Source organism: Drosophila willistoni, assembly GCF_018902025.1.
Source record: "Drosophila willistoni isolate 14030-0811.24 chromosome XR unlocalized genomic scaffold, UCI_dwil_1.1 Seg143, whole genome shotgun sequence".
Classification (NCBI taxonomy): domain Eukaryota; kingdom Metazoa; phylum Arthropoda; class Insecta; order Diptera; family Drosophilidae; genus Drosophila; species Drosophila willistoni.
Window position 1 is genome coordinate 5,147,569 of NW_025814056.1, and position 136,136 is coordinate 5,283,704.

General features: G+C 37.8%; 3 protein-coding genes and 1 long non-coding RNA gene across 6 annotated transcripts; 2 read left to right on the forward strand and 2 right to left on the reverse strand.

The window, feature by feature from the left end:
• Positions 1 to 8,523: 8,523 nt before the first annotated feature.
• On the reverse strand, positions 8,524 to 13,181 carry LOC124460634. Of its 3 annotated transcripts, XR_006954586.1 has the most exons (4): positions 13,110 to 13,181; positions 12,975 to 13,048; positions 8,841 to 10,330; positions 8,524 to 8,782 (listed from the first exon to the last, which is right to left on the reverse strand). It is a non-coding gene; the product is annotated as an uncharacterized LOC124460634 (long non-coding RNA). The 3 variants fall into 3 exon arrangements; XR_006954585.1 differs by having other exon boundaries at positions 8,524 to 10,330; XR_006954587.1 differs by lacking the exons at positions 8,524 to 8,782; positions 8,841 to 10,330 and adding an exon at positions 11,203 to 11,400.
• A 24,748-nt stretch (positions 13,182 to 37,929) lies between these two features.
• Positions 37,930 to 38,381, forward strand: LOC6645375 (beta-1,3-glucan-binding protein 2). The gene has a single exon (XM_002068037.3). It carries the CDS (start codon positions 37,968 to 37,970, stop codon positions 38,268 to 38,270), a length of 303 nt encoding a protein of 100 aa, XP_002068073.1. The 5' UTR covers positions 37,930 to 37,967; the 3' UTR covers positions 38,271 to 38,381.
• A 12,418-nt stretch (positions 38,382 to 50,799) lies between these two features.
• LOC6645376 (knirps-related protein) lies at positions 50,800 to 75,681 on the reverse strand. Its single transcript, XM_023177428.2, has 4 exons — positions 75,621 to 75,681; positions 73,470 to 73,530; positions 56,172 to 56,249; positions 50,800 to 52,864 (listed from the first exon to the last, which is right to left on the reverse strand). The coding sequence occupies exons 2-4, from the start codon at positions 73,494 to 73,496 to the stop codon at positions 50,894 to 50,896; spliced, it is 2,076 nt and encodes a 691-aa protein (XP_023033196.1). The 5' UTR covers positions 73,497 to 73,530; positions 75,621 to 75,681; the 3' UTR covers positions 50,800 to 50,893.
• An 18,312-nt stretch (positions 75,682 to 93,993) lies between these two features.
• On the forward strand, positions 93,994 to 97,285 carry LOC6645377. The gene is made up of 4 exons (XM_047011907.1): positions 93,994 to 94,074; positions 94,139 to 95,018; positions 95,089 to 95,731; positions 95,801 to 97,285. The coding sequence occupies exons 1-4, from the start codon at positions 93,999 to 94,001 to the stop codon at positions 97,283 to 97,285; spliced, it is 3,084 nt and encodes a 1,027-aa protein (XP_046867863.1). The 5' UTR covers positions 93,994 to 93,998.
• Positions 97,286 to 136,136: the final 38,851 nt, after the last annotated feature.

Here is a 136,136-nt window from a genome sequence, read left to right on the forward strand (position 1 = left end):
TAATTATTTATTGTTTGGCTTTGCGCTTGCTCTTTTCACTCACTATTTTTTTTTTGTTTTCTTCTCATTCGTTCTTGTTGTAGTAGTTGTAGTTGCTGTTGGCGCGGTTGGGCGCCTGCTCGAAAGACTTAGGCAACGAACTTGGACTTGAACAATTTGTACAAAATCAGCAAGAAAAGTTGGCAAAACACCAACAAACAGACAAACAAACGAACAAAAAAAAAAAAAAAATAAAGAAAAAAGGAAGCCAAGTGCGACTGCTGCTGCGGAGATTTCAATCAATAAATCAATCAATAAATTGTGAAAGTCCATCTGTAGTACATTGGTTCTCTCTCTCTCTCTGTCTATCTGTCTCTCGTTCTCTCAATTGCTAAGCTTCGGGCCGTCCATCATTCATACGCATATTTCAATTAACATTCATGCGAGACAATTTCCCGTTCCAGTCCGGTTAGGTTTATTGATGGGAACCTACCTACCAGCCTAACTGCCTACCTATCAACCTCTTTGAAGACAATTTCTGCCCCTCTCTTTCTTATGTCTATCTCTGTCATGCCACTCTTTTGTATAACAATTACATTTTGTTGTTGTTTTCAAATCAAATGTGTAACGGTAGCCAACTATTTTCAACTATTCGCAATTAGCCAAACAAAGTTTAGGAACAAATGGTTCACTTAAAATGCGTAACTCCCCTATCCAAAAGGTATATGCACTTTGCAGTCGATTCATATCCAATGACAAATAACTTAATTGCAAGTGTATTCGATATTTCGATTTCTTTTAAACTGCACAACTGCTTTTCACTTTGGCAAGGGCATGGCTTCCGCCCTCCGTCCCACCCATTGTCTCGCCATGCCGTTGCCTTGTTGGCGTTGTTGTATTTTTGACATTTTTGTTAAGTCATCAACGCACACGACGGGACATCGCAAGCCTCCGCTTGATGCTGCTCAATTGGAAGAATTTGGAGTCTCTCAAAGAGTCTCTCTGGGATTTCGTGTTGTTAACTGTGACTGATTAATTTGGCTATTATGGCATTTGGCTTTTATGCGCACAGTTACTGCCTTATACCCCGACCACATCGCTCTTCTCTCTATTCCCCACCATCAATGACCACTTTACCACGCTTCGTCTGCCTAGTTTGAATTTGATTTTGGTTTTGGTCTTGGCTTTGGTTTTAGTTTTTTTTTTTTGGGCGTCGATTCGATCGATTCGTTTCGATCTTCTTCATCTGGCCCTACCCCTTCCAATTGCTGCCCTCGCCTTGTGGCATGTCAAATATTATTTTCGTTTCGGTGCCTTCAAAACTCATAATAGACCCAGTTAATTGCTAATAGCCAACGGTGCAGATTTCTATGTCAGGCCCCGAAACGTCAAAATGGAAATGCTTATTATAAAGACTGAGAGACGAGACGAGACAAGACGAGATTTCCAAACCAAATTCAAATTTAAAATTTTTGTTTTTGTTTTTGTTTTTTTTTTTGGGTTGTTTCTGTTGTAATTTGTTCGTTCGTTCCTCCTTCCTTCCATGCAAATTGTGAGTTATGTTATTTCGCTTCGGTTACAGTTTGATGATAAAAAGAAGAAAACAAAAAAAAAAAAATAACAAATTCATTGACCTAAAATCATTTTGATTTTTCCCATTAGATGATCGCTTAATTATTGAGTGAGGAGAAATTTCATTTTTATTTTGTTTCATTTTTGGCAGAAAAAAAAAATTATAATTTTTTCTACCGTCTTACTTATTTTTTTACTCGGTTTTGGGCGCGGCATTTCTCTGCTCTCTTCGACTTTGAACTGTATAATTAAATCATTGCTAAAATGCCAAAATAAAAAACAGTTTAATAAAACGAAACAGATGAAGAAGAAGAAGAAGAAGCAGAAAGAAACGGATATCTCTTCATTTGTCATGTTTTCCTTGGATTTGTCTGGCTTCTTTGGCAACGTCTTCTACGTCTTTTGCTCCCAATCCCCCCGCCTGTCACCTTCTTTGCCACTGTCTTTCTGCCTTCCAGGCCATTGGCAATTATCATAAAATTTTATTAAAGTGCTCCACTTTATGCGTCTTGGCTGCTGCTGCTGCTGCGGCTGTCGGCTGGCATCTCTCTTCTTCATTTTGTCTGGCAACGCTTTAAGCTTTAAAATTATTGCAGGCAAACAATAAAAACGCATAAACCTCAAAATAATGCGACTTATAAATATTATAATATTTTTTCCTTGCTTGTTTTGTGTATACTTACCCACTCGTTTGCTTGGTTTCACAGAAAGGCATATCGAAAAGTTGATTCAGTTTGTCTGAGTTACTCATCGCTTATAACATAACATTGTTTGTTTTGTTGAATTTAAAATTTTAAGTAAAATAAATTGGAATTTTCTTACCATATCATCTCATAATTTTCTATATGCCTTACTAGACTGTCGAGAACGATATTAGATTGCCATCTTGAAAACTGTATCGTTACAATATACATATGTAAAACAAACTAATTATTGGAAGGATAATTCCCATTCCCATTATATGTATATTATTATATTATATTTTCGCGATTCCGTTTTTTCCATCAAGTACTTATGATTCGCAATTGGTTTAAGCGTTGAAAAACAAGCATGTCAAATTGAATTCGTATCCAAAGTCCGCTGATAATAAATGTAAATGGGCCGAAGCAAAATTTATTAAAATATTAAAGTAAACCGTGTTAATTAAGAATTATAAGCAATTATCCAAATTATTTCATATATGTAAGTAATTCGATACAGATTATAAGTATTCAAAAGGTAATTTAAGAGTATTCCAATTTCGTTATCTTATTTTATGGTACTTTGTTTCGTTTTCTTTTCATATTCAGGCAGCACGTAAATCACGACGGGGCACAAATATTTAGTGTTAATATCGTAAATTGTCACAAGTTGGCCCCAATTTGCCTTTCGTGTTATAAATTTGCATTCCGAGATACAAAGGAGTTGATGGAGAAGGAGAGCTGGGAATGAATAGGAGGGGCCATGATCTTGCTTGTGGGCGTCTCTCATACGCTGCAAATTGAGTTCTAATGAAGAAAACAGAAAGATTGTAAGTTTGTGTGTGTGTGTGTGTGTGTGTGTTGGGAGGGGGTGTGTAAAGGGGTAAATCGTTGGAATAATAATAATAATAAGAAGACGATGCAAAAAAAGCTGAAGCAGCAATGTTGGAGACCTTACTTCCTCGCTACACACTCTCAATATTTTTAAGGTTTTTGCGCATTTTCAATTAGACCTCTGAACTCTTCCCGGTTTTGGACTTGGTCTCTCCACGCACAGCTGGCACCAAAAAAAAACTTTACTATCTATCCCCTGCCCCTCCCTCACTCACTGTCTCTCTCTCTCTCTCTCTCTCTCTCTCCCGCAACCTGCTCACTCATATTCATCCTTCTGCTCCGCCTTTTCTTCGATCCTCCTCCAGTTTATAGTATGCTTGGCGCTGTCTGACAAGTTTTTTTTCGGTTTTTTTTTTGTTTCGAGGAGGTGTTTGATAGGGGAGGTGAGTAGGAGACGTTTGTGGAGGGGGTGAGGGGTTAAATGGGGAAGGGGGAGCTTAAACTGCTTGTGTTTTCAAATATTTTAATGAAGTCCATTGAAGTTTGTGCGAACGAAATTGCAGTTATAAGCCGAGCCTAGACTTTTCTTTCAATTTTGTTTTTATGGTACTGTCAGTTTTGTTGTTGTTGTTGTTGTTGTGGTTTTTGTTGCTTTTGCTATTGGAGGCTGTAACCGAAACGCGTTTATTACAATCTAATGAAGTCGAGAGCCTGGCACTTAACGGTACGATAACAAAAAACTCAGACGCAGAAAACCGATTTTCGTGTTGTTTGATTTTCATTTTTGACTTGAAATTACGCAACAACTTGCACATCACATGAGAATCCAACACACACACACAAAAAAAAAAAGTATAAATTGCACATGTTATTAGAATCAAAATTTTGAGTTTTAATTTTATTTGCTTTAAGACTTTTCAATTACAATGTTTAATGACAATTACTCAAAGATGATTACATTGATCATTGTTTGATCAAATGGCTTGGCCAAAATTCATCTAAAGCAGGAGCCAAATTCTTCAAACCATTTAGGTAACTGAAGTCAAATTTGATTTAATTAAGCATTCAATTTTCTTCGAGCTTAATGTTATGTCTATTAAGAATAATTTTCATTTGTTGTCCAGAAAAAAAATTTAGACGGCTGTTTAAACTTAAGCCCTTGGGCCGGTGTTACTAACGAGTCACCAGCTACTAGTTTTCACTTTCTTCTTGATATAAGAATGAAAAGGAATTACAGATGGCTGGGCTATCGAAGTTTATGTTCTCATGTATTATCTAAATACACTGGCGGCAGTTTATAGAAGCCATTTTCGCAAAACATTAGCCAAAGTCTAACCCTAAAATCTGTCTTTCAATTAGGAGAAGAAGTTTGTGTTGATTGAGATGGACAGAAATGGCTAAATGAATTTGTATTGTTTTATATATGCATATAATTGAGAGGAAGAGAGAAATAATAGAATAGAAGATTTCTATTTTAAAAACTTAGAAAACCTCTCGCAAAGCTAAGAGAGAAGAAAAATCAAAGCTTACAAGAAAAAAAGTCAAACAAAAAGATTAACATCAATTGAAACGGATGCAATGCTTAGAGGAGGTGAAATCAAGATTTTGTATAATGTTTAAACTTTTGTTATCAAAATTAAAAGACTAATAATTACAAGTTATATAAGTATGTAAATTTTTAGTAATTACGTAAGTTTCAAGAAAAAGAGAAGTCGCTACCTACATTAATACATACATATACTAAAATGTTGCTCAAGATGTTATTTTTAATATTCTTGAAATAAAGCCTATTAGTATTTAATTAGTTTTATTAATTTAAAGCATTTAAAGAGAAATTGAAATTGATTCAAAAATGAACAAATATAATTGAATTGCTTCATTTTGATCAGTATTTTTTAACTGGGAAAGTTTCGTGAGTATTTTTTTTTTGTCATATCTAACAAATATGTTTTTGATATTTTCACTTAACCCACATATTTGGCTACTGTATGATATGTACACTGACTAACTGACTGACTGAGTGACTACCTGTCCCTCACTTTTCCCCCCGTAAAAACCGAAAAGAAAAGAACAAAATTGTTGTGCAACCATAAGACATAATAAATAACCGCTGTCATTCATAATGTCAACAGTGCCTGCCAACATTTTGCTGTTATCTTGTGTGCAATTCTAACAACAACATTTTGTGTGTGTGCGCATTGGCCTGGCCTAAGCCCGTCCTGGCCTGGTCTGGGATGGGATGGGATGGGATGGGATGAGATGGCATGGCCTGGCCTAGCTCGGCCTGGGAACGCTGCAAAGAAGTCAAAGTCGAAGTTGAAGCTAAAAGTGGCACATGTGTGTGTGCTCCAAGAAGGAGTAGCCAAAGGAGGTGTGGGGGAGATGGTCTTGCAACAGGAGGGAGTCTCCTCCATTCTTTTGGCTGCGCTTTGACATCTTACAGATCAATTCATGATAATCGTTGGGACCACCACCACGTTGCTTGGACCACAAACACAACGTTTTAGTCGTTTGCTTTTCGTCGTTTGGCTTTTTGGACCACAGAGAGACAGACTTTCGCATGGTGGAAACGTTTTTCTTCTTAGTTCTTTTCTTTTCCATCTTTTTTTTTCGCTTCTTTTTACCGGAATTTAACTGTTTTCGCTGGAATTGAATTTCCAAAGACCATGCAAGTAGAAGTAGTAGTAGTAGTATGTAGTAGTAGAAGTCTGTCTAACATGTAATCGATATTTTTCGAGCCACAACGACGACAATGGAAAAACCAGCAGCAGCAGCGACAGCGGCAATACACAAAAAAAAAAAAAAAACGAAAAAAAAGGGTCAACTTGTGTTTTGGCCAGCAGCAAACATGCCACCGAGTTTTGCTATCTATTTTCAGAAATTATAAACTTTATTATTGCGCTACTGGTCTTTCGGTTGAAAAACCGATTATCTTGGCCATATCGATTTTGGGCATAAAAAGAAAAATTAATTACAACAGCAAGTGCAGAGTGCCCAGACCGACCCAGACCCATACCCATACCCATACCCAAAACCCATATCCAAACCAAGACCCAGTCCCAAGGCATTCGTTCGTCCAGTCATTCGTCCATTCGTTCATTCGTTTGCCCGTTCGTTTCTTGGTTCATTCGTTCGTTCTGCTTAAAAGTCGTTACACGGCTTTTGACTTGGACCTGCAAATGTAAATCATTTCGCCATGCCATGCTTAAGCAACGGGGCAGGGCAACCTCCTCATCTTGAACGTTTTTGAAACTAACTCAACGGCTCATCGAGCCATTGCGAACTCTAACCCCCTCACATAAATCCAATAGCATCCAGCAGCAGCAGCAGCAGCAGCAGTTCAGCAGTCAGAGATCGAAAGGGAAGAGAAGTGAATCTTCCCGAGACAGACAAGTGGCATTCCATTCTCGAGGAGGCAGTCCGAAAAGTAAATAACAAAAGCTTAGAACGGTGTCCAGTGTGTGTGTGTGTGTGTGAGAAAGAACGAAAGCTGCCATCGAGTGTGAATTGATTTTTTTTTAGTTTGTTCTTGTACTTAGTTATATACCCTAACCACCTTATCTCTTTTACAAAAAGTGCCTAGAGTTGGCCATACATATATCAAAAGACAGCTCTGTCAACCGATTATTAAGACACTGTTGATATCCGAGTAAGTTTAGGCCTCGTTCAACATGCGAGATGTGAGTAAGTCTTAGTCCTTCTTAATAGAGAATAATCTATGGATAAAGGGTATTTCGAAATCGTAGGTATATCTTGCGGTTTCCTTTCCTAGTACTTATAGGGCAGGGATAGTGAGTCGTTTTGTCGGTCGGACGATCGGTAAGTGAGTAAGCAACAGAAAGCCAGTTCCAGGGCGACCTTAGTCAAACACCCAAGTGCACCTGAGGGCCTCAACTGGAAGCCAAAGTCCTCTCGAATAATGCTGCTGCTGCCGTTGATGCTTCTCCTTCTTCATTTCCATCTCTCTATCCTCCCTGCCCTCTCCTGTCTGTCTCCTTGGGGCCGTTGTCTTTCTCTCGTCTCATCTGCATATGTTTCGGCAATTTTGTGCAAAAAATGATTTGCTGATCGCTCTTTTAGACACTCCATCAATTCGTGATTTTTATGAGCACAATGTCGTTCGGCGCGCATGCGCAACGAAAACATCATTTAACGCGCATTTAGCATCTCCAGACACAGAACTGAACAGAACCGAACGAAACGGAACGGAGAGAACTCTTCCCATAGAGTCAACTGATGCGTCTTTGCGGTTACTATTTTTTTTTTTCTTTTTGCTTCTTTTGCTGTTTTTTTTGTGTTATTTTTTTCAATTTTTTTTTTTTTTCTGTTAGTCTTTTGTTTTTTCTCATCCTGTCGGCTTTGGCTACTGAAGTAGCTGGCTATGCTGGCTCAGTTGCCTGCCCCAGGCCGACGACTGTCAGTCATTTATCCCAGACGAAGCGTCGTCTGTGCCTTAGTCTCGCGAGCTTCTCTCTTTATGTAAATTAGTTCAAGTGCATAAGATTTTTTTGTTTTTTTGTTTTTTTTTTTTGCTGTTTTAGTTGTTGTTTTGTTCTTTTAGCCCTCTCTTTGCCTTTGATACTGATTTGTATGTTGGGTTAGGTTGGGAATTGATTTAGAAAGAAGCGTCCAACCGGCATTTCTTAACTAAAGGCACCGATCATTGTTCCGGTTAAAAAAAAATACTTGCTCCAAAAATATAAAATCGAAAACAATATTGAAATCAATTTAAACGCTTGCCATGAACATCAGAGTGCTCCTGAAAACGCTAAGAAAATCCTAAGTGTAGTTCAGATAAGCTAATTCAAACCTTTCGGAAGAGTGTCACAATCAACCCATATGGTTCCCATTGGAAGGATTGATCGTCTGATAAATTATTTTTAATCCAATCGACATTTACTAAAAGCATTTGTAGCATTTTCTTAGACCAACTGGAATACTTTGAGATTAGTCACATAACAAATAAAAAGTTTTGAAATGAAAATCGTTATTTCTTGAAACCTAATTTATTTTTCAGTGCAAATTTTCGAAAGTAACTAAGTCGCCCTTTAAATTAAGTTTTAAAGAATTCAGATTAAAATAAAAAAATTAACAAACTTCTTTGTTATACAAATATCGAATAATTGACAATTGAAGTTAGCATAAATACACACCACTTTTAGGGTATAAAATATTCATAGATGGCAGAAAATAACGGTCAATACATTTTTCCATTTTTCTTTTAGTTTGACAATTAAATTTCTTTTTCTGTTGCTGGCTAATGTCTTATTATCATTTTATTAAGCCTCTTGTTTTCATATGTATACTCTTTTCATCCTTGTCTCCACCCATTTTTTTTTTAAATGAGGCCAAAAGTGATATTTTATAATCGGCATTGTGTGTGGGAGGGTTTGTTTTTGTTTTATTTTTTTATTTTTTGCATAAAAATCTATTACAGAGATTTCTGTTTTATTTTTTTTCAATGTTCGTTTTGGGTTCGTTTACTCTCAGTTAATGCGTTTGTCTATAAAATTTGTTGTACGAACGTGTGCTTAAGCCTTCCAACATACTATATAATTTAATGTATTTAGGTCCACCCTCCCACTTGCACTCCCACTCCTACTCCCAAAGCATCGGCAACCCACGACCGATAACCCCTCGCAGAGTGGTGGATTTATGAGTGCATTAGCGGTAAGTCGATTGAATTTGCAAATTCCTTGTGATGTTGGCTTTTATGACTAGACAAATTTTTGTGCATATAAAAGAAATGGCAATTAGAGGCAAACGTTTAATTACCCGTTTCTGATTCGAATTGAGGAGCCAATCCAATAGACGTACAAGTCTGGACCTAGAGATGGTAGCCAGAGATGTGATAGCTAGGGATATCGCACAGATGATTTGAAATTAATCGGTTACCTATTATACAGTCAATTATATCGATAAAGATCTGTGAATATATTAATATATGTGTTTGTATGTATGTATGTTTTTTTCTTCAACTCCATCAAGGCCAATACTTTCGGTTAGAATGTATTCTTGTTCATTGAAATATCGATAGAAGTCATCAATTTGTATTTCGTTACAGTTCCATTACTGCGGCAAATTGAAGTCAATTTTCGTTTTGGTCTTGGCACTTGTTCTCATAATTTCCATCTCTACTCCAAAACAGAGTACTCTTTGATTGCCGCAACTTCATTGCTTGCAGTGCCTTCACCCCTTGCCGTATGCAATGTATTTCTAGCTCCTACTCATTGGTGTTTTGCTGGTGTTGGCGTTGGCCTCGACTCTGCAAATGATTTAAAGTGTTGCTTTGCATTACATTTATTGCCAATTGAAATTTGAAGTGCGTGAGAAAGTTGAATTGGGGTCCGAGTCTCAGTCCAACTTCAACTCCAACTCCAAGTCCGATTCCGGGTCTTAGTCTGAATCTGAATCTGAGTCCGAGTCAGGTTCAGGTTCTCTTGCCATGATGCTCTTGGTGTTTGGCCTTTGTGCTGCGGGTTAATATGAGCTGAAAATTGGCTTGCTTAGTTTTGTGGTCGTCGTTGTAGTCTTCGTTGCTCGTTTGTGTGCTGTGATTTGATAACATTTTTCAGTCAGCCAACGGGAATGGAAAGTTTGTTACCAGTCAACCGGCTATGGGTCGCCAAAAGATGCTGCTGAAGATGTTTCTAAAGCTGATGACCATGATGATGATGATGATGATGCTGGTGTTGGTGGTTGGTGCTGGAATGGGATGGGTGCGGCATTTGGGAATCTTCATCGTCGTCGTCCATCATCATGTATGCATGTAACCATGTACATATGCGCTAGGCCATACTTTGGATATATTGTTTCATTTGAAAAAAAAGGGTCGATGTTATTTACTCATTCTCGATTACCTTGACTCCACCCACTTGCCAGTTCACTTGGCAAATGAAGGCAATTAAATTTTTTAAGCCTGCCTTCATCGCTCTATGGCCATCGTTTTCTTTAGTTCAATTAATTTCAATTCAATTGATTTGTTTATATACATTTTGCAGCATAATCAGCTACATATATTAAAGCAAGTCGAGCGGGTTTTTTTCCCCCCAATAGGGGCGGGGCTCTCTCTCTTGATTTCGACTTGAAGACATTCTTGACTATAATTTCATCATTAAGCTTCAAGGCAAGTCCGAGATTTGTGTGTGTGTGTGTAGTTGTGTGCAAAATGTATTGAGAGCTTGCCAATTGGATGGTTAATGGTTGATACTAAATCTTAGATGGCGGCCGGCGATACACCTGCAGGTGACAAGTGTGCAGGTGCACTGAAAAAATAGAAATAGATAAATTTAGCTTTACTTCACAATGCGACAATATTATTCCATTATAAACTAGAAATGGGAATAAGAAATAAACAAAGTTGTAATATTCATAAATTCTGAATTGCTTTAGTTAAACATATAAGAATTGAAATTACGTATACGCAATGTCAGTTCATAGACAGAATCGTTCACTTTGAACAACATATATAGGAATGGCCAAGTGAATTTCTTATTTCTTATATGGACTAAGAGTTTTATATTTGTGTCTATATTAAGGAAGTATGAATACTTTACCCACTTTTTTTGAGACCTGGCAAAGGTAGGTCGTTGGAAACAAAAATGTGTGCCGGAAAATGACAAAGACCAAAAGAAACCCTTTGTCTATAATAATAAGTTTTCGGGGTCATAATGCAACTTCGAAGATCACTTTTTAATGTGAAAATTAGAGTACAATAACTTTCACAATATAGAGAATTTTTTTTAAGAGTTTTTAACAAATTTTATGGTTTATTTTCTTTTGAAAATTTTTTAATTACCCGTTTCTGATTCAAATCAATCCAATAGACGCACAAGACTGGACCTAGAGATGGTAGCCAGAGATGTGATAGCTAGAGATATCGCACAGATGATTTGCAATTAATCGGCCCACCTATTATACAGTCAATTATATCGATAAATATCTGTGAATATATTAATAAATGTATGTATGATTGTATGATTTTTTCTTCACTGTTCTTCCGCACTGTTTGTTAGTCATTTTCTAACCGATTTCTAAAAGTCATAATTTTATTGCAGATTGACAGACATTATTACAGCTTAAAAAAGTTTTAAATTTTTTAAATATTTCAAAAGTTAATAATAAAAATCAGGGCTTAATGAGATGGTTGCCCACTTGCAGGTTCCTACATAGCTGACTAGACCTGTTAGGCTACTTCCGCGTGATGCATGCTTTAACATAGAATGGAATTCCTTTCAAGCTAGCTTCCTGGCTATTGACAGGCACTTTGGAGATATATTTTGAAGACTGAGGACTCTCTGCATCTTAGGACTATAAGCATCGGTGAGGAAGGATTCTATGGAAAATTAATAAGCTAGGGATTATATCATAATATTCAAATTGAATTCTATGTTCTTTGCAGATTTTGGGTAGGGGGATATTATCTTATTGCCGATTTTCGCTCAGTGTATCTGGCGAATCTCTCTCCCCCTCTCATTCGACATTTTCGCCATGCGGTTGTTGTTGTTGTTGTTGCTTCTAATATGCATGCCGCCCAACTTGTTATATACATGTTCAATATAATGGCAACCTGAAACCAAAATGTCTCGATCGTCGCGTCGTCTCTCAATAGCCTCTCGATCCTCTTCTCTCCACCGTCGCCCTTGCCATCGTTACCACTCATCTGTATTTGTGTGTGTGTGTGTGTGTATATATACATATTTGTGTTTGTTGATTGACCAATAAACTAGCAGCTTCGTATCAGTTTACGTTGTTAGTTATAGTTTGTTATTGGTTGCCAGTGTTGTTTTTGTTTTTTCCGTGCAGAGTCTGTTTTTTTTTCAGAATTCGCAAAACAAACTGAACTGAAAACTCCTCGCCCCAAAAAGTGAAACCAGCTCTTCGGGTGGCAGAGGCTGTGCTCTTTACTCAACCGGGGTCCACCTCATCATAATTTCTATTTTTTTTGCTATCTTCTTCTTCTTCTTCGTCGTTTTGTTGTAGTTTTGCTGCGGTCGGGTTTCGTCCAATCAGCGCTTTGCACATTAGCTACAACTTGATTGCAATTTTGTTGTTGTCGTTGCTGTTGCTGTTGCTGCTGCTGCTGCGGCTACCATTGTCAGCCATTAGCGCAACAGTGTGAAATTCGATATTAGTGCAATTCATTTTCAACAACTAATTTTTGTTTTTGTTTTTTTTTTGTTTTTGGCTTTGCCATTCTCATCTGTTGTCTTTACTCTCCTCCTCCTCCCCCATACTCTCTCTTTCCCTCTCCCTAATAGTTTCTGTTGTGTTTTGCGCTTTATTAGTTTTGTGTTGAGTTGTATTTTGTATGAGTTTTTAGTTTTTTTTTTGCTTTTTTACGATAGAAATTGTATTTCTATTGCAATTAGCACATTTTTCGTATGATTGAAGGCTGACCAGACGACTACAGACATATGGAAAATTAAATTTTACTCTTTTTCGGTTTTGGGGCGTTCCCCTTAGACCAAGCGACCGAGAGACAGATAGATAGACCGACCGAGCGACCTGTTCCCAACTGATTTCTGTTTCTCTATTTTATGACTTGCGCGTTTTTAATTACAACTACCGGGCAACGCCGTAACATGGCTGGCAAGGGGCTGAGAGGGTGGGTGGCAACTGAGGGGGCCGTTGAGAGAGCTAAGGAGACGAGTTTTACGGATTGCCTGAAAATTGTATGTCTGCTAATTCAGAAAGCAAAGGAAGAAACACATACAGAAATAAAAAGAAAACAAAAAAATAAGAAAAACGCAGAAACGTCAGAGTCGCAGAAGAGGTAAAGGCGTATCCAAAGTTGGTATAAACCGCACTTTGATTTTCCGAAAGAGGGGTTCCGTATTGGCCATGGCAAAGAGGTCGGTGGGCGATGGGCGATGAAAGGCAGAATGCCATAATTTAAGGCGAACTTACGGTTGACGTGATGTTGGACATTGCGTTCTACCCCAAATGCTTTTCCAAACTTTTCAGCCTGTTTAGTTATCGAACTGCAATTACAAAATTATAAAAATACAAATATGCCATCAATCAATCTCATTAAGGACATACAGTCAGATGACTTTATAATAAGTGACAACAATCGAATTGCGGAGAACATTTTCGAAAACTAAAAACAAAATTGTAAAAAAAACAATATTTTAAAGTTTATACATAAGAGCTAAACAAAATTTAATATGATTTATCTATATGTTTTTGTGATTTAATATTCAAATCCATCAATCTGATAGTTTTAACTAAGTTGTCTACCTGTTATACTTATTTATTCTGAAAAATAGGACACTCACCTTTTACAGAACTTTAAATTAAGAAACAATATTGACAAACTAAAACGTAAAGTTTGAGTAAAGTACAGTTTCTCCCAGGCATTGAGGATCTGTTTTAACTTGAACTGTTTTGCTAGTTCATTGGTTTAAGACAGCTTCGCCATTTCATTCTTAATGTCCTTTTTAACAGAATTCGCGATGTTACGATCTTAGAGAAAATGGTTTAAACTTGAAAGCGAAATCGATTAATCGATTAACGATTCTATTAAACATGACTTTTCGATACAATTAAATCGATTATTTCAAATCACATATATCATCAAGCCTCTAGCATTATTTTTCTGTCAGACAATATATTTAGTCCTTAACTTATGTAAGTTGATGTTCCCAAATGATGTTCTATCATATGGAAGCAACTTATGACTAAATTATTATTATCTACTCCTGTTTAAAGCGAATCATTTATATATCTTATTTTAAATATTTCATATTTTCAATTTTTCATTGACCATAATTTCCCCTCAAACATTGGTTTTAGTTTCTAAAATGATAAAAAAAAACAAAAAGTTTTTATTCCTAGAAAACAATTGAAGAATAAAGAAGAAAAGTATTTGCATCTAGGCCAAGAAATTGAGCCTCATAAATCGAATTAGTTTCTATTAAATGGATTATTATTAATTGTGCTTGGCCATTTCGTTAGGCCATGTTAAATGAAGAATCGATTTCACACTACAGAGATGTTATGTAGTATCATATTTTTGTTATTATACAATTTGTTAAGGGGCATAAAAATTCTTGAAAATTCTCCCCTATTATTAACTCTCAATAGTTAATAGTTATCCAAATGAACTCAGCTCTGATTCGAATACGAGCCACTTTCCCCCCACACCCCATGTAGCCGTTTATTAGTCTCATTAAAATGCGTTCAGCCCCAAAGCTCACACATCGTAAACAACTGAAGAAGGCATGGATTGGACTTAACTGAACTGAACTGAACCGAAGTGAGGTCGACTCTCATAATCCTCCAACATAAATTTCCACAAATCAAATCGAGCTCATTTTCCAACGCAGCTAATTAGCAACGCCCACGAAGAATAAATTTCGCTTGGGAAAACCCAGGAGATTATAGTTAAAAACTTGAGAAAAAAGGTGTTGCCTGGCTCATAAACAAAACTCTTTCAGGGGAAAACCCATCAAAACGAAAAGAAGAGGCCAAGTTTCATTATATTATTTATTTTTTGGGGTCTCTTCTCTCTTTCTGTCGCTCGGTTTGGTGAATCGATTTGTCACGTTTTAAAAGAGGGGGCTTCAATTTAGGACTCAATGTCAGTGTGTAATTTGCATATATTAAACTACTGTCCAACTATAAACCAGAAAAATGAAATACAGAAAGATGAAGGGAAACAAACCACATCGAAACGAAAAAAAATCATAATCTAAATTTAATTATGGTGACCAATACAAACGAGCAATCGAAACGAAATCGGTTTCTCATATTTCTACTCATTTTTTAACTCCTTCCGCCACATCTTCCCATGCCCCTGTTCTCTTCGACGTTTTGTGAAATAAATTAATAAGCAACACAAAAACCAAAAAAAAAAAAGAAAAAAAAAACGCTTTTCATATTTTTCTGTATTTGGCCGAGAAACGGTTCGCTTTGAACTTATCAAAATGCATTATGTACATATATTTTCATAATTTATAAACGATTCTACAAGCTCAAGCTTGGGGGCCAAAGGGGTGCTCTCTCTCGCTCTGTCTCTTTCTCTCTCTCTATCTCTTCTTCCACACGACGTCTATACTATACCAGACTATATTATACTATAGTTTACTATAAACACATACTATGTATTGCTCTTGCTTTTTGGCCCGATCGCTCTTGGCCTTTTGAATGATTACCCTGAAAAGTAACCCCAACTCCATCAAAGCACCAAGCTTCAAGCATCGAGCCCCAAGTCCCAGGTCCCAAGCCAACGCAAAACGAAAGCCCCCTGAAAGCAAATCGAATGCTGTTGATATAGTTTTTATGGGCGTTTGATAAATTTCTTTACGTTTTCGAAACAACAATTAGTTGCAATCAAAAGGCATATTGTTTATAACAAAAAAAAAAAAAGAAACGAAACGAAAAATGCTAAAGCCAAAGGGAATTGGGAATTTTGGTTTCTGCCCTCTCTCCGTCTTCAGCTTATTTTGCTTTGCTCTTTTCATAAATTTATCTAGTCGTTAATCTAAATTTGTTTATCGATTTTGAATGCAACCTGTTGTAGTAGATCAATTTGTATTGTTTTTGGAAAAAAGTTATGAGTATGAGCCAGGTATATGACTGGGTGTTGATTAATAACGGACGATTATATCAATATGCGATATAGACATATATATATATATATGTTTATTTATCAACAGGTGGTAGCAAAAACAATAGAATTCAACTTTATACAGGGTGCCGCGTTCAATAAGTTAATATTCAAGTAGAGGTTTCTTAAAACTTGTCGGATTCCTTCCTTCTTTTTGCTCCCAAATTGCACAATTTTAACAATTTTGCATTTGATTTCAGATTATTTCATGAAAAGAAAAATAATAATATTAAATTTGTCGTTTCATCAGGTTATCAGTTTTGTTTTGTTCCTTCTGCTAAATCGATTTATAGCTAGGCGAAACTATTTGGATTTTCTTTTGATTTACACCTGAATCAGGAATTGAAAGTTTCTGATTGTAAAGAATACTAATAAAGTTCATTTGCAATAAGTAATTTTATGTTAAATAGATAATTGAAATTTGTTTTTTGATTTTGGATTGTATAACAATAATTTGTATTAAAGTAGATAGATAGATCTGTGTGTAAAAAGCCTTTAACTACTTAATCACTAAATCTTAATAATATTTTAAGAATCTTCATTACTTGCAGATGGGCATAAACTCAATGATTGGTTTACATTTAACCTTAGCGAAGGAACAAAACGTGCACATCATTTGCCTGAACCTTCATCCCATACATATATATGTTTATAGATAGATTTAGGTATCGCTATGGTATCCATGGCTGCTGTCGAGCTGCTTTCAATTGCTGGCAATAACTCAATAACACAAGAGAAAAAAATATGTTTCCAACTTCGACACACATTGGGGGAAAATTATGCATGCGATCTGAACCCCGAACCGGCGACCTGAACCCAAAGAAGCCTCCACGCGAAACTGAGATGGACCGATCCAACGATGGCGGGGTCGTAGTCAGTGCAGTCAGAGAGCAGATCAATCATAGACAGAGTGAGAGAGAGAGAGGGGGAAGGGGCCCCGCTTTTGGTTAATTTAATATGGCCGAAAGATCAACTGCAGCCGCAAAATGTTCCCGCGAACTTTTGTGTTTTGTAAGCCTTGTGAGGCCTTCAGGGTGTATGGAGGGCGGCGGTTGGCGGATGGCGGTTGGCTGTTGCCTGTTGGTAGAATCTTTGCGCTGCCGCGCTATGCTCTCTTGGCCAATTGATTTGCAAAGCCATTGCCATCGTTCCAATGAGCCAGCCGTGCGAATAGGTTTTCGATATTGCTACAAATTTTTAACCGTTCGGGTCATAGGCATCATCCATCCATCCATCCAGCCATCGAATAACCCATTGCAACCTAGACAACTCTTTGGGTGAAGTCTCCTACACATCCCCATCTCCTCCTAACTTCACTCTGATCTTGTAATCAGGCGCAGCGAATTTGTATATGAACATGCATGACGTGTGGCCTGTGACGAGTCATGTCTCTCTCTCTCCCTCTCACTCTGTTTGAGTGCATCATGAACTCGAACTCCATACCGATTCCAACTCCCCATCATCATCATCATCATCATCAACACATCGATCGGCACGTCGATGAAATGTTAAAGTTCCAACAAACAAAATCACGATTGACATGACGTATCAATCTCGCATGTGAGTGAGGAAAATGATAATTTCATCATTTTCAATTTCCATGGGCAATCAGCAGGTCAACAAAATTAGCGTGGCCAAAAAACAAAAAAAAAAACAAAAAACTAAAAACGAAACGGAAAAATTATGATTGCCCACCTACAGATCTACACAACTAACTACAAATAATCGAGAATAGTTTATCAAGGAATGTCTCGCAAGCCACATGAGGGGAGAGGAGGGTAGAGACGGGAGGCCTATTGATACGTATTTCATAATTCTTCTTAAGCAATTTGTAATAAATTGCAATTAATTAAATTTAATTAACATCTCTCTAAACACAAGCAGAGCATGAGACATTATTGCCCATTCTTCGCGAGTCTCGTTTTCGTTTTTATTATCAACAGCCTGTCAAAAACTCGTGCAATATGCCATCAACTTGCTGGGTTTATTTCCCAAGCAACGAATTCGTGCAGAGGCTACCAAGATCTTTGAAGACCGTTGAGAAAGGCGAGTGATAGGAGGATGGACGAGGTGGACGAGGAGGACGAGGAGTCGACGGCTTTGACTTACACTATTTGCCATTTGGTGTTAGTGTTGCTGCCGCTGCCACTGCCACTGCCGCTGCAGTTGGGTGATGATAGCAGGAAAAGTAGTTGCGACTATCAACTGATTATTTTAATGTCAGTTGTTTCTTATGATTTTTGCAAAATCTATTCAAGAGGACAACTAACAAATTACAAGGAGTTTTATCGCCACAGAAAAGGCGAGAGTATCATTAATGGCATATGGTTTTTATCTCCATGTTTATACGTGACTTTGCAGATCATGAAAAACAAATTGAGTTTTAAAAAGATATGTTTTTCAATATTATCCAACATGTTTCATGAAAAATTCCTTATTTGAAATAGAAGTAGAATCAGTTTAAACATTTCCTTGTCATTATGTTTTGTCTAGTAGACCAAAGTTTATATAAAAGTTGAAATAATTAAATCCGTTAGTTTTATTTAATAAAAATGTAATTAATACGTTTTGATTTTCTCTTTTTAATTTTGAATTTATCAATCGAAGTTTAGAGTTAATATTAATAATAGAGAAGGAAACTTGGTTTTAATTTTAATTTTATTTCTTTAAAAATTCAAAACTAACAAAAACCGTAAAGTGTTAAACTTAATAATGAATTATATAGATTGTAAAAGATTGTGATTAAAAAAATTAAACACATTATTTATGAAAATTGTTAAAAATTTATTAGAAATTTGTAGCTTAGTAAAGAAACTTTAATTGGTTTCAGTTTTGTTATATATAATAATATTTGTAGTTTTATTTAATTTAAATTACTTAAAAAAAGTAAAACTTTTCTTGATACTCACTTTTTAGAATAATATATTTCACAACTATATATTTACATAGGTATTAAAAAAAAGGTCTCTCAATAAGAAAATACATCCAATAGAACTTAAATTTATTGTTATTCATATGCAACTAAACTAGTCTTAGTAGCAGATACTAACCAATTATAATATGTTAATAGAGTGAACAAAAATCAAATGGCATTCAATTCAAATTTGGTTGAGCCATTTTCAGCTTGACTTGATATATCGAATTGAATCGTATAAACCAGCAATATCGATATAACTAGTTGAGATGCCATACAGTGTGAGAGAGTTGTCTCTAAGGAACTGTAAACTGGCGTTTTGCTGCTCAAATATGTGAAATTAACAAGACACAATTACAAGAGACAAAACTAGCAACTAGAAAAGCTTCAGCTGGAAATGCAGCTCCTTCTTGGCCACCACCACCACCAGCGACACCACCACCAATCAGCATGCCCATCTTAGCATCTCTCTGTTGGCCTCCTACTCCTCCCGTTTTTGTTGTATGTTATCGTTTAGTCTATGGTTTTATTTTTATTGCGCCGCCGCCTCGACCAGCCTTTAGCTGCAGCTCCCCATAGGAGAAGAGGCCAGCTCTATGTATGTATATATGTATGTTGGCAAAAAAAATTTGCGAGATTGTTATCAAGGTGCTCGAAACGGAGCCGCCTAGTCAAACATTCGTTGAGGTGAAAACTCGAACTGTGAGTGCATGCAAAATGGAATTTATTGTATAATTAGGATTTGTCTTATTGGTAATAAGCCAAGTTAAACACACTTGGCCAGCAGTGTGGCTATGGCTATGCCTATTGCTATTGCTTTGGCTTTTGCTACGTTCATTTAGTTTCGTTTGCTTAGCGCTTTCTACAAAATATGTTTTGTGGTCAAAGAGAAAGACGCCCATCTTCATATTTTGTTTCGTTTCTTTCTCCACCTCCATCAGTTTCATCTACTCCTCCAATTGCTCCTCTTTCTACCCCTCCCCTTAGACAACAGTATGTGTGTGTGTGTGTGTGTATGTGTGTGTACAAGCTCATTACGAAGTTTGTTGTTGTTGTCGCCGGGGTGTCGAAATGTACAGCCAATTACATGCGACAACAACTACACCACATGCAAGTGCTAAGCCTGGGATAAGGAGGCGAAGACAAAGAAGATGAAAATGGAGGATGAGGATCAGTTCAGAGTCAATTCGATTCTAGAACCCGCAGCATTGGTAAATAAAGGAATTCAAGGCTAAAAATGTCTGAGAATGAGGCAAAGTCAGCAAAGGCAAGCATCGAATTTCCAGAGTTCTTCACTCTGCGGGTTGCGACCTCTAAATAGATAGAGTGCCTCTTAATCCCCCCCTCCCCACTAACCATCTTGGCCACTCATACCTCATCTATGTCTGTATGTCCACAAGGTCCAGGACAACAACAAACACACTCAACAATTATTTTGCGTGTAATTATATGAGCATGTTGCAAACATGTTATGTGCTTTTTTTCTTTTGTATGTCTTTTTTAAGGATTTTTTTTGTTCACTTGTACATAAGAAACATAATCAGCTAACATGCATATAATATAATTAATCGATAAGTTATCAAAAATCCTTCCCTTCTCTGTAATCGATATATTTGTGCATATATAGGGCATTAGCATTTGCCTTTTTCGGGGCTAATGCTTTATAGATGCCCTTGACCAATTAAAATAAAAGTCATTAAACGTGTTTTTAGTGGTCCTCTAGGTTTTAAGCCCTAGTTCTACATGTGTAGTTTTGATTTACTTTGAATTACAAAATAACCAATCGTTTTGAGGCAATTTTATGCCATGACCAAATAAGCTAAAATTAATTAAATATGGTGTTAGATATTAACTGAGTGATGGGTTACCAAATTAAAAGGTGGTACTTAGCATTGCAAACTAAGAGGTCTCATGCAAGAAAAATTGCTTCAGTCCCAGTTTACCCCACTCAAAAAATCCTTAATTATAAAATGTATAGCATGAATTTCTGTTTTTAACAAAACTTGAAATAAATTTATATACAACTTTGTAATCTATTTTTGAGATAAACCTCAGATGGCATTAAATGAAACACAAATTAGGGAAAAGCCAAAAAAGAAAAAAGTTATAAGTTTGAAAAGAATAAACGTCTTTTCTGCAGATCAGTTTTCAACTGACAAAATAGACATCAGAAGGGTTTGTCAATTACATAAAGAATGAATTTGTTGTAGTGGAAAAAGGACAGACACGGTGTAAAAATATTATTCCAAATATGTAGAAAAATAGATTTGACTCTGAGTTAGCACTGGCATAATGGAAATTTACTTACTAATTACTTTATATCAGATAAAATGAAAATAAAGACAATTTACTTGAGCTAAATATTGAGAATTTTGATAAAAAAGTAACATTAATGTTGATTTTTTATGTATGTACATATATTACATTTATTGCCGTATGAGAAATGATTTTGAAGTTCAAAAACGAATTGCTTATTGCCTCATTTAATGATTTAAAATTAGAAGTTTGCGCAAATCGTTCTCTAAATTTATATAACTGTTTAGTCATAACCTATTCCAGGCATTATATGCAGTAACTCATACTCATCCCATCCAGTCTCTACACTTACGCTATTATCAATCAGCGCGTGTTGTGTTACCCACTCTCTTGCCGCACCTTATCGCACCTAACCTTACCTCACCTGGTCTCAACAAAAAACCGTACCCAAAACCAATCACCACAAGCTGTCAAAGCTCACACCGTTTCCTTCATGCTCAATTTTCAATTACAAATTACAAACAACAAAAGTAAAGTCGATCCGCTCGCAATTGTTTAATTTACAAATCATGTGAACCAATTAAACAGAGAGCCACGAACAACAGGCTTAAATAGATTTTACTTGTTAACAATTATTAGACGAAGTAAAGAATTAACTGAAAAAAAAGCAATAACAGCAACAACAACAACAACAACCCCAACAAGACAAGACGATGGACGATGGACGATGAACGCAATGGAACCAACAATCAAAATGAAATCAAATGATAAATGACAACACCAAAACACAACTAGCTAGAGCGAGCCTATAAGAAGGGAAGATTGAGGCACTCTATACATAGATACTCTATTCCACTCACTGCCCTCCTCTATCTTCCCTTTCGCACTCGTATGTCGATCCATTAAGATCCGACCACTTGACGGATGAGTTTGAACTCGCATGTCTGACCCAGACCCAGACACAAAAATGAAACTCACACCATCTCGACGATCCCCCGAGAGACCAAAACCAAGACCTACTACTATATATGCGTGTACATATATACATACATTGGTATAGCTATTCCTACATAGGTCCAGTTCTGCTCTGGTCTGGTCTGCTCTGCCCTAAGCTGGGCAATGGCCAAGTTACACATTATTTGATAAATGGCACACAACCTTTTCGAGGTTGATTATTGTGTTTTGTCTATCGCACTTGGCTTGTGGGATTTCTATTTTGTTTATTAGATACAAAATATTAACAAATATACTCTAACTTTTCAATGACAGTCATTCGAACTGAAGGCAATTTCAAATGCAGCCAAAGTCCATTAACAAAGATCCTAAGAAATGCTACAATGCCTTGACAATCAATAAGGAACATTGCACATTTAATAGCAATATACATATATCTCAAACACTACATTTAAGCCATCTAAAAAAGTAACAACAATTTCATTTTGTTTTTAAGTCCAAATCATATTAACATTCCAGACTGACTGATTATAGTAATAAAAAGTTCAATAAAAAACAATAACAAAAATGTGAAACTTAATCTGTGTAAGGTTTTAAAATATCATTGACGATAACAAATTGATATCAAGTGTTTAAATAATTTAGTGTATTCACAATTCGTTTGATTTGTTTTCTTATTCATATATTTTATATATATTATGCTGATTGCCCTCCAGCCAGATCGACCATAAATTTAGCTACAATTTCAAATAGTTGTTGTTGTATTTTGCTGTTGGTTGGTTCATTTTTGTTTTGTTATAACCATAACGGGGCCTTCATCTCATCGTTTGAAATTGGCGAATTGAATTAATCGTTTCCATTTTGTTTATTTGTTGGTAATTAAACACCTCTGCTTTGATTTCTTGCTGGTCTGTCCGAGATGTCTCGAGTTGAGCTGAGAAAATGAATCATTTACAAACATTTTTCGGTTCGGTTTCGGTTCGCTTCGGTTGTTACTGTTGTTGTTGTTGTTGTTGTTAGAGATCTCTTAATGTTGAATCGTTGTAAGCCATAAATTTTGATTTGGTTACGTGTGAGATGGAGATGGATGTGGGGGCCTGGGAATATTTCTGACTATTGGATTTTTTGTTTTGCTTTAACGCATAGTAAATGGCGCCTGTTGAGAAATTAAAACGCATAGATAGATGGATCGATGGATGGATGGATGGATGGATGGATGGATAGATGAATAGATGGGGTGCTGGCAGGTCAAACAGAATTGTGGCGAAATCCAAAAAAAAGGGGGCTAATGAAGACACTGGAAAATTGACCAACTAATAATTTAAGAGAAAGTATATAAAATTGTTCAAGTCGATTAAGAAGTGTATATCATATTCATTCTGAAAACAGAAACATTTTCTTGTTACCTTGTTTAGGTCATCTGCAAAATGGATGAAAAAGATGAGAAAAAAAATTTCTGTTGCTATTTTCAAATTTCAATTTATAGCAAAATGTTTAAGCAGCAGGTGTTCAACCCGATCATCATCATCATCATCATCAGCAGCAGCATCACATAAAAGAAGACAAAGATGAGAGAGCTTCCCCTCCAAAAACCAAAAACAAAAACAAAAACTGACAAAAAAACAAAAAGTAAAAAAATAAAGCAATTTAATGTACGCCATTGGTGGTGGTTTGGCCTCATTGGGCTTTCAGTTCATTTTCCATTTTGATTTTCGGGAAAGTTTGAAAAATTCTCCAATGTCAAAATGGAAAAAATTTGCATTAACAGCAAGAGCAAGAGCAAAAGCAGCAACAGGCCGAGGCCGAGTCCAAGTCCGAGTCCAAGTAGTCCCCGAGAGTACATGAGGCTTTAGCCTGCCCTCAGGCATTCAATTACAATCGATTCTGGTGTGAAAAAGTTCAATTTCTTTGCTTGCCAAACGAAGACGACGTCGTCGTCGTCTACGATGGCGATGACTGCGACCCGTTTTTTTTTCTTCTCTTTTTTTTGCGGCTAGTAATGAGGAAATGGCATAAACGCAGTTGATAGCGGCGCAAAGAGGCATAATGGCGGGGAGGGGGGGAGGGAAGAAGACCCTGGATTTGTAGCCATATGGAAAATGCAACTCATGCACTTCCTAGATTGGACAACTGGTTGAAAAAAACGAAATGAAACGAAAAAAAAACGTTGCTGCTGTTACCGGGCCTGATGTTGCCTCTACCTCTGAGTGTGTGCGCATATCTACATATGTGATTGCCATATTGTGTAGATAATTGTGGGCCCTGCCCTCTCTGCGCCGCCCGCCCGTCACCTGGGCACTCTCCTACTCTCTAGCTCCTCAATATACACCTGAAGTGCTTAATGCTTTGTGACTATTCATGGGGCACTCCAACAAATGCCAGCCTCGAATGGCGAATTGGGATCCCAACAGAAGCATCTTGGTCACATATATATGCAAATCACACACATTTACACACGCACACACACACACACACACACACACACAGGTGAAGTTCGACAGATGAAGATGAAGATGGTGGGCAGTAGGCGGAGACGAAAGAGGGGTATGGATGGGGTGGACGGATGGGCAAAAGTGCAGCACTCCAAAATGGGTAAACACACAGAGAGAATCAGCAAAGAAATGCACTTGGAGAAATACTACTAATTGAAATAAATAATCAAATTGATTTCACTCTGAAAAATTCTCTCAGTGCATATCAATAGGTGGAGGATGGAGGAGGTTTACCCACTCAAGCATTGACAGCTAAGTGGTCAACGTTGCTGCTGCTGCTGCAACCAGCTCAACCTCCTCATTCTCGCTATGCCCCCCAACCTCATCTCATCCTTAACCGATCATCATCATCATCATCGTCATAGTCATCGTCATCGTCATCGTCATCATAATCATCATCAACTGGCACACACAGTCAACAAACAATAATTACCCACTTGCCTGCACTTGATATTAAAATCAGACAAAGGCAAGCTCACTGCTTCCCCTTACTTCGTCCACCTTGCATCCGACAGTCATCTCCCTCTTCCCCTCTCCACACCTCCCTGCCGCTCTCATTCAACCCGTCTCACTTGTTTGCTCCCCATCATTCGACAGGTCAAAGCAAAACACCAAAACGTGCAAAAAACGTGCAAAATTATCAAAAATCGTTCATCAAATTACCAAAAAAAAAAAAAAAAATAAAAAGGAAAGAGTAAGAGGTAGATGAATGGCAAGAGAGTGTGGCGGAAAGGAGGGGGGAAAACTCAACGGGCCCCACTTAACGACTCTATTACGAAATGGAAATACACAGAGGAGCTTCCAAACAACGAAAAAATATCGGAGACATTGAGACATCGGTGAGCCGTCGGGGCGGCGGTTGCAAAAGCGTCAACACAAAAATTATTTTAAATTAGAACTCGAAACTACTCACGTTTTGCAATTTTCGCTTTTTGGTTGGAATGCCAATTGAAGTGTTAGGAAAATAAACAAAAGCCAGCCAGTCAGTCCGGGATGGAAGCTGGAAGAGTGAGAGAGAGAGAGAGAGAGAGAGGAGAAGCAGAAAAAAAAACTACCAAAACAAAACTGAAGCATCATCATTGGGAACGGAACGAAACGGATTGAGGGCGGAGGGAGAAAGAAGAGGCGAGATCAGCAGCGGGGTGCCTAACCAAAATGGAAACACCAACAGCCCAACGGTAGCAGTAAAAATAACAACAACAATAACACGATTCAACGATGAGGCAAGGAGGATGGGTGGCGGGCAATCGAACTGTGGGAGGTGTACGGCGACTGCAGGAGAGGAGCAGTAAACGCAGATGATAGTTAAGACTAGAGGTGGGAGAAGAAAAAGAAGGGACATCAGAAGTGCAGCAAGTCGATTCACTATTTCTTTATTTCGATCTTTTCGTTTTTTTTGCTTTCCTTTTCTTTTTTTTTTTTGTAAGGTTAGGCATGAACAACGTCGGGGTCACCACATAGTAATATTGTTATATATTTTGATTTATTGTTGCTGCATTGCTCAATGAGTAATATTTGATGTCTTAAACGGCAAGTGTCGTCGAAATACGATTTTCTAAACTCACGAATTGCACACTTTATTTTTGCCTTCACTAGATACGGCCACCGAATGTTGAGGACTCTTTTTGTTTGGCGACGGGTTAAAGACAACCCCACATTGCTGTTGTTTTTTGGCTCTGACAATCAACGCAAATAGCTCAAACGCCTCAAGTGTTTGCTGAAGATGTCACCCACACTTCAGTCCTTCAGTTGCCAAGTTCGTTGCTTGAGTCTTTTGTTTAGACAACGTCAAGCAGAAGATTTTTTTTTCTCGTCGTCTTCTTCTGCTTTGACTTTTGTTTTGTATTTGTTTCCCTCAGTTTGACTTTTGCAATTTGGCACAGCAGCAGCAGCAGAAGCAGCAGCAAATATTGGCAATATTTTTCAATGTGCTGCAAAATATCGCTTACAGTTAAATGGAAATTGATGCACTTAGCTGACTCACTCACTTCTGTTTGGTCATAGGAAGGTACTTCTCTGGTACTAGAATGCAGATTCCTTTTTAGCTTTTTTTTTTTATTTTTATTTTTGTCTCTTTTTTCTTTTTTTTGCCAGGCAACGTGACTTTGAATAAATTAAGTGCACATACATGAGATATGCACAAGAATAAGAAGAGGCAAAAGAGACGATGAAAAATGAAGAAATGGAGCGAATGGTTATTAAGAGACACTTGTGGGTGCAAACAACATAAAGAGGAATGGCCAGAATGGTTGGCTGACAGTAAGGATTTTCCCATTGTTCAATCTGTTTTTGCGTTCCAGGTGAAACTGCATGACCAAGATTAAATAAAGTTAGTAATTAAACGAGTCATACATATAAATGTTGGTTAAAGCCTTATCATCTTAATAATAAATATTACTTTCTTAATCACATCAATAATATTTCATCTAAGAAGAAAGTAAGTACACATTGGTAAATATCAAAGAATAATTTCAAAAACTGTTATATGAGCAAACTCGAAATCATTTTGTGAACTAGCAAGTTCTCTTATTAGGAGACCTCATTAAACTCGTCAGTACCATAACCATATCATACACTTAGCCTGGTTGCCAATTACAACTAGATGAAACGATAAAAGGAAATCATTGCTTCCAACTGTAAAGTTCATTCATAAAGTTTTGATTGCTCATTTAGAAGGGTTCAGATTTAATTAATTGAAAGTAGTGAAAAAGTTTTACATATCTTAAACTGTATTGATTTCAATCATTTTTCAGTTGATCATATTAACTTAATAGCTACATAGTCTTGGCCAATATCGTGCGTTCAATGTGAAGCTTTGCAATATTAACGTCGTTGTTCTTGGTGTTTGTATGTGTTGTTGTTGTTGGTTTTTTTCGTTTTCTGGGTGTTAAAGATACGCCACCCAACGCCTCTCCCCCCTGGGTGCATTCAGTGGACTGAATCACTATCTCGGTTGTCTCTGTCGGTCCTCCTCGTCGTCGTCGTCGTCGTCGTCGTCGTTTCATTCCATGTTCGATGTCCATGTCCATTGTTTGGCATGCAATCGCCTTAACTTGGCTCGAATCTATTATTTAGCTTAACATCGCATCGTTTGAGTTGGGACACCATTCTCTTCTCTCTCTCGCTCTCGCTCTTGCTCTCATCCTTATCTATGCAATGCCTGTGGCGTAAATCTCTACACGCAGTTGCCCCCAGTAGACGACCTATAGCCAAAGCACCTCAACCCCCGCCCGGTCCCACCGACCGTACTCACCATCACCCCGGTTGCCTGCTGATCGTTGTTGTCTTGCATAAAGTTTTCGCTCATTACAAGAGAGGAAAACTACTCGATCCAAAAGATTATAATTGATTAAGATGAATCAGCGTTGCGGTCAAATGTTTGATGGGAATATAAATTATTTGTGGTTTTGTGTAACGATGCGCAAGAGAGATGGAAATGCAGTTGAAGCGATGGCGATTCCAATGGCGATGGCAATGGAGTTTCTCTAACCGAAATCAAATGCAACATTTAAAGATGTTTGCTGTCTGCCTGCAAGACATAATTGCACTGAAAAAAATACATGGCTCATCTCATTTGAACACCATTCAAAGCATTTCTCTTAATTTTTGTCAAGTGTAGAAACGAAGCCAATGGCAACATTTGGCCGCAAGTGCCGCTTGCCGTATGCCGCTTGCCGCTCGCCGATGCTGATGATGCTGTTGTGAGTGGTGTCGGTGGTGCGGCTGCTGCCTCAACTTGGGCCAAATGCCACTCAGCCCAGCTAAGGCGGTAAATCTAAGCCGTGGTAAATAAATCAATCGGCAATGCGCGAAAAAAAGCAACAACAACAACAGCTAAAATAAGAAAAAGAAGAAGAGGCTAGCAACATTTTGCAGAGTTTTCTATTTAGCTGCGTTTTTGATTTTTCGTGGCACTACCACTGGGTGTAGTAGTGGCTATTGATGAGCGGCCATCAATATTTGTCTAGTTGGAGTTGGAATGCGCCCGGGCCGAGACCCGGACTCCATCTCCATCTCTCCAACTCGGACTTGGACTCGGATGCGAACTCGGCCTAGTGTGAAGTATCTTTCTCTCTCTGTCTTCAGTCAGGTCTCCATCTTACAAAAGTTGACTTGACTCTGACTTGATGTTGATTGCGTGTGGCAAACTTCCTGTTTGGCCACCCAAAGTATATCTTCTTCTTCTATCAGTCTCTTTTAAGCTAACTCTTTTTTTTTTGTTGTTGTTTTCATCTTTTCGGTTTTGCATACGCAAACGGTTTTTGAGCTCAAGGTTTGGCTGACTAACTGACTGACTGGCTGACTGGCTAATTAAACGCCTCACACACACACCTTCATCTTCTGTTTTTGTTTTAAGAGTTTCCCTAACTAATAACCAGTAGCTCAAAACTTCAGTCTCTGCATGAGCCACAGCCCACAAATCATTTAGATTGGATCTTTAATATATACCTATATATATACCTATCTATCTATATACACACATATATATTTCTATTTTATTTATTTATCATTTGCATTCAAGCTTAATTGACAATTGCAGTTTATGGCTCGAGTTTAAGTTGGCGTCGAATATGAAATGCTCTTTCTATGCTCGTTGGCCATGTGTGGCCAATTCGGTTGAAGTCTACTTCCGTTTGCACACTGACTCAGTGTGGCAACAAACCCCGTTCTTGCCAAATTGTGCCCCATGTGGCAACACAAACCACAAGCAGACGCATGTGGGATGTTAAAAGGTGAGGTCTCTTGATCTTTTTTGAATGCTCGCGTTGTTCCCGTTTCGTTTTGTGTCTCTGATTTTTATTTTTGTTTTTTTTGTAGGCTCGGCGATGACAAACTGTGACTGACAAACGTATAGACAGGCATTTAATTGAAATAAAGAAGTTTAATTTAGGCAAAAGGAAAGGTGTTGGAGTGCTCACATATGTATACCTATGACTTGTGCGTGGGAACAGAAAACTTAAGCAACAAACAGAATATCTCTATAGGTGGCGCCACCAAATGTGTCTCCTTCTGGCTCTACCTTTCTGTTGTTGTTGTTGGGTTTTTTTTTTGACTAAGGAAATCGCATTATTACGACACAATTACACAAGTTTCTTTAACAGCAGCGGCAGCGGCAGCACCTCTACCTCTCTCTCTGGTAATTGCAATTGAAGCGCAATCAATTACATTTGGCCGATCGTTGGATCGAAAGGTACGTCGCACAGTGCCTGACCACATGCTGTGCCAGAGCTCGATGGCTCTCTACCACCAGAGATTTACTCGCTCAGTCTCACTTAAATGGAGCTAAGCGCACAAGTTGATTGCGTGCAATTTATTAAGACGCGCTAACAAGACGTGTGAATGACCAAAGCCGAGCAGGAGCTGGAAGAGCTAGAGGAGCAACAGTTTTTGCTAGATAAAGAGCAAGAGGAAGAGGTTGGCGGGAGGAGTAGGAGGATCAGGAGCAGGCAGGTTGGCATGTAATTGCTATTGCTCTACGACTTGGTCGATCGATAGTTGGTTACTTGATGGTGGTTACCTGTCATCCAAAGCCATCAATTGAACTGTGAGGCTACAATGAGGAGGAGATGCCCCCAATCGCTTATTGTAAATACTATTTGAGTCATCTTAAATCAAACACACACACACACGACCCATTTAAATATGTTTTTCTTAAAGGATTTGCCAGCGTTGAAGAGAAAGTGTCTTACAATTAATACAAGGATCAAACCTAATGTGCAATTAAAACCATAACCTATGTAATCAGTCTGCCATCACATTTTCCTTCTCTCAAGACAATTATGGTAGTGATCAATGATCCTTGAAGCAGTCATTGTAAAATTTCGAACGATAACCATCAAACCAGATCTTTCTCCCACTCCGTTTGCCAGTCTTGATGAATGTAAAACAACATTATCTCGAACAACATTAAATCTGATTGATCGTTTAAAAAGCGTTTTTATTAAGTCATATCCAGCCTAAGATTGTTTCTTCCTTCCATTCATTCAGTAAGTCAGTCAGTCAGTCACCCAGTCAGCCAGTCAGCCAGTCAGTTGTTGCTTGTATTCTATCTGTTGCTGTTGATCATATGTAATTTATTTGTCATATCACGTGTTAAACATTTAACAACTCATGGGCTAGGCCCGAGTCTGAGTCTCCGTCTCAGTTGTGTTGCGCTGAACCGAGTCGGGTTGCCCCCTTTTCATTCCTCCCCTCCCCCTACACAAATAACCGGAGGCTAGTGCAAGTGCAGAAATCGAATCAAAACAGGCAAAGCCCACAAAAAACAAAAAAAAAATAAATAAATGAAATGGATAAAACCGGGGAGAGAAGAAATAAAACATTTGCTCAAAGATCAATCTTGCTGGCTGGATAGCAAAACTCAGGCAATAAGTCAAAACAATGGTCTGTCGCCAATGTCGTCGTTGTAGTCTCTCTCTTGTTGACTCCAAGTCCAAGTTTAAGTCGTTGACTATGTAGTCGTCGACGTCGTTCCAGCCGTCACTCAAGCTCTAAAGATTAGCCTTGACTCCTCCAACCAGTGGCACGGGGACGGAGGCAATACTAAACGAGCTAAAATGAGTGTGCAGGCTGCTGCAGAGGGGGTAAAATAAGACAGTAATGGGCTTCTTTAGTTGAGATAGTGAGACAAGTCGCAGGCTCTATGGCGTGGGTGGTTGATGACGACGACGACACTGATTGTGAATTCCCGAAAGAGTTGTGGATACTGTAGATAGAAGCCCAAAGATAAGAAAGTTAATGGAAAAAGAGTTGCGAAAGTGTGCAAAATTGGATAGAGGAAAAAACCTCTTGACACAGTACCAAAAATTTATGTCTAAAGATGATTCTAGTAATTGACTTTCAATTGATATCTTTCGTCATCTTGATCTTATTTGAATTCTTTTATCTTCAAGGAGGAACAGGTGCCAAATCTAAGAACTAAATCTTAAATCTAGTTCGGATAACGAAAAATTCGTATTTAGAAAGAAGACAGAATTCTTCGGTTGAATCCGTAAATTGACAGCTCCGGCTCAGACGCTCTTTGACCATGAGTCAGGTATATGTATATGTATATGTATATGTACATATGGTAATTTGATCTGTTACCGGTTTACTACTATATTTGTGGTTTCTTTCTTCCTCATTTTTGTGATTAGTGGCAGTAATAACCGCGGGACACATTCAATGACCAAATAGCATGAACTCCTCTCTGATGTCTGAACCCACATATACCCACTCATGCACTTTGCGGTAAAACGAAAAAAAAAGGAAGAAAAATAACGAAAATTGTGTTATCAAAGCCTGGGAAATGCCCTGCATCAAGCCATACGGGTCTCCCATACTTTCTATATCCTTCTCTTTCTCCAGCGTTCTCTTTATTTCTCTCACTCTTGCGTTCACACTTGTGCAAATCGTATTTTTCGTACAAGTAGCATAAAGGGGAAAATACATAAAGAAAAATCCAAGCAAAACAAAAAAGACTAAAAGAAAAACTCGTTAGAGTAGTCTGCGTGTGAGAGTCAAACCCCGTTGATGGTGTGTGGTGTGGTGTGGTGTGTGTGTGTGTGTGGTGGATGCCGTTGTCCACCGTAAACCGAAAGGAAGACCGACCTGTGTGCATTATTTCACCAAATCATTTCATGCCACATTAATCCACTTTACCATCATCAGAGTCTGGGAACCTTCTTCATCATCATCATCATGACGATGCTGCTGCTGCAGCTGGATCTTGAGTGTTGGAGTTAGTGCTGGTGCTGGTGCTGGTGCAGCAACTGCAACTGATGACGACGTGTGCCTAGAGGGTGTCAATTGTTGCATATGGAAAAATTTGCAATTTGGGGTTGCCATGTGGTGGCATCGGCATCGGCATCGGAGTTGAAATCGGAGTTGGAGCTCAATTTAGTATTAGCGTGACTTTTGGGTTAGTTTTTCTATTCGTCATGCAAAGCAACGCTTATATTGTATTGTATGTAACCAGCATCATCCCCCTCTCCCCCCTCCTACACACACACAATCCCTCCCTCACCTTCAGCACTTCTTCTTTCTACTTCGTTCTCTCAATTTATCCCCTTGAGGCGCTATGTTTTATTGCATCAAGTGATCTTCTATATAATCACCACAAGCAATGCACAAAACAAAAAACTAAAAATAAGAGCACAAATATTTATGACTACTTTTATGTAGTTTGTAATGTTTGATCATCAAGAGAAGAAATCTTTATATGTATGTTTGTTCAAATATCGTATAGTTCTCATTAAAGCGTAAGCAATTGTAGTCCAATAAAGTGATCATCAAGCAAGCAAAGTTTTGATGGACTCCGGCAGACGGAAGACTATTCATTGCCAACTTATCTCTTTCAAAAATCAACTGAATGTTCTCTATTTTCGTTTCTAAAATCAGTTTTTATGATATATTCTGAAATGTTCTTTAGCAGATATTAAAATTAGTTAGTTCTTGCGCCATCCTCTGTATACACCAAGCATCAGGACAATAACAAACAACTGTCATCAAATTAAAGAATTCACAGCTTCATTTAGTAAATTTTTTTAGAAATTTCATCTAGATCGTACTAGTTTATTATTAAGCTCCTATAGGAACAATCAGTCTGAAAAGAATCATTGGTTAGTAAATTCTTTTTGTTTCCAAAGAATTTATTAATAATGTGCACTTAATAAGCTGTAATTCTGTAAAACTTTACAGAATTTTGAAGACTTCATTATATACCTATACGATTAAATTTCATGCTACGACGTATTTACTTAGATATCAGTAACACAAAAACTGGCAAATCTTGACTAAGATTGTGTTTCTAATCAATAAAATTCAATTAACTGGATTTGTGTGTAATATATGTATCCTTATATTCAATTAAGTGTACACAACAAAACCAGTGCACTATTTAAAAAAGACTTTGACAAATTAAAAAGACCCTCAATCTCTAATTGCTTCCTAAAATTAGCTATCTTTTTGTTTGTGTGTGTGTGTTGTAAACTTCTGTTGGTTGATTTAATTTTTTTTTGCTTGTTTTTTTTTTGCAGGGCTAATGAACCAATTACTATTTGAGGCCATAAAAACGAATCATTTTAACTACTTTGAATTGCTGTTGAAAACTGAGTTTACACTAGAATTCCCACCAAGTCACCAAATAAAAAATAAAACGAACTGCTAACTATATGCAAGTTGAAGAAGAACGGAACAAAAATCATGGCTATATCTGACCTCAAAGCCATAGAAACTAAAACGAAACCGAAAAGAGACAAAGGGAGACGGAGACCTGAGACCACAACTAGACCGACATTAAAGAGCCAAAAGTGGCCTTAAGGCACCCAACTACAACTACAACAACATTAACAACAATAACAACAACAACAGTAACAGCAACAGCAACAAACGATGCGATCGACGCGTTGTCGATCGATTCCAAGGAGTTTTCGCGTTGCACGAACCAAACAAGCAACCAGAAGACGAAAAAAAAATGCACTTTGGTGCACCAAAAGACAACAACAAAAGCTCAGACAAAAAAAGAGAGAAAAAAAAAACGATATTCGCGACTGTCATAAAACAATATTATTGGCATTATTACATTTAAGTGTTGACAGCATAATAAAATAATTGTCGACAGACAATTTACAACAAGGAAAAACCGCGCATGGAGAGATATCGGTTTCGGTTGATTTTTATTTTAGTTTTATTTGCTTGGTTTCAGTTGTGGTTTTCAGTTTCCCATGTAAAACACTTTTAAAAATCACACTCACAACTCAAAACGACTTGCTCCAACTCTCTGGCCGACTCTGCTGAATGGCAATGGAATGGAAAACAAAAACAAAAATAAGATGGAAAAGATGAGAGATCAAAAGAATTGTGCGGCGCTTAACGCAGTCGTCCGCTCATTCATATAATTCACCCTCATTTCATAATAAATTGCTCTCAATTGATCACGACAATCGACAGCGATGAAAAGTCATGCCAAAGTTGACTCTCAAATACATACGAAATGCAACAGCAAGAGCAAAAGAAAAAAAAAAAACTTAAATTGGCAAGAAGGTGCGACGACAGGCAACACAACCAGCAAACAGCAACCAGGCAGTCTACCACCAACCCACCAACTAACCAACCAGTGAACGAACCATTCGATACGATACCATCTCTCGATAGTTGCCGGCGTTAAGTTGTAGGTGCAGACAGACAGACAGACAGACAGACCGAGAAAGAGACAGTGATACAGGGGGCGGAGAGTGGGTGAGACTGGACATCTATACCCCAAATACCCCCATGCCCATACCGATTCCCATCCAACACCCTCTGTCTACGCCTTTCTAGATCTCCTTTCGATGCCAGGCAAATAAGTCATATGGCAAAAGGTTTCACTGAGTTGGAGTAGGAAATTGCTCCAATATTTTTGTCTGATTGGAAATATCGCAAAAGCCACGGCAGGCAACGAAACGAAGCCAGGCCAGGGAAGGGCAGGGGAACAAACTCTCAGCTCAGGGCCCGCAGGAATTGTGTGGATTGATGATGAATTATGTAGAGCACGAAAAGCGAAAAGTGCTCAATACATAGGTAAACATTTGGTGTGGGAGTTCACGAACTGAAACGGAATTTTAATAATGAAAACACACAAAAATCGAAAATCCTTTGAAATTGATAAATTGCATTAGGCAGTACATATTCTTCTTTTTTCCATTATACATATATATTTTCTTTGATGAGTCATAAAAAGGAATTCATATAAATTTTGTTTAAAAACAAAAAATGTAAGGTAGACAAAAAAAAAAATTAATTAATTTTTTATTGCCTTCGCCTTGGCGAAATGATTCAAAACTTCAATTTCCCATCGGTTAGTTGCGGTACACAAAAAAGGAAATCCAATTGCCTAAAACAAAAGACACGAGAGAGTTGTAAAAATTGCACTTTTCAGCAGGTTTTCCTGCTTACTACCACTACTAGCCTTACCTTAGTAGTATCTGTATATTCATGTCTTTTCTTCTAGCTTTTACGAGCAGCAATAATTATAACAGTTAGACCTGCGGCTGACTGACTGAAAAAACATTAAGTATACGATCCGGTAACAGGTTCAAGTCAAGCCAACTGACGCCGACAATAGATCTAGGAAGGGTACGGTACGCTTGGACGGAGAGGTGGTTGAAGATGGTGTCCAAAAATTGACAACAACGAGAAAAGAGAAGGAAAACACTTTTCACTCAGTCATAATAGTTTTCTTTTTCTTCGTTACCATTATTAAGGGTATTTTCATTTCGTCTATATATTTCTATCACCTCCTCCAGCAGCTACTTCTTCGCCACTTTGACCTCCTCCTGGTTTCTTTTGCATTGGTTTGGTTTGGTTTGCGTCTCTTTCGAACTGATATTTCATTTCTTTTGTGAGGGCGTATGATATATGATGGTTAGTTGGCTCTTCGTTTTGGTTAGTTGGTTGGTTGGTTGGTTGGTCGGTTAGATAGGCTGGTAGTCTTGCAGGTTCATCGGAGCTCTGGATGGACGTAGTGAACACTGCAAATAGTTCGTCCAAGTTCAACAAGAACAAAGACAAAAGGTCACTGGCTAACGGAATTTCTAATCGCAATAATTGCAAGGCTGTTTGCGGCTGTTGGCTGTGACTGCAACCGCTGAATGGTGCCCATTGCCAACTGCCTACTGCCTACTGCCAACTGCCTTTTGCCTACTGCCTACTGGTGGGAAGTGAGAAGGAAGTGGAGTGAGAGCTGAGGACGGCACAATGAGCAATAAGAATGTGGCACCCAGTTACTTTTGTAAGCCATTGTGTCAATGCCTCTGAGACCCAAGTTGAGATGGCAGATGAAGCTGAGACTATATCAACTCATGGCCATCACGGTTTTGTAGCGACCGCAATGGGTTTGAGACGAACGACTCTAGGTTTGCGATACATGTATAGAAAAGTAACTTAGTTATTGAAAGAGGAAATAAGCATTTTCCAAGTTTCCAGAGCAAAAAATTATATCATAAGACTCAACATTCTAAGGTTATTTTCTTTGTATTGCTCAGACTGTATTTCGGTTAATGTGTAAACCTTTAAGTGGTCAAAAAACTTTATCTTGGGAATAAATAACTGTAAAATTCTTCTTTGCATCGTTTACCCATTCGACGAGACGTCGCGATGCGTCGAACTTGTTGATCGCCGATGACTTAAGCCTGAATAAGGACGAAAAAATATTGTTTTCTAGGATGACCCTGGCGATCATCATCGTCATTTTCTCAGCTTATCTAAGGACATTCCAGGACATGCTAATGTCAATCGATGCTCATGAAGCTCTTTTATCTACCCAAAGGACATTCAAATCGTTTTTAAAAGGACTGAATTATTACCATTTTTATGTTTTTTGGACTTTTTATATTTTTAAACTCCCAAATTGAACCAACTGTCAAAAACCCTGGAGAAAACCACAATATCCTTCATATCTCGGCTCTCTGCAGGACTACCAAGATATTACTTGCACCAAAGCTAGTTCTTGATGACTGAAGTTTTGTAATAACCCTTTCGTCCTGATTCTTCAAAGGACTTGCGAGATATTTGCTATCTTTCCTTAAGTTGAAAACTCCTTTTATCTCAGCCCCTGAAGAGATTTTCCAGGATCAATACAAACTGGCAAAAGGGCGTCCTGTTTGTTCTTTAAATGACTGAGTTATGGGGACATTTATGTTTTTTTGCCGATTTTTTGTCATTTTTTGACTTACCGCCTTACAAAAAGTTTTTGAGTTTTTTGAATTTACCGGTAAACGAAATTGGAACTTTTAACGACGAATGAAATTTGAACTTTTTGCCAAATAATTGTAATTCTTAATTTTTTTTTGGTTTTCTTAGTGAAACGTATTTCGTTAATTTTTTTACATTTAATTTTATTCATTTCTTTTACAATGTTTTAAAGCTAATGTCTTCACATTCACATAAATTCATGAACGGATCAGAATAAGATTTTCGGGGAGGCGTTTGATCAAAAATTCATATAAACCATCCAATAAATGTAAAAAGTAATTCAAAATTCTGTTATTTTGGAACATATCGAGATCTCCAAAACTCCCCTCTGGATCCGTTCAAAGGTAAATTGGAAGTTAAAGAAACAAACGAAACTGAAACAATGCGGAAATACAAAAATATCTTAATTAACCTGCTCACCCTATTTTGAAATTTTTAATATGGATTTTGGATATGGATTTAATACGGATTGTTTGCAAATTTTGTTGTGTTATGTAATCATTTCGTATTGTTTTATTGTATTTTTTTTATCTTTGACACATGTAAAACGTGTTAAGTAGGTGGCCGATGTACAAATAAAAAGAAATGTTTCCTTAATGAATTCATAAGTTATCATTAAGCAAATATGTTTAAATATTTGCGCCTAGTCTCAATGGATTAAAAATTGATGACTATTTCAGAAGGGGACTCATGGCCACTCATGTAACGTGGGGCTTGACGTAATGGCTTTAGTGAAAGTACAATCTATAGTGAAGCCAGCGAACTTATTTATCGCTTTGATAATAATGTTTCGCTTGCATAAGAATAGATAAGAATGACTTGAATGACCAATCAAATCAAATCGATAAATCGAACACATAGCAAATTGGTATAAATAGCCGTAAAATTATTTAGTTCGGAATTGTCTACAGTTCACCAGTGATATACGTCTACCTTTGATCTTTACTTTGTTGCTGGTGGTGATGAGCGGGGCCTATAAGGTGCCCAATGCCAGGGTCCAGAAGCTGTGTCCCAACGGATTTAAGGTATCGATACCACATGAGTCGGGTATCTCATTATTCGCTTTCCACGGCAAATTGAATGAGAAAATGAATGGTTTGGAGGCTGGAACTTGGTCCCAGGATATAACCAGATCCGAGGGAGGACGCTGGACTTTCACGAACACAAATACTCGTTTAAAAGGCGGCGATACCCTATACTTTTGGACCTATGTTCTTAAGGATGGCATTGGCTATCGGCAGGATAATGGCATCCATGTATTTTAAGAATTTCATTTGTATTTGATTCTGCACCAAAAGGAAAAATTGTCCATCAATTATTACATAGTTAACAAAATTTGTTGTATAGTGTTTAATAAACAAATTTTGTTTAAAGTATTTTAACGGAAATTTGATCAAATTGTGAATAGAAACGAATATGGCCAAAGATAATAATATTTTATACTAGATGCAGTAGATATGAATAAAAATTACTCCCTCACATATCAGTTTAGAATTTAATATATAACACGATATTTTTGTCTTATTTGTTCTTAAAGATTAACAAAACAAGTCGGAGCTTAAAATTTTTGGTAAAAATGCCAGTGGAATCGGTTATTTCTAAATTGTTTTCAAGTCAAGATGAATTTGCAAATAACTTTGCTCTTATGCTTTTTGTTGGTGGGCCTAGGCACTGGCTATCAGGCGCGCCGAGCCTGGGTTGGAAGGCTATATCCCAAAGGATTTGAGGTATCAATTTCATATGAACAAGGAATCACATTATTCGCTTGCCATGAAAGAGAAAATGAATGGATTGGAAGCTGGACGTTGATCACAGGATATAACCCAACGGGATGGAGGACGCTGGCTATTAAGCGAAACCATGCTTTAAGAAGAGGTTACGTAATTTAGTTCTAAAGTATGGCTTAGGATATAGGCAGGATAATGTCGTATTTTACGTATGGTAGGCAACTAATTTGAATTTGTTGTTAATAATAAAATTGTGAGCAAATTAATTTTTTTCGCATAAGAATTTTTTCGAATTGGAGTAAACATACGATATGGGTTGAGTACTCTCATGGAATGGAAAATCATGGGTTCTTTTAGTTTGCTGACGACCTTGTCTACTCGGGTTGACAATTTGTGGCTTAGGTCCGAAGGTCAAAGTACACTTTTCTCTGTACAAAATTAACTTAGTGATGTTAATAAATCAATGTAGCCATATTGCAACATCGATTTTCTCTAAATTATAACAAATTTCGTGGAGCATCTTAGAATAAATTCATCACATTTTATTTTGCGCTTTAGAGGCTCCAATAAAAAAATAAGTGGCTAAATAAAAATAGTAAAACTTTGTCAAATATCTTGTAACTTTTTAACATGATGATTTGTGGTCCCAGGTGTTATTTCCCCGACCAAAAATCCGACTCGGATAGAAAATCAGAGTTTGGTTGAGAAATTTTACTTGGTCCAAAAGACTTTTTGACTTCGAAACCGGAGTGATTTTTTGAAAAAAAAAATTGCTGATGGTGGCTGTATTTCAAATCTTTAACGGACATTTGATTTTTTGAATTTCACTGCCAGGCGGGTTTTTTGAATTTGGCGGGAAACGAAATTTGAGCTTTTAATGGCAAAATTTGCACTACGCAAAATATGAAATACCAGGGCAACGGAATTACTTATTAAGCGGCAAAAATTTAAATGCTGAGAAGTCCTACTACGTAATTCTGTTGGCCTGTTGGATTTTTATAAAGCCCTTTAGCTCTGATCCTTCAAAGGACTCGCGAGATATTTCCTTTTTTTTTCTTAAGCTAAAAACTCCTTGTATCTCAGCTCAGGTTCTGTTAATGTCAATATGAACGGATCATCAAGGACTACAAACTGGGAAAAGGAATCATAAGGACATTTAATTTTTTTGCCAATTTTTGGACATTTTTTTGACTTACCAACCTTCTTAGAAAAATTCAAGTAATATTTTTGAAGGATATTGAAAATCCTTGGATGTAGATCGATAATCCTAGTACCACGATCAATAAAAGGGTGTCCTGACGAAGTCGCTCAATGGCGCGCGGAGATACGGCATACAGAAAATAATCCTATTTTTATTTTTTAGCTGTAAAACCTAAAAATCGTCCCTCAAGACGAAGAGTGTCCTTAGTATCCTGGGATGTCCTTGATGATCTTTAGAAGTACACATCGGATCGTTTAAGATTGCATTTGATGAAAATTATTGAAAAGGCTCTCTTTCTTGGTCTCTTAAAGGATTTTTAAGGACCTAGTAACTTCAGGCGAAGCGGACGATCTAGGAATTCTAGCAGGTCGAAGGACATTTGAATCAATTCTAAAATGGCCCAGTTATAAGTATTTTTCTCATTTCCCGACTTGTAATTTTTAGCTCCTTTAACTGCCAGCATAAGTTTGGGGTGAATAATATAACATTTTTAATAAAGTATTGCATACTTATTGGGGGTAAAAGAGAAGCATCAAAAATGTCGTGTGTCCTTTGGACCGTCAGAATGGAAATCCTTTCATCAAGTTCATCTGTAAAAAAGACACCTCAACAGTCTAAAGAGGTCCTGTGCTATGCAGGATTATATCAATTCCGGAGTCCGTTACACATTTTAAAAATTTTAAGACCAGCCGGATCACTAAGTAATTCTGTTGGCCTTGTATTTCATATTTTCGCCAGTGTAATTTTCGTCGTTAAAAGTTCAAATTTTGACGTCCGTTAAATTAAAAAAATCCAATCAAAAAAAATGTTAAACTAGCCGCCTACTAAGTAATTTTGTTGGACTAGTATTTCATATTTTCTCCATTGCCAATTTCGTCTTTAAAAGTAAGAACAAAATCCAGAAATCCTTGAGATCTCAGCTCCCCGCAAGATAATCGATGTTTGGAGTTCGGGACACTTTTATTGTCCTGCTCCTACAGGGGGCTTGCGAGATTCTTACATTTTTTTTAATACAAAAAAAAAGTGGGTTTTCAGGTTCCCTCAGGATATGCAGGATTTCAGCCTTTTTACCCTAAACCAACTGTTAACCTCACCTTATTCACCTTAGTGCAAGCATGGGGCAGACACGAAGCAAATACAACAGCTACTCCGCCAGTCATTATTGCCAATTTAGCATAGAACGTAATGAAAAATATTAATTTTCTTATTAAGCTAGACAAAATGTTGAATGTAATTGTAGAAAGAGCTCTCTTTCTCATCAAAGTGATAAGCAAAAAAACGCATTTTTTAATTAGGGGCCATCAACGTGCCAATATTTCATGGGCCCAATTGCCGAAGTAAACAATGTACATATTATTCTTTGGCCTTAAAGGCATTTCAATATCAAACTGGACACCAAAAACAATCTTTGGCGATTCCACATATTTTCCTCAGATTGTATTTTATTTCATTTTCTAAAAGTTATATCTCTATTCAATCGCAATACAGCATATATTTAAATGGCATTAAACAATAAGTGAGAGTTGGGAATGGTTTGAGTTATCATTAATGATTTAACACGATCATTATAATTACACTTGAGTGGAAATGTGGACATTAGTTTGATATCAATAAACCAAATGCCTGCCAGTATGTTAAACAAGAAAAATAAAACCCCGAAAAAAGAAAAAAACTGAAATGCTGATGCCGCTTAGACTTGCCTCATTTGGTGGCATGGAAATGCGCGCGCGTTTCAAACTAAATTGCTTTAAATTAGCTTTTCGGCAACAGCGCATCAGCGGCAACAAGTGGCCAAGTGCCGAGCAGGTCTTCATTTGCACTGGACAAGAGCAACAACAACAGCAACGGCAACAACATCAACATCAACAGCAACAACAACAATTCATCAATCCATCCATGCAGTGGATGCCACAGAGAGCCAGTTCAAGTGCTCACTAGCTCGGGTCATCATCATCGTCGTGGTCGTCGTCGTCGTAGCTAGTGGATGATGCTGCACGTGTATGTATGTGGATATGGATGTGGTTGCGGTGGTTGTGGACGGCGGTGATGTGGGTAAGCGGTACGCCTTTGTACTCATGCCGCACTCGCTTTTAAGCCAAAGTTTATGGCACTGGGCGAAATGCACGGAATGCACACAACACCATGGTCGGACCATAAAACTCCCTGGCAAATCTGCGTATTTCACATGTCCCAGCAGTTCTCCAAGAGGAACAAGAACACCACCAGCAACAAAAACAACCACAACTAGAAGAGATAGCCAAAAAGAAAAAGAAGAGAAAAAAAGCAGCAGCAGAGTAGAGAACAAGTGCATGTTGACGACGTCGACGTACGTTTTGCTTGACAGATTTATGGAATTTGTACCTTGCAAAAGTATTCCTCTTCTTTCGTTTTTCGTTGGCTTCATTTTTGTTGAAAATTTTTTGTTTTGAAATTTCGCAAACAAAAAAAAAACCAAAAAGGTTAAAAGGAATTGAGAATGGGATGGGATCTACCGCAACGTTTAAGATCTTGTAGGTGGTCATGCAATTACAGGACAATTAAGCATATAATCACGGCCATTTGATGGATTGAATTCCGTCAAGCCATAGTTTGCAGAAATGCGCTAACCATAGGGAATGGAAAGCGGTGGGTAGAAGATTTTTACAAATACCAAATAACTTGATTGATGTATTTTAATATGAATAAAGATTACAAACTATTGAATGATTATCGGGTACTCTTTCTAGTGATGTGTGGAAAGCGATAACAATTACGGCGGATGGTGCTTTGTGAAAAGGGATAGGTTCACTTGTAAACTTGCTAATTCTACTTCGCTCTTTCGATCTTTTTTCCACCGTTCCTTAATACGATGGTAGACAACCTCTAATTGCTTTTCAATTCTCTTTGAGTGCGTCTGTGTTTTTTTTTTGTCTTCTTCTTTCGTAGCGCGTGCTTTACTCCCCTGGCCATTTAGCGGCACTTGCTTTTATCACCCAAAAACGATGGAGAATTCGAAGAAATCTTCCAAGAATAGAAACAAAATCGTCTAATCCCCCGCGAGGCTTAGAACTGGTAGCAACTTTGGTGCGCCTGGCCGCCTCTTACCTCTCGCTAACTCTTTATCTTTATCTCCTTCCTCTCTGTAGCCCTCTATCACCGCTGTCTCTGTCTCTGTGAAGATCTGTAACAATTAGTGCTGCTGTTAGATGGCTTTTGTTTGCCTTCTATTCTTATTTTGAGATTTTATTTTTTCATTATCATTAAAAACAGCTTATAATTATTTGTAGAACGCGCGTCTCGCCCGCCGATTTGAAAACAATTAAAATTTTCAAAATGGTCAAGTCAAACAATTTTTGGCCATTAATCAAAATTAAGCTACCCCATAAAAGAAAAGAAGATGGCAAAAAAAAAAAAAAAAACACAAAAATTGTCTGATTGAGTTTCCGCATTGATTTAAAGAAGAATTCAAATTTAGTCGATTTTGAGATTCATCAGATGCAAATTGTTGACGACCTGATGGAATTTGATTTATGTTTTGATTTATACATCGATTTTGGTTTCTCGATTGCTTTTTGGCTAAAACTTTTCTGCCATTTTTATAGTTGTTGTTGTTGTTGTTGCTGCGGTTATGGTTATTGTCGCTATTGTTGTTGTTGTCGTTGTTGTTGTTGTTGTTGTTGTTGTAGTTGGGCATCAATCATAAGTGACTGCACTTAATGAACTTTGGAGGCGAGCAGTTAACGCTCATTAAAGTAGCCAACCGCCACTAATCATGGGACCATCTCCACCTTCTCCTTCAACCTGGACCACCCTCTCCTCCTCACCAATGCCACAACCACAACCACCCAAATACTGTGTTCTGTACTGCTTGCTTTGCCCTAGGTTTGTTTTTGGTTTTTTTCATCTTTTTTTTTTCGGTTAGTACAGTTCGGTAGTCTTTTGCTACCAAAGTTCGACCCGCACATGGGGGCTTTAGCTTTGGTGTTTTGATTAATGATCTTCCTCTATGGCGACCGATCAAGCGGACAACCGACCGACCACCACCTGCTCCGAAAGTGGAAAGCCCTTTTTTGGCTTTGTTCAAACGATCGGCAATCGACGGCGGGTTAATAAACTCTTTTAGTCTGCTTCATATATGGTAAATGTTGTAGAGTCATGTGTATAAACTATAACAGTTTCATTAACTGTGTCCAGCACATTAATTAAAACATTTTAGCCAAGAGCGATTCATACTTTGGCCCTGCAAGCTTCCCAACGGTTCGGGGGGGATCGTCAAGTGATTGTCTTACTCACTGCTTACACTGACCGACACAAGAATATTAAATTAGTTTGTATTTTAAAAAAGATGTCCAAATTATTAAGAAATTAAACGAAATTAAAAACTTGTCACCGATAACTTTGGATCGAATTGGAGTTTATTTTGGCCTAGAATAGGGGAAAGCAGTTGAAACTAATGGTAACGAGAACGTATAAAGAGATGTTAAGTTTGTAAAAATCGTCAAAAACCTTTAGTGCTGTTGAAATTGGAGGCCTTGCTTGATCCGGATCCGTGGCAAGCGAAAGAGAAACTGCTACTTAAAATCAAGAACCTAACACCTATTATAACATTTTTCATTTAAAATTGGGAAATAGCTTCAAATATACAAAACGGATGATGACAATAATACTTTGTCTGATTTCTCTTTAACTATAGGGAGATTCTCTATGAGATTCTCTATGAGGAGATATACAAAGTGTTTTACCTTGATACTGCCAAAAATTGATTTGGGTACAAAATATGGTTTGGCTAGTGTAATGGGCTTTGACCTAGTGGATGGAATAGCATATTTTTCCATATATTTATTGATAGTAGACTACTCACTACAACTCTCAGCAAAGGTAATAGCAACATTTTATAAACAACTTATTTCCTTAATTGATTGTTAACAATGATTGCAGACGGCCAACCCGACCGACCAACTGGGTCTACATATATTTAGTTGAAGCACGCTTCTTTCACACTGTTAAGTTGCAACTCGATTGCCTTTCGGCCTCTGCCCGTGACTCTGCCACAAACTGAATGTCTACTGCTGGTTTTCGAGATGCTGGATGCTGGTTGCTGGTTGCTGGCTGTTGGCTGCTGTCTGCTTAGCTGCCTTTTTGTATCTATTAACCACGCACTCCATTATTATTTAATAACATATTTCTTAAGTATCTGCCAACCCAGTTCGGCAGTTTGCCAGTTCTTGACCATAATTTGTGAGGATCGACCAACCTCCTACTCCATCCACCATCCACTATCGTAGTCGTCGTCGTCGTCGTCGTTCAAAGTGATTGCCACCCCATTAAAAAAGCGAAAAAAAAAACCCAAGAAACGTTTCCATGGCTCCTGCCACAAACGATCACTCAATAAGTCTAGACAAAATGTACCTCGAAAGCAGGCAAACTTAGTGAAATCTTCACTGATTGCTGCTGCTGCTGCCGTAATGGATCAGCACGTTGCCCAGAGTTGCCTAGTTGCTGGTTGTTGCTTGTTGGTTGGGTTCCCTCTTTGTGTGGAAGACTTCAGCGTACGGTCCATCATATTTGTTGCATGATTATGTGGTAATTGCGGCTGTCAATAAAACTCCCCCGTTTTATTCTTTTTATTCATTCCACTACCCCGCCTAGATTTCCAATCATCTCAACTGCCATGGACCCATCTACATACATATGTACATACATATGCACATACGTTCGTACATACATGTCTATCAATGTATACTTGTATGGCAAACAAATGAAAAGCCATGTTGTATGTAGCTGGAATGAAATGAGATGAGATGAGCTGAGCTGAGTTGAGTTGAGGCAGCAGCAGCGGCATCAGAGGCAACAGCTCCCCTATACCATGATTTACTTTGACAAAGGAGTGACATACAAGTACTTAAGTGATTTCTTTACACCTTTTATGGAGTAGTTAATGTGGCCATGGTATGCGCAACGCCTCTGGCATTGAGCAAAGTCATGCCATCATAACCGTCCCCTCTCCGCATTCGCCTCATCGACACCATCAGTCCAAAATGATACCCTGCCCTTCACATCCCTGAGATTCCTCGTCTCTGCGTCAGGGCCCAATACTTGTCATTTGGCACTTAGCGGCGTTTAGGCCGCGGCTTTTGTTACCACACCAAGTGAGAGACAGAGAGAGAGAGAGCCAGATGGCCGAGAAAGAGGGCAATACAAACCTCCTCTATTCGAGTTTCACATAGTTTACGCTGATCAATATGTAAATCTCAAGTGTAGCTACTCCATAAAAATATGTTGATTATTTTCCCAACTCTTAAATAATTATGATAAAGTAATCCAACTTACAATGGATTGACATTTTATACTGAAATTATTACTATAAATTTGGACAATTAAGTGCATGGACATAGATCTTCTTTAGATGAATTATACTTTGAAGCATAATTTTCTAGAATTCCTGGCTATGAGAATGAATTGGAAATTTCTTGTTTACAGTTCTCAGTGTTTTATTAGATTCGCATTTAACGGATATCATTTTTCTACAAGAAAATTCTAAAAATGAACGTAAATAATTTGAAATTTCTTTTAGAATTAGTTAAAAAATCAAAGCTCTTTAAAACTCGATTGTGGATTTTGTATGATATTGGTTTTTTTTTTTTAATTAAACGTAAATTGTAGATGCATTTTGATTTTACTTTCTCAATTGAATTTTCATGGTAACATTTCAATAGCATTTATTAACTTATCTGCAATACAATTTCCGTTCCATTTGTGGCCAGGCTCTTAAGCCAAAATGTTGGACCCCAGGCAACTGTTTCTGTTTCTGTATCGGTTTTGTTTGGGTTTGGGTTTCGGTATCTGTTTCTGTTTGTGGTCTTCCAAATTAGAGGAGTGTGGGCGTGCTGGCGATATGTTAGTGTTATGCTTGTTACACAGTTTTCATCGAGTTCCCCAATTCATCCATTTGGTCTCCATGTTGTTGCTGCTGATGCAGTGGTTGTTGTTGTTGCTAAACTTCCTCTTTATATTGTGCCATCTGGGAGTTCCAGACGGCGTAGCGGAGCGGCGTTGGTGTTTTGCCATCGTCTGTGCTCTTGTAGGTGCAGAAAGTGGTTCAGGCTATGGGATTAGGGTGTAGCTGCTCTGCTGCTGCTAACGCCTCCGTTTCTTTATTTTTCGTCTTTCTTTTCACTTAATGCATTTGGAGCATATAAATGGAGCTAGAGACGAGGCCAAGACAACAAAACACAACACAACACAACACAACACGGGAGATTGGTAGCTGGGTGCGTCTTCTGATGCATCAACTGAATCGACTCGAGTCGACTCGAGTCAAGCCGAGTTGAGTTGAGCTTGTTAACGCGCCGGGTGCTGGGTGTTGGCCAATCTTTTAAAGATCAAACAATAAACCTGAAGATCTTCTCTTCCTCATTTACTCCTCTTTCCCCATTCATCTCTCTTAGTCACTCCTTCTCTCCTCTCCCATCTCTCTCTGTCTCTCACTTTCTGCTTGTGTGTTTCTTTCTTGTTCTGTTTTGCATGCAAATTCTCTGGCAAAGTCAAAGTGTCAAACAATGTCAGTGGGAGAATGTGTCTCGCAATTGAAATTTATTTGCACTACTATTCAATGCTGACAATACGGATAGAAGATTGGCCCAGAAGCAAACGCGGCTAAGAGCAGCAGGAGGAGGGTTGGGAGCGGAATAGTCAGTCTATGCTAGCGATCTCTAACCCGTCAACTCGTCAAGCTGTGAGCGTCACTTCTGCAAAACGACAAGAAGCCAAGCCTGCCAAAGAAGACGAATGCACAGAGAGAAAATATATGAAAAGATATTATATACATCAGTTTAGAAGCTGTTGCGATAGAGATAAATGTATTATCAGACCTGATAAAACTATTTAACGTTAATTTGAACAATAAATAACCACACAATCTCATTACTGTAAGATCCTTTGAAATTTTTAACTACAAATAAATCAAAATTTATAACTTTGTTGTTCAATTAAATTTGTGTTAAAATATCTTTTCTTTTCTTTAATTGAAAAATGACTTTTGAAGAAGTTGAAATTAGACAATTTCTAATCACATATGTAAACTTCTCTCTCAAGGCATTTGAGAATTGTTTAAACACTAACCGTCTTATCAATCCGGTTGTAAAAAGTTGTTCAATTGGCATAACTAAATGAGTTTCTTATCATGTGATGGCAAATTAGATTTTCTTTTGCGTTTTGCCAAGTGCATAATAGACCGAGACCTCTCATGATCTCATGCTCTTATGCCCAGGGCCCCAAAGGCAGCATTTGTCGCTTTTTCAATCGGCTTCACGTCCTCAGTCTTCTTCTGTCTGTCTTCTATAGCCAATTGCTCCCCAGAGTTGGAGGAACTGCTAGAGCTGATGCCAATGTCGTTGTTGTTGCTGCCGCCGCTGCTGCTGTTGCTGCTACTATTGCTGATGTTGCTTCTGCTGTTGTTGCTGGCGAGCATTTGCAAAATGTCAATCTGCTGCTGCGCATCAATTCAAGTGTGAAATAAATAGAAACGAATTCAGGTTGCCAGTTGTTGTTGGTAGTGTTGCTGCCGTTTCTGCCTAAGCATTTGCTATAATTTTCACGCCATTTGCTACCTTGAGACTGGCTTACTCTTGGTAAAGGAAGACCTGCAGCAGGCAGCAGACAGAAGACAGAAGACAGATAAAGGCAAAAGAAGGCAGTCGGCAGTCAACGGCAACTCGCGAAATATGTTGAAAGTATTTACAATTACGCAAAGATTGATTGAAATAGATTTCGGATTGATTGGTATGCACAGCATTGACATACAGTCTTTCGATTCTTCTCTCTCTTTCTCTCTCGCTCGTGTATGTGTGGGAATTGTCTGGGATTTTCCTTTAGAGGGTTAGTGTTTGCCATTTACCATTTACTATTTTCCTCCATTTTCGATGGGAAAAGCCGTTGGGATTCCTTGCAATTGGAAAGTTGAGTGTAATTAAGTAGTTGCAATTGCAAAGCGAGAAAATCATTTTTACGTTTTTTCTGTGTGCCCTATTAAACTTGCTTTACCTATCGCTTTTCTAACTTGGCATCTATGTGATCTCTTGATCGTCTTGTCTCATCGGCATCTTCATGATAGAACTGACACAAAACTATATACATAGTTTCAGTTTCATTTAGTTTTGGATTTTACAGCACTTTCTCCAGGCCATTCCATACAAGTAGCCAAACTTAAAGATCACATAAAAAATGTGATTCAGTTTCACACATATATAATATTTTATGTGGCCTTTGACCCACATAACACTCCCCATCATAACGACAACCACACACACACATTTACAAATGAAACTCGCCCATCAAATATATATGTATATATATAATTTTTTTTTTATTTTTTTTATTTGTATTTTATTATTTTCTGGTGATATCAATAATATTTTCAGTTTTGATCACAATTTGCATACGAAATTATCATGATCAAACAAAAAGAAAAAAAAAAAAATTATTTACCACACACACATACATAAGTATGTAAAAGAAACCTATATATATATAATAATCGTAATCGTATTCGTAATAATAATCGTAATCATAAATGATAATACACAATATGTAATAATAATATGTAATAATTTATGCTATACATTTTTTTGTTTTGTTTTGTTTTGTTTTTGTTTATGCTTGTTTTTTTACCATAATATGTATTTAAGAGTATTTCTATTTTAATTAGAAATTTTGCTAATTGTGACTAAGAGAAAACTTGTAGAAAACTCATTTTAAACTAAGAAAATACTATCAAAGAATTGTTTTGTTGTTGTTGTTTTGTTTATACCTAAGTATTTCATCTCCGATTATATGGTAAACGAAACGAAACGAAACTTACAAATTACAAATTCCACTATATGATATTTATGCAAAACCATTCAGATAAGCTAAAGTTTATTTATTTAGTTTTTTTCTTTTTTTTTTCTCTCAATTTTTTGTTTTTGTTTTTAGGCTAGTTTTTCTTTTTCTTAACATTTATTTATTTCTGTATTTTTTGTTGTGTGTTTTTTTCTTCTTTTTTTTTAGATATTTGTTGTTGTTGTTGCTATGATACGACAAAAATTTGTTATAGTTTTCTTTCGATCTGTCTGTCTGTCTGTCTGTTCGTATAACTAGATCTATGTATATGTATATATACTCGTAGTATTATTATTGTATATGCTAATCGGCAAAACGAAAAAATTTTAGCATATTTTTGCCATTTCGTTAGTTGTTTTAAACGATGTGATAACATCTGCCGCATCGGACCCCTGTGAACGGCGGCACGAACTCGTATTTAGCGCTTGTTAATCAAGTCAAGTTGAAAGAGATTTCTAGCAAACACATCTCTTTATAGATAATAATGGGTTACTACATACTAAACATATACCTCCAATATATCGTATATGGTATATGGTATATATATATATATATTGTATATTGTATTTGGCATAGCAGGGGGTAAAACAAAAAAAAAACATAAAATACACAAAAAAAATAGGGAGTGGGGAGGGAAACAGAGAAAGAGAGAGACAGTCTAACAATTTACATTTTAATTTTATAGCAAAACACACACACAAAAAACTGAAAGATCGATGCCATTTTGTAGGTGATAAGTGGATCGGCATCGGTAATCAGCAGGTGTAGGCCTATCTATGAATGGATCTATATATCTGTGAGACTGTGAGTGTGCGTGTGCGACTGTGTTGTGTTTTAGCCATGCTATTGCCATGAAATTTTCATAATATTTCGTCCTATTAGATTATACAGAAATTTTATTCAAAGTTCACAGATTGGGACGGATGGAAAAAGACATACCTATATAAACGTTTCTATATTAAAGGTCTGGCAACACACACACACAGCGAGAAAGAGAGAGAGAAAGAGGGAGAGAGGGATTAAAAGAAAGAGCGAAAGTGAGAGAGAACAAAAATTTTAACGTTGCCAGACTTATTTGAATTCGCCTAAATTGCATAACGCTTCATATTTTGGTTGTTAAATCCAAAGCATCTAATCTCAAACGTTTGCCGTTCTCCTCCTTGGTACCATCAACTAGATCATCTAGCTTACGTTTGATAGAATCGCTGGCTTCCTCCTTATTATTATCACCTGGATTGCTACTATTATTATTGTTATTACTGTTGCTGTTGTTATTGTTGCTATTGATGCTGTTGTTGTTGTTGTTATTATTCGATTGCTCAATGTTAACTTTATCGATATCCTTGGCATCTGAAAGTTCTTCTTTAACCGATAGCTCCTTTTCTTTGTCCTCACCCTCGTCCTGATGATGCTGCAGTTCTTCCACATCATCGTCGTCGTCATGGTCATCGACATCATCGTCTCTTGCATGTGGTGTTAGCTTATGCTCGGCTCCTCCTCCTTCCTCCTCCATCTCCTCCTCATCGTCCTCGTGCTTTTCATGATTGGTGGAGCAACTACTTGCTGCACTACTTCTGCAGCTAGCTGAGGTTTTCATACTCAGATCGATGGGATTATCTTGGTGATCTTCTTCGTCGTCATCCTGCGGTTGATTGTGCGGCTGCTGCTGCTGCTGCTGTTGAAGAACTGCTGGTGGATGTGGTGAGTGTGGTGGAGTCATGGAAACTACCAAATCTTCTTCATCATCATCTTCAGAGTCTTCAATGGCGGCATCTTTGTTGGCCAGACCATTCATTTCATTGTCCTCCAAGTCCTCTCTACTCCTGATTCGCTCACGGCTGCCACTTTCCGAATTCGGTGTGACCAAAGCGGATATGGAATAGTCCTGTTTGGGCAACTTAGTTGAGGCCGCTGAAGTATGAGAGTGATGTGTAGCGAGTGTGGGCTGTGTAGCATGGATGGTTGGATGAGAAGGAGGAGGAGGAGGAGGGCTCTGCTGCTGCGACTTTAGAACTGCATCCAAATAGAAGCGTTTGGTAAGCTCATCCGAGGGGTTTTTACTACCATTGGGCAGGAGATGAATGTGATTATTGTTGAGATTGGATCTCTGGGCCGCATTGCTGGAGTTGAAGAGATGCTGGACAGCAGCTGCTGCTGCGACGGCGGCCTGCTGCTGCTGCTGCTGTTGCTCGGGCGTTGCCGCTGTGGGCAGGAGACCCTGATGCGAATGCGTATAGAGGGCGGGATGATAGCCGGAGAAGAGTAGATGGGAAGGCGGCAGAAATGGAGGCGGCGGTGCCATCATGGTCGGCAACGAGGCGAGTCCGGGGAACGGCAATCCCGGCAGGAAAGGCGGCAAATCCTTGCGTAAATGCGGAGCCGGACTGGCTCGGGTTGACACAATTTCGGCGGACGATGACGATGAACTAGAAACGGTTTTGGCACCGTTTCCGTTTCCATTACCACTACCACCCAAATGCAGGAGTGGATTAACCCGACTAACACTAACCTCCACCGACGAGTCGGAATTATGGGAGTCGGGTGAGCTAACAGATGGCGAAGCCACCACAACAGGATGTTTCAAAGAGCCACCACCACTAACCACGCCGCCATATTCGCCACTAGCCACCGCACTTTCCAGACCCAGCATCATCAGCTCCTCTTTACTACGTCCAGGCGGACCGGCTCCATAGAGGCCAGCATAGCCACCCGGAACATGTCCCAGCATTCCCAAGGCCGCTGCAGCTGCTGCTGGCGGTGGAACCTTCAAGCCATTGACTGAGCCACCACTTCCGCCGCCAGCACCACCCAATCCACCGCCGCCAGCCGCCTGCTGATGAGCCTGCATGGCGGCCACCGCCTGTTGCTGCTGCTCCTGCAGCAGACAGTGAATCTTGAACCAATTGGAGCGACGGCCATAACGCGATCCACTTTTCGACATGCCCACCATTAGGCACTTCTTCAGACGACATGCCTTGCAGGCTGTGCGATTCTTCTTATTGATAATGCATTCGCCATTATTCTTGCAATCCGATATTGAGGACAGATTATTGTACGAGCGACCAAAGAAGGACTGTAAAAGACACAGAAAAAGAGAAAAAGGGAAAGACGAAAAGTGAATTTCGGGCAATAAATTTAAATAATTAAATTAAAACGGCAAATGAAACTTTAAAAAATTTGATATCAATTTATAGTCATCCAAAAGTAATTAATTAACTTCAAGCTAAGCCAATATGTAATTTGATATATATTGCCAATATTGATTATCGAAGATCGAGAATTTCAATTATAAAAACTGTTTATAATAAATTTATTTTACTTGGCACATTGTACACCGTATCGTATACTTGATTTTTCTAAGGTTTCAGAGATATACAAAATGAGATATCGATATACATACATCAAATTTTTTATATTCTACTAATTTAGGTTTTCCACTGTTTTTCCAACGTTAAGGATTGCCTTTCTTGTCCTCTTTTATGCTATAAAGGGCGCCAGATATTAATGGGATAATGAATGAATATTTCTTATGGCTCAAGTGTTTTCCAAAAAGCGATTTGATGCACTTATTTTTGTTTTTCATAGACTAGAAAAACCTTTTTCCAGCTATACTTATGTATATGATGTCATTGAAAAACGGTTAAAGACCAACAATAATATCTCATTAAATTTGATTTTTGTTTGGCCTTTTTTTTTGATGATTCATCGACAGTAAGTTACGGATTGCTGCCGGTTCCCAGCGAGAGGACCGTCAAAAAGATATAATATATACAACAAAACAACGAACATGAACAAAAACCTAAACCTACACCTACAACAACTTGAGTCAACGCGTCCGCGTCCGCATCGGCGCCCGCTCTTGCGTCTATCCCTTCTATACACACATATATACACCATTAACCGTTCGCTGGGGCCACAATCAATTGCAACAAAACAAACAATTTAATTCAATGCGGAGGAGAGCCATGAAAAAGGCACCACAAGAAGACAGGAAAGCTAGAAGCAGCGGGTGAAGAAGAAGACGATGATGAAGAAAACACTACAACAACATGTTGCTGCTGCTGCTGCTGCTGCTGCCGCTGCTGCTGTTGTGCATGCGACTGATGCTGCGCATGTTGCAAAGGTTAGGGGCTGTGTGCAACACTTATGCCAAGTTGAAGTTGCCAATGTTTGACTCCGCAGACACTGACAGAAAAACTTTTGCATAGCAAATGGAGCCAAAGGAAGTACCCTTAAGTGTTTTTAGGCTCAATGTTTGAATTTTGTTGATAACTTCAATCTTTTTAATAGTTTCTATTCTGAAAGATTTTACATGTACCAAAGTGAGGTTTGACCGAGTAAAGGTAAATATGATTTCCCTTAGAATATACATAAGAATTCGGCATGATATCAGCAATAAATAAGAGATTGCTTTTTGTGGACTCATTTTTATTTGCAACAATGTTTCTTTGTATTCCCGAAAAGATGTCCCTCTACAGTTGCTGTTCATTTAAGGCAGTTGGATAGACTTATGCCTTGCATTTGTGAAACTTTGGTAAAAAATTCTTACTAGGAAATGTCAAAGCAATATCTGAAAAAGTTTCTATATCGGCTATAAGGCTGGTGGTGGCGTGACATTCAAAAGTTTTGTTTTTGAAAATATCATAGTTAATTAACTTTTAACAAATAAAGTATTAATTTCCATTCATTCTTTCTTATTAATTTTTTTAGTTTTCCCATTCTTGCATTGGTAGGTGGGAAGCTTTAACCTGGCTTAAATTTATTTGTTATATGGCTAGTTAGTTTTTCGTGAATTATAGACCGATGTGTAAAGAGGTTTCTAATTTTTTTTTGGCTTATTAATTTTTGTCAGTGTATTAAATTGCCAAACGCTTCACTGCCCCTGCCCTCAAGAGTCTAGAGCTCAGACTTTGCAATCAACTGACAAAGTGACGGACTCTGTGTCGTTGTCGTTGTCTTCGTTGTTGTTGTTGTTGTTGTTGCTGTTGCTATAGTCATCGTCGTAGTCGTAGGTGGAGCTTTAAACAAAAAATTGAACAGAAACAATGCGAAAATCCACTTTTAAGGTTAATTGGGCATCAAGATTACTGGGTCGGAAATGGAAACGGAGGATTTGTTTTTTTGTTGCTGCGTTTTCAGTTTCGTTTGAAAGAGCAGCAGCAGCAGCAACAACATTGGCAACAGCGGCAGCAATCGAACAGACGGTCGAACTATTTACAAGCAATTTTGTGCACCAAGGCAGCGCCTCTCAGCAGATTCACTTTTGTTTGTTTGTCTTTGTTTTTTGCCTCTTTTTTTGTTTGGTACCCTCTGCACTTCTGTGGGCGTTAAATTAGCCAACCGATCGACCCACACATACAAACATAAACACACACATATATGTATGTATAAACACACTCACACACACACACAGACAAATCAAATAATGTTGACCCACAAATTGTACGTTGTAGTTGACCTTTTCTCCTTGGCGTGGCATGGCGTGGGCAAGCCATTATCATCACCATCATCATCATCGTCGTCATCGTCATCATGATGATCATTCTACCATCCCACCATTAAAGGAATATTTTTTTGCTTTTCCTATTTAAATCAATTTAGTTGTGGGTCGCTTTGTTTAACTTTGACCTTAGCCTGAAGGCATTCCATTTGTTATGGCCTAACCTCCTCTTCAATTCTCTACTCTTCGTTGTCATAATGAACTCAACTCAACATTCCAGTTTCAGTTCGCTAAAAGAATTGGCCTCATAAGTTTTTGGAAGCGCTTTTTTCTTGTGGTTGAGGATCACGAAAACGATTTATCGATATTGATATTTAACAATGAATTAATTTTTCTTGTTGGTTAGTAGACGAATACATATATATACATATCTATGGAGACAGAGAGAGAGAGGGGGGAAATAAAATGCACTGCAAACATTTGAAACTAAGCAAATTAATTTGAGAAGGTACACCTGGTACGATCTTTTAATATAACATGAATAAATCAATTTCTATTAATATGAAAATAAGTTAAATATATAGAAAAAGAATGAAGATTTACAACTTGAACAAATATGGAACATATCTGAAATTTCGCTTAACTAAAGAACACCCTAACTCAAACAAAATACTAATTTTGACAAATTTGACAAAACCTTGGATCAGATCTTCCTACGAAGTAATATACACAAAGGCTAAAATGGATTTCATAAATGGTTCATTGGTTCATTTTCCTCAAATAATCATCAAAAGCTTCAATTCTTTGATAGTCAATTAAGAGCAAATATCGTTTGATTGATAGATTAAATAGATATAACATCTTATTAATATGTAAGATCATTTTGCCGTTTAAATTTTATTGTGAAAATTATAAAAACTATTCAAAGAATTTGACTTACCTTACAGCCCTCGCATGTGAATGCCCCAAAATGAAATCCAGCTGCTGGTTCGCCACAGACCTTACACGTCTGATTCATCTGTAGAAAGAGAGGAAAGACAAGGAATACATGAAAAATGAGATGAAGAATGGAAAAGAAACAACAAAAAAAAGCACAAATTCTCTTATGAAGAATCTGGTGCTGACCATCTCTTTTTGGGGCCCAAAACTCTTAGCTCTCTGTTGAACTATAAAAACTAAAGCAATAAATTCATAAAATTTCAATTAAAAGCAACAGCAAATCATGACACGAGCATCTTCTCTCTCCAAGAGCCAAGAGCACTCCTCTGCCCGCCCTTTGCCCCCCATTGCACATTGATGGCAATGGCAATAGCAATAGCAATGGCTGCCGCCAGCAAAATTCACACGCATTAAAAATTAAAATGCAAACATAGTTTGTCATATCGCAGAATTGGTATCAACAGCAATTGCAATAGCAACAAATAAAAGAAAACGCAAAGAATCAAACGACGACAAATGGGAAATGGGAAACCAGCCCACGAGACTCACTCACACAGACCGCTTTGGCCTCCCCACCATCTGCCTCCCCCGGCCACCCTTGGTCTTCGGTCGTCGCCTTTTCCAATATAATAAAATATGAAGATGGAATCAAATGAAAAATTGCCCCAGAGCACACACAACATACAACAGGCCAAAAGCAGATCCAACCATGCCACCACCAGGCCAAGACAAGCAAGCAACATTTGCATTTATATGGCCAAGACACCTCTTTCCTCTATCCTCTATTCACTTCCCACTACCCACACCCGACCCGCTGCACCGCTCAATCTGAGCGCAGCCGCCACCATGTTGCCGCAACTTGTTGCCAAAGGAATATTTGTTTATTTATTGCGAGCGAAATGTTTATCAACAAATTGCCATCAATTGTTTGTGTTGTTTGTTTGTTATTGCTCTGCTTGGGGAATGTTTTATTTCTGATTTGTTGTTGTTCCTACTACTGCAGCTTCTCTCCCCTATTGCGTCTGCCCCTATCTGGGAGCTGGAGCTGCAGTTGGAGCCATAGTTGAACCTGGAAAATTGGATCAAATCTTATTCTTGTATGGCAACACGCACGCACACTAAACTCTCAAACTGACCTGTTGTTGGTCAAGGAAACGAAATGATTTTTGAATACCCTTCCAGCCCTTTAGACAGTGCATTTCCTATTAGACTTCACCTGTTTTTACTCTCCTCAATGTTTGTATAATCTATTTAAGTTTTTTGCTATTTCATTCGCCTTCTTTTTATTCTTAGGCTTTTAATTTTTGTGTGCATTTGCAAAGAACATGTCTCATTTTTTCTATATGCTTCTCCTTAATCACGCAATCAATTAATATAGGCGTCTTCGATATATCTCCGGCCTGCGTGCAATAAATTATTATGATAGACTGCCCTAGTTTTAAGCTCTATTGGACTATTGTTTTGAATAGTTAACTTGGCTTCTCATGGTGTTAAATAAGGTACTATGTATACATGTATTATACCTATTATTATAAAATCAGACTACGTACATATACATATGTAAAACCATCAATCAGTTGTCGAAAGAAGAGCCCAAAGAAGTGCCAACTCTCGGCTAGAATTGTGGATTTATTCTTTTTATATGACAAATTGGTGTCTTTATATGTTAATATCAGTTACAAGTTTAGTCCTAGTAGGCAATATATTAAATTATAAAAAATTGATAATTCATTTTAATAAAATAAAGATCGTTCTTATAATATAGAGACATCACTTCCTATTCTGTTTGATTCTAGCTTCGAATTATATATTATATTTAATTTCTAGGAAAATTTTATTTCCCGAAAAAAAAAAACAGTAAATTAAACTATATGCATATTTTTTTGAGATCATTCAATTGAGCAGGTTTTGGGCTACATATGTCATTAATTTTTGTGACCTATTTTATTGCAATCTTTAGAATAAACAGGCGAAACAGGCAGGTCAAATGAGAACTAGTCTTAATAGTTTTTACATGCTTTCGGATAGGTCATAGGTCTCTTAGCTAAGTCATATTTAACAAAGTGATTGCAATTCTGATCGATTTTGGAGTATAAAGTGTATTGGCATTTAGCTTTCAATTTGGATTGGTTTGAGTTTTAAAAAAGTTGGTGGATATGGCATTCCATTCATTGGGTTAAATATCCTTTTACCTTGCACCTGCTTTCTATCTCCATTATGGCTTTGTGCTTTGCTGCTGCAGCATTTAGTACTCATATTTTTTATGGCTAACAATTGCAATTGCAACAACACCCCTGGCCCGGTCAATTCTGGGCAATCATTTTTGCTGCAGTCGATGAGTCGAGCAGTCGGTTGCAAAACAATTTGGCATTGGCAGTTTACAAAGTAGTAGAGAAAGCAATTGCGAAACACATTCACTTCTTTCATCTCTGTCTCCTACTACTTTAGTATATATATGTATGTATGTATATATATGATGGTATTGTAAGTATATATATTGGCAATTGGTTTGGCTTCGTTCGAGTTGTTCTTCTTCGCCTTCTCGACGACGACATGCTAATCTGATTTCGTGTTATGTGTTGAGAGTTTTTCAAGTCTCTAGGGAAATAAATTTTCTACGTTTAGGTTTCATAAAGCGTCGTCAGCTAGCTTGTTGTTGGTGTTGTTGTTGTTGTTGCCGTTGTTGTGGATTAATCGACAAATAAAAATCACATAAAATAAATTAAAAATTATGAGTTTCAAGTTTCAACAACTTTTTGTTGTTCGTTTGTGGAATTGGCAGCAGATTTAGTTTGATTTTAAATCAGAGACAACTTAAAGAGAAGGCAAAATACGAATGGCATGACAGGAAAAGGAGGTATCGGGGGGGCCGGACGCGAGGTGTACGGCTACGGTTTTTTGAGAAGGCGGTCTAGAGGGAGGGGGGAAGCACGTTGCGCCGTGAAATTTATGCAGACAATGTGCAATATTAAAAAGCAATAAACATTTATTTTACAACAGACAAGCGACACATTCCACACAGTCAGCCAGTGTGCCAGACAGAGATGGCAAACGAAGGAGAAGAGGGAACCCGTGTGTGTGTGGGGGGGTGGGGTAGGCAGGGTGGAGAAGAAGATGATTCTAGCTTGAATCTTATAGATTTTTGAGGGGGATAAGATGGGGTTTACCTGATTAACGCTGATACACACACACGTTGGCTTCACCTCCCATCCTCTTACCCCACCGCAGCACACTTCATCCTCCCTCGTGCTTATTACCGCTTTTGCAAATGTTTGACTTGGAATGATTTGTGAGTTCATTTGGGCCACTTCTCTTACTCGTTTCCTCTTGTTTCAACTTGAGGGCTGTTTGAAATGTTCTTTAATGTATTGGTCAAGTGATTTGACCATATTAAAGAGTTTCTAATCAATTGACCCTCGCTTCTGTTGCTGCTAAATACTCGTTTTGTATTGCATAATTTGTTATTTGTTTATTTTTTTGTCTCAAAATATTTCAATCTTCACAATTAGCTTGGGCTATTAAGTGAAAGTGTTATAAATTAGATACGAGGGCAACAATGCAACTTTAATTTAATCTGCATAATAAGTTGAATTTGTTGTTGTTGTCAATGTTGTTTGGTTAAGTTGTTGTACCATCTATCTTCTTCCTCTTTGTTTGTTGTCGTTGTTGTTGTTGTTGCGGTTTTTTTTCTCTTTTTGTTTTTAACAAGTTGTCCAATTTGTTGTGTTATTTCTGCGAATATTGATTAATTTTTGTAGACCAATTTATTTTAATTAGTTGCTATATTTTTTCCCCTAAATCCAAATCGACAAGCCAACAACAACAACAAAAACAAAAAGTTCCCCCCCAAAAAGTAAAGAAAAAAAAAAAAATAAACTAAGAAAAAACCTTCCCCCGTCATCATCTGCAAAATAAATTTTTGATGTTTTGTTGATTTTTGCTTGGTTTTTTTTTGTGATTTGTGTCGTGTTGCTGGATTTTTCGAGGTGATTAATTATGGCAAAATATGTCGGGTGTGTGTGTGTGTGTGTGTGTGTGTGTGTGTGTTAACCTTAAAAATAGCAAGTAGAATTTGTTTTCATACCGCGATGATGCAATGAAACGGAATTATTAAATTTCAGTTTATACACACACACACACAATACACAAAGACAGAAAATTAAAGGCACGTTTACTCCAGTTTCTTCTTGGCCATCATCTCATTTTAATCCGCCGTCACCAACCCTCACCGCTCTCCTCCATCATTGTCTCTGCCGCTAAACTAAGTGCCATTAAGTTTTCATTGTTGTTGCAAAAATTATGATAATTGCCTGACCTTGGCAACATGTACTAAGACTAATTCAAATGGAGCTGCATGAATTTAATTTTTGCACATCCGAGTCTCTAAGTTTTTTGTTGTTTTTGTTTTCGCTTGCCCTGTATCTATGTTGTTGTTGGTTTTCTGGCTTCATTTCTGTCTGGTTTGCATTCAATTATACAAAACTGAAACTAAAACTGAAAATTAACAAAAGCAACAAAAAAAAAATATATATATATATGTATATACAAAATGTTCAAGCGCAAAAACATAATTTAATTAAAATGAAATCATGCACACAAAGCAATTGCCTCGCTTTGTTCATTGTGCGCAAACAAATTGTTCTAGTTTTTGTTGTTGTTATTTGAAATTTTTCGTTTTTTTTTTTTCCACCTTGCCAACAATTTTATAAGTGTATTCATGACTGACTTGTCGACACTGAAGACGGTCGTTTTGAATCGGAATCGGTTGTTGATGTTGGTGTTGCTTTACCTTGCCTTGCCTTGTGCGCCAGAGCTCAACTCGCTCGTTAGCAGTGATGAGTAGATAACAGAAATCTGCCACAAAACGTGACATCTACAGCAATATTTCAATAAAATTTCAATAAATTGTTGTCCTGGACTGAATTGAACAAGTTTACTCTAACAAAAGGATCAATTGCCAGTGTAACGGGTGAGCAAATCAGTGGGAAAAATTAGAACTTTTCCATCACTTGCTTAGCAGCTTTATGACTTTGGTGATTCTATTCACAATTTCAGTGACTTTTGCTCACATCTTGTTCTCAATTAGTTCGATCAGCAGCAGCTGCACAGAAAAACAAAATAGAAATAGAAGTAGAGAGAAGCACTAAATCTAAGAAAAAAAAAATAATCCCCAATTGTAGTGAACCCGCTCCTTCAATCAGCGATGAGTCATGAATTTTTGTAATGTAATGCAAACTCGTTTCTCTCCAGAGAGTTGATCTTGAGACTTAAGAGACTCTACGGCTCATAGCTAAAATATTGTCAAAATTGTTAGATCGCATGTTTCGTCTGCTTTCTTTTTGCCGCATTACAAATACTTGAGGCATTTGTAAGTCAGCTGCGCGACTGAGGCAGAGAGGACGCTCCCTCCTTTGCTTAGTCATTGGACTCGAGCAATTTGTCAAAACCAAACGGCGAAGAAATAAAACAGCAAAAATGAGATGAGAGGAGAATTTTTACACATTTTCCACACTGACCCCCTCGAGGGAGTGATCAATCATGGGAGTGTGTGCGTGTGGAAACGATTGCTTTGTGTTACAGTTTGAGTAGCGAAAAATTTCTCAGTTCTTCATTTCAATTTTTTTATTTTGTGGCAGATTGTGTTTTCCTAATTGCGTATGGGTTGACAAATGATGTTGGATTGTCTCAATGAAAATGCCCTTGTTTGTTTTTCTCTCTCCACTCCCCCCCACCCCTCTTTCCATACATCACTCTTAGCAATGCTAAAAAAAATAAAGGAAAACATTTCGTTCAGCTTTCATGTGGGCTTGGCTCAGGCCACCAATCCATCATCATTTAATTTCTCAGGTTTGTCGCTTAAGTCTTTCGTTTTTCGATTTGTTTTCAGCTAATTGTTGGCCGCTGTCTTAGAGACTATAATTATGAACTTACAAAGTTTTAGTATTCAGTTTTAGTTTTAAGTTTCGCTGTTGTTGTTGTTGGCAATTTTTTTATTTTTTGTTTAGTTTTGAAGCATCATCAGATGTCGCTTTGTGGCTCTGTAGCTGCAGCTTGAAAAGCTCTTCAAGCTGTCAAGCAGGAAATGTTTAGATTTATAATGTGCCTTCCCAGTCGCAGTCGCAGTCGTTGGCGTCGCCGTCGTCGTCGGCGTCGTTGACGTTGTCGTCTCCGTCTCCGTCTTTGTCATTATAATTAATTTGTAACTATTTTTATGAGCTCATGTGAAATTTAAATGCATTTGTCTACTCTCTCTCTCTCTCTCTCTCTCTGTCGCTCTCTCTGTCTTTCTCTTAACCAAACGACATCGTCCCAAACTGTGTCTTTGGTTTTCCTTGGAGCTACATTCAGCACTTGGACGACAAGTGTTTGTGCAATTTCCGTTTAAAATTTTAAACCATCCGCCAAAACGAAATATCATACTGCAAATCGAACGGAAAACGTCAAAGACTAACCCAGAGTTAGAGCCAGTTCCTAATTTTCATTAGAACTACGAAGTAGGTCTTACTAACATTGTTTTGCATAAATTTGAAAGATTGCTGCATGCTGATGCGTGTTCATATATATTTTCAGTTGCTTAAAATACCCTTTCCATGTGGGCGGTATTGGTCATCCCAAAAGATTCCCATTCAAAATTCGACCTCTCTTAAACTCCAAAAATTATTGAATGACATTGAAAAAAAAATGTTAATTTATAAATTTCTTTCATATCCCATCATATGCAGTTTTGGGCATGAGAGTATTTCCAATTCGTATTGATCAATTTTGCAATTTATCTACTTGTGCGCGCCTCTCTTCGACGTTGATTCAATTGTTTCTTGTTATGCAAATGCGTGCAAAATGTGCGAGGTTTGCTTGCCTGCTCAATGTTTTTGTTGCTGCCATTTCCTATGTGGCAGCTAGCTAGAGAGCTTGGTGCAATGTTTGTGCTGTATGCCTCTCGTCTGCAAGTTGGACTTGTTGCCGTTTTGGTTTGGCTGTCAGCCACACGTTCACCGATTGCTGTGGCATTTGTTACAATTTTAAATGTTAGCTTAGGCCAAAACGTAGACAAACTTGTGCCAATTGTTGCATTACAAGTGTTTGACTTGACATTTCGGCGTGTGCGACGAGAGTTGGGGCCGTGCCGAGCTGCAATGAGCGAAGCGGAGCGTCTCGCATCGAATTGGCCGAGAAACTAAAGAAAATGTCTGCATGTGAAAAACATTTAGAAACCCGCAGGTGAAATGAGCTTCGAAATTAATCACAGACAAAAAGGCCACCACAGAAAAATGTATAAATAAAACTTGGCTTAACAAATTAGTAAGCGTCTGCGTCAAGATTGCAATTTGCGAAAAGGCAAAAAAAAAAAAACCAACACTAAGAGGAAAAAACTGAAAATTGAAAATGTTTGCCATGAATTGGCATAAAATTTGTTGCTGCCACTGCTGCTGCCGCCGCTGTTGTCGTCTGTTGATTCAATGAGCATTTAACTGCACTAGATGCCAATGACTTGACACATGCGAATCAAAAGAAATAAAATCACAGAAGGAGGGGGGAAAAAAACTAGCGACAGACGACAGACAAATAGAGAATGCATCGAGATGAATGGAATAGTATGGGGATGCATGGTCGGTTGGCATGGATGGTTGGTGGGCAGGGAGCAGACTTATCCAGCTGCTGCAACTTGGCGCAGCATGGGGGCCTTTTTTTTATTTTTATTATTATTTCTCTTTGGCTGCCTTCATGCTTTGAGTGAGGATGTGACATGGGACATTTGAGTGATTGTGAAGTGACTTTGGTCAGGGGCCATCTAATTGTTTTCGACTACTGTGAATTTTCTGAAAAAGCCTTCGGGCTTAAATGTGCCATAAACTTGTCTGTGTGGGAAATTCATTGAGAAATTGCCTTCCTATGCAAATTTTGTATAAATAACTGTACGTTTTTGTGAACTAGAACTAAATATCAAAATTTAGTAAAACTTTTTGGACGTTTCACAATTAAAAGCTCTTCAAGGATTTTGAAACACGTGCATTTTTGTTAGTTGTTTTTTTTATGGCATTGCCCAAAATACCCATGTGTGACTTGTAAATTGCGCTAATAATAAACGATTGGACCATGAATGGCGACTTTTGCGAAATAACATCTAAAAATAACATATCAATTGCTCCCCCTCCCACCCCTTCATCCATCATCAAAAGCGTCTGTGTGTTGTCTGATTTACAGCTTTATGCTTGAGTGAACAGAGTTTTGCCTAAAAATTGACAAATTCATTTTGGATCGAGATCATTTATGTACCTAACTGGTATTTGGAATAGATCAAGTTTTAGGCCAAAAAAAAATACGCTTAAAAAACTCAAAATCTATCGTTATATTTTGTTATATTGGCGAAAAAAAGGGCTTGCTTTTATTGAACTAAGTAAAGAACTAATTTAGTTGATTCTGCAAAGCCAGGCCCGACGAGAGGGGGGTGGTAGCTTACTACCACCGGGCCCTGATATCTTCTCGACGGCCCTGTGCAAGGCTCATAAATTTATAGGTATTATTGATGGAATACCAGAATCAAAGTTCTAAACAATTTTATGTATATTTAAATTTCATATTTTATTTATTAAAATTTTTGTAAACAACATAATTTTATATTTTCAAATTTTTTGTACCTTAATAAATCAAAAGACTTAGACAACGAACTTGCTTCTTCTACTAAATCTAAGGATTTTGTTGACGAAATGTACAAAATCTTTATTAGAATTTATTGATACCCATTTATAATATAGTTATTCTAATGCATAGAACAAAAAGATTTCGACTATGAAAATGATATGAAATGGATATAGAAAATAATAGAAAAGTATCCAATCAGTCAATTGAAATCAAGCAAAAATTACTAACTCAGCTATGTCGAAACAATATTTCAATAATTTTCTCGGTCATTTAAATACTTGTAAATAGTTACTATTAATTAACAATCCAAGATCAGAAGCCTTGTTTCTCTTTCTCCTCGTGGGTTATCTGTCATTCACTTAAAAATTTGACATACTTCTATCACATTTTTGGCATCCGGCAAACTAGTTTTGTCTTCTCATCGTTTCATAAATCAACTTGGGGAAAAAACCTTAAAAATCTTTAAGCTGAAAACGTTTTGTGGTGGTGAAATGGTTCCCATAGAGCACTTTACTAGCCTAACCCCAAAAAAAAAAAGAAAAAAAAACAGGAAACCACACAAATTGCTCGTTTCGCAAAAACTGAACAAAAAACAGAAAGAAAAAGAAAAGCAACAAGAAGTACATGCATTTTCAGATGCACTGCTCTTATTTAATTGACTTTTGACTCCCCCGATGAAACAGCAGCAGCGACAACAACAACAGCAACAACAACCAAACAACCCAAAATGCTTGCCCAGAGATAACAACAAGCCAACAAAACAAATAAATCGAAAATAAGAAGCAAACGAAGACTAAACCCCAAAAAACAAAAAAAAAACCTAACAACATATAAACAAACAAAAGTAGTAAAATACGAAAAAGAAGAAGACAAAGAAAGAAAGAAACTTACAAAAAAAAAAAAAAAAACAATCGAGAGGAATCGGAATGAAGAGGTGGGGCGGGGTAACAACAACTTTGCCTCTGCAAGTGCAAATAAAAGAGACGCGGGACACATTTACTTATCGCGCCTCTTACAACAGCAACAACAACAACAAGAAACGGTGGCAACTCTGCCCAACTTTGCAACACATGCAAAACTCTAACAAAACTGCCTTCTGTGAGCCTGTGGACAACTGTACACTGAGAGAAAAGCCACACAAAATTGATAAGCAATTAAAATTGGATAAAAGAATTCAAGACACATTCAAATTGATTTCAAGGCCATTTTGTATGTGGCAAGAAAATTCTCTCAGTGTTGCATTTGACCAACTTCTTAGCTATGCTTCTTGCTTTGCCTTGCCTTTTGCCTTCACCAATTCGCCTTTTTGCCTGCTTCTAATGATCCAATTCCCACGAGCCGCGACGCCGATGACACTGCCTGTTGCTGTGGCAGAAGGCAAAGGAGCAGAGCCAGAGCAGCTGGAGACAACCACGACGACGACGACGACGACGACGACAACGATGACAGCGACGACGACGACGACGACGACGATGAGGCAAAAAGTAGAAGGTGGAGGCTGGCTGGTTGGCTGCCTGTTTAAACAACTTTCAAAGTTAATAGTCTGCCCGGCGTCGAGACGTTTTCGGCCAAAACCCAACTACCAGCCAGCCAGCCAGCCAGCAGGAGTCTCGACTTGCTCTCGAGTCTCATCCATGAATCATTTTCGCTTTAGCCAGACCGGGCAAAGAAAGCTGCCTGCCACCGCCTAAAACTGACTAAGTCTCATCGACATCGTCATTTCTTCCTCCTGCTGCTCCACCACCTCTTTCTTCTGCATCTTCATTTTGGCCTCTATGGCCTATTACTTCTGCCTGGTTGTATGAGTGTATTTTTTTTTTTTTTTTTTGGTTGGTGGGCTAGTGTAAATGTTTTGCAAGTTGCCTGTTATAATTTTGTTCAACTTTTATGGCCCCCACACAGTCGAAAGGGTGGTCTCTCTCTCTCCCTCTCTCTCTCTCTCTCTCTCTCTCTCTGTGCTGACTGGCCATCCACGGCGTATACGTAATGTGCAATGTATTTGGCTAATTAAAAGTGGAATTTCACTTCATTTTTTTTCTTTTTCTTTTCTGTTTTTTTGTCCAAGACGTGGGAAGAAGTTTATACATATAAACGTATGTGTGTGTCTGTGTGTCTGGGTGTGGGTGTAAGTTGCAGGTGACATTATTAATAAAATCGAATGAAATTTGAGCACAACTATGAAAGAAAAAGCAACAACCACAAAGTTGCCAAACTTTCTTGTATTAAGCAATTATTTGCTGGCCACTTTAATTCAATGATGAAAATGAAATCAAGAAAGGAAGAGTAAAAATTTAAAGAGAAACAATTCATTTCGCTTTCCATATTGGCTAGCTAATTGTGTGAGAATAGATTTCACTTTCTATAGAGTTGTTTAATTAAAATTGAATTAAATACGTTTTTTTTTTTTGTGTTTCTTTTTCATTTTCTGGTTTCTGTTGTTTTTATTTGCTTCTGTCATGGCGTGGGAAGAGTCAAGCAAAGACATCGAAGAGTAGGTATGATTATGGACCATTCATTGTGTTAGAGACCCCCAAGACCAATCTCTAGTCAATGCCAATACTCATCTATGTTCCCTCTAATCCTACCTTCTTCTTCCTCCTCCTTCTCCTCCTCCTCGACTCGACGGTGCAAAAAATAAAATGAAAATAACAATAACGTAAAAAAAACAAGCAGCAGCAGTAGGAAAAAAAAATAATAAATAAATAAATACTCGTTATTAGTAGCAGCTCACAGTAAGCTTTAAAAATAAATAGCTAATATAACAATGGAAGCGCTCACAAATTGCTCGATCTCGATGCCTTCGCCTCTAATGTAAGCGGACATGCGGGCATGCAATGATCTTTTGATATACTTATATATGTGCATACATCTACACTATATACATATATTTATACATATATAGTATAGTTGGATGTACATACATATACAATAGTATATGCAATTTATATAAATTTAATTCAATTTTGCGGCTTTAGCTTTACTTAAATCGTGAACATCGTGATGCCGCCTGGTGAAACAATTTGGCAGCTCATTATGCGGCTGGTCTGCCTCAATAATAACCATAGTAGGTACTTTATACCGCTCCACACCTCACTCCACTGGCATTCCACTCTGCGCTCAATAACCTTGACCTTAAGGAAAATCAAAAGTAAGTATTATTAAACCGTCAAATTATAACAATTTTTGCCTGCTTGTCTGCTGTTTGTTTCTTTTCGTATCGTATCGTATCGTTTTGTTTGTTACGCTTCTTTGAGAAAAGGGCTACCCCCAAAAACTTGGCGCCGCCGCCGCCGTCGTAGTCAGAGACTCTCAGCGTAATAAAGTGGCGGGGCAACCAGTTGGAACACTTTTTTCTTACATTTTGCTGGTGGCAACGTGTTGAACTTGAAATCGAAAGCAGAAAAGGCGAATACGCTGGGGGTCGGTGTTGATAATGGCTACAACAAAAGAAAAGGTCGAAAAGGAAATGCTCTATCTGCAAGTAGAACGATTATCTTATAAGCCATTATTAGATTGCCAATAGACTTGTATTGTAAATTATAGAGTATATCCAAATGGTTTTCACACTTCTGAATACTTTCTGCTGCAGATGCCAATCTTAAAGCCACGCGCTAATTTGAAAATAATGCGCTCAATCATTTTCACATTTTGTGTCTGTTTCCCTCTCTCTCTTTCTCTCGCTCTCTCGTTCTTGTGTGTGTGTGTTTACCACCCACTCTCACTCTTCACCTTCGTCGGGTTGGGGGAATTTTCATGATCAAAAAGGCCAACAACAAAATTTGTAGCCTCCCTCTCTTTGACGGCGGCTCCGGCTGCTGTTATTGTTGATTGTCTGTATAATTACATAATATTGCATAATTTTGCAAGTACCTCTTCGTCAACAATTTGGGATTTATGCTCTGTTAGCTACACTCAAGTAGACAAAGCTTCGTATATTAAGCAAATAGAGATGAAACTACCTAGCCAAAAAAACAAAAACAAAACAAAAATGAAGATTGTGTAAATTGCTTACATATTTGAACATGAAGTAAACAAATTAACAGCAAAGATTCACTTTAACGTATAAAATATTCTAATCTCTATAATGGCATATCAAGTTGTAAGAAAAGTTTAAGAAATATTCGACAACTTATCCGCATATAATTGGTTTTTAGAGTGCAATTTTTGGTATGTTCTATATTTTTAAAAGATTCTTAACTCTCACGAGTACATCTCTAATGGGGGGTTTCCGATAAAGACCTATGGAGAAAAAAAAAACAACAAAATTCGTACAATTGCTGCCTCATTATGATTGCTTTGCTGACCGACTCCGACTTAAAGTCCAAGTCCGAGACTTTGGCGTGTGTTTTGTGGTCTTCTTCGTTACTCCGTTTTCCTTTTCATTTTGCAGCATGTTTGTTTTTGGATTGTATTGTCTATCTGTGTGTGTGTGTGTGTGTGTGTGTGTGTACTTGGCGGTTCGACCCAACGTTCTTCGTATGAGTGCACAATGTAGTACTTAAATAATAGAAGTTTAATAGCGTTTTGTTTTCGGCGGCGTCGGCGGCAGCAGCGGCCGCATTTGCAAGTCGTTAGTTAGTTGGTTGGTTTTTCTTGTTGCTGTTGAACTACTAATGCATTCAGCTGTAGGATTTTTGTCAAGGTTAACCAGTTTGGCGGATATAATGAAGCATATACACACATATATATATATATATATCTATCTACATAGATGTGTGGCTAGCATCGCATCGCATTGGATCGCATCGCATCGCATCTATTTGTTATTTTTTTTTTTTTTTCGTTTCGTTTGTTATTGAGGGAGAGGAAGTTTAGTATGTAATTGTTGTAGTTTGAGTTGAGTTTCGTTCAAGTTCGTTGGCCAAAAAGTCATTTGGTAATCTGCAGATAGAACTTTGGTCAATTGGCCTGCAGACACAGAATAAGTAGAAGTTGAAGAAGAAGAAGTGAACGAATATTTTAACAGATCTTCTCTTTGCTAATTTCGCTCATTAATCATTGCCAAGCCAGTCAGGCTAGTCATTCAGTCAGTCCAAATAGAGAGAGAGAGAGAGAGAGAAGGAGAGAGAGAGAGAAAGAGGGATAGAAAGAGATTTACACATGTTCAACCCACAAAACAAAACTAAAAATGTGAAATAATAGAAGGAGTTATCCTCTGCGCAAACAAATGAAGTTGTCTCTCTATATACTCTCACAGACTTGGCCAAAGTAAAGTCATCAAGCGGCAGCTTCATCTCCATCCCCATCTCCATCTTCACAAGCTCCAGCTTCAGAGGATTGATCATTGATCTTTTGGCACTGCTTGCATTGCTAGCTAGTTTCCTCGCTTGCTCACGAATTATAAATAGTGCAAATGCGTGCAGTGCATCATCATCATTAGTTTTCGGCAATTGACTTGTCTTGGCGGCTACAGATGCCCTACAACTTGTCTGGAGCCGGCGTTTTGCTATTTGCTATCTTGGTGTATCTTTTTTTGCGCTTTGCTAAATTGTTTCAATTTGTTTTGTGGCCAAGATAATTACATGGCACAGCAACAACAACAACAACATAGCCCATGGATAAAGTTGTAAAAAAAGTACAGCATTATTAGGCATAAACATTTCCTCATAACTTTTAATAAACATTTACAAAAACATGTGATGACATATCGAAGATTTTAACAAATTTTTAAATTGAAAAATAAATAGACTTAATATTCTCACACATGTATGTCTATGTATGTGTGTGTGTGTGTGTGACTTAAAGGGTATTTCTTCTGCCATCATTCACATAGACAATTTGAATTCACTAGTCAAGTTCGTGTCCTAAGTCTTTCGTTACCAGTCGTCGAGAGGCATTTTCTAATTGCAAGTTAATTTCTTGTTGCGAACATAAATTTAACATTCTAATTGAGTTATCAACCGCAACATGTGCACACACAACCCAAGACAAAATAAAAAAAAAAAACCCCAACCCCCCCAACCAACCGACCGACCAACCAAAATCTGCAAGCATACACAAGTTGGAGCATAAACTGGGAGATGGAGTTGAAGATGGAGTAGCAGTTGTTGTAGTTGTTGTTGTAGATGTTTGGGGCCACAGACAACTTTTACGGCATCTCACAGCGTTGTCGTTCCTCCCAGCTTCCAGCTCCCAAGCTCCCAGCTCCAACTCTAGCGTCAGTCTCATCCTCGTTTGGCTACCCAAACTGGCTACGCATGTGAAAAATTGCCCAGTTCTCTCTTCATTTCCATCTCCGCCTCCGCCTCCTCTTTCTCTGCTGCACCAACAGAAAGTGGAGACCACAAAAAAAAAAAAAAAAAAAAACAAAAATTGTTAAACCCAAAAGCAAAACCAAAAACCTCTACCACCATGTATAAGTGCAGTAATTACATTTAGTGTGTGTGTGTGTGTGTGCTTGGGTGTGTGTGTAAGTTTTTCGGGCTTTTGCTAATTTGCTTGCTGCTTCTGTTCAGTTTTTAGGCATTTATTAACTTTTGTTTAGAGAATTTTTCTCTTCGCTTTGCTTTTTGTTGTTGTTGTTGTTGTTGTTGTTGTTGCTGTTGCCGGGGCAACGTGCAAATATGCATGAGAAGAGAGGCTCGTAATTAATTTACTTTGTGTGTTGTGTTTCACTCTTGGCAGCAAGCAAACTGTACAAAGCCAAAAGAAACAAAAATCCATTACGCAAATGTTTATGACCAAAATGGTCAGCGGCAGCAGCAGCCAATGCAAATAGAAAGAGATTTGCCCAGATGCGTGCGAGCAAAGTGCATTTGACTGTAAGCAGCCACTGGTCAGTGTCTTCAGTCAGTGGTCTCCATCGGCATCGCCATCGCCATCCACATCCTCCTTAGCTTCCAAGTCAAACGAACGTCTTGGACTCCAAGTCAAAACTCTAGCTCCAAGTCAAGTGTCTTTCGGGGAGGTGGAGATGTCTCGCACAACAACATTGTAATGCGTTTTTTGTGCTCCGTCCATATGGCGAAACGAAATTAAGTTTCTTGTCTCAGCAGAGGGCAGGGCGTGAATGCAGTCGAACCACAAAAATAAATACTAATAATAGGCGCAATACGTTAATCAATCATTTTTTATGATAAATCAGTTTGTTTTTTTGTTGTTTTCAATCGTTTTGCTTTTCTAAGACGATGTAATCGATAACATTTCGATAAGCTTAGCCGAAATATTTGATTGGAAATCGTTTTAAATTCCAAAAATTCCTCTTTTGCATTCATAAATTTGTATTCAATTCATTTATTTATTAGCCGCTAAAGCTACCAACTTGCCGATCTCTTTCTCTCTCTCTCTCTCTCTCTCTTTCTGTTCTACACCTCTTCCTTCCTCACCACTTTTCTTCGTCTCCCTCAAACTGGCCAACTCTCTAGCAAAGTGGCCCAAATTTGACTCTGTTGTTGTTGCCTTCATTTTGATCAAACATTTAGTTTATCGTCTCACATTTCAACTAATTAACACTACTTGGAGCTTTGGGTGTCCGCCTCTTTCGGCCGAAAGATGACAACAAAAAAAAAACCATACTCTCACACACACCAGAGATAGAAGTATGTGTGAGTGTGTGTGCTGGGTTAGCGACTTTGTCCCACTGATGATGATCGACTAAACGAAAAAAATCAGCTTAAAACCATAAAAAACGCACTTAAATAAAATTTAATATTCAAATATTGACATTTAGTGCCATGTTAGCAGGCAACTTACGTGTTTTTATTTTTATTTTTCAGCTGCTCCTCCTCTATGACTAGATATTTGTTTAAATATTCAAATAGAAAAGACAGCGCAGCGACTGCGACGGCGACAGCGACAGCGACGTTGACGTTAAGTCGCGGCAACGCAGTTCTTGGCATTTTGAAACGCTTAATAATATTAACTAATTGATCTGCATTAATTTCAAAAAGTTCGACACAAAAAGCGGACAGAAGCTGCCGACACAACTGCCAGGCCCCACTGCTGATCATAACCCCAACAACAACAACAACAACCAATAAACGCAGGTGAAGTCGACAAAAAATACTCTACGATGATTATGATTTTTTTTTTTTTTTGTTTCTCCTACTAAAATTATGACATCATTTAAATATTTTCGCCGTTGTTTGTTTCATTTGTATGTGTAAACTGGTTTAGGCTACTCTTTTTCCAATATTATTATTATTATTATTATTTTATTGTTGTCTGTTGTTGTTGTCGTTGATGTTGTTGTTGTTGTTGTTGGCAGGTAATTATGCATACTCTGAGAAAACCTCATAATTCATAAATTTCTGCGCCCAAAAAAACAAAAAAAAATTGAACAAAATGCGGAAGCTAAGCCAAATCGACGCTTCAAAATTTTTACCGATTTCTTTCGGTTGTCTTCTCTCTTCTTATCAATTGCCGCTAGAGATTTCATTTTTGATTTAGATTTGGAGATTTTGTTTTTTTTTTTTTTGTTTTTGATTTTTAAGTCCATCGTCATAAAGTTTTTTATCGTTGACTTTTTTATGAGTTTGTTCAATTTTTAGCTCGTTAAACATTTACAATAATTTGAATTTGAAGTTATTCAGTTTTTGTTTGTATGTATGTATATGAATTTACATATATGTATATACATACATACATATGTATGTTGGCATTTATAATGTTAAGTTTTTATTTCGATTGTGTGAATTTTCTATTCCTGATTGAAACTTACCGCATATGGATTATCCTGATTCATCATTGTGAAACGTTTTTATTTCTTTAATATTCGCAGGCTGCAAGAGAAAAAGAGAAAAAGAGAAAATTGTAGAAAATTTAAATGTTGAAATCGATGTGGGATGGAAACGGAGAGACAAATGAAGAATACATTTACATACATTTTCCAGACATGATTTAATAACGATTTGAGTTAGTTAATTGTTTGCTAAATGGCTAAATGGCTGATCTCAATTCGATAATTTGTGTACACCTACAAATATGCTAACCCTGAAATGCCATTTCGAAATACATCTATTAAGCACAATCGATAACCATACAAGGGTAAAATCTTGAATCGATGAGTTGGCTGGCTGACTGGCTGGCTAGCATATTCGATGTAAGATAAGAACTCGTTTAGATCAATTTGACCTTTACTTGGGAGATGCTTTGCAGTCATAATATGTAGTATTACCAACAACAACAGCAATAATAGTTAATATTCATATTCATATTTATTACAAAGCGAACACAACGTGCTTGGGCTACTGCTGCACCTACCAGGAGAAGAAGAAGAAGAAGAAGAAGCGAAGCCACAAGTGCAAAAACTCACTGTGACTCACATTAAGGCCACGACCCGTCCTGGGCAACCTGAAACAAGGTTCTTTCTCTGACCCCCCCACCTTCGAGTTCTTATAATGCATGTTAACTGACAACAGGTGTTTGCTTTGCCACATTTGCATTTTATATTTAGCTTATTTTCTATTCCTTGCCGTTGCCGTTGCCGTTGCCATTGCCGCTGACATTGCTGTTAACGCTTTTGTACTAAATACTTTCACACTTTATCTCTATTCTCCTTGGAGCACATGTTAGAAGGCTTTTGGGCAGGAGGAGGCCAAGCAAGCCAAGCAAGACGATTGTTGTTTTCCGGTATTGTGGCCCCTTAAGGATGTGTTTCTTTCTGTCTGTTTTCTACTTCTTTTTTTTCAAGTTTTCCGCAGCACACGACGTTGGACGACCTTGACGTGTTAATTTCTCGAGATGGTCAAAACGAAAGACTTAGGCAACAAACTTGATGGGCAACTTAAGCAACAGGGACAAATGGGAATAGAGCTAGTGATGTTTGAGTGGGGAGAATGGTGGTGGGGCGGGAGCTAACTGGAATAAGTGCACACACACACACACACAAACACACACTTGCCCCTCATTGTGACAAGGCACTTGTACATATACTTGAGCAAACAAATTGTCAATATTTGCCACACATGCAAAAACTTACTTAAACAAGGCAATCTAAGCTTAAGAAAACAAAAAATCAACTACACAACCTAAAACGCAGGTAAGTATATCGATTTGGTTCACATTAAACAAATTATACTCTAACTAAAAGTTGACAATTACACACATTTTGGGGCAAACGATGAAAACTTTGCAAATTTTACAATCTTTGGCTTTTGAAATTTGCTTTAATAACAAGTCGATGGCTAATTAAAAAGAAAATCAATTGAATGATAACTAAAGTGGACAATCAATATTGAAATAGTTTTCGATTGATTTATGGCAGTTTCCAATTGGGTTTTGAAGAGTCTATTAGTAGATGACTTTATTTTCTCTCAGTGCATTTGGCGTGTCATAAATTGAAAAACAACTAAAACAAAAAATGAGAAGTAAAAAATTGGCATAACTCGAAATATCGAAATTTCTAGCAAATAAAGCTCTTTACACGCTATTTACATTATAAAGCAAATATGTGTGTTTTTGGTCGTTAGTTCGCTCTAGTCCGACTTATTCCCTGCTATATAGACAAACATACATACATACATATGCACATATGTATCCACCTGCTGCTGCTTCTCTTCTCTGACTCTCCTCTGCCCTTTAACTGGCTTACATTGATTCTGTTATATAGTCGTAAAGTTTATTTGCCCTGCCCTTGTCGTTAGCCATGATGTTGTTGTTGTTGTTGTTGTTGCTGATGTTGGTGCTGTTGCTTATATTTTATTGCCATACTAAAAACAGTGCACTGGAAACAAAACTTTCTCACATGTCTTATTAAAAATCAATGAAACTCACAAGTATCTTCTTTTTGTGTGTGTGTGTGCTTTTTTTTTTGTTTTTCCAATTTTTGGCTATTTTTTGTTTTAGCAATTTGTACTTTTTTTAAACTTACCGTTAAAACAAAACGATTAAAATGTTGTCCCAATATAATATATATTACTTATGATGATTATATTCTTCCGTTTATTTATATTTATTTTTGTTTTTTGGTGTCTGTTATTGTAGTTGCAAAATTGAAATGTGCAAAAGTTTTTGTTGTTTTTTTTTTCTTCGTTTTTGTTGTTGTTGCGTTTACAGAAAATCATTTAAGATTTGCTCTATAGTGAACTCTCGACTATTTATTTGTTTCACCTTGCGCCAATAAAACGTCACTTGAAACGGCGTTTTCGACACTTGACTCTTAGAACCTCTTTTTCTCCATGTGTCTGTCTGTGTGTGTATGTGTGTGTGTATTGTGTAGTAGTGTAAGTGTGTATATAGCACATGTATGCAATGTTTACTTGACAGTTTTTTGTTGGTTTTTGTTTTCTTGTTGTTTCTTTTTTTTCAAAATTTAACTACTAACTTATATAGAACATGTTCTCTCTCTTTCTCATCCTATAGGCCACACCTCTAAATGAGAATGGGTCTTGGGAAAGGGGATTTGGTATATTGTTTGCACTAATTTCCCGTTTTTTTGCTGATGGACACTTGAGTTGTTGAGTTGATTATGTATTTTTTTGTTTTATTTTTGGGTCGATCACGGTAAATTGAATTAAATTGTGAAGCGAAAGACGACGCACTCTATCGCATGTATATATGTATATAAGATCAGTAAAATAATAATTAAAAAAAAAAAAAAATACGGCAGCAGCATTAGCGACGGAACGTCAACGTTCCAGCGGCAACGTGCGATCGAGCGTGCGAGCAAGAAGCGCGAGCTATCACTGAAAGACTGATGTTAAACAGTTCTGCAAAATGCTCAGACCTCAAGATGCTTTGCAATATCATCATACGGGCGGGCAGCAGCAGCAGCAACAACAACGCACACGGGCAATAATACGACGAGGAGACATCGCTCGGTCGGTAGCTTCGTCGGCTACCGAGACAGCAACAACGTGAAGAGATGATACTACTATAAACAAAATCTACAAACTGGTTGGAAAAAACAAAAACAAAAGACTGCGAAAAAGACACAAACCTAGGCTTAGCACTCCGACATAGAGGTTGACGACGATTCTCTCTAACGGTTGATACCGAACAACGCGAACGAATAACGAACCAGACGACGGATGCATTGCACACACACACACACACAATGAGTGAGAGAAAGAGAGAGAGGGTGAAAAAGAGGGAGATAGTGTGATCGAGAGAGGGAGAACTGTGTTCGAGTGATATTTTGTAGGTAGTTTTCTTAGGGAATTTGAGTGATGTTAAGTTAACAGTGCCAAAGGCATATGAGTGAAGTAGTGCCTCACTCCATTTTGATTCCGATGCGCTCTCAGCTCTCTCGGTTCGGTGACTGCGACATTTGATTGGCTCGATTAACACAATCGGAGCACCGTTATAAACCAGTATAGCCAAGAGAGCGAAGCGATCGTTCTCACGAACACACACAAAAAGACACTCACACACACACACACACAAGTGCTTGCTGATGGGCCGCATAGGAGCACAAGTTTCGTCGACATTTTGCTCGAGTTCGTTGGCTAAAACGAGATCGAGCTATATGGCCGATCGTTTCGCCGCGTAGTATACGAACGAATTTATTTACTTTACATATATGTTCTCGTTCCATTGACCAATGCAGAGCAAACTAACTAACACATACGCACACACACACACACACACGCGGAGAGCGGGAAAATGAGAGCGATCAAACAATTGTTGTTGTTGTGGCGATGGGGCGTGGTCTATCGATCGTTCAATCGACCGATAATTGTGTACACTTACGAACTGGATTTTCGAATTGGGATTTGAATTTGAATTTAACCGTGCATTGTGGGCGGGGTGGGGTTGATGGGGGGGCTATCATCTCACTCACTCAGCCAGAGGGAGATAAATAGAGAGAAAGAGATATGCAGAGTTTTCTCCTAGAGTAAAGCTAACGGCGATTTGCTTTTTTTTTCTTGATTTTTGTGCATTTTGCGTGTTGTCAAGCTGTCAGTATTTTGATCATTAAATGTGTTATCTGTTGATAGGCCATAAGACATTTTATGATATTACTAACATTGTAAATGCGGCGCCCGGGCTGGACTTGTTCAACATGCTCGTCCCGCCAGCATGGGATTAATGTCTCATAAATAGCTTAGTGAATAAAATGTATGTACTAAGCCAACGATCGGACGATCTACCGAACGAACGTACGAACGAGCGAACAGACGAACGAACGAATGGATGGATGCGCCGTTATCGTTAAATGTAAATTGTAATTAAAATGGCGAAGATCTAGAAATTGCCAAAGCGATTTGCACAAATATTATAGAAAATCTGAACACACAGACGACAAGACATCAGGTTAATAAAACGGAATGAGTCTAACGGTCTTTAACCTGGTTAGTTATAGATTGGAATGCAATCAGGAAAAGATTACCCTTTGTCCGCTGATAATGTGTGATGCTTCCTATCAATTGATACCTATCACAGAAACAAGTTGAAATTGATAAAAACTACTTAAAGAGAGCAATTTCTTTTTTGTTTTCTTTCAATTCACATTTATCAGTTAATATACATAAAGTTGCATTTTCTTTTCTACTAGACAAACCCCTAAAGACATTTATTTTTTTCAACATTATTTTCCCATATATGTTTGTATGTATGTATCCGTAATGAAATATATAGTTTTGCCATGTCAAAAAGAGGGAGGAGGCGTCTCTGGTATTTAATCCTTGAAAATACTTTCTCTTCATTTCTCTCAGCCCATTTTTTTTGTTGTTGTTGCTTCTTTCTGGTTTTGACTTTGTGAAATTTTCACAGAAGTTAATCCAATTTGCAGTTTTATGATAGAAATCCCGCAAAGTCGTTATCATCTGTGTTGTCCTGAGTGTATGTGTTTTGAACCCTTTTGCGAAAGTCAGGCAGGAAAGCAAGCGAGGGCAACGCCCACCAATTCTCTCTCTCTCTCTCTCTTTCTCCCTGGCCCAAAAAGAAAGGGGTGTTTTAAACCCATTATATATATATTTATGCATAGGGCTACCGCTAGAGCCCAACAGATCGCCGACCAGAGAGAGAGAGCATAGATTGCGGTTGCGGTTTCCTTCTTGGATGAGGGTCAACACCTACAACAAATGTGTGTGTGTGTGTTTCTTTGACAAATTTTCATGCTTTAATTTCAAAGAGTCTGTTTTGCATATGCAGAAAGAGTAATCCCCAGCTGAGCGAACAGATTATCCCTGGCAATTGTTTTGGCTTGATTTTGTTTTGTGCGCTTCCAATCTCCAAGGAAAAAGACCAAAACTAACAATGGGAGGCTCGAGGGATTCAGGGTATCGGCCCCTTTTTTTTGCCGAATGCGCTCATTCTCCTCACTCTCCCATCCCACATCCCTCCACTTGGTCACACTTTAATGCGTTCTAATGTATGTGACTTTTGCCGCCGTTTTCAAGTGACTTGCAAAATCTTGTGTTGGCAATGAAAACAAAATCCTTCTTACCCGCACACACACACACACACACACAAACCATCGATCGATCCATCCGTCCAATGAGCCAGCCATCCAATCGATCATCAATCACCCGGGAGGGGGGATCAATATAAATATTTTCTGCTGAAATTAGTTCAGAGTTCCAGTTTGAAAACCTACATATATCAGGCCCATAACGATGATTTCGATGATATCGATGATACCGATGGCAAATGTTGTTGTTTTTGTTGTTGTTGCTGCTGCTGCTGCTCTGCTGCCTCTTTTCTATATATGCATACAATAAATTAATTATAAATGCATTAATCACTGACAAAAAATACTTTTTGTTTGCTCGTTTCGTTTCGTTTGGTTGTTGTTGTTTTTTGATTTTTTTTTTTTGTTTTTTGACAAAATACTGACATGAGTGTTTGCCTCGCTTTGGCGTTTCGTTTCGTTTCGTTCGTCTTGAAGACACAAAAATTTAAAACACGTTTTCGCGCTTATTTCTTCTACCCGTTGACTAATTTATGCGTTCGAGTTCGAATTCACAACTGTTTGTTGTTGTTGTTGTTGTCGTTGGATTCAGTTGACTTGAATTGGAACCAATACGACAGAAGTTGGTCTGAAAATAAACGCACACACTCTGCTAAATCTCATGGGTCAATATGAAATAGTTGTTCATTCTCGAAAATTGCAAGTTTTGAAACTTTCAATTTTCAAACTTTAATTGGAATCTTTACTAGGGCTAATTACTGTGGGTTCTGTGTAGGGGAGATGCAGCAGAATTTGAATTTGAACACTATAGCACATTAGAGTACATTATGGGTAAGGGTATCTTCAAGTCGTTGTATACACATGCAGAGACATTCAAGTGAAATCATTCATCTCGCATTTTTTCCCTTGTCCAAATTGTGATTTTGATTGAAAGCCTCCAAATTGATTTCCACCTTGCGGCTTTTTCATACCCTTTGCATGTCGATTTCAGTATACACATATATATATATACATATATATTTTTTTTTTTTTTTTTTTTTATTTCGTTGGCTTTGTTTGGCATGCAAATGAGATCATTGATCTGTTTTTGGTATCGATTTGTTTTTGAAGACGAAAAACTTGAAACCAAATCATATTTGACCCTTAGGGGTCGCCGCCACATGCCAAATAGAAACAGAAACCGAAACCAATACCAATACTAATACCAAAATCAAAAAAAAAAAAAAAAAACAGTATCGAAATAGAAACAGAAACGTAGAAATGTTAATTTTTGACCGAAATGAAAAATGCGCACACTTGTCCATATATAAATTTTTGATTTGCTTGTCCCCGTTCTGAAGTTGATTTTGTTTTTATTTTTCTCTCTATTTCTGTTTTTTTCTTCTAGTTTGTCGATCGCGCGAATTTGAATTTAATCAAATCAAATCAAATTAATTATAACGATCAAAATTTTGTTAGATACTATTTATTTGACTTTTCCCCATAGCGGACAGTGATAAATTGTCAGATCAAAAATATCAAACAAATTTTTGTGTTCTTTGTGTCCAAGAAGAAATCGTATTTTGATGGTTTTGAAGCTTTACTTCAAGAGGCATAATAATAATCCCACACTTTATGAACTGAACCGGTTCCATTTATGGTGTCTATTGTAAGAAAAACTAACCAAAATAGAACAGCTTCCGTCCTGCATTTCCATTTCCATTTCCATTTCTATTACAATTTTCATTTCCACCATCAAACAAAACGCGAGCTTTGTTCAACAAAAATATTTCATCTAATTTGTAGTCATAAAGAAACAATCTCCAGTCCCCTCCACAGCCCTCCACACCTCCTCCTCCAGCCATCGAAGCCTAGTGGGACAATTGTTCATGGTGGGAACCGTCGCACAGTTGACATCACACAACTTTTTTCGGACCGATTTCAATGCATAATTGTAACGTCTTTGTTGTTATTATTAACACCTTAAAACCATCCAAAATGAAAAGGAGAAGAAGCAGCAGACGACAGAAGAGACCTAACCAAATGGACCATGAAAATTGCCTATTTGCCTCTGTCTCGCTGTCCATCTCTGTCTGTCTCTCTCTCTCTCTCTCTGGGTCTCTGATTCGTTTGCTGCCGTTGGCGGTTACCCAAAAGGTTTTTAACCTCCCCAAAAGAAAAGCGAAACAAAGCTTCGTCTTTATGGAATTTCGTGAATTTATGCATAATGGACATACATTAAATTCATAACGAAAAAAAAAATAAACAAGAAAAAAAAAACGAAGCAACAGCTAAAATGTGAATCTGGAGATGCTGTGAAGAAAGAAGCTCGAGTCTCGGTTTTAGTGGGTCATAAATGGGGAAAGAGAGATTTTTCACAGCTGATTGTGAGAAATGTGCTGTGTTCGTTGGCAGGGCCAAAAAAAAAAAAAACACACAAAAACAACACCAAACTGAATGCCTCAGCACTGTAGCCGCACTTTGGGGCATCACAATTGTGAATCGATCTCAATTGTTATGGATGACTTAAGGAATACCCTAGAAATTATTGGAAGTGTTGCCAGATCCAAGGTCAATGGAAATTGTCGGAAAGATCAATAGGTCAGGAGGCAATATCTATTATATAGAACAAGTAAATCTTTATGGCATTATCTTCAATGCAAAACCGTTTCGCATAAAGTTTTGGGCCTAAAGTTTATAGCTTGGCCTTAACAATACACAATTGGCTAATTCTTTGCCGTTGAATCGGATGGCAGATGGATGGCAAAAAGGCCCTACTACTAAATAAATTGAAACTTATGTCTGTTTCGATTTGTTTCGCTGAAAGAACAACAAGAAATTCCCCAATATCCTGGATATGCTTAGAACTTGAAAGTTCGTTGTTTTGTTGGTTCGTTTCGGTTTTGTTTCGGTTCGATTCTATGCACCTGTGTGTGCAAGAAGCTCTGGCATAGCAAATCATTTTGAAAGGAATCATATATCTCACTCACAGACACACTCATGGAGGGAGAGGTTGGGGGGAGGTAGGTAGGCTGTGGCACGACGACCAACCGACCCCAAAAGTGCTAAAAAAGAGGCGTTTTAATTTTGAAAATGATGAAAATGTATAAATCACACATATTGAAAGAAAGAGAGGGGAAAAATAAATGTATTTTGGTCGCCTTTTTTATATATGTATGTACATTTGTGGGCTTCTTTTTTTTATATTTTTCTAACCAATTTAATGACGACGAACAAAACGAACAAACGATTGTTTTAAATGTACGCCATTCGGTCTGAACTTGACCCAATGATATTTTCTAGTTGTAGTGTCTCTAACTGCAGCATCAAGAAAGTGGCTTTAACTCTGTGTTTGGCGGAGGGTGAAAGAGGGGGGAATGCGATGACTGGAAGTGGAAGTTTTCCCAGGTTAGGTTGACGCTGGCAGAGGCAGACGCAGAGGCAGAGTTAGAGGCAAAAGCTGACAAATGACTAAGGTCGTCCGTATGAGGCTTTTGTTGTTGTTTTTGGGGCGTTTGCCGTTTGGTTTGTCCGACCGTTTGGGGTCGCCTCTGACTCTATTACACACAGCTGTGCTTGGACGTCATCTCTGACTCTGACTCTAAGTCTGACTCTGACTCTGACTTCAACTTCATCTCCATCTCCATCGCCACCAAGCAGGTGTTCCGCTAGACAAAAGAACAAGCAACTGCTGAGCAACCGCTGATCAACCGGGCAACCGATCAGCCGAGCATTTGAAGCTGTTGATGCGCACGAATTCCGTTTTTAGTGTTTGGCTGCTGCTGCTGCTGCTGCTGCTTGTTGTTGCAATAAAATTTTAATAAGATTTTTTTTTTTTTTTGCTTCTCCTCCTCCCCCTTTTGGTTTTCCTCTTGGTTAGAATTAAAAGTGTGCATCGTAAAAAATCGTGATGCAGAGCTCATCGTTCAACCTGGCAATCGATTGCGAGCTCCATTTTTGTAAATAGCTAAAAACAGACAGAAACAGAGAAACAAAGCATACAAAAGCAACAACAACAAAACCAGCAAAAATCAAACTCCGCGCACACATTTTTGTTTTTGTTGTTGTTGTTGTCTTTTTTTGTTTTGTGCTCAAAATGCATTTTATATATTTTATTTTTATTATTATTATTTCGAAGGCTCCCCACATTTGATGCCTATAAACTATTGTTAATGCAAATTGTGCTGAAAACGTTCAAAACACACGGCTAATGACAGTCGGACAGGGTGTGTACGTTGGCTCATCTGTCTTATGGAAATAAATATAAATAAATAATAATTGCAAAATCAACGACGCGACGTTTAGTTCGCTTGGTAACCGACATCACAAAAGACTCGTTTGACTTTGCATTTTGCACAAATTTATCGAACTTGGATCCAACTTAATTTGTAACTAATTATTTCGAATGGCCCTTGCTTCGCGTAATTGATTTTATTGGTAAAGAAATTGTTTATCTCGTTTCGTTCTGCTCATCCTCAATATCTTTTTATCTCACGAAAATTAGCTAAATGTTTTCATATTCCTACAGTGGCGGATCTAGGGCTGTGAAATGGGGAAAATTCGTCACCTAAACTAGGCAAAAGGCAGCCCAAGAATTCCGTTTTGAAAAAAAATAAAGAAATTTCGAAATGTACTGTGGTTATAAATAATCATCGAAGCAAAAGTTTCAAATTTGTTGAAAACAACGCTTGAAAAGTACAGCATATTGCATACTTTTGGGGTCGAAATTCCTCCATTTTAGTATTATCTTACATTCATTGGTACATTTATTTGAACAAAAAGAAACCGAATGAAAATAACATTCAATAAATACTCGGGAAAGGAAATTGTATGAATTCCTTACCTCAAAACCCAATATTCTTTTTCTAAAACTGAAATTTCGACTTCTCCCTCTAAAATGACAGACGTCACTCCCCGAAATCTACGTCTAGATCCATTATTGTACAAGTACTAACTATATATAACTTAAAGTTTAAACTTTATATTTGATTATACACCAAACGATTTTATGAATAAAGTAAAGATTCATATTAAGCTATTGTAATTTCGATCCCATCCAAATAAGAGGAATCAACTAAATCAACTTTAGCTGGCTTTCAATGAAGGCATTTTAGTGTAGTGGGTTTTTCGTTATTCATCAAAATTAGATCATCACATTTATATTTCTTCATAAACGATCTGCACTTTTAGTGCCTAATAACAAGTAGAAAACGGAGACCAAATGACTGGAATTACGCAATTGGGTCTAACTATGCAATTGGCAATTAAATGTCATGCCCATTGAGACGAAAATGTGTATATACATGTTTAATATCTTGCTGAAGAATATTGAAAGAATATTTAGTCATTCGTTTTTTGGGGTCAAAGAAAAAAAGGAAGTTCCTATGACTTTATCCTTGCCAACGCTGCGGATTTAGCTTAACTTATCAAGGAAGTAATATGTATCCAAGAATTTGGTAGTTTTCTCGTTTGATTAAGAACCGGAAAAGAATCTATTACCATTGTATTGTATCCAACAACATTAGTTTCTTCAGAGTCGTATTATTATTTGACCTGTCCTACAGTGGAGCAAAAGTTGGTAAAGATTTTAAAGCCTTTGAATGTTTAAATTTTAATTTAAGAGTAACTTCTTAAAAGTTCATCAAGTTATTTGGTCTGCAAATTAAATAAAAGATAAACGAAAAACCGCATCGCCAAAGATTGGCCGAAAAATTCAACTGAGTTTGGTGATTAATTATTTGAAAAAATATCCGAACCATAAATTACTTGTATAAATTTTGAAATAATATTAGCCGTCTGTAAAATATACGTCAATTATGACATACAATGATATTTTTCCACTCCATATTTTAATTATACTTTTATTCTGAATTCAATAAATATGGTTTTCAAATTAAAAAGTGGAAGAGCAATTATTTTGCCTGGAATTCTTAAATTTCTTTTAAGGCCATGAACACTTTATCCGTATGGGAATATAATTTTTGGCTAATAGATATTTCAGTTGCTGCCCATAGCGCAATTAATGCGGCATTTTAACTGCTGGTTAGCTGCTGTTGCTGTCGCTGTCGCTGTCGCTGCCGACTTAATCTTCATCTGTTTTAACTCTGTTTGACCCTCACGCTTGGTCACTCAATTAGCTGCCCACACACAATGTTTCCCATTCGTCTCGACTACCAGATGTTGTGGGACCTCACCCCACCCCCATTTGATGTATCTTTTTTTACGTTTGTTACCAGCCGTCAACACCAAACTCTTCTCATTCACTCACTCACTCACTCACTTACTAAGGGGGTGTGGCCCACAAAAGGGAATCATTAAAATTGAGAGCTCAAAAAAGGAAAAAAAAGAAACAGAAACAGAAACGAGAAACCTGACTAAGCCAAAGACTTGTGCATCAAAAAATTTGTTGAAGAGCGTGTGTCGCAGCTTAAAAAAATAACTAGAGACACAAAACCATTGTCGAAACGAAACAACCTAAACAAGCAATAATATTTGCCAAAATGGAAAAAGGAAAATGCACGAAAACCAAAGGAAAATAGGAATTTTTGCGCATTTAGGGCGCTCACGCATGTAATTAGGAATCAGGGGAAACGCATGCCAAACATCAGATCAATATGCATTCAAAAGCCATACCACCAAGTGATCACTGATCCCAGCCGATCCGAGGCTAAGCCGTGTGTGTTTGGTGCGTGTGTATTTAGTAAAGTCGAGGGATTTGAAAACCACAGATTCAGTGAGACATAGGGTGACATAGAGCAAGTGAGAGGAAGAGAGAGAGAGAGAGACAAAGAGCCAAAGGCTTATTTAAATATGCCATTTGGTATTTGCTTGTCAGTTAAGTCCTGTCACATGTCAACACTTACAAGACAATTTCCCGGCAATGCCAAGGAAAAACTTCCTGCCTCTTCCACTCTACTGTCTGCTGTCAGACTTGACTTGGGAAATTTTGTAACATTAATGTTCGGACAACATATGGTATGATGGATCCCAGATCCATGAAAATTTCATGCTCACTTAACAATCGAAAAACACACACACACACACACACAAAACAAATATGAAAACAGGAGTACATCAATATCAAAGGATATTGATACAGTCATTAGGCGATCCTCCCCCTCTCATTCGACCTTAATTATGTAGAAAATTGCCCAATATTAGGCTGTCATCGTCATTTAACTTGTACAGGAAGTAAAAGTATTATTATCATCATCATTGGCATAGACATCGGCATCATCATCATCATCCATGTAGGTCTCGTCATCTGGTTTCAGTTTCGTTGTTGAGGTAATCTCCTAAAACCTCAATTTGATTAATATTTTCAAGATTATTCATAGACCACAAAAGAGGCAGCTTCTTGTTAATGAGACATGGAGCTGGCTATCTGATGAGTCGAAGTTTTATTTGGCTGAGGTCATTTGATGAATTTATCATATCATAATAAATAATCCAACAAAACAGACAAAAAGGGGGCGTTTGGCCGTCTAACACCTGCGTATTAGAAAAGCAAACCTAAAAATTTCCGTGTTCCTTCACCGTTTGTAAATTATATTAACTTTGTTATATATAATTTTTCTACTTTTCCCTTTTTGGTTTTTTTTTTTGTTTTTCTTGTGGAGTAATAAATCAAAATTGTGTATATCTGGCGTGGGAATTGATTGAAATAATCAAAAGTAACGAAATCTATCTATCTTCAGCAGCAGCAAAACAGAAAACACAACTCAAGACAAAACAAAGGCAGCTAATCAATTAAAATCTGTTATCATTGTGGGGCATCTCACAATCAATGGAAAGAAGTATACACAAAAACTTAACCTTTTTTTCCCCCTTTTCCTTTTGGCTCTGACTTTGGGTTTTATGATATTGAAAGTGAATCACGAGTTTGTTGTAGCCCAATTCAAAACAATCATAACAAGTTGGTAACTTGTTAATCCTTCAACGATCGACAAGAGTGATACCAATTAAAAAAGAGGAAATATTTTTCCCTAGCTATCAAGGACAATCGTTTGGCTATAACAATTGCCATTAAGAATATCTTAAAGATTATTATGCTATAGAAGTAAACTCTTCCGTGTATTTCGATACATAAAGGTACTTATAGTCCATTAAATTTAATCTTAGATAGATTTTATCGACTTGTATACGTAATGCCAATATTATACAGATAGATTTAATTGACATTTATTTATAGCAGTTGGTATTAGGCAATCAATGCAAAGTTTTCATTATAATAAACTGAATTTATGACTAATTTGTAGAAATTACAATTAATAATGGGCTGAGTAACTCTAGGATAGATGACAGACAGTTGAAATTGCTCGTCTCATTTCTAGTAATATGTTTAGTCTCTATTTAACTATATGTTTTTCATCTTAAATAACGCTTTTTATATATATAAAAATGCCCAATCACTTTTGTTTGAAATGTTCTTCATAAAAATTTATTGCAAACTTCTTCGACATGAGAGAAATAATTATTCTACAATTTCATTTATATTTTTCTATATTTTCTCTAGTAAGTTTCAGGTTTTGCCTATTGAGAGTATTAACAGTGAAATTATTCAATTTTAATTACTAAACGAGTTCAGTGCATCATTTGTAAATACACAAAAGTATCTGAATTTGTTTTTTAGATTTTTAAAAACTTGCATATTTAGAGATTTATTTTGAATCGATTTTTGAATAAAAATGATGTACATCAGAAAAAGTGATATATGAATTTCGACAATCGGTATATAGAATTACAGATTTACAAAGTTTGGATTATTCAAGAATATTTGAAATATTTTTGAAAAACTCTTTGGTGATTCCACTTATTTGCTTCAGTCATTTTTAATAAATTTCAGAAATTAAATCTCAATTTAATCAAAATTTAGCACATTTTAAAAGTGATTTAGGTACTTGCAAATTTGATAAATATATTTCGATCTGATTTTTTAAGAAAATCATGATGTCTTGCAAAAATTGACAAAAATTTTAGTTCTCTAGATTTCTAACTAGAAAATAAAGACATTAATAGGTGAAATACTCAACAAATTAATTAGAGAAATTAAGGCTTATTCTAATACTTTGGAACACATTGGCAATTTTTGTCTCTCTTGATGAGATAATTTAATGTTTAATGTTCAATTCAAAATAGAATTTACAGGCATTAAATTGCTATATTATTTTTCAAATCGGTTCTTAACACATTCACAAAGTTCAAAGTTTTTGTGAATTTTTCATATAAAGTTTTTGTCAATTGACCTTTTGACCTATTTGAGTCCTAAAATTTCTTGCAAAGGATAACAATTGAAGAGCTAATTTCCAGCTATAATGATATTGTCTAATTTTATAAATACAATTGACTTAATTTATTAAAACTGATAAAAATTTCTTTCGGCAGAGTCTGTTGGTAAAATGTTCAGGTAAATATATATACATACATATATACAGAAAACGATGTCCATAATCTCAGTGACGTCCTTTGATACCGTTTTAGCGATTTACTTTTACACAAACTTAATGGGCAACTATTTTCTTTATTTTCTTTTTGTTTGATTAAAAATCCAATTACAGATCATTGACAGTTCCATATCTGGGGAGATAAAGAGAGCGAGTTCAGTTCGTATTTGAGAGAGTAAGAGTGTTGAGGAGGGCATTGGGAATCATCAATCAAATGGCATCGTTTCCATCTGGACAGGCAATGCAAAATTATATCATGTGTTAAAACGTTATGACGGATCATCGGAGAGGTGTAAAGTGTCGTTGGACCTTTCTTCCTCTTCAACTTCAATTTCGTTTCGCGTGTTGCTTTTGTTTCTCTGTCTCTTTTTTTATTTTGCACAGCTTGACTTTATGGTTCCTCCTTCGTTTTTGACGATTTTTTGTTTTTTTTTTTTTTTTTTGGTGCTCACTCCAGCCATTACTCATCCATTGCGATTAAAGCGATTTCCGCCTCAATCAAACTCAAAACTCAAACAAAACAAACAAACAAACAAAATTTCATATCTTTCATACAAACAAAAGGATCGTTGAGCATTTCTCTCTCTCTCTCTTTTTCAGCTCTTCCGCTCGGATCTCTCTGGCATATCAACTGTCGTCGATCCATACAAATTCCCTCCGATTGTTATTATAAATTAGCTCAAAACTCTCCAAGGCCATCAATCATTTCAACGATCCGTCGGAGAGAGGGGAGAGGACAAAACGAGGCCCACAGAGACCCAGCCCACAGTTCGTTAAACTGCTGGCTTCAGTTTTGGGCTGGACATCAGACAACCAACCTGCATCTCATCTTGAAAACTTCATCGCTAAACTTAATTGACTAAGAAAAAAAAGAGAAGAGAGAAAAAAAGACTGAAGAAGAAAAAATCAAATGTTTTATCTATCTTTATGCTGTCAAAGGCTTTAATATCATCTTCTGTGACTATCAATTGTTTTGGCATCTCTGAGTTATCTTTTTAATTTCAGGCTCTCTCGACTCGAACGGACCCGGGTCAAAGTTGAGAGTGCACACATGGCTGCAATGGGATGGATGCTGTTGCCGATGCTGATGCTGATGCTCATCCATGTCGCGTGTTTCATTAGGAGGCGACAAACCAACAACCTCAGATTTCTACCAATGATCACAGTGTGGCAAAAAGACTAAGACTGAGACTGAGGCTGGGGCAGAGTCTGTGCCACAGACTGAGGCCAGCATACATATTGTGACCTCAAAAATTGCGCAAAAAATAACGAACGTGTGGTAAAAGCGTCGCCAACAACAACAACCACAACAACAACAACAACAACAACCACCACCACCAAGTGAGCTGAAAACTCTCTGCCTGGGTCCAGTCCAGCAGCCAGCACAGAGTCTCCTCCTTCACCTCCCAGATATTTTTTGTTTTTGTTTCGGTTTTTTGCGACGTGCCACACCTGTTTCATGTAGTCTCAGAGGCGAGGAGACCAAGAACCAGACAAACTACATACACTGAGCGAAACTTTATGTCATAAAGAAAGTGTTTTAATAATAAAAAAAACTTTGCCCAAAATAGAAAATACATCTCAGACGGAATTACACAGATTGAAATGCAATTAATAATTTGTTTAAGGCGCTGAAGGATAACAATTTCTTTCAAACTAAAAATCTATATCCATGGGTTAAAAATGTTGCTACGTTGTTATCAAAGAAAACTCTCTTATGAAGAAGGAAAAGGAAAATGGAACAAATATTCGCCTCTTTGGCTTATTTAATTGAGATTGTGAGAATTTTTTCAAGTGTGGCCCCGGATTTTAGTTGTGAGAATTTTTTCTTTTGCGGTTGGCCACAAAATTTTTGGTCGATCTCTAAACACTGACCTTAGGCACAGACCTGGGCAGCGTCAGAGAAAGGGGAAGATGCTAAGGCAGAGGCAGAGGCGGAGGCAGAGTCTCTGGGAGTCGTCTGGCTAACGCATTTCTGATAATGATGGCCTGCATTAACCGTTAGTCCACAAGCTGCTACAACAAGCACTGGCAATCAGTGGACATTTTCAGATTTTTCCTCCGTTTTGCTGGTTGCTGGTGTTGACGGTGTTGATGTTGCTGATGTTACTGATGTTGCTTGTGTTGCTGGTGTTGCTGCTGTTTGTGGGAAATGCTTTTTGGCCAACAAAGTATTGTCAGCCCAACGCTTTCACTCTCAGTCCTCTGCCAGCCTCCTGTATACCCCTCAAAATGCCTTTGCCAGTGCCTCATATATGACAGTACAACAATTTGAACTTGTCAAGTGCAATCAGTTTTCCTTTCATTTAGCCAACTGACATTTACTTTGATGCCTCATGTCCAGCCGTCGTTTGTGGCTAATGTTGCAGTTGCCGCAGTCCTCGTCGTCGTCGTCGTCGTCGCTGTTGTCTTTGTGAGTGCAATTATCAAAAAGCGTGCAGCATTTCAACAGCAGGGAGAGGGTTGAGGGTTAGGGGGAGGCAGGCAAAAGCTGAGAAGTTGTCCACACATTGTCACTAATTACGCCTCATTATAGTGACCAAAGTGTAACATGTTGTCAGCTTTGGAGGACACCAGCGAACCCGACGAGTGGCAACAATTACAAGCTGCAACATGAGACCTACATAGATGCAATTTAGCAATAAAACAGAACGAAGGATTTCATACACTAGCTTACAATCGTTTGAGTACCAGCATAATTCGACTTAAAATTCAATTAACTTTATCCTTTACCTAATGCAGCTTAAACGTTAAGTAGTGAATGAATCCTGGATTCCCGGAGACTCCAATTCAGTTTGCATTTCAGCTAGATCAAAGGAAAAGGATTCCTTTAATTTGCAGCCAAGTCAATTGGGTAAGCTTTATACCCATTTTGTTACCTTAAGCGACTCGTGTCGCTCACACAGATCTCGAGACTTGAGACAGGCAGGCATCTAAACACCTGACACTATCTAGTTGGCGGCGCTACATTTGTGGATACCAAACACGTTGTCTGTCCGGCTGGCTGTATGTCGGCTTGTCATTTACCACCGACGTTCATCTGAAAGAGTGACCATTTTTGGCCGCATCACTGGCCAGCCGAGCATTGAAAGTGCAGCATAGAGTGCATACCGTGCGATAATAGATTTTTGTTTTCTTGCTTCAAGTGGCTCAAACAATTAAATTCTTTAACCTGTTGTTGTTGTTGTTGTACATAGTTGAGCTTGTGTTTTCCTTAACGAAACTCGAAATGTCAATTTTCGGTTAAATGTAATTAGCTTCATCGATGGATCAAAAACTGTGTGGAAAAGTGGTGTGGGAGAGCGGGGGGTAAAAATTAAAAAACAAAACTCCCATCATCCATTGAGAAATCATGAATACTCACACTTGAATAATGTTAAGTTGTTTCTTTTACAAGAAAAAAACACTTGACGAACTACAACTCAGTTGTTGTTGTTGTTGTTAAAGTCGATGAAGAAGAAGACAAATCCAATGACGAAGACTCAAACGTTGAGTCGTTCAAAGTTCGTGTCAACATCATCAATTTTGATCAATATGCTCCTTTGCCTTGGGGGCCCGATCGTGTTTTCGAGTTCGGCAATCGTCAACGTCAAAAACTAGAGACAGAGATAAACATAAATATAATATGAAACACACACACACAGTTTTAGAGAGAGAGAGATAGCGTGTGAGAAAGAGATAGAAAGAGTTAGTGAGAAAGAGAAAGATAGAAAAAAATATGGAAAATTACAATTATTAGGCATTTGTGGCTTGTTTGTTTATTGAAGTTATACTTATGCCTCTTATACTAAATGATACATCAATCGTTTGAATAGAGCGATCGAGCAACGATCCAACGTTCAACGATTTAGTGATCGTTCAATTGATGATGGTTGAAGCTAAAGCTGAACTGCGCTGAGAGGAGCTGAGCTGAGTTTCAAGATGAATGAAAATTACTGCAAACGACTGGACTGGAGTCATGCTTGATCATCGAAATATCCGATCATTGGAACATGATCACTTTCTTTTGCGCCTCATCCATTTGTAGGTGCTGTTAGGTGACATGTCTATGTGTGTGTGTGTGTGTGTGTGTGCCCAGTTCAGTTCAGTTCACCCAACTCAACTGCAACTCAAACTCCAACTCCAACTCCAAGTCAAAATCAAGTCTCAGCATCTTGACCTAGCTTGGCACATAAGCAATTACGATCTTGATCATGATCTTCATCTTCATTTTGGTATTTTTTTTGTTTTTTTTTCCCTCATCTTCATCATGATCAATGTCCAAGTTCAGCAAGTAGAAGCGCCCTAAGGCTCTAGAAAAGGCGACCCTGTTTAAGTTTTGTTTTGTAGATTTTTTATAAAAACTCATTATAATGTCTTACAAACTGCACTTGTATCAAGTGGGATTTCTTGATTGTCGGCAAAATGCACTGACAGAAAGAAGCGAGCTAGTTTATATAATCAATCAATTGAATCCCAGTGAGATATGCCTTTGTTTTTTTCCAGTGTACTCTACTGCTATGATCTTTTGGCTGCTCCTTTTCTTGGGTCTCTGCTATGTCTTGGATTCGCTGCTTACGCTCCCATGAGTTTGTGGCAGAAGGAAAATGAAGTGGAGGAGTAGGAGGAGTTGGTGGTGGTGGTGGTGGTGGTGGCAGATGAGATGGAGGAAGCTCACATAGTTCGCTGCTCGCGATCATAACATGACCTTTTGACTGGCAGTGATTTCAACGCCCACGCGTTTTTTATGTGCACATGGATACGTATGTATGTATATGTATGTTTATTGTGTGTATTGTGTGTAGTGTATATAGTGTAGTCTAGTGTATAAAGTGCAGACCTCCTCGCCTCACACAACTGGGCAACTGGGCGCTCTCTTATTGTGGTGTTGTTGTTGTTGTTGTTATGGGTATTTCTTTGTGGAAAATGGGTTATGAGATATTTCTTTTGGCTTTTTCTATTTGACCATGGGAAATAAATTTGGAGTTTGGAGTTGTTTTCGCCGGTTCGTTGGTTGGTTGGTTGCTTCGTTCCTCGCCTTAATCGAGTTTTATTGCGAAGGACGTTTTACACCTACGCTAGCCGGAAGGTTAGCACAGAAACTTGTTGCGTTCCTTCTTTCCGTTTTTTGTTTTTTTTTCGTGTGCGGTAATTGAACTTCCAGCGAACCGAAAATAGGAAAACAAAAATCAATAAGACAGCTATTAACTGAGCGATGATAGTCCCTCCTTCTCACACGAAACCCTTCCGAACATAATTTATTCAATGTGTGTGTGTGTGTGTGTTTATTTTTAACCCACTGCCCCTTTAGTGGGTGGTGGGTGTAACTTTAGTTTGTTTGCCCTGTAGTCAAGGTAACGCGACCAGCCCCAAAATAAAGCTCCTGCACATTCCCATGCACACCGAAACTTTGCAAAGTAAAGGAATGCTTTTCTCCTGACTCTGGTTAGTAAGTGCCCGAGTTTTGTCAAGTCAAGTTGTATGTAATGAAAGCATGATTACGGGACCAGAGGCCAGACAAACGCATCGCTTACTGGACTTGAAGAAACAGCAATGGGCTAAGGAGCGAGGTAAATTGAGCCAATTGAGACTGGCGGAGAACTCATAGTTAGATCTAATTGCAACTGCTTGCAGAGGAAATTGCCCGCATGGATGAGATGTATCATCATCAGCATACTTCATCCACATCGCACCACAAAATTGAGCGCACTTCGATACGGACTTTCTATTCCAATTTGGACTTGACATCGAATCAGACTTCCAGCCATTCGAGAGGACCGCTGCTGCAGCCTCAGGCACAGTCGCAGCCGCAGGAGTATATGAATCAATTGGAACGTTATATAGAGGACTTGGATAATGAAGCCGATGCTGATTATGAGGACGATGATTCGTTGGTCTATAGAAGAGCGGGCAGGAGGGGTAGTTATGCAACGGGCATGTCATCCAGACAAAGGTATATCGAACTTATGCCACCACAGGCCACCTCCCTGCAAACGGCCAAGGGACGCATGCAACATCATTCACAGAGACTGAGGAGTCCTAGTTTGCCAGCCATAAGGCACCAACAGCAGCAACAACAACAAAAACTTCCCAATGGAGGCAAAAGCCAAACAAGCATTGATCCCGGCAACCAACCAACGTTGGCAAATCGATTAAACAACAACAATCAGGCAAGTCAACCGTCGGCTCCTGTTCAAGTTATTGGTTGCCAGGAGCCAGAGGATACTTCCGGCTATCTGAGCGACACGCCCAAGAATACACACACCCCCGATATTTGGTATAACGATGGGGCTAGTCAAAATGAGAGCATTAGTGGAATGGGTAGCGCCAGTATGGCAGAGGAATCAAGTGCAGCGGGAATCGGTGTAGGCATCGGCATGGGTTTGGGTGGGGGTGTGGGTGTGGGTGTTGGTAGGTGTCGTCGTCTTAGACAACCTCCCGCCCAGCCGCCTCCAGCAAAGTTGGTTATAATCAGGGGTAGACATGGCGAAGATGGTGGTTACCTTGCCGATGGGTAAGTCTATCTCTTTCTGAACCCGTTCAATTTAAAAACTTGGTTCTGTTTTTTTTTTCATGTTTTTTAGCTCGTATTACCCACCACCAAGTTCATCGAACCTAAGTCGCGATATCTCCTCTTCAAATACATATCAAGTGCAAGGAGATTTCTATGAACGGGAAAGGGCACGCTGGGCCACCTATAACAATATGCAACAGCAGGCAGTGCCGCCACCTGGCTGGTTAAGTCGCGGTGGCAAGGATAGCGAAGATGATATACAATCTCTGCAATCCTCCTCCACCTACTTGCGTGGACAGAATGCTCCCCTTGATGCCCATACGCTGCAGGAACGCATCGATAAGCGTCGACGGGCCGCCGAGTATCACAACGCGATCAAAAAGCAATTGCACGAACGGGAGCTAATACGAAAGTGGGAACTGGAGCGTCATCGCCAGGAGGAGCAAATGGAGGAAGATCGTCTCAGGCGGCAGAAGCAAATGGAGATAGAGCGTCTGGAGTATGAGCGACGGCAGGCTCTGGAGCGGGAGGAAGCCCAAAAGAAGAAACAGCAGGTGATGCTCGATGCCATTGCCAAGGCTGAGGTGGCAGCTCAAAAAGAGAAACAAAAGAAGCGCAAGAATCGCGAAGAAGTCAAGGTCAAGACCACCACCAAGCCGGAGCTACTGAGAGTGCAGTCTGTAGAGGAAGACGAGGATGACGACCAAGAGGAGGTTCTAAGAAAAGACGGAGACAATGAAGAAACCAACTCGCCTACGCCAAGAGAGAAGCCTCCACAACAGCCTCAGAGTCAGCCTCAGAGCCAGTATCAGAGCCAGCCTCAGAGTCAGCCTCAGGCTCAGCCCACTGTGGTAACGGAGGAAAAAATATTGATAGGAACTCCTATCAATTTACGTCGGACCATAACTAAACCTATCAAGGTAGCCGCAAAGGATATTTCCCCATCGGAGGAGAGTCAAGCAGGATGCTCGCCCCAAGCCAGTTTCCTTAATGAAGACAAGGAGAATTTGGCCCTTTTGATGCAACCGGCTACCCTAATACCGTTACCGGTAACATCAGATATATTTGGACTACAGAATGCTATAGGAAATCTTCAAATTGCCACATATTTTGTGCAACAATCACAGCCTCCATCGCAGCAGGGGATGAAAGCTCCCCAAACGGGTGAACCACTCTCATATTCGAAGGCTACAAATACCCACAGAACAGAAGCAACCTCCATTTATACTGAAGACGGTTATCAGGCAGAGAAGGAAGAGGAGGAAGCTGTGGCACAGACACCATTCAGTGCCTCTTGCTGTTTTTCACCCGACTCCTTGGATGTGGACGAGCAAAACAAGCTAGCTCTGATTCCCATAAAGACCCCAATGCATCTAACAGGAGGCACACAAGAAGTTGAACAGAAATCTCATGATTTGACCGATAAACAGCGTAAGGAATCCTTTCACACTGATGTGGAAACGCAAACGGAATTGCCACTTAATTGCGATCTGTGCCTGTTTCACGACAATTTCTATAAGGTTTTACTCAAACGGGAAGTCTCAACGACCACGACGACTCAAACATCAAAGACTCAGACTCAACCTGCACAGGAATCGGCAGCGGAAAAGGATCAGGATCATGAAACCACCACCACCACAACAACGACCACCACGACCACCTTCAAGGCCAAGAGCAAGGATAAGGAGCTGAAGGAGAAGGAGCGAAAGAAGCACTCGTCCAAGGATAAAGAGGCCCACAAGATGGATGATCGTCCCAAGTGGGGTGTTAATCGTCCAATGGTTCAATATGTAAAGGCCAGCGATCGGGATCCGTTCTGTTTGCGGAAAAAAAAGAATCACGTAAGCACCGCCATTGGCTCCAAGCCGCCGCGCTCCCAATCGATGGACTCTCGCCTTGATAGTGTCACCATTGAAGATCAAGAGGTTAACTCTACCCTATCGGTCGGGCACCATGATGATGAGGAAGCCGAAGAGGGTTTCCTACTAAAGGCACGCAATGTCTGCACCGAAATACTGCCCATTAAGACCGATGAGAAGGGTCGCATATTTCTGAATTTTCGTGAGGCTAGCGCCATTATGAACGAGGATGAGATCAAGGATAAGTTAAGGCAAAAATATTTCAATTTCGGGCGAATCCTACCCAGACGTAGCTGGGCATCGGCCACACAACACGGTCTGCCCTTCAGTAGTGCCACAGCAGCAGCAGCGGCGGCCATAACAACAGCTCCACCCCAGGCAATTGTCGGGGACTTGGCTGACGATTAAGTCAGTTGCATTCATATCCTTATATAGATACATATATATAACTAAATAGTATAGTATGTTTTTTTTTTTTATGTGTATACCTAATGTAGTGTAGTAGGCACCACCAACCAATCCATTTATAAGCGACTGTAAACCCTTTTACATAAATATACAAAATTTATATCTCTCTCTTTCTCTGATGCACTCGAAAAACCGCCTGACGACTACCACTATGTTTGGTGGGGGGGTGGGGGGGTAGGAGTTTAAAGTTATTCCCCAATTTGGTTGCCTAGTGTCATCGTTGTGTTGGGTACCAACATCTATTAGCAACATTGTTGCTATGCCTTTTTACCCTGACACTGGGCACTGAAAGCAACAAATCACAAATATGTTGCCACATTGTTCACGGTAGGAGCTTGGTTTCAACCCAAAACTCCAAAAGCCATCTTAAAGCCGACCGTCCGTCTGTCCGCCCGCTTTGGTTTGAAGTTCATCACACACACACACACACACACACATTTTGTTGTGCTTTGTTGTTGTGTGTTACACTTTCACAGAACTCAAAATGTCGTATTTCACGCATTTTTACGATCGTTCGCGTAAATTTATGCGAAAAATCATAAATTAACAGACATAAGCTCAAATACAACAACAGCAACAACAACTGCAATAACAACAAAAACTAAACAAATGTTTTATGTCTGTAAAAGGGGCGTAGTCGGGGCCCCAAGTGGGCGCTGCATATTTCTGTTAATTAACGCATTTTGTGCGTCGTTGTTGTTGTTGTTGTTGTCCGTTGTCTGGTTGTAACTATGGGATTTTGTTTTGTTTTTGTCGGAATTCAAGCTGGTTTGAATCCATGTACATAGGTAATCGTAGGTAGGTATACATATATGTAACTTAGGTCGCGATAGCCGCCGCGGTGTAACAACAATGCCAGCATTGAGGAATTAATTGCATGCTTATGCAAGTTTTCTAGCTCCCTCAGAGGAATGAAGTCAAGGAGAGGTCTCTGGCGAATCTCTCTCTCTCTCCTCCCACTACCCACTATCCACTATCCACTTTGTATCTATATACAACACTCGACAACAAGTTCAATGCCTTGGGTGTATTAAAATTGACCTTAAGTTCTATGCGCTTTTGCATGGGGTTAAACAAAAACACAATGGTAAGTACAAAAACCGTTCTCATTCGTGTTCTAGTTTCGCGTCACACGAAAAAACAAAAACAGAAAAAATTGCATGTTGAATTTGGCGCTATTTTTTTGTTTCTTTTTTTTTTGCATTTAGTTGTTATGGCCTGCAGGCGAACTACACTGAAATTGCGACTTCCAATGTCATGTGAGGTGGCGTCAAATGTTGTCGGTTGTCTGTCAGTCAGTCAGTCTGTCCGTCACCTTGAGCGTATGCCAAATTCAGTGATTAATGACGTCTTTTAGTTCCCAAAACTTTGAGAGATGGTAGTCTGATTTGACAAAGGATCAACTAAACAGAAATCAATTTATACCAAGTTTTGAACAGAGAGAGCTTGAGATATATGCAGAGTAGAAAGTCAATTATATCCCATTTTATTTGTATATTTGATGGATGGCTTCCATAAAATATATAAAGGTTTATCTTGATTTCACATATTGGGACTTTACATTAATATTTGTTAAATGTCTTTTATTTTATGGCGATTCATAAGTTTTATCTTTAATTTCTATATTTTCAAGAACTATGACAAACTTGAACATATTACTTTCAACTTAATATTTGGAAATACTGATATTGAAAACTATGAAATAAACTCGTGATTTAGAATATCAGAACAACTCTAAAGTTTGTTAAAACTAAAAGATCGTAAATGCGCAAGAAAAAGACTCAGATAATGATATCTTAAAGAAAAATGATTTCATTCGCGGTAGGCAAAAGTTCTGACGCCTAAGTCGATTTTTGAAAGACTTATAGTAGCTACATCGTTCATTATAGAGTGGAAAATTCCCACATTTCCGAAAGTAAAATTCCCTTGTGGAGAACAGCAACTTAGTCCTTTTTGTTAATGGCTTTTGCTACTAATTATTCACGATGTCATCTCTAAAAGGTGCTGGATTCGGTATTGTGAATAAACTAACCGCTAACCCGTTAATGAAATCAATGAGAGAAACCCTCTTGAACTATTAAAGTGACAGACGGAACCCAAACAAAACCATAATTAATGAATAAAAATTGTATTTCGTTGTGTCTGAAGATGTCTGGTTGGTTGTCATAGAATATATATATATACATTTTGCTGTCGTTGTTGGTTTCACTAACAAATTCAAATCGATCACAAGGGTTCCAGTTGTTCGAGCAAATCGTTAAGTACCTATTCGGTTCCCGGTTTTTCAGTTGCTCAGTTGTTAAGGTCTTTACATTTTTTTTTTCTCTTTCGGATGGTTTTTGTTTTATGTTTGCATGATAAATGACATTCAACACTTAAAACAGATCAAGAATTTTGCAACTGTTTTCTAATTGTTTGTCCCTGTTTCTTTTTTATTATGCTTTGACAGTTGAGCCTCAAAGTAATTTTATTTAGCTACCAACTACTTGAGTTTTCATTTGTCATTTTATATTGTCTGTGCCTCGGTTGTCTTTTCGTTTGCGGTCAGACAGAGGAATGATTTTCCTCATTGCAGTCAATTGCAGCTGCAATAGTTTTTACCTTCTTTTGTCTTTAATATGCAGACGGCATTCGAGGCGTCCATACCCATTGATTTTCAGTTAGATGTTTCGATTTTTGATGACCACCAACCTTATAGTGCACAGTTCCAGAACGGAAATCACATAAACTATAAAAAAATTGTTGTGAATCAATAATGTCCATAAATTTCTATTGTTTGGTTTTACTGGTTTATATGGATAATTTATGAATGTCTTTCACCCACCTCAAACTGAGCCTCTCTTTCTCTCCCCACCACTTGAGAAAATGTGATTGGAATAATGAAAATGGAAATTTTAACTGAATTTCAAGTTGAATTGCAATAACATATAGACAGACCAAAAACTTAAATAAAGACAGACCAAGAACTAAAATGAATGAAAATGTTTGAAACATTTTTTATCCTTTTTTTTTGCTCTTTTCGTTTTTTTAGATACTCTAGCATCTGTCTATGACAGCTGCCTGCCATTTTCACTTTTAATTCTCCAAGTTAAATTTCTTCTTCTGGTTTTTTGTCCTTGCCACACTTGATTAATTCCATAAAAGGATTATCAGACAATCGCAGAGCTCTGTTATTAGATAACTTCCGTACAGGGAAACGCAGATGAAGCCATCATCATCATCATCAGCATCATCCATCGGCGGCAACGCTTGCCGAGCAAGCGTGTCCGAAATGCTGAGCAGGAAATTGACATTTATCACACTTTTTCCACCTTTTATGGGTTGGGTTATGGATAGGACATTTTTATTATATTTGCACGCACACGTCCTGCTTCCTATGGACTAGACAAGACAATATCCTGTTCCCGTTTCAATTGCCTTTTTTTCTTCGGATTGCTTTGGTTTGGTTTTGGTTTCGTTTGTTTTTTGTTTCCTTCACAAGAGTCTCGACTGTTGGCTGATGGCCAGCCCATTGTGCCTCTGTGTCGCAATGTCGCAGTGTCTCAAGTCTGTTGTGTGATTCGCTTCGGGGCATCATTATCATAATTAATGTGACTTAATCAAGAATAATGTGTACATTTCCGTCGCCGTTTTCTTGCTCTAATCAAGTTATCAAGCGAAAGAGGAAGATATCTCTTTATCTCTGTCTCTTTTAAGAAATGCGGTCAACCGCAGGGTTCGTCTTCTGCAAAAGGGTTGAAGGTCAGATGATGAAAATTTCACATGGAACAATTGGGGAAACAAAAGCGATACGATTTGCATATGGCAATAAAAATGAAATTTTCTTCATCAAAGATTTATGTAGCATGCAAAAAGACATTAAATACTTTATATATGTATGTATGTATTTACCTTCATATTCACATACATATCTATCTATCTATGCGCTTCGAGAGAGAGAGAGAGAGAGAGTACGGGTTGGGGGTATTCTTCTTCAAGTTTTTTGTTCAACTAGATCCTGCAACTGTGATTTCTTTTTCGACTGCTGCTCATTATGCGCACATTGTGTTTCATTCTGTGCGGTTAAGAGATGGCTGACATTCGCATAAAATGTTTGTGTATGTGCATGGAGTTTTGAGTAGATCTCTATCGGAGATCTGGCTACCAGGAACTACTGTACGTACGCACATGTTGACACATTAATGTCCTTGCGTGTCCGTATCCATGTCCATGTCCTTTTTTGTTTCTTTTTCGTTTTTGTGGTATTTTGTGCGTGAGTCCGAGCCTTGATCGTTATCAATCCAGCATTACTAACAAGGAATTGTGTGAGGTATACAGATTGTGCATTAATTTCTATTTTGTTCCATACCCAGCGATTAATACGATTGTCAATGTCACTCCTCCTCCTCCTCCTCCTCATCTCGTTTAACTAGTTCCTGGGGGTTCTCTTGTTCGACAATTGTTTCCATTTTTGATCAAATGCGGGACAACACACCGTTAAATGTTACTTCCTGATCGGATAGCATCGATAAATCGGTTAGGTGTGAAAACATACACTGAAAATTTTGTCGAGGGTTACCTTCCACATAGTAGGTTAGATTATAGATTACAGCCATGCTCGAATCTACTGGTCTCCATAGGTTACTTCTACTTGTATATACCCAAATAATTTACTTATGTTTGAAATTCACTTTTCAGCAATTTAAGTTATATAAAAACGGAATGTAGAATATATGTTTCATTAGTTTCTTAGCATGTAACTTTAATAAACCAAATTCTTGTCTTAATTTACTGACTATGGCAAGTTATCGTTTAATTTGCATTACAAATTCAAAATATAATATTTTGCTCAATTTTTGCAAAATTAAAAATTTATTTTGAATTCTTTCAAAATTTTCACTTTTTTATATCAGTTTTAAAATTCGATAATGCTTGATTAGAAGTAAATATATATATTTTTTAAATGAGTTGAAAATCCTACAAAAAACAAAGTTTGAAAAATATATAAAGAAACCAATTTTAATATTCTGGAATTCATATTTGCATCTTCTTTAGCTGCTTTGGAATAGAATCTTATTGATTAATACTGAGAGTAAAATTATCAACAAAATTGAAGTTGACAAGTGGTATTCCTAAATTTTGCAACAAATAAATTTCGAAATATGAATTTGAGTTGAAATTTGATTGAGTAATGAAAGAAACGCTCACTTAATCCGGCACTGCTTCCAGATTAAATATAGTCATTTAGAGACAAATTGGGGGCCTATATCATAGCATGGATGGGCCTTGAATATACTTTTGATTGCAAAAAGAAACACAAGCAACACTTTCTCAATCAGCAGTCAAATTTACAAAAAAAATTACAATAAATAAACGATATTCCATTTTAAGTTTGAAAGCAGTTCTTTGGCACAAATTCTTTCTCAAAACTTTTTCACTAAACTTTTTGGTCAATACGTACAGTGAATATATGGATGGAAAAAAAGTAAGACAAAAACTTGAAAGATTAAGTTTTAATTAGCTTATATAGATTTAAACTTTGTACATAGTTTTACTTATCTCAATATCTAAAGAATATATTGACATCTGTCCTCATATAGGTATGACTTTTTTTCTTGGGGTTCTCCTTCTGCAGTTTCTCTGAGGGTGGACAAGCTGAGACATTTCAAGAAGAAATAAAGGTTGATATATTTATATGCATACATATATTATCTAAAAGCACCTTGTCCATATGTACATACGGATAACAAAGTTTCCTAAATGATAATTTAGGTTAAATGTTTGTATAAACTAGATCTGTATTTATAGGCAATTTGCTTTCAAATCAATTGATAGGATCTCAATTGATTGATTTGTCCATGGATTTGGGGCAACTGTACTTTACTTTTTTTTGAGTTTTGTGTGTTATTTTTTTATTTCGAGTTTGAGTTTGATTTCTTAGTAATTGACAGGCGGGGTTCAGCTGCTTGAGAAGAAAACCAAAGGCATAAACAAATCATAACAATTGTTCGAAGTCGGCAGCTTGCCAGCAATTTATCATCCACTAAACAAGGTGAGGGACTCCCTCGAAAAGGACTTTACATTGTTTCCAAGCGTCTTTTGTCTGCTGAATTACTGCTGTTCGAGAGTTGATAGTCAGAGGACTGAGGCCTGATTCACTCTACTGGCAACACAGAGATACATACATACATATACATATATAGAAATGGAGGTGTGTGCCGTATAAACATTAAATTTTATTTAGATGAGAGTTTCGTTTCATTTCGATTCTTTTTCTTATGCTTTAACGTTTTTCTCAGACACTTTTTATGGTTGTGTCCGTGTGTCCTGATTTCCAACTGAGTGTGCGTGGCAGGGTATGTGTGCGTGTGTGTGTGTTGGGTTTGATTGGTACCATCTATAAAAAATGAATTAGTGCAAAAGAAAAAGAATCGAAAAAGAATGAGATGAAAAATTCTGCCATAGATTTCGATATTTGATTTATTATCATATCGTAAATTCTTTACTTTTTATTGCTGCGACAGAAAATCCAAAAAAAAAAACCAAAACAAGAAGAAGAACAAGAAGAAAATTTAAGATTCTCAACGATTTTTTCCCAGTTCTTAATCCGGCGCCTCTTATCATACTACTCTCTCTCTCCTTCTCTCTTCATATGTGTTTGATTTTCCTTGACAATACGTTTACTTCCTCACTTAGCACTTTACAGAGACAAAGACAGAGAAAAAGACTAAGACTGAGACAGAGACTGGGCGAGAAGATGGACAGTTTCTTCAAAGAGGGGTTTGGGGCTAGTTTAGTCCAAATAAAATGTTATTTGTTTTGGATTTGTTATTGGTTGTTGTTGGTCTTTCGTTCGGTTTCGCTTTGTTTTATGTATCCAAAACCAAATTTTAATAATGTTAATTTGTAGCGTTTCATGGGATTTGAGATTTATGATGAGTTTTTTTCTGTTTCGCTGCAATTATATTTGGGGACAAGGTGTGGTTTGGTTAGGCTTTGGGTTTTGGGTTTTCGGTTTTGATTTTGGTTTCGGTTATCGGTTTTTCGGCTTGATTTAGTTCGGTTTGTTTTGACTTCTCAGTTTCTTTTGATATTGGTTTGCGTTGAAGCAAATAGGCGTTAATTGCTTTTGTTTTTTGGGCTAAATATATGGAAACCACAAAAATGAAGTAATAAGCAAATTTATATTTAAATTTTTTTTGGAATTAATCAGTGACTAGCAACTGAACAGTCATACAAATTTAGTCTTTAGGTAAAAAAAACAAAAATTAAATACAAGAAATTCACTTGAAAATAATGATGTTCTCGTTTTTTCAATGAAAATGACTTAACACTAACCCATTGACCCAATGGACAAGTTACACGGGGCCCATCTGAAGGGCAGGTGGCCCATACAGAGGGGTAATTATAACGCTAAATTCGCCAAGCCACGACCATTGTTGTTCTTGTTGTTGTTGTTGTTGTTGTGGCATCGAGACATCAACAAAAACAAAAACTAGACAAAAGCGAGCTTAAAGATATGCGCACTTAGATTAAACTTTGCCACACAGTACATAGACAATGGCAAGTCAAGCCAAGAACTCAAAGCATTATAATTATTTTCATAATAAACTTGACAGAATTATAGTTTTTAGCAATTAAATTTAGAAAAAAACAAAAACAAACGAAACACAAAAAAACTACCAACAATTATGTGAATACCCCCGCAAATACGACTGCATCTAAGACAAAAAAAAGAGAAAAAAAAAATTAAAATAAAAAATTAGAGAAAAAAGAACTACGAAAAATAGAATCGAAAATGTGCAAAGGCATTCAGCATTCAGCACTTTAGCATCAAGCATCAAGCATCAGGCATCATTTTCAAGGCCAAAGTTTAAAGAACATGTTTCGTGTGCTGTCAATAAATGACGATGATGAGTCGCCGGATCGCTAGCTGGATCGTTTGCTCTAAGGCACAGTACTAGACTGCTGGTTGCTGGTGGATATCTTCGCATAATTAATGACCAACTCTGAGCCAGGCGTAGTCAGTCAAACTCGCGCTTCATCTAACGCAAAAAAAAAAAAAAAAAATTAAGAAATTGTGTAGAAGGGGGCGGCTGGGTTGGGGCCAGAGAGGGGGAAAAACACACAGATTTCTATGTGTGATTGATAACCCACAAATGATGCAAACCTGATTTTACTGATTTTCGACTTGTTCGAGTTCGTGTTTATCTGTTATTTCTTTTGGCCCGCAGGAGTGCCTCATCTAGCCAATATCAATCAAATAACGAGTACAAGCAAAGCAGCAAAAAAAAAAAAACGAACAGACGCACTAAAAGATATTTAAAATCCAAACAAAAAACAAAAACAGAAACAAAATAATAATTTCCAAAATCTCAGACAGCAACAAGTGCATTTCGGTGGGAATTTTGTAGATGCAAACAATCGGTGTGGTCCTCGTTTTTGGTGGATTTGATTTTAATTAACAGCTTTTTGAACGGTGAAATTTCATTTGACTGCCCCGGGGGAAGGGCAAGAGGAAGGGGAAGGGTAGACTAAGGGGGATCTATTAACATATTCCTATTCACTTCTTCGATATTTCTTGTATATATAGCCGCAATAAATGCACAGTGAAAATTAACACGCTTTTCACAGTTCACGCTTTTCGGAAGCCCCATCGCCCTCTTCCCATCGGCCAGAGACTGACTTGGTTTGTTTTTTCTTAGGCATGGACAAAGTCATGGGATGGGGGACCCACCGCCGCGTTTGTCATATGAAAATATGCAAATTAATTTTTAAAGATTTCTTTAGACCCCTTCAAAAAAAAAAAAAAACACGTCACATTCACCTTTATATCTCATCTCATATCATCTCTCTGTTTGTCAAACTTATGATATTTTTTTACGGATGTTATAAACGTTTTTCCTTAGTTGGCTGCTTGTGTGTGAACAAATAATAATTGTCTTAAGTTAATGCATTAGGCCGCCCGGTGGACTGGAACGAAAGCCAACTATTTGCTTAATCTCATTTCAAGACTTATGTGAAAATGCCCGATAAAACTATGACGAACTATAACTAACCCACATTTTGTAGTTCCAAATGATCCCATTTATAATTCAGGTAAATAATGGCAAAATTGAGTTCAAGTGGAAATATTTAGTCATTGACTTATTTCAAGTAGTAAAGAAGACTTAGTTTTAAACATGATTTTAATGCCTGCATATGGAAATTTTAAAATGGTTAAAATAATAGATACTTTGAACAAATTTTAATTTCGAAAGTATTTAAGCAATTAATCAACATTTTGAACCCGCAAAAATTAATAGTTTTTGTAATTTCTATTTTATATTTAATCTGTTTATAGAGTACATAGAATAGACCTTAATAGCAGTTTCATTTCGACTTATTCTTTCTACTATAAATTATAAGATACAGTAGCTATGCGATTTCGGATAACAAAACATTCAATGGCTACACTGAGTATATTTGCTTTGTGAATACTTTATTCAAGCATATAATAACTCCTTTTTCTGCACAAACATTTTAAGGTTCTCCTTGCCATAAATTAACCAATTTATGCCTACAAATTTTCTCGGCTATTTGCAGTGAAAATTTATGGGATTTCTTTTGTATTTTCAGAGAGTTGCCTCGCTTTGAGTTTGACACATTTTTCACCGCAATTGCGAAATCCTTAAATTGGTTTTTGCTTCTAGATGTATTTATGGTTTAGTTAACGCCCCTGTTTTTCTGTTCCAGTCCCTGTCCTTGTCCTTGTCTCTGTTTCCGTCCCCGACTCCTATTCCTATGGCTGTGCCTGTCCTTGCCCTTGCTCATTGTTGCGAGCATTTGTCAAAAGTCAAAATATTTATTGAGTTCAACTGGTTATTCGGATTTGGTTTCGACTTTGGGCCCTACCCCTCGGCCAAGACCTCAGGCGAAGTGTGCCAAAACCGACAAAAAAAACCTAAGAAAACCAAAAAGGTGCAAAAAAATGGCGAAAAAATTATGTGAATTGTGTTGCCTGATAAATGGTATGAACGTTAAATTTTGTCGCTTTTCGGCTGATCTAGATAAATGCATTTGAATTTGCATGTTTTATTAAGAAATTTATTAACAAGACCGAGTTCAAGTCCAAGTCCAGCTTCAGATTCAGTCCCCGCTCCCCTTTTCCTCATATACTGTATGTTTTTTTTTGGTTTCGTTTCTTTTCTTTTTTTTTTTTGCATTGTCTCGTTATAAATTATGCACTTAAGTTGAGGGTGTTTTCATTATATTGTACGATATATTCATATGTATGTGAGGATAAAGTTCGAAGAGGGCTTTCGGGACAGTCTCTGGTTGTGTGTGTGTGTGTGTGTGTGCTTGTGGTGTCTGTTCTTCATTTTTCAACGCCTGGGTTGGTCCGAAGGGTCTCCTGCTCTCTCTCTCTCTCTCGTCCGCTCGCTTGATTCGAGAATTCAGATTCCTGGGTCCGTCCAGCAGTTGCCCCCGCTGTGCCAAGTGACAGTGACACTTGAGTAGATATTTTGCGGTTGATAAAATCAAGAGCAAACAAGGTTGACTTCGACGTGGACCTCGAGAACTCAGCGAGGTCCTTTCGCCGCCGATTTTTTTCGTTTTTTTCGTTTTTATTTCTGTGTGTTTTTCTTTCTGTATTTGTTTCTTTCTCTCTTTACTAATGGTGTGACAAATTTTAAACAAGTAATTTCTGCATGTTGTTTATGAGCATCGCTGAGATCAGTCTCAACGGGGGTGAGAGACAGTCACAGACACAGGCAGATGGAATTGGAATTGCAGTCCAAGTTGGAGTCCAGAGACGGAGTCACCGACGAAGAGTCCAGATCGAGTTGAGTTGCAGTTAAGTTTTGCGTTCATAATAAAATTTATGAGCAATCAAATATAAGGAATCGAGTGAGAGAATAATGTGAAATTCCATCGAATTTCTGACTTTGCTTCCCTACCCCCGTCAGTACGTCGATCCATCCGTCCGTCCGTTCAGTCAGGCATCATCACCTTTACTTCAGTTGAAATTTACTCTAGAAATATCTACGATTATTGAGATCTGTTTAAAAATCGATAACAACTCATCAACTTTATGAGCCATCGTGTTGCCATCGACATTTTGTTGCTGTTCATGAGATGCCTATGATGCCTATCGCTCCGACTATATAACGCTTCATTATAGTAAATCATAATTCTCATATATGTATTGTATAGCATATGGGTATGGGTATGGGTATGAGTCTGCCCTCTCTGCATGAGCCCCGTCACATTAAGCGACCACTAGAGTGGGCCGAGTGAGAGACCACACTCTAAACTATTGAAAGATATTGTTTAAACGGCGCTGGGCTGACAATGAAGTGTGTGGGCCAGGCCATGTTCGGTTTCGGGCGCCATCAACTTTTCTCTTTTTTGGACATAAATGCTGCAGTTTACTATATAATAGCTCTAAGCGGTAGGAAATTTGAAGCCAAAATCAAATATACCCAACAAGTTCATAGATACATCTTCTTACCAGTCTTCTTTTCAGGCATTAGAGATGACAAACTTCATGGGAATAAAATCAAATCATTGTCGATCGATCAAATAGTTCCGATCCAGTGGCTATAATATGACAATAGTATATGAGAAATCTCTATAGTTTGGCGTAGAGTGTTTTCCAATTTAAAAATCACTATAAACAGTTTAATCTATATATAAGCTTGAAAAATATTTTATACTTGTCTATATTCATTTTGGCCAATATCTTCTCACGCTCTCATCACTAAATGAACACGACGAAACCTAATAGAAAGAAAACAGATTCCTATCAGTTTAAGATTCTCGCGTCAGCTTTTCAGTCTCGACATCAAGTTGATATGCAGTGTTCCATCTTTTAGCCATTGAGCCGGGGTTACTTTACCTTACCACCAAAGTCTGTCTCTCCCTCTCTCTCTCTCATTCTCTTACCACCAAAGTTGTCTCATTTTCATGAATTTTCGTTTTCGTTTCGTTTCGTTTGCGTCTTGTGTCGGGACATTGACGACTTTGTTGATAATTTTGATTTTATTATGTTAATAAAATGTTATGGTTTAAAATGTTCAAAACATTCACAGTCGACTGTCAGTTGGAGACACGAGACGTAGAGCTGCATCCAACCGGCGCTTCAGCTCCAACTCCAACTCCACCTCATCCTCATCTCGTCAGCGAGTCATCTCTCGCAGCTGGTGCAGCTGGTGCCTTGTCCGCTTATGTCGTCTGTGCATCATAACTCATTAGTGACAAAATCTCCACCACAGTTTCTTCGTTCATTTGACTTCAAATGTCTGTATGTGTGTCTGTGTGTGTGTATCTGTGTGGGTTTACCTGATTTCGATAATTGTCATGTTCTCTGTTCTCAGCTCTGTTAATTGGATTAAATATCCCCCCAAACGATCTACACAAACAATTTTCGCAGTAGCCTCAGACACAGAAATCTTGCCTAAATGGACACGAAATATGCACATTGATTTGAATCGATCGTTACTGTTCTCATTCTCAGTCTCATTTTCTTTCTGTTTCTGTTTCATTATCGTTTTTATTTTTCGTTTATATATTTTTTTGGGTTTTTTTCTGTTGTTGTTATTTTATTGCCTGTATTCAACTTGGAACGTCATCTGGCGCTGTGTTCGCTGTCATGTTAATAACATTCGTAATATGCGTTTTAATTAGTCTCTCTCTCTGTGTCTCTTTGCTCGATTTGTGGGGGGTCTCCTTCTGGTTTGGAGTCTCTGATTAATGCATACATTTTTGGGGTTGAGGTTGAGATTGTGTGTGGTGTGTGGTGTTTGGGTATTGGAATGGTAACTAAATGCTTGTTGGATTTTCCAACGGTTTTTTTTCCGAAAGTGATCCGAATTGAGGTAATCAAATTGCAAGTAAATGTTGCAATAGATGGACTTGAATTCATATTCATATATTATATGTTTTGCCATTCACCCACATGCTGGGAACATTTTAATTGAAAGCACTGCAAAGAATTTCCAACCAATATTTTTTTTTTTTTTTGTGGGTACATTATGGTATTTACTTAAATCTCGATTTATCTGTGCTTTGCCTTACCAACAAAAAACAAAAAAAAAATGTAAGAAACACAAAACCCACCTTATCCGCCTACTTTAGTAAACTTCGACTTCGAACTCTGCTCCACAAAAACGAAGAAAAAAAGAAAACAACAACAACAGCAAAAAAGGAGAACTGTGCAAACTGAAGCCTAAACTTAAACATAATGCAATTACTTAAAACTGTACCATGGCCTGGCGCACACTGTTTAAACAGAACACGCCCCCAAACCAGACGGCGGTTACAGCAAAAGGTCGGTCGATCCATCGGGCTTGATCTCCGTTTCGGTCTCCGTCTCAGTTACCGTCTTGGCCTCCATTTGGGTCTTTGGTTCACGTCTCTTCTCGCTCAACACCGAGGCTACAAAAATCTCTCTCTTAATATAGATCATCTTGCGGCGCTGAGAAGCCGATCGATCAAGGATGGATTCAAGACGAGGTAGAGGAAAGCCGCCGAACGTCGAAACAGAGAAAGAGAAAGAGAGAGAGAGAGAGACAGAGAGATGAAAATGGGCATGAGTACAAATAAAAAAAAAAAAACAGAGACCCATGTGAAATCCATGAATTGCGGCAAAAAGTCCAAAATTAAGTGTATTTTGATGCAATAAAAACAACAACAAATCGAACAGTTGGAGTGTAAAAGACGAAGAAGAAGGGCAAATCAAGAGAATTGAAAAACGACCAGTGAATGCTCTACTTTTTGAAATGCAGAATCCGCTAACCATCCCAGACACAGAGTTTTTTTTCCCCTATATCATTTAACTATTGACTATCAATAAAATTTCTAAATGATGAAAAGTCTTTCCACAAAAGTCCATCTCAGACTGAAAGGTTTTATCTCGTTATCCTTTAAATCTTTAAAGACTATCGACGAAATTGCTCAAGCAGCATCTAAGACATTTCAAAACAATTTTTACTAAATAATTGTTTCTATATAACAAGGTGGACTGACTTCATATAACTACCCAATCAATACACTTTTCGAAATGAATGCTTCGCTTTGCACTCGAGCCAAAAAAAAAAAACAAAAAAACAAACCAAAAGTGGGTGGAATAATGGGCGGCTATGCGAATTTACTCAGTGCATGATTATAGCGTAGATTACAAAAATAAAAAATAAACCACAAGAGAGACCACAATAACAGCATACTGTTGGGTCGCCTTGCGAGTTGGACAAGAGATTTTGGAGCTCAAGTCGCTGGAGCCCAGAGGTCGTCGTCGCCGGCTACATGAGAGATCTGCACTGCACCGATGATGATGATGATGACGACGACGACGATGCGCGGCCGTGTTCCTCTCATATGCTAAGAGAATTATAACACAATCCAATGAGTCGGCCAGAGCCTTATAATTGCTTTGTAACCTTTTGGGAATGCAAGCGCACGCACCCCCCCCCCCAAAAAAAAAAAAACAAATCCAAGCAGTGCAAGCCCAAAAGAAACCAAAGTACAGCAAAACTTTTTGTAGTACAAATTAATTGCTGCTTTACACGCGTCTACTGACTACAACCAGCGAAATCATTCATCTAAACAAAACAAAAAGGAAAAAGCTTACAGAAAAAAACATGCAAGTACAATATAGCTTTGTACACTGAGAGAAAACCACTAAGTTAACTAAATACTTACTATCTATGTAGGTCTTGAATTAGCACTTAAAGACGACTAAAAGAAAACATGTGTAGAAATTTATGTCTTATCATATTTCATATTTCACTCATCAAAGTTAAAATCGAATATTAACATTAAAGCCCCAAAAAACAATTCTCTAAGTAGTTAATTGTTAGTAAAGAAAAGTTTCTTAAGAAAATAATTCATAAAATTTAAGCGTTTGACTTTTAATGGAATTATCCTATTGAATCTCAATCTTTATGGCTGTTTAGTTGAAGGAAATCACAAATAAATTTCGTTCAGTGTGCTTTACTATTACAATTTGGCCACAGCCAAGCTGCAGCTCTCTATGCCAGGTTTAGAGCAGCTTGGAGTTGCGTCTGTCTGATCAAGACATTATCGATATGTTTTTACTTAGTCGTAGTCGCCGTCGCCGTCGCAGTCCATATCGACCCCAACCAGGAGGCCTCTCCCTGGAGAGAAATCCAATTAGCTGCGCTTGTGGCATACACAGAGGAGAAATGTGTGTGTGTGTGTGTGTGTGTGCTAAGATCCATAGACATGCAAAAGGATCTCCTAGACCAGAGCAGACCAGGCCGGGCCAGATGAGACCATACCAGGCCATGCTGGAGGCAGGACAGAAATCCAAACTTTAAAATTCAATTGTTGGATCTGCGGCTAGCCCCAAAGAGATTAAATCGCAGCAGCAGCGGCGCGGCGGCGTTGGCGGCGGCGGAGGTGGAAGCTACAGCAACTAGGAAGAAAAGCAAAAATACCGCCATAGACTAGAATCGAGCAGAGGAGAGCTGATCCAGAGAGTGGAAAAGAGAGTGTGGCATGGAGTTGGAGTATCGAGTGCCGAGGCGCAAAATTATAATTGCAAATTTGCAAACTACAAGCAAGGAGTTCAGTTCTCTTCTTTGCTGGCTGCCAGTGAGAGTGTGGCGGCATGATAAGCCGCAAAAGTCAAAGCTGATAGGCGCATTTGGAGGCTCATTGGAGGCGCATTGGAGGATAGACCACAGCACTTCGGGGCAAATGTATGGATACCGCTGGGTGACATTAATGCCGCCGCTTTGCATTCATTTTCCAACTATAATGAGCAGAATTAAGTTAGAGCTAAAGGGTTTAAAGGTTAAACTCAGAAGAATTGGAGCAAGTAAACAACAAAATAAATCCATTCGATCCATTAACTAGATACTTATTGCATACTTTTTGGTAACATAACTCCAAGCCCTCGTACAATAGATATACTTTCTTGAGCTGAAATGGAATGAAAATCGATTTTCTATGGTTTTGTCCCTTTTCTCTCAATACCAAGCGCAACAACAATTCCGCTTGCCAAATGAGCATAATCATTTCGTTCACATCTATTCCGAGCAATGGCAGAAACAACAACAACAACAACAACAACAAAAAAGAAGGTAAAACGACAAAAATAACTCAACGACATCTATCAACGACAAAATAGAGCGCTCGATTCCTTGCTCTTCTTCGTATGCAAATTGGCTTGGCCAACAATATCCAACTCAGTTGACCCCCACCACCCCGACTCCCACCCCCTTTTCCCACCCCACTTCAACTCCAGCCCACAAAATGCCCCATCATGTGTTGACTTAAGTGCCACACAATTTACTACACTTTTGGCATGACAAACGCATGGCGGCTTTAGCAGAAGCGAACGCATTCGCATTGAGGTAGCTGGCTGGCAGGCAGGCTAACAAGATCATGGGAAACGAATGGGAATCTTGTAAAGAATTGCAGCAATTTTCTTCTTGTTAAGCAAAACGTCAACGTAACCAAAAGAAACAACGAGAGACGAAAACAAAAAACCCAAGAAAAACCGCCCGCAATTGTCTCTCGGGGGCTTCTCTTAGACAAGACAAGACACATTTCGATCACTGTCAGGGGGCCCAGCAGCAGTAGCAGCAGCACCACCGCCACCACCACCAAAAGATGGTGGAGGCATTTTGTGGAGGGCCCTCCGCATGTTGTTGTTGCTGTTGCTGTTGCTGTTGTTGGTGCTGCCATCCGTGGTATTGGCTCGGTGTCAATATTTTTGTGAATTTACGCAGGCAACATACGTTTGAAGACTTGACAGTTTTGTTCTTTATGGGCAGCACTAGACCTGATATGCTGGAGGACCTCTTCTTCGACGAAAACCGACGACATCGTTGTCTTCTTCTTCTTTTTGCTGATCGGTTGCGGTTTGTTTCGGGCCAAATTTGCATATAATAAGCCACATCGATAGCTAAACACGTTTTTCCCGAGATTTTGTTTTTTTGTCTGAGAGAATATAGAAAAAACTTTTACTTCAAATATCTATCTCAAGCCTTCTCACTCTCTCGCTCTTTCTCTCTCTCTCTCTCTCTCCTTCTTTCTCTATCTATCGTTTTTCTGCTGTGGCTGTCACTTGTCAATCCATTTCCTCCAAATGCAGACTTACATTTTTCTGCGATATGTCTCATTTTCTTTCAACTTTGGCTTGGCCATGGTAGGTCTTCTTAACGTTTTGCTTCTCCAGCAATTTTCAAGCCTAAAACGCATTTGCAAAACGCTTGACTTGGCATAATTGAACATTATTGGAAGGTAAAATGAAGATGAAAAAGGAGATGGCAGCATCAGCATCAACTACAACGACGACGACGACGACTACGACGACGTCCACATGTTGACCCAATTCATAATCATGCTTAAACGCCGTCTGAACTTTCAACTTGTTGCTCTTGGGGGCCCAAACATAATGCAGATAATCATGTTAATAACAATGGCCAATGATGATTAGGCTGAAGAGTACTCAGAGTACTCAGAGTGTTCAGAGTGTTCAGTGTGTTCAGTGTTCAGTGTTCAGTGCTGAATGCTGATGATGGTAGCCTTTCACCGACGCCACATGAACCTGCCGTACCTCAAGTCGATTCAGTCTTCGGTCTTAAGTCTTAAGTCGGCCTCAGTCTTCATCTCCATCTCAGTCACAGTATTTCGGTCGCAGTTTCGCTCTGTCCTCGCTCAGAGCAAACATAATTTTCGCAATCAGGCGGAATCTCGCTCGCCTTCTTCATCCTCTCCCTCACCCTGCTCCTCCTACTCTTTCTCCAACTCCAACTCCACCCCATCCCAATGGTCTTGAGCGTTTCAAGGCGCTTTCACATGACTCATAACAAGCCAAAAGCATTTTGTAAGCAACGCTTAAAATGCAAAAAGCCAAAGCAGAAGCTTAACCAACAAATATCGAAATCGCGTTCGCCCAGCAACAACAAAAACAATAAGAAGAAAAAAAAAACCGATCAGAATTTATATCTTCTAAAGTCGATATTTGTATGCTCTGTAGAAATTTGAATTAAATAATTAACAAAATATCCTTCAAATTTGAACTTGGAAAATAGATTTAATGATTTGAACTTGGGTGTTTAGGATTTAAAAGGATCTATGAAATAAGGTAAAAATTATATTCGTGTTTTTTTTTAATAGATCAACCACATCATCTGTTCAATTGATTCATCCCATTTCCATAACAAATTATATATGTAAAATAAAAAGAAAAAAAAAAACTCCACTATGCGAAATATATTATTCACTTTTCTATTTATCAAAATAAAATAATTTTATTTAACTTAAATGATTCCAAAAACTTGTCAATTGAAATAGTCTCAAAATAAAGCACTTTCCTTTCATAAACATTATATTCAGAATATCCTTGATGTCTTAGATCCTTTATAGTTCACACTTCACAACAAAGTTGCCATGTCCAAAGTTGAGAAAAAAAACAACGAAAAATTTAACACACAAAAAAGACCTAAAAAAGAAATAAAGAAAAAAAAAAGCTGAAAAGAAATTCTGAATAATTCGTGATGTACAGGCGCAAAAAGAGGGTCACGTTGTGTGTGGATGAAGGCGAAGACGATGCTTCGGGTTGGTTGCCCCTGGACCAAGGACCAATGGGACAGACACGACCCACGTATGAGAGTTTGGGTTGATGCTGCTGCTGCTGCTGCTGCTTCCATTGCTGCCCTCTGTCCGAGAGCGCACGCTCCTGCACTCCAAACACGATTTCAAAATATTTCGCATAAATAAGTTAGTGTAACACACGATGCTACTCCCTACTCCCTACTCCCAACTCACAAGCGTTGATCACACGTTCACATTATTTGATGATCGCACGATATGAGAAGCATTGCCAAAAAAAAAAGTAAAAAAGAAAAAGACCAACAAGAAAAAAAAGAACAGAAAACCAAAAGCAGAGCTAAATTTCCGCATCTGCGTCTGCCCCACCTCCCCATCACAACCATCACCTTCAATGATCGTGATAATCCATTATTAATGCCAATCAGCATATAAACAAAAAACGCAAAAACAACAACAAAAACGATGCCAAAAACCAAAATAACCAGTAAAACATTGAAGCCAAACTCTCCTCGATCACTTCCTGCAGTAGCACTAGCTCTTTCCCCCCACCCCCCACCCATTATGATGGCTACCTGGCGCTTCAACCCAACCCTAAGCCAACCCGAAAGTAAGTGAACCGAACCAAACCAAACCAAACCCACCCACCCACTGGTAGCATCATCCTCATACATCTTCCCTTGCTCCAACTCCCTCCTCCTAACATGAGCAATTCGTAAGTTTGTCGCCTGCTTATTTTTTTTTCTTCCATGCTTCGGATGGGATCGACGGATGCGGGGACAATTGAAGGTGGTTACGGGACAGTAGGGGGAAACTATTCAAGGACGCGGGGATCGAGGGGTTGAGGGAAATTTGCATGCAACTCTCTTGGTGGTCTCCATTGCGGTTGTCATTATTGGGCAAAACAAAACACAGGACCTCCCACATGCAGCTCAATTGTTTTGTTGCGGTTTTTCTGCTACCGTTTGCTGTAAATGTTGAAATCGTTTTATGAGGTTTCGTTTGTCGGTTTTAGGAAGGCAAATAACACATACCAATTGCTTCACAAAGGTTTGCTCGACAGCAGCAATAGCTTTGAATGGCTGAAAGTATTTGTAATTTTGGCTTAATTTAATCGTTTATAGTAAATAATCCAAAGGGAAAGTATATTAATATTCGAGTTTTTAAGTGGCCAAGTTTTCCCAGGCCGAAAATGAATTTTAGATATTGTGTTTTGTTTATAAAATTTACCAAATAGAAATATCGATTCAAAAACTTGACTTTGAGTTGCTTGTTATTTGTAATAGGTTATATCAATCTCTTGTCTTTCTTATTCTCTCCAGTCGAATTGTGATCTTAAGGTAACTTACAAGTCGTATCCTTTTGCCTTTGGGCCCTCATCGAGCATTCATTCTTGTTTTGGTCTCATAATTGTACGAAATTTAGTTCGCATGCCCTTGCGGTGGCTTCAGAGCACCTTTTCGGGTGGCTTTTCAGGCCTCTTCGCTTCGCTTTTTGCCTTAACGGGAGAACAATAAATGTCCTCCCCACACCCCTTTCTCGCCCACCCGTTACCAGGCCACTTACCAAAAAAAAAAAAAAAAAAGAAACAGGCTAGAGATGAACGGCGAGAAGAGAAGTAGCGAAAACCTTTCGCGAAATGAAAACTTCAATTTTTCGATCGAGTGCGCAGGCATTTACCATTGCTCATAATTACACAAGATGCTGGAGGGGTTAGTGTAGAGGGGGGAATGGAAGGGGAGTGATGGCGGGTTGGGTCGAGTTACCTCCAACTGAGTTAGAGTCTGAGAGCTTCAGTTTCGTTTAGTCTTTAGCTTTTCAGCTTGCACTCAATATTCAATTTTGCATTTTACAACAAATGCGTGCCTTACCATATTTAGTTGGCGTTGTTTTGGCCAATTCTGTGTTTGAGACTCGACGACAAAATGTTCATGCATTGTGCTTATCATTTACATAGCTTTGCATTTTTGATGACCCGCTGCTGCTGCTGCTCCTACTGCTGCTGCTAGTGGCAGTTGTGATGGTGGGGCGTTTTGGTGGTTTTCTAGAAGCAAAAGATAGTCGTCGTGGCAGTTCCTTCTCCTTTTGCCCTCCCCATTACTGGTAGCAGCAAAAAATTAATTTCAAATTAAATTTATGGCGCCGTCAGGAAAGGAAAGCGTCGCCATTGGCATGGCCATCGCCTTGTGAACCGCAACCGAGTGATTTATAACTCAAGGAGTTGCAGATGAAGATGGAGATGGACTATACGCAACTCATCTTGTCGAGCCGGGTCGTCGGGTTTTAAAATGTGTTCAAATGAGTTTCATCTTCTGGGCTGTTTTTTTTTTTTGGTTAACTTTGATGTTTTGTGGTCACTTTGCTGTTGGTGCTCTTAATCGTTTTGGAATTGCTTTATTAATAGAACAATTGTCGGAGTTAAAGGCCGAAGTCAAAACAACAAAAACGCGGAAGGGCAAAGGAGAGTAGTGAATCGATCTACCCTTTATTTTATGATTTACTCTGGCGGTATATTAGTTCAAATGACAACTCAAAGAAAATATTACACAAAATATTTGTCTACACTATTGCAAGTCAATGTCTTGTTCAAAGTTTTCTTTTGTTTTCTGTTTTTGTTTTTTTTTTTTTGTGAAAAATATTTGAAAATTGGTTAAACCATTGGCTGACAGGGTATTTCATTGGTCAATTTAACCCGCTACTAACCTCGCTTAACATCAGCTTAACATCTTGACATGTTTTATGCTCTGTGCAGCTCACTCACCTGAGCTTGCAACTCAGCATGACACCTTCCTAAAGAAGGCAGACCCCGGCCCCGGCCCCTGCCACAGTCTCAGTCTCTTGATCTCAGCCTTTTTGCCACTGATGATTTAAGTGAATAATTGCCACAAAAAATAAATAAATAAGAAACAACAACAAAAACGACATAATGAAATAAAAACAAAGCCAAATGATGTGCAGCAGCAGCGGCAGCAGCGGCAGCAGCAGCAATGATGACCAGGCCGTTAAAAGGCCTTCAAGCTTAGGCCACAACCAGGCCAAAACGGCAATTAGAACGGATGGAATCCGAAATGGAAATGAAAATGGAAATGGATGTGGCTGACGACGACAACGACAACAACCAGCTCGAAGGATGAGCTGCACAATGATGCGATTACGAATGAGGATGAGGATGAGCAAGTAATATGCTTGCAACATATTTAACACTCCCTTTTCTGTTCAATCATAATGGCGAACTAGAAGAAAACAGAAAAAAGAAGAAAACAGACACAAACCAAAAACAAAAACCAAAAAAAAAAAAGGAAACGTGCATACATACAATGAGATGGCAATGACAGAAGATCGAGCACTTCGGGCCAAATGCATTGTCGACGCATTGCCGCCGTTTTTCTGTTGGTGGTCATTTGCCTGCGGTGCCGCTTAAGTGATTTGTACTCCACACACAATTCCATTCCATTCCATTCGATTCCATTCCCCCTACCTCCCTCCCTCCCCCGCCAGTCCGTTTGGTGATGGCAGCGTGACAGTTAATTGATTTGCCTTGCATCATTGTGCCAAGGCACAATGCAACGTGCCACACATTGAACTCCACGTAACCCTTACAAAGTTGCAATGAAAGTAGAAGAAAATGCCATCCCTAGTGTCAGTGTGTGATGGTCTTCATTAATATGTATGAACTGGACACCATCTCACTAGCTCTCCATCCACCTCTCTCCCGACTCCCCTGTCCATGCCTGTAAAGTGTAAACTGTTTAATTGCGGAATAATTGTTTTGCACATATTCCATACATACATAACCTCGCACCATCGTTCCAAAAAGCAAAACAAAAAAATCACGGATCACAACCAATCAGCAACAAGACCGAAGTTTATATACCCTTACACCCTTAGCTTTGCTCCTTACCATAAGCATTTAAGCAGATTGTTTAGAATCCATTCAAAATTATGCCAAAAAATTTCAAAAATTATAACAATATCCTGTTCCAGTTTCCTCTAAATTGTTTCACCATCAATTGATTTGGCTATTATTTCTAAAACATTTCAAATGAAATCGATTTGTATGTCCAAATTAATTGGGCTAAAGAATTTTAAATCTTAAAATTGAAAAAGACTCAAATGAGCTGTCTTTTTCACTTTAAAGATTTCAAATTCTTAAATAAGCTGTCTTTGAAATTAAGAATCTTGTAAATTTTTAAATGATTTCGCCAATATTTAACTCTTAAGAACTTTCTTTGGGCAAGGATTAACAATATTTATGATATTTCTAGGAGGTGCTTTTTGATAAACAAAATTTATATACCTTTTATGTAAGTGTATACTAAAAATGAAATAAAGTCGCGAACCATAAAAAGCATATTAAGTGCGAATTAATGACCACAAAAGGCATTTACTGTTGTGTTGTTTTTTGCCTGTTTTCTGCTGTTTGCTCTGGAAAAAGATTACCCAACAGCAGCAGCAGCAACAGCAACAGCGCAAAGAGTCACCAGAGATTTGTTGAGGATGGAGCTGGAGTTGCAGTCTCCAGCAGCGATTAAGTTGGTTGCCCCCAAGTCAGCCAGTCAGGCCTTGCCACTTAAGTACAGTCATTTAATTAGTCTTTACTTTTAATGCATTTGTATTACAATTTATTAGCAAGAGGCAGAGCCGCAGCAGATGAAGAAAGCCAAGAATGACATGTCTGTATGTATGTATGTATGTATGTTTGTATGTTGGTGGGCAGGAGGAAGAGGTGGCTGAGGCTACCAACTGATCATTATGCGAAAAAGACCATTATACATACTATAAACATAAGTATACTCCACATAATCATAAGTGTATACATATAAATACTTCTTCTCTCACACACACACACACACACACCCATCGCCTATCCATTTAGCTAAATCCGTTAGGTTTGGGTTGCATGTGTTATACATTTCAGTATCATCATTAGCTGAACCAAAACTATCGGTAAGTGCTATAAAGAAAGATATCTTATCTCGGGAGGACGCAGAGAGAAAGAGCCAAAAAAAAAAAAAAAATGCCCATCAAATAACTTGTAAATATTTAAAACAATTGAGACAAGATCTCTTTTGTAGAGCAGGTTTTTGGAGCCCTATGCATATTTATTAAAGACTTGTTTACAGCCTCGCTCCCCACCCCTCACCGACCCCTTACCGCCCCACCACCTGCTATCACCCCATCAGCGACCATTTCCTAAACGAAATCAATTCAACTCACTTCTTTCACGATCGATTCAAACGCAAGCTTGTTTATTTTTTCTATAACAAATTCTTGCATTAATTTCAAATCAATTTTCTTCACAGCTTTTTTTTCGTTTCGTTTCGATTGTGTTTTTTTTTGTTTTTGTGTTTTTTTTTTGGGCTCTTCCTATCCATTGAGCGGGGAAAATATAGAGACCAAGTCTAGGCTCCATCCATGAGCGCTCTTGGTCTATGCTCGATCTTCAGCATTGGCCATGGACACAAAAGAACATCATTGTTTCATCGCGACTGTAAAAAAGATTTATGCGTCCAAGTGAAATCATTTATCATGCTTAATTAAAATTGAAATGTTTGGCTGGCTGACTTCTTCTCCTGTCCGCCTTTCCCTTTACCCCTTCTCTATGGATCCAAGCATCTAAATCTCCAACTCCTTTTTACAACTTTTTGAAGATTTTTCGTTTTCTTTATTATTATTTTTTGTTGTATTGTTGTTGTTTTTTGTTTCTAAAGGTATTATTAGTTGACACATTGTTACACAAAATGCATTTAACCGGTTTCTATTTTGGTTTCCTTCCTCTACCTTCCCCCATATCTACACATATATGTATCTCTCTTTGGACCCATTGTCTAAGACTCTAGTTAGCGGTGCGTATCCAATGCAAAGCGGCCGTTTATCTTTTAATTGTAACAGTCTCCGCCATAAATCGTCGCATATGACTCTTAGACGGCGACTTAGGAACTGGCGACAATATTAATATTAATATTATCGCTTGGTTTGGGAGTTGGGGGAAGATTTGCATCATAAAAGGATGACCCAAAAATTCTTTGTCACCTTCTTCTGTCTCGCTTTTCCAGAACATTCATCGTGTACATATATATATTGATTTGTTCTTCTTATTCTTAGTGCCTTTTGATCCAGAGTAGCAGTAGCTCTTGAGCTCTAAAAAGGCTTTGTTATTCTCTAAAATATCGTTTCGGTTTTGATACGCCGACTTTTTGGAATTTTCAATCCCATATTAAGGAATTGTCACATATATCAACTATTCTTAAGCAATCATCAACTTTCTAAAACGAAATTTAAAGCAAAATGTTAGAGTATAAGCAATTAATTAACTGACATAACTTTAAAGAAATATTTAGTTTTGTTGTTGAATAATAATTGCACATCATTTTATAAGCCCTCACCTCTTTGTTAAGTAATTTTGTTAATACTTGAGATTGGAATTAAGTCAAATCTCCTTTCGTGGAGTTGGAACTCTATTTTCATTGAGGCAATTTTATTTGGTTGAATTTTTTTTCAAGTTATGCGTAGTCACATTTTTGACGGACTTTGATAGCAAAATCGATTTAGATTTGATTAAGTTGTGGTTTTAATAGATACTTATTATGACCTTCTCACACGCTCTCTAGCATTTGCACTCAGCCCAAGTGCCCAAGTAATTCCCTTTGAATTTCTAGATAATTACAGAATCAATCAGAGCAAAATCTATACAATTTTGTGTGTAGTGTGAGTGTGTGTGTGTGTATAGATGATCTCTGATTTAACTTAATTCATAGAAATTTAACTGTGAAAATCACACATATGCACAATTTATGGGAATCGGAATCGATATGGTTATGGGTATGACTAAAAGTTAAATAATTATTCATTGCCCTCATTCAGATATTATTGACTTTTTGCAACGTTGAAATGTTCATTCGATAGATCGATCGAGCGTTCGATCGATCGACTGCTCCCCTCTTGATAGAATTTTAATAATATTTGCACATTTGTTGCTATTGTTGCTGTTGTTCGGCTTTTGAGGTGTGGTACAGTCAGGCTACAGTTATTACCGGAGATATAGTCGAGACTCTCTCACCCGTTGCCAAGTTAAAGTTCAATGATGTCATTACCGACTAATTCACACCTCAAGTCGTTTTTTTTCGCTGTTTTGTTGTAGACTGACTGACTTACGCCGATTTAGCATTTTGAGATAAATAACTTTATTTGCCCAAAATGAAATTGTTGTATAGTTAGATGTGAACAACGAATAAGGTAAAAGATGTGAAGAAGGCGAGGACGGGCGGAGGGGGGTCTGTGCTGTTGATACGCCGAAACGAGGCAAACAAATCAGAAATAATAATGTCGACCACCTGTGGCGTTTCAGAATTTAGTTAATTGATTGCATTTAAACGAATTTTGTTGTTTATGGCTTTATGGCTTTAGGTAGCATAACGTAGCGGAGCTTTCTGCGCTAACCAAAGCCACTAGGCACTAGGGTATTATACAAAATGTGAATAGAAACGAAATTTCGTATGCAAAGTCTTGCGAAATGTATGGAAAGTGTATAACCCAAACGGTGTTCGGTTTGCAGCATTTTTTGTTTCTTTTGGCCACATAAAACAAAAAAAAAGATAATAATGGCAATAAGCTTCTTGATCATTTTGTCATCCATAAAATATGAGTTCTAGCTAAAATAAAGACCGCCTCCCTTCATCTCCCCATCGAAACTAAAAAAGGTTTCTTGCCTAAGTCTTTTGTTCTTATCGAAAATGTCAATGAATTCAGTTGACAAGAAAAAAAGTTTGTTGTTTTTTTTCTTTTTTTTTTTTGAAAGAATGTCAACCATATGTGAAAATCAGTTCAAGAAACTTAAGTTGTGTCTTGTTTTCCAAAATGATTTTGGTGGTCGAGAAATGAGTAACTTTTGTGGTCTTTGTTTGGAACCTTCTTTTTATGTTGATTTTTTTTTTTTGGTTTTTGTTTTTTGTTTTCTGTTTTATTGTCGTTAGAAATTAACACCTAACACAAAGTTGATTTAAATCAATGCGCAATGTCTTGTTGAAGCGGCAAAGTCAACTCGTGCGTTGCTGAAACAAAATGCCAATAAGTATGAACCCTTGAGCCCCCCTCCAAGACACACACACATACAGCAACTATCATCATCATGATCATCATCGAAGCTAGGCAACCCCCCTCCCCCAAACCGGGAGATGCCACTTGGAGCCTTGTTTGTTGGGATCCAAAAAGTGTTAAGTATATGTGTTTCTTTTTAACCTTCTCCCCCGGCTCAAACTCTGGCAATGTTTGCTTGATAATTTTTGTGTTTTGTTATGTGTTGTCCGTTGTTTCATCGATAAAAAGCCTTCACCTAGCATAGCGAATGTCTCTTGCCAACAAAAAAAAAAGCAGTCCGTTTAAACGGTAACCCCCAAACCCCTTTCCCCTCAACACTTCCTATCTCGTTTTGTTTTACTCTTAATTATGTTAAGTTAATTTGTTGTGTGTTGATAGTTTCATTTAACGTTCAAGTGAAAAGTCTGCCCATCTGATTCACCCTTTTAGTTTTTTGGGTGGGTGGTCCATACACGTTGACCACGATTCAAAAAATGGATAGATTCACACGCCCCAGCACATCGCATTAAGTCGGAATTATTCCCACCGATCCATCATCTTTCACATCCTCAGTATATGTTCATATAAATCTATCGATTGTGGTGACCTCAAACAAACATTCAATCACCATTGTTGTTGCTGTTGTTGCCAGCTCGTTGCTGTTGTTGTTGTTGTTGTTGTTGTAACACCACCCACAAATAACTAGCTAAATAAGTAACTCTGTAACTTTGGGGCCATCTGCAAACCGCTGGCAAAGGCATGTAAGGCCAATCAACAACAACAGCAACACAAAATTCAAATACAAATCTTGGTCAATGGCTGTAATTGCCCAGGCCCAGACCCAGACCTAAGATTCAAGTGTTAATGTTTTTGATTCGTTTTCGATATCTGTGCAATAGTACACAATAAAAACGTGATTAAAAGATGCTGCTCCTATGCAAAAACAATTGTCGATCGATTCGAGGGTATCAAGGGATAGTAGTAACATCAATTGTAGACTGTAATATATAGCAAAACAAAAAGAGATGCCATCGATTTTTCATTAATTAAAATAATATATTTTTGCTGGATACTTTTAGCTATTTAATAGTCAAACGAAACGTCTTACTGAATTCGAAATTGACATTTATGAAAATATATAAATAATATTGAAATTAAATATATCAATTAACATTTGATATGATTATTCTCTTTAATTATATATTATAATAAATTAAAGCAGTTGAAATCGAATATATGAAATAATATTTATAAATAAAGTTTTATATATTTATTATCTACTTTCATGTAGAATATTACCTGCAAGTATAACTTATTTCTAATCTATTGAGTTTTAGAATTTAGTTGGCTTGAATTTATGGTCTGAAATATGAAAACGAAGGCAACTTTTAATGGGTAGTCTATATGTCTATCATATATCTGAAATTGGCCATTAACTTGAAGTTATTGCTTTGGATCACAGAATGCCAGGCTTTTTGCAAAATCGGCTAATGTGGGAAAATGCCAATCGTTCCCTCTCCATCTCTCTATCTCTCTCTTTCGGTGTCTGCTTTTTCAATGAATGAATGAATCAATGTACAAACGGATTGGATGGCTATGCCCTGAGGCTTTAATTTTTTTTTTTCTTTATTTTTGTTGCTATTAAAATCAAAGTATCTGCAAGGCAGTATAACGAAAAAAAGTAGTGTGCATACAAGTAATTACAATTACAATTGCAATTACAAATATACAAATACATACATATGTATGTATGTTTATACATTTATGGATTTTCTACTCTTCTGCTTATTTCCCTTCATTTCCTGTGTATGAGTGTGTGTTCGATTCGCTTTGCTACCTACTCCAAAGAAGTGAAAAGCTCCTCTTCACTGCATATTAATTTCGTCTTTAGAGGCCCCCAAATGGGCGCAAAGTGCATGGCGGCCATACGAAATGTGCATTTAATTGAAACGAGCAAAGACAGAACAGACTGGCAGCAGGTAAATTAACATAATTTTATTCTCAATATTTTCATTAACAAAAAACTAAAGGAGATGTTTACAGTTATAGACAGCCAACGAAATGATGTGTGGGGAGGGGAGGGAGGGAGTATCATGTCGAAAAGCTTTCCATTGGCATTGGCTGACACATGTCCAAAAAGTCGGCCTGCAGTCGGTGAAGTTCAATAACTTTAACGATTTTGATAAATGTCTTTGAACAAGTTTTGCATATAAACCAAAACAAAAAACCAAAAGGAAAAAAAAGAATAATAATAATAATGAATACAAATTTCTATAGAGTAGAGAAGAGAACCTCAATTTGTTCAATTGTTTGGGCCCTGTCAATTCAGTTTGGCAGATGGAACTTTTGCCGATCGATCGACTGCCCGAATGAATGAAACTTTGGAGTTCCAGTCAATATCGAACATAATCATAACGTGACTTTATGAAGTGGTAATGAAGCCATTAGGTTATTTGGTAGTGCCCACACGCTCGCCCTGCACTTCTTCTTCTTCTTCGTCTTCGTCTTCGTCTTGTGGGGGCGGAGGTTTGAGTTGGGCTTGGTCTTGGTCTTGGTAACTAACTTCTTATCCAATAATTTTCAATATTTACGACAGGAAATTGCGCTTTGAATTTGAAAAGTTTTCATTTGTTTTCTATTTAAATTTCAATGTTTTAATGGTTTTTAAATTAGGTTTGCTTCAAAGACATGGGAAATAATTTTAAGTACAAATTTTAGACAGCCAAAAATGGGTTAACTATCGTATATAATTGTAATTTCTTTACATACTCTAAAAGTTTTTTTTTTTAAATTTTCTATATCTTTGCATTAGCTATAATAGGGATTAAGGGTTTCGATATTAATCTATGTGATCTATTAGGTATATGCAAGTAACTCGAAATTTTCCTCTTCTAAGCTGAACTAACTTCAGTATAATTAAAGTTCCTAAATGACTGTAAGAATTTGATACACATTTCAATTTGGTTTTATAAAATTAAAGTACCTACTTGTTGGACTTTATTAAGTCTGCGTGACGATTAATATAGACTGTATTTATGGTCAAATTAGTTCATCTAACTTAAATTTATAAATCATTTTTGCAGAAAGATATAAAAATTGATTTAAGTCTTATAATTGAATAGTAAAGTTTAGTTAGTGGAGTAATGCAATTGAAAATTCAGTTCACTGTTAATTAAAATTCAATAAACTCGTCCATGAGGAAACTTTTTTTCATACATATATTAATCTGTGTGTGGAATAAGACGTGCTCATAAAAGTCTTACGAATCGATAGTAATTAATTTATTATTATATTTGCCACCTAAATATGTATATGCTGAGGATGAAGGTGATTCCCTGATCTTTAGTACCATAACGAATTCCTGGTCTCTGGTAATTTTCGCATATGAATTGAGGAGCCGCGTTAAAATTGAACTATGATAAATCAAATGAGTTAAACCCTTGTTCCGGCATCAAATAGAATTTTACATTAATCAACGTGTAGTTTTTTTCCTTCTCTCTTTTCTTTTGTATATTTTGTATTATTTGCACAATTTTGTTTTGCATAAATCTCATTAAAATATTTGTGGTTTTTTTTTTTTTGTTGGCTAAAACCGTGTCTAACAAGATCAAGATAACACGACACACATACAACCGAACACACACAGTTCATATGATTAGTTAATTTTCTCATGAAACACTTGATGAGATTTCGAGTAAAACGGAAGTTGCACAAATTGAACGTAATAACTTAATCATTACCATAATATAATACATACTGAATACTTGAGGCAGCAACTGAACAATGACAATGCTAGCAAAGTTCAATTGCAATTGCAAACTAACTGATCGATGAGTAAACCCAACAAGCAAAGGACAGAGAGTTGTGGAAAGACGATGAAGGAAAGGTGGGGTTGGTGGAAAGAACTAGTCTCGAAGATAGACCTCCCAAAGATTCGCAATAGGAACTGTTATGTCAGTAGACAAGAAAAGAGTACCAGAGTCGGTAACACTTTGGTACTATTCTACCTCTCCTTCCCCTTCCTCTTCTTGTTCGTTTTGTTAATCTGTCTTATTTGTCCAACGAAAACCGAATGACCAACACTTTTAATGATCATAGGCCATTGAAAGTTGGCTGACCAGGATTATCCCAGTCTCTTTATTGGTCTTGGTCTTGCTCTTGGGTACTCCCGTACGTATATTTGTTCACCATTAGTATTTGTTATTATTGTTATTACTATGTATTTGAATTGCTCAAGACGAAAGCCGCAGCCAAGAGGCGGCAGCTGCTTAAAAATTAGCCAAACTCTAACTGACAGACAAATGCATTTTGTTCTTAGAGAGACCACAGCCAAGATCGAACCAATACCAAGACCAATAGCAAGACCAAGACCTCAACCAAACCAAGAGCAATCCGACAAAAAAAAAAACAAGACGAAGGCCGCCGCCTTTAAGTTGAAAGCAAGCCGACGAAACTCTCTTTGGCTTCTTTCGGGGTGTTTGCCTCCTTTTAGGAGTTGGGAACGCGTCATTGTTGTTTACACAATTATTAGGACAACAAGCCGCCGATCGACACCCGGGCCTAGTGCCTAGACCAGTCCAAGGTAGGTTGGGAGATGGCTTTTTACTGTTTATCTTAGACAGCCACTGGCCTGAGCTGGTTAAATAGCTCCAAAATGCCGACTTTGATTTTAAAGATCGAACCATACCCAGCGGCTTATACACTAGACAGAATAAAACGGGTATATTGGGCACATCAATGTGTAGGTGGTGAATCGTACTAAGTCATTTAGTCTTAACAGCTGTTATTATGAATTAATTTCTATTTAAGATTAACAGACAAAGCTTTAATAGGCAGCTAAATACTCCGGAATTTAGGCTGGGTAGATATCGATCCTACAACCCAAGCGGACTCATCAAGGTTTCTAACTCGCTGACTCAAAAAAAAAATATTTTATAACTAATAAATATTTTGTCATTCTATTTATTGCAATTACAGCTCATAACTTATGACCAAAGGGTATTTTACAGTCGTTATTCTAGTGCTAATGGAAACCCTATGGCTTCTGCCCATTGTCAGAGTTCTGTTCTGTTATTGTTCTGTCACGTAATAAGACAGTTTAGCACCTGCCTGAGAATAAGGCACGTCTATTTTGGATCCTTCAATTTCGTAATCCATATCCTTAGGTCTCTAAACTTATGTCTTGTTGTTCGTTGGCTCTTTTTGTGTTTATTCAATTTGTGATGAAAGAATAACAAATTTGTGCAGTATGGTAAATTGATTTACCAAAACCAAAGCAAACACAAAAACCAAAAATAAAAATCATAAATTGCTTGACATAACCAATTCCTCAAAAAGCAAAATGCAGAAAACGGAAAACCCAAAAAAACAATTCACGACAATTTCCCCCTCTCTCCATCTGCAATTCCACCGCGCTCGCCTTCACTTATTCTTCCTCTTTGGCTAATTGTGTATGCTAATGCAATGCAATTGTGTCAAAGTCCTGGGACCTGCTGGACCTGGACCAGCTGAAAACCAAAAACAAAAACTAAATAAATAAATAAATGAAGGAAAGAAGAGGAAGAAAAAACCCAACACAGAGGAAAGTAACAAACGTGGAGGTTCAGAGTACTTTAAAAATTTATAAATTATTAAACAGAGTATTGCAGTTAGAGTGGGAGTGGGAGTTGAAGTTGCAGTTAAAGGAGAAGGAGAAGGCACGTAGGTAGTCAAACAGATGCTTGCCAAGTCAGAGGTGGAGTCCGAGAGTTGGAGGCAACTGGAACATGACCGATATTGTGCGGCAAACAGTTATACGATTTGGCAAAAAACGATCAAAAAACGGTTCAGCCTCAGCGATTAATGCCGAATGCTGCACATATCTATGTATGTACATACATATGTATATATATATGTCTCCTCTTTCCCATAATATCGTGACGTACGTGCCCAGGCTAAACTTCGATCTTCAACTCCTTCTCCATGACTATGAGTCTGACTCTCTTTCATTTCCGTCTCTGTCTCCTATGTCTATGTCAATGATGTCATGTCAGAAGGTGATATAACACGACTGCAGTTATTAAACATTTGTTAAATCAAGCAAAAGCATAAAGAAAACATAAGTAAGTGCAAACAGAAGCCATTGAAATTAAAGAACAGTGCCTACCAAAACGGTTTCTCTATGGATAGTCTCTGAAAAGTGTTTAAATCAAAAGAACTTTTATCTGAAATGTTTAGTATTTAAATAGTTAGTCTGGTTTTTGTTTACTATTCAACTTTTTGAGAATGGTTCAAAAGTTATACATATTATTTATAGGAAAACAAACTTGTTTGGTTTTTGGTTGTTCATCAATTTTTCGCTTAATACGTCAATACTTCAATATCATCTATACTAAACGAGAAATTTATTTTCTCAATTATGCAATAAATTTTTAATTGCTTAATTACGTATTTTTTGCAAACAATCTGTATTACAAAAAGCAAAAAATATTGTAATAACTATGTAAAATGTTTTGTATTAAAATCGTGCTCTTAATAACTTAATGACATGCTCCCACAATAAAGAATGCGGCTTTAATTGATTTGTGTTTGCCCCATCTAATGAGTTATTTATTCTTGACTATGTTTAAACAATTGATTAAATCTATGTTAGAGAAAGTAGAGAGAAAGAAATGTAAGATAAAGTAAGGCTAAATTAACAATCAGGCAAAGGATCAATCTTTATCTTCTAAGAAGGATGCGACTTCCGTTTAAATGAAGGACCCATAATTAGTTTACTTCATTTAATAATAAAATACTGCAAATAGTAAATGATAATTGTATTCGAGAACACTTCAAGTTAATATATTAAGAAGTTTTCAATTTTTCTTTTAGGTTTTATGGCTTTTTTTCTGGTCTTTGTTTCGTTTGAGTTTTGGTTTTAGTTTCGGTATCAGTTTTTGCTTTGTTTTTTGGTTTTGTTTCATTCATTTATGGCTAAGTCACGTTGGAATAATTTGTTTTATGGTAATGTTGAGCATGGGCGCATTGAAATTCTCAAAACAAAAACAAAAACAGAAAACCAAACAGCAAGAAAAAAAACGGCTACTTTTTCTTTTCTGCATTCTCTTGTTGGATGCAATTGTTGTTGCTGTTGTTATTGTTGTTGTTGCTGCTGCTGCTGCTGCTGTTGCTGTTGCTGTGAGTGCCCCTCAATGAATTGGAATTTAATTTGAGTATTTTTTTGGTTTGTTTTGCGCAAGAAAATTTAGTAAAAGCCACTAGCCCAAAAAGACAACAATATCGTGGAGAGAAAGAAAGACAATTGATGCCCAAAGATCCCCCGCTCGAGCTAAATGGTCAGGTGGCAGTTGGCAATTGTTGTTGTTGTTGTTGCTGCTGCTGTTGTTGTCTATAGATAGAAAGATATTGTTTTGTGTTTAAATGTGGCCCGCACGCAACAATTTGCTACTGGAATACCTTTTAATACTCCATTCCCCCCTTTTTTCGTTTGTTTTGTTTTTGTTTTTAAAAACCGACAGTGGAAAACTGCTTAATCGTGAGTACACTTAGAGAAAAATCAGTGGACACTAGACGAAAGGCATATAGATCTATACCATATTTAAGTGATTGGTTTCACATTATAACTTCATTAATTCTATTTTGGGTGGCCTCTATCTGTCTCCCTCTCTCTCTATTTCTCTCTGGCTGACTTCTTTCACTTCCGTTGACGCCCTCAATGCTTGATCTTTTAAGAGGATTACAATCATTTAATGTGTGACGTGAACAACGGCAAGTGCAAAAAAAGAAAAGAAGAACACACACAAAAAAAAAAACGAGAAGAAAACTGACCATTTAATTCCGGCGGAAATGTTAAAAGAAGACCTCAACTTTTGCCATTTATCCCATAATTAGGGTTTTTTGGGTTCAGGTTTGGAGTTCAGTCCACAATTCCCGAATTCGCACGCTCAATTTCAAATTGAAAATGAAGACATCAATTTGGCAGTTTTGGCAAGGTGTCTTGGACAGGTAACCGTTCAACCTTTAGGATCCTCCGATTACCTCTCTCTCTATCTCGCTCTTTCCCTCTGTTGATGTGTGTATGTGTGTGTGGCCTGGAACTGACCTTTGACAAATGAGCCGTGATGGATGAATGTATAGATGCTTAGCGCCGTCGTTTCTACTGATAATATTTGTAACTACATATATAGAGAATTGTTTGAGAGATATTTTTTAAATTTAAGTATTTAAGTTTGGCTAACGATTTGGCTACGTGACTTCAATTGACTGCCATCGATGGCCCAAATGAACCGTGAACGGTTATGTGAGCTACTTTACTTGTCATAAGTGTCACAATGTGCTTTGATTTACAACAATAACACCCGGCGTCTATTAAAACTTCATAATCGTACCGAATAACCGAATAAAGGTGCCCCAAAACGATCCCAAAAGCCTCAAACTCAACTCGACCGATCAGCCGATTTGAGCGCGCTCGAAAACCTTTTTCGCAATTTTCAAACCAAAAATGTCTTAAAAGGCTAATTGAGTAAAACAGACACGTCTGGCAAATAATACATGTGTGTGTGCGTGTGAGAGAGAGACAGAAATATGGTGGCCGACGACAGAGACGATCTTATGGTAAGAAATCATATATCTATGTCTTACTTTTGTGATACGCGATATATTTATGCGTATGCCCAGAGTCCCCTTTTTTGGCGACCTAAGCAAATACATAGCAAAACGCATGTCATCGAATGATGTGGAATGGGGATGGGGATGGGGAGCGGGAGGGTGGCTGAAAGGGAGTCGCCAGCAGGCAGCAATCACTTCCAGTTGGGTCATTCACTCTTTGGCGCGGGGTAACCAAATCTGGCTCTAAAGTGTTGACCATAAGTGTCTGATTGTTTGTGTATCATAATATCAACTACGTCCCACCGTCCCCTGCCACCCCCTCTTGATGCCGCTTACCCCTTTATTTTCGAGTGCGTAAGTACAGTAGAACCAATTATGGATTTTATAAAACAAATGCGTCTTGCATATTGATGAGATATTCAGTTCGAAATCGTTTCATTTCTCATTTTTTTTGTTCGTTTCCACTTTTTGTTTGTTGTTTGTTTTCTTCTCTCCATCTTCTTCTTCTTCTATATATATATGGACTGGTGGCCCATAAATTTCCAAATGATTTACTTTAGTTTCATGTGGAATTATTCGACGAACGATGAACGGAAATGTGATTAAAAGCATATTTTATGTACCTACTCGGATATTTAGTTGCCAGAGCGAGAAAGCAAGATAGTGGGCCATAGTCATAGAGAGAAAGAGATAGACAAAAGCGAGAAAGAGAGAGAGAGAGAGAGAGAGAGGTGCGTGACAAGCATGCAAATGGAGGCAAAAAAAAAACTTAATAATATTACAAAGGGCAAATCATTTCTTTAACAAAGAGACGATAATCGACCCCCTGCAGCTCCTGAGTGATTATGTCAACTGCCCAGTGAATCCTTTGATGACAGTTTACTTTTCGGGACTGAGAGAAAGACACAGAAAGCTTACAAAAGTGACGGATAAAAAGGAAGCAGTGTGGAGCCATCTTGACTAAAAACTTTGAATTTATAATTGAGTCTTTCTAAGGACTCATCTTATTATAAGTCATCTATGTATATGCCACCTTTATACGATTTTTTTCGTATTTCGCAGACTTTTATGTATTTCGTTTAAGGATAATCGCAAAGAGAAAGTTTTTAACGAAATTGTTGAACATTTTTATTTATAGTAATAATTGAATCCTTCTAAGGACTCATCTTACTATAGCTCATCTATGTATATGACACCTTTATACGATTTTTAACATATTTCGCAGACTTTTATGTATTTCGTTTAAAGATAATCGCACAGAGCAAGTTTCTAATTGAAATTGTTGAACATTTTTATTTACATTAGGTATACATTAGAACAATTGCTTAACAAACAGCTCAACTCTTTCCGACTGAATTCTAGTTTTACACTATATGAGAGCCAACATTCCAGTTCACCACCGCAGCTTTAATATATTGATCAAGAATATGTATTTTTTATGTGGTCGGAGGTGTTACTCTTGGACGAAAATTGTATATTCTTATTATCATACAGTGTGCCTTATGCGAGTTCTAATGTTCAGTCCACCAAATTAATCTAGGACTAAAGGAACTTTACTGAATTCCAGATTATCGGAGATCATTTAATTCCATTTTTTACATTGATATGATATACATTTTCGATAGATTTGCAAAGGTTTTGAGTAGATTACTTCCCCATACAATTTTTTCATTTTAGTGGAAACTATTTACCCTAAACCTCATTAAAAAAGGATTCAGTTTCTAACCCAATAAAAATCTCTAATTCTGTACATATAAAGAAAAAATTAAATTAATATTCCAATAAATCTATAAAAATTAAAGCGAAATAAAACTGTATTTTAGCCGGCTAGAGCGAAATGTGTTAAAGAAAGCAATTAAAATTGTTTATTAAACTCCACTTTTGTCACTCGAGGAATAATAAACATGGAAGCCTTTTTCAGTTAATAAATGATACACTATTTTTATGATAGAAATTACAATTTCGATAAAGTCTATTATAAAAAAAATTAACTACTCAAATTACTAATCTAAATGTTAATATTTTAAAGAAATATTTGTACTTTCATAGCCCAAGATGCCGCTAGTCTCTAGTGGTCTTAGAATAGACCACTAATAACAAATAGTAAACTCGAAACGGAATTGAATATACATATATGTTGCTGGAAATATATATATTGCATATTTTAGAATGTGATTACGCTGTGAGTAGATAAGAGGCATTTAAAATAATATTTCAAATGCGGGCTAAATGGTGTCATAATTAAAGTGTATTAAAGAATCACGGGGACATGAAAATTGTTATGGCCAACATTTTCAATGATTCAACGGGGAAAATGATCGTCGTTAACACTCGTTCAACAAATACACACACATACATTCATTCATCTTCTGTGAGCAAACTCAAACCTTTCGTTAAGTGTCTTAGTTTTTGTGGTCACGCCACAAGAACAAAACCGAAACCGAAACTAAAACGAAAACGAAACAAAATTGTAGCAAAACGGAAGCAGCTCACCTAAGTTTTAGCTCCCACGGTAGCAGCTCCAGCTCCTGCAATCGAAGAGATAGGAGACAGAGACACAGAGAGGGATAGATAGATGGAGAACCTTTTTGGCCAAAGGCCAGATACTAGTAAATTATACTTACAATCTTTTGGCTTTTCTCATGGAAAAACAATGAAAACTACATCCAATTCATATTTTTATATGTCTTTTGGGTCTTTCTGCTCTAAATTTCAATAAGGGTAAAGACAGAAGATGAGTTAGTTAATTTAAAAGATAAATATAATTATTTTTTGTGTATTTCTGTGGCAACCTCTCACGCAATGTAATAATTAGGTCGATTTTCATTGAAATCTTGAGGCGCTGACAAGTCACCAACAACAGATATGACAACAACAACAAAAGAATGAGAAACCCACCAAGCATCAAGCAACAAAGCAAGCAAAATTTATGCAAACAAAATAAATCAAAATGTAAACCAACCCAATAAGCTGAAGCCGAAGTCAAAGCCAAACGTAATCGATATTGAAAAATTATTATGGAAAACCAAACAAACTGCCCAACTAAGAGACACCAAGATGCAATATGCAAGATGCAGGAGAGATACAAATAAATAAGTAAATAAAAATACACATGTAGCCAGTCAATGACTCACTCAGAGTCAGTTGAATTTGATTTATCTATGCACAAAGTAGTTGAGGCGTTGAAATTGGGCGCAAATCAAATTTGCCATATGGAAATAGTGAAGCCATGGTGATCGATCGCTGTGATCGCACAATGATCACAGTGACTTCTGGAGCCAACTTCGACCAGCAATTGAATGCTGTTCACATTCGTTTAGCAATCGCATCACTAGTGCCACACACAAAATCTATTGGCAACTCAATCGATGGCAAAGCAATGCACAACCAATACTTCCACACACACACACACAACAATACACATACATACATATGTTTTATATATGACGTTACAGCCCCAGTTCAAGACCCCAAACCCATAATTCAGGCAGGCAACGGGTCCCCTTAGCATCTCCTTGTACTTCCCGCCATCTCGGCTTTTGGGCTCCATCTCAATTCCATTTTCAAGTCGCCCGCTTTAATT

Bases quoted from the DNA above. Each gene is read 5' to 3' on its own strand.
- LOC6645375 (XM_002068037.3), top strand. From the start codon at position 37,968: ATGAGCGGGGCCTATAAGGTGCCCAATGCCAGGGTCCAGAAGCTGTGT.
- LOC6645376 (XM_023177428.2), bottom strand. From the start codon at position 73,496: ATGATGAATCAGGATAATCCATATGCG. The intron at 56,250-73,469 runs GTAAGTTTCAAT...CTCTTTCTACAG, and splicing joins ATCAGGATAATCCATATGCG to ATGAATCAGACGTGTAAGGT. The intron at 52,865-56,171 runs GTAAGTCAAATT...TGTCTTTTACAG, and splicing joins TCACATGCGAGGGCTGTAAG to TCCTTCTTTGGTCGCTCGTA.
- LOC6645377 (XM_047011907.1), top strand. From the start codon at position 93,999: ATGATTACGGGACCAGAGGCCAGACAAACGCATCGCTTACTGGACTTG. The intron at 95,019-95,088 runs GTAAGTCTATCT...CATGTTTTTTAG, and splicing joins GGTGGTTACCTTGCCGATGG to CTCGTATTACCCACCACCAA. The intron at 95,732-95,800 runs GTTCTAAGAAAA...CCTCCACAACAG, and splicing joins AGGATGACGACCAAGAGGAG to CCTCAGAGTCAGCCTCAGAG.